Here is a 144179-nt window from a genome sequence, read left to right as displayed (position 1 = left end):
TTGCGACCCCATGAATCACAGAACGCCAGGCCTCCCTGTCCGTCACCAACTCCCGGAGTTCACTCAAACTCACCTCCATTGAGTTGGTGATGCCATCCAGCCATCTCATTCTCTATCGTCCCCTTCTCCTCCTGCCCCCAATCCCTCCTGGCATCAGAGTCTTTTCTAGTGAGTCAACTCTTCGCATGAGCTGGCCAAAGTACTGATGTTTCAGCGTTAGCAACAGTCCTTGCAATGAACTCCCAGGACTGATCTCCTTTAGAATGGACTAGTTGGATCTCCTTTAAGTCCAAGGGACTCTCAAGAGTCTTCTCCAACACCACAGTTCAAAAGCATCAATTCTTTGGTGATCAGCTTTCTTCACAGTCCAACTCTTTAGTTGGGAGAATGTAAACATTTTTATTCTTTATACATGATATTGAAATAGATATAAAAACACATTTTACCAAAATTCATATAGCAAGTAAGAAGATGCGTACATTTCTTAATTTTCATTCCTAAATTTTGTCTGCAAAACTGCTGATAAAGCAGGTTCCTTCACCCTCCTCTCTCAGCTTATTCTGAAACATCTAAATATGTCTGAATAACTCTCCTGATATCTGTTTAATTCAATTTCCAAAGAATCTGTGGAGTTATGCATCACAGGTATGAGACGTGTGATGTCAGCGGCTCTCATTGAATCAGCTAGTGACCTGTGTTTAGCTCCCTGTGCTTTTCCCTTTCCCCTACTATAGATTCTTGTTTCTCATCCTTTAAGTACTGGTTTTGAGACTTCTTGAAGGTGTTGGAAAGGTTTTGGTAAAGATGCAGATTCCTGGGTTTTACCTCAGAAATTTGAATTTGGTCATCCTGAACCAGGGCCTAAATATATGAATGAACACTTTCACTTTCACTAAAAGGTCACAGCTGGTACTCCTTATTCAGATGATCCATGCTGACTAAAAAATCATCAGCTACTTCTATTGTTTTTCATCTGATCCTCTATTATCTGAAATTAGCACAAACATTCTTTGGCTTAAGGTCACCAAATTTTGTCACTGAAGCTAGTTCCTGCTGTACAGGGTCAGACTTATTTAAAAGAAATATTGGTTTCTACAAATTAGCATTTATTAAATTAGTATTACTTTTGAGAACTCATAATATATGAATTTTTCAATTAACTTTTTAAAGAGCTTAAATTCTTTTATTCAATGATCAACTTAATGAATACAGACACTATGGATTTGACTTTTGAATTTGTATATAAATTTTTTATTCTACCACTTTGACAGTACAGGTTCAAATATTTTCAAAGAATGAAAGCATGATTTAATAACTGTAAAAGAATTTGGCAAGAAAAGTAAATATCCATTAATTTTCTTTAACTGTTTTAACAGATCAAAACAATATACAGTTTTAGATAGATAAAAGTGGCATTGTGCTACAGTTTCATGGACATACTGTGTGGATTACCTGTAAGAATCCTCTTTCCAATCAAAAATGGTGATAGAAATATGACTTTAGGTCAAACACTTGACTCAGTTCAGTTCAGTTCAGTCGCTCAGTCGTGTCCGACTCTCCGCGACCCCATGAATCACAGCACGCCAGGCCTCCCTGTCCATCACCAACTCCCGGAGTACACTCAAACTCATGTCCACAGAGTCGGTGATGGCATCCAGCCATCTCATTCTCCGTCGTCCCCTTCTCCTCCCGCCCCCAAACTTTCCCAGCATCAGAGTCTTTTCCAGTAAGTCAACTCTTCGCATGAGGTGGCCAAAGTATTGCAGTTTCAGCTTTAGCATCAGTCCCTCCAATGAACACCCAGGATTGATCTCCTTTAGAATGGACTGGTTGGATCTCCTTGCAGTATAAGGGACTCTCAAGAGTCTTCTCCAACACCACAGTTCAAAAGCATCGATTCTTCGGCGATCAGCTTTCTTCACAGTCCAACTCTCACATCCATACATGACCACGGGAAAAACCATTGCCTTGACTAGACGGACCTTGGTTGGCAAAGTAATGTCTCTGCTTTTTAATATACTATCAAGGTTGGTCATAACTTTCCTTCCAAGGAGCAAGCGTCTTTTAATTTCATGGCTGCAATCAGCATCTGCAGTGATTTTGGAGCCCAAAAAAACAAAGTCTGACACTGTTTCCACTGTTTTTCCATCTATTTCCCATGAAGTGATGGGACCAGATGCCATGATCTTCGTTTTCTGAATGTTGAGCTTCAAGCCAACCTTTTCACTCTCCTCTTTCACTTTCATCAAGAGGCTTTTGAGTTCCTCTTCACTTTCTGCCATAAGGGTAGTGTCATCTGCATATCTGAGGTTATTGATATTTCTCCCAGCAATCTTAATTCCAGCTTGTGCTTCTTCCAGCCCAGCATTCCTCATGATGTACTCTGCATATAAGTTAAATAAGCAAGGTGACAATATACAACCTTGACGTACACCTTTTCCTACTTGGAACCAGTCTGTTGTTCCATGTCCAGTTCTAACTGTTGCTTCCTGACCTGCATACAGGTTTCTCAAGAGGCAGGTCAGGTGGTCTGGGATTCCCATCTCTTTCAGAATGTTCCACAGTTTATTGTGATCCACACAGTGAAAGGCTTTGGCATAACACTTGACTAAAATATCTTTACTCATCAGACTTCTAAGAGTCAAACTGCAGGTGGTCCAGAATTTACTTTCGATGTCTCCAATTTTCTCCATTTTAAACTTCTTTCAAGCAAAACAACTTAAAGGACTATCAGGAAGCAATTTGTTGGAGATTATGTCTTTACTTTAATCAACATAGAGAATTAATTCAATGACTGTAATACATCATCTGGATTCAGTTACACTCTATGTTTTCTTTCTAGATGAAATACATAATTTTCCTGCAGCTCATTAAGTATGATATAATTTCTTCTCTTTTAAATTAAATTTGAATCTAAGTCAATTATTATTTTTCACATTAAATACTATTTTTTACTCCAAGTCAAGACATATAACCTTATATTCTATCTCAAAATCATGTCAGTACATGATACTAGTACAATTTTTCATACTTCTAAAAATCCTTATAAATTCTCTTTATGATTTGCAAAAACAAAATTTAATCTATATTTTTAAAATTCAATTATCTATGTCAAAACTAAGGCAGTGTGTATTTATTTAATTCAAGATGAGGAAATCAGTATAGGTTGGGCTTCAGTTCAGTTCAGTTCAGTCACTCAGTTGTGTCCGACTCTTTGCGACCCCATGAATCACAGCACGCCAGGCTTCCCTGTCCATCACCAACTCCCAGAGTTCACTCAGACTCATGTCCATCGAGTCGGTGATGCCATCCAGCCATCTCATTCTCTGTTGTCCCCTTCTCCTCCCGTCCCCAATCCTTCCCAGCATCAGAGTCTTTTCCAGTAAGTCAACTCTTCGCATGAGGTGGCCAAAGTATTGGAGTTTCAGTTTTAGCATCAGTCCTTCCAATGAACACCCAGGATCGATCTCCTTTAGAATGGACTGGAGTCCAAGGGACTCTCAAGAGTCTTCTCAAGCACCACAGTTCAGAAGCATCAACTCTTTGGCAATGAGCTTTCTTCACAGTCCAACTCTCACATCCATACATGATCACTGGAAAAACCACAGCCTTGACTAGACGGACCTTTGTTGGCAAAGTAATGTCTCTGCTTTTAAATATACTATCTAGGTTGGTCATAACTTTCCTTCCAAGGAGTAAGCGTCTTTTCATTTCATGGCTGCAATCAGCATCCGCAGTGATTTTGGAGCCCCCAAAATTAAAGTCTGACACTGTTTCCACTGTTTCCCCATCTATTTCCCATGCAGTGATGGGCTTACCCTTTTAATTTTTAATTGTATAATCTACATGATTGAAACAGTTTACTATAATGTTTAAAACTTACTATAATTTTTAATTTTGCCATTTTTTCTTTCAAAATGTTCTATGTAATTTTCCTTGTTTTATACCAAATTAGAATTATTTTTCGGAGAAGGCAATGGCAAGCCACTCCAGTACTCTTGCCTAGAAAATCCCATGGATGGAGGAGCCTGGTAGGCTGCAGTCCGTGGGGTCGCTAAGGGTTGGACACGACTGAGCCACTTCACTTTCACTTTTCCCTTTCACACATTGGAGAAGGAAATGGCAACCCACTCCAGTGTTCTTGCCTGGAGAATCTCAGGGACGGGGGAGCCTGCTGGCCTGTCATCTATGGGGTCACATAGAGTTGGACACTACTGAAGTGACTTAGCAGCAGCAGCAGAATTATTTTTGCAATTATATATTTAAATGTTTAGTGATGCCAGGCACAATTAAATGGCCTAAATCATATTAATTTAAAATAAATGTTTTTTTCTTGATTTTAATAGGACTATGAGCTCAGTGTTCTTGCCTGGAGAATCCCAGGGACGGGGGAGCCTGGTGGGCTGCCGTCTATGGGGTCACACAGAGTCGGACATGACTGAAGTGAGTTAGCAGCAGCAGCAGCAGCATGAGCTCATTAACGTCCCTGATGGCTCATACGGTAAAGCGTCTGCCTGCAATGCAGGAGACCCGGTTTCGATCCCTGAGTTGGAAAGATTCTCTGGAGAAGGAAATGGCAACCCACTCCAGCAATCTTGCCTGGAAAATCCCATGTATGGAGGAGTCGTGGTAGGCCACAGTCCATGGGGTCACAGAGTTAGACACCACTGAGCGACTGAGCTCATCATTAAAAAATAAAGATGTAGCAACAAAATTAAAATTTTCTGTAATCCAGAGAAAAATATCTTTTTGGTTTTCTTTTCTGACTTTATAACATATATGTAAAAAATATTGTATAGTTACCCATAGCATTTCACTCTGTATTTCATAGCCTGTTTTTCAGTTCAGTTCAGTTCAGTTGCTCAGTCGTATCAGACTCTTTGCAACCCCATGAATCACAGGACGCCAGGCCTCCCTAGCAAAGACTTATGGTTATCTTTCCATATTATTTTGTATCTTTATATATGATATGGATGTGTTTATATGTATATACAATATATCTAATATTTTAATTAAAACATAATATGCAATTATGTAAATATATCTTTCTATCAGCTCAGTTCAGTTCAGTCACTCAGTCACGTCCAACTCTTTGCGACCCCATGAATCACAGCACGCCAGGCCTCCCTGTCCATCACCAACTCCCGGAGTTCACTCAAACTCATGTCCATCGAGTTGGTGATGCCATCAGCCATCTCTGTCGTCCCTGTCTCCTCCCACCCCCAATCCCTCCCAGCATCAGGGTCTTTTCCAGTGAGTCAACTCGTTGCATGAGGTGGCCAAAGTATTGGAATTTCAGCTTTAGCATCAGTCCTTCCAATGAACACCCACGATTGATCTCCTTTAGAATGGACTGGTTGGATCTCCTTACAGTCCAAGGGACTCTCAAGAGTCTTCTCATATAATCAATAATGTTATGGACATTTAGATTTGCTGATGGTTTTTGCTATTATAAACAGTACTATGATAAATATTCTTATTTTTACACATTGGTCCAGTTAACTTATGTAGATATAATTCTGGAGGAAAAACGGGACCAAGGTATTATTTTAAACTGTGGCATATACTTTAGAATGTTCACAAATATTTGAAAAAAATGTAGGAGAGTGCTGCTTTATCTATACTATGGATATTATAGTCTATAAAGTTGTTTTATCTTTTTCAATCTAAAAACAATTTTTGAACTCTGGAGTTTGAATTGTATTTTGTTGACTATATGTGAGGATTAATTGAAACTGGGTACATAATGTGCAGAACCTGATGGAAAATTAAAGTGCAAGGACTTTGTTGAAAAAAATATTCAGAATTTCAAACCTTTGACAGAAAAATATTATATCAAGCATGAGGCCTTTATAAGCTTGTGACTCACTGTGACTCTGAAAGTTTCAGACTCAGGAATCCGGTTCTGGCCTGGGGTTTTTAAATGCATGTTAGCCCTTTCAATTAGATTTCTGCTTCTGACTGTTATTTGACAATGGTTTTTGCCAAGTTTTAAAAATTCTAGTGTATCTTTTTCAGTTCAGTTCAGTCACTCAGTGGTGTCCCACTCTTTGCAACCCCATGGACTGCAACATGCCAGGCTTCCCGGTTCATCGCCAACTCTTGGAGCTTAGTGAAACTCATGTCCGTGGAATCGGTGATGCCATCCAACCACTTCATCCTCTGTTGTCCCCATCTCCACCTGCTTTCAATAGTTCCCCAAATCAGGGTATTTTCTGAGTCAGTTCTTTGCATCAGATGGCCAAAGTGTTGGAGTTTCAGCATGAGTCCTTCCAATGAATATTCAGGACTGATTTCCTTTGGGAATGACTAGTTTGATCTCCATGCAGTCCAGGGACTCTCAAGAGTCTTCTCCAACACCATAGTTCAAAAGCATCAATTCTTCAGTGCTCAGCTTTCTTTGTGGTCCAACTCTCACATCCATACATGACTACTGGAAAAACCATAGCTTTGACTAGATGGACCATGGTTGGCAAAGTAATGTCTCTGCTTTTTAATATGCTGCCTAGGTTGGTCATAGCTTTTCTTTGAGGAGCAAGGGTCTTTTAATTTCATGGTTACAGTTACTATGTGTAGTGATTTTGGAGCCCAAAAAGATAAAGTCTGTCACTGTTTCCATTTTTCCCCCGTCTATTTGCCATGCAGTGATGGGACCGGATGCTATGATCTTAGCTTTTTGAATGTTCAGTTTTAAGCCAACATTTTCACTCTCCTCTTTCACTTTCATCAAGAGACTCTTTTGCTGTCTCGTATACAGGGTATAGAACAGTCTTTGGGACTCTATGGGAGAGGGTGAGGGTGGGATGATTTGGGAGAATGGCATTGAAACACGTATGTTGTCATATGTGAAACGAATCACTAGTTCAAGGTCAATGCATGTTATAGGATGCTCGGGGCTGGCATGCGGGGATGACCCAGAGGGAGGATAAAGGGAGGAGGGAGGTGGGAGGGCGGTTCAGGAGGGGGAACTTATGTAAACCCGGGGCAAATTCATGTCAATGTATGGCAAAACCAACCAATATAATATTGTAAAATAATTTGCCTCCAATAAAAAATAAATTAATAAAAAAAAAAAAAAGAGACTCTTTAGTTCTTCTTCACTTTCTGCCATAAGGGTGGTGTCATCTGCATATCTGAGGTTATTGATATTTCTCCTGGCAATCTTGATTCCAGTTTTAACTTCATTCAGCCCGTCATTTCACTTGATGTACTATGCATATAAATTAAATAAACAGGGTAATAATATATAGTCTTGACATACTTTGTTACCAATTTGGAACCAATCTGTTGTCCCATGTCTGGTTCTAACTGTTGTTTATTGACCTTCATACAGATTGCTCAGGAGGCAGGGCAAGCAGTCAGGTATTCCCATTTCTTGAAGAATTTTCCAGTTTGTTGTGATCCACATAGTCAAATTTGACACAGTCAATAAAGCAGAAGTAGATGTTTTTCTGGAACTCTCTTGCTTTTTCAATTATCCAAAAGATGATAGCAATTTGATATCTGGTTCCTCTGCCTTTTCTAAATCCAGCTTGAACATTTGGAGTTTCGTAGTTCAGGTACTGTTGAATCTGGCTTGGAGAATTTTGAGCATTGTGAGATGAGTGCAATTGTGCAGTAGTTTGAGCATTCTTTGGCCTTGCATTTCTCTGGGATTGGAATGAAAGCTGACCTTTTCCAGTCCTGTGGCCACTGCTGAGTTTTCCAAATTTGCTGGCATGCTGAGTGCAGCACTTTCACAGCATCATCTTTTAGGACTTGAAATAGCTCAACTGGAATTCTATCACCTCCACTAGCTTTGTTCATAGTGATGCTTCCTAAGGTCCACTTGAGTTCCCATTCCAGGATGTCTGACTCTAGGTGAGTGATCACACCATCGGGGTTATCTGGGTCATGAAGAACTTTTTTGTGTAGTTCTTCTGTGTATTCTTGCCAGCTATTCTTAATATCTCCTGCTTCTGTTAGATCCATATGCTTTCTGTACATTATTGAGCCCATCTTTGCATGAAATGTTCCCTTGGTATCTCTAATTTTCTTCAGTTCAGTTCAGTTCAGTCGCTCAGTCATGTCCAACTCTCCGCAACCCCATGAATCACAGCATGCCAGGCCTCCCTGTCCATCACCAACTCCCGGAGTTCACTCAAACTCATGTCCACAGAGTTGGTGATGCCATCCAGCTAATTTTCTTAAGAGGTCCCTAATCTTTCCCATTGTATTGTTTTCCTCTATTTCTTTGTATTGATCACTGAAGAAGGCTTTCTTATTTCTCCTTGCTATTCCTTGGAACTCTGCATTCATTGGGTATATCTTTCCTTTCCTCCTTTGCCTTTCTCTTCTCTTCTTTTCTCAACTATTTGCAAGGCCTCCTCAGACAACCATTTTGCCTTTTACAATTTTTTTTCTTGGGGATGGTCTTGATCCCTGCCTCCTGTACAATGTCATGACCCTCTGCCCATAGTTCTTCAGGCACTCTGTGCATTAGATCTAATCCCTTGAATCTATTTGTCACTTCCACTGTATAATCCTAAGGGATTTGATTTAAGTCATACCTGAATGGTCTAGTGGATTTCCCTTCTTTCTTCAATCTAAGTTTGAATTTGGCAGTAAGAAGTTCATTATCTGAGCCACAGTCAGCTCCTGGTCTTGTTTTTGCTGACTGTATAGAGCTTCTCCATAGTTAGCTGCAAAGAATATATGCAACCTGATTTCGATGTTGAGCATCTGGTGATGTCCATGTGTAAAGTCTTCTCTTGTGTTGTTGGAAGAGGGTGTTTGCTACACCAGTGTATCTTTTCAGTGATCTGTAAAAATTTTAAAGTCTCATGCCTAAATTATGGAAGCATTATCTAATTTTTTTATATGTATATGATTTTTTCTTTATACTTAAATTTCATGTAAATATTTAATCTTTTTATATGTCTTTTTTTTTTACTTCAGGTCAGAATTTAAGTGTATTTTCTTTTCACCAAACTATTCAGTAGACCTGATATCATTTATCTTGTAATCTATATTTTCCCCAATGATTAGACATGCTACATTTTTTTCACATGGCAATAAAAATATAGGAACAAATTTCTGGATTTTCTATTCAGTTCCATTGATCTAACTTGTTTTTCCCCAAAGCCACGCTGTTTTAATTACTATAGCTCTATGATCCCTTTTATTCATCTACTTTCAATAATTTTCATTTATTTTCTTGTTAATTTTCTAACCTGTATTTTTTGTTTCATCAAGTTAGTAATGGAACCCTTCAGATTTTGATTGCAAAAGCAGTGAATATGTTGATCTGATTGCATAAATCAATGCCTTCTTATTGTTTATTTTTAATTGGAGTATAATTACTTTACAATGTTGTGTTACTTTCTGCTGTACATCATTGTGAATCAGCTATATGTGTACACATATTCCCTTCCTCATGAAGTTCCCTCCCAACCCTCATCCCAACCTTAGGTCATCATGGAGCACTGAGCTGAGCTCCCTGTGCTTCCACTAGCTGTCTTCTTTACACATCAGTGTCTTCAGACAATAACATTTCACACATGAAAACAAGATGTAAACCGCCGTATTTGTGTTTATTCATGTATTTCATTAACATGTATTTTTTTCTTATGGGTCCCACATATTTTTAAGTCTATTCTTTTAGGTTTGATCTTTTCAAAGGAAAAAAAAAAATGCAGGCTGTTTTGCATGTTAATCGTGTTAGTGGTCATCATGTCCTTTTTTCTAGAGGTCTGTTTTTCACCTTTTTGCATGCTGTGACAAAAGAAAAGTCCACCATGGACTGTATCAGGTTCTTGTCTTCTGGGTGCCAGTTGAATTCATAAGAAAAGGATAGCTTCAAGTACTTTGTCAGAATGTCATTTACAATTTACAGATGAGTGACTTCTCTGCTAGAAGAGTTGGTTGAATTCTCAAGTTTTCTATTCAATGGGCCCCCATTTGATCATTCACTTAGAACTTCAGTTTAACAGATTGGCAGGGTGTAAGATTTTATTACCTATTCACCTACTCATTTGTTTAGCTGCCTAAAGAGAATCAAGAATTATACTCTCAGACCACCAAAGTCTAGGGAATTTTATTTTTTAAATTACTTCATCCAGTACAGTATCAACTACCTATTACAAAAGTGTTTAATATAGATTACTCTTTCATTTTATTGTGAACTTGCCACATTGGTAAAATTTTAAAGAGATTGAAAAGAAACAAACAAAAACCTCCCTGCTGGCTTTCTCTTTGTTGCATGCATGTATATTTTACCTGCACTTGTACCTTTTTATCTATAGGCCTTCATTTATGGACTCTGGTCTAAGCAATTTGGATGTACCTTTGTATTCAGACTTTACACATCCCTTTTCTATTGAAATTCCTTGCTATTAGTCAACTGCCAGATTTAGAGATGTATGACAAAGAGTGTCCCTTAGGGTACTTTCCTGTCTACTCTTAACTGTGTTGAGTCAGTAGTCTCTGGTTATTGACCTGAGGTAGGGAGTAAGGCATCAATTATAGCACACATCTTCAGCCCAAATCCTTGAAAGCTAGAGTACAGAGACTTTTATAGGATTTGAAATTAGTATTTTGATTATCATTTTGTCTTTTTTTTTTTTTAATTCGAGTCCATCTAAATTTTTGGCAGTGTAAAACAGACACTTTTATATTTATCTCATTTGATTAATTAATAGGGCATACTATTTTAATTAATTCCCTAATGTCAAACTATTATTCCACTGTGAAGATGAATCTAAATGTGTTGTGGTGTATTATTTTTTTAATGTACTAGTGGATTCTCTTTTATTTTTAGCTCTCATCATTTTTTCTATATTTCCTATATATAATTTCATCCAGTTTCCCATCTCTACTTTATGGATAAATCCCAGATCTTGGCTTCCCAGGTGGCTCAGTGGTAAAGACTCTGCCTGCCAATGAAGGAGATTCAAGAGACACCAGTTCAATCCCTGTGTTGGGAAGATCCCCTGAAGTAGGAAATGGCAACCCATTCCAGTATTCTTGCCTGGGAAATCATATGGACAGAGGAGCCTGGTGAGCTACAGTCCATGGGGTCACAAAGAACCCAACATGACTGAGCACACGTACACACACCCATCTACCCACATACACCCAGATCTCACTACCAACTTTTGCTTTTCCCATAGGCTCTGGTTCCACCATTCAGACAAGTGTCTACCCCTGCTTTGGATATTATGATGATGCTTTTAAGTCAAAACAACATGTTCAAAACTCTTTCCATATCTTTCCATATGAATTGCCTTTCCATATCTATCTGTATGCTCACTCATCTGTTCATTTATACCTTTATTCATTGTTGTATTTATTGAATACTTCCTTTGTATTAAGTCTTGTTGCTGGATGTATATTAGTGAAAATAGCTGACAAGTTCAGTCCTCTGAGGAGATTTTCACAGAATCAAGAGACATGCATACAGCATACAAGTTAGCAGGATGGGATGGCATGAGAAGTGCCAAGTCATGATGATATTGGGATAGAATGAAAGAACAAAGGGAGCACCTAATCCTGACTTGGGTGTCAGGAAAATCTTCTTAAAGGAAGTAACATCTAAGTGCTAAAGCTCAAGTAATATTTTATCCATGTAAAAGAGAGACGAGGGTGTCCCAGGTAAGGAAGACAGTGAGTATAAAAGTAAAAAAAAAAGAAAAATCATGGCACACAAGCAAGCCTAGAAATAGAAAGAAAGAAAGTGAAGTCACTCGGTCATGTCCGACTCTTTGCAACCCCATGGACTATAGTCTACCAGACTCCTCTGTCCATGGAATTTTCCAGGCAAGGGTACTGGATTGGATTGCCATTTCCTTCTCCAGAGGATCTTCATTATATCTGGATGCTTCTTAGTGGCTATGAAATAGTGAGTTTTCACACTGGAAAAGGAATCAGGAGCCAAATCCATAAGGGCTCTTTAAATCATGTTAAAGAATTTGTACTTTATTCAAAAGGACAGAGGAAACATTGGAGGATGAAAAGGAAGGATAATTTGATAAAATTTGAAGTTACAAATATCATTTTGACTGCACTGTGAAGGTTACATTCACAGTGAAAGGCCAAAGACAGAGGAAAGAACAATTAGAATGAAATGAGAGATGATGAAATCTTTGATTGAAGCAGTGACATTAGAAATGGAGAAAAGCTAAAGATATTAAAATATATTTTGAAGGTCATGGTGATTTCATTAATTGGAGCTTTAGAGGAAGAAAACTATTTCTAACTTGAGTAATGGGATGTATAAGGATATCTCTGTGTGTGTGTTTACTTCGGACCAACTGGGTGTCCTACAATTCAGTTAAATTTTGATGCTAACTACCCTGGAGGTAGCAGCAGACTCCACAGACCTAAAGGCTCAGTCCTCAAGTTTGCCCTCACTTCAGATGCCAGTTGCAAGTACTGAGTTACCATGTTATCTTCACTTCTGTCTCACTAAGCTAGAGAGTCGGGGTTTCCACAGTATGCATATCCACTATTTTCTAGTCTCAATAATTTCCCAGTATAACTCATGAAGATCAGGAACACACTGTACTCACTACTACTGCTTTATTATAAAGGATAAAACTCAGGATTAGCCAATGAAACAAATGCATAAGGCAAGGTACATGGGAAGGGACACATAGCTTCTGTGCCCTCTCCAGATGTACCACCCTCTTAACACCTTGGCATGTTCACCAGCCCAGTAACTCTCTGAACTCTGTTGTTGAGGGGTTTTATGGAGGTTTCATCAGAGTTAACTCATTAGAATAAAAGATGCTTCTATAACCCTTATCAGTCAGGAAATTTCAAGGATTTTAGGAGTTGGGTGTCAGGAATGGGGAACGAAGACCAAATATTTATTTTTGTTATACTATAGCCTTCTACTGAGAAGTAGAACAAGAGAACAGCAGGTTTAGAAAGGAAAAATTTGAGTTCAATCTTAAACATGTTGCACTTGAGTTTCCTTAAGTATAAGCATAAATAATCAGTAGAAATGAATGGTTCTGGAGTTTAAGAGAAAAATTTAAACTGGAAACTTTGCCTTAGTGAGTCTTAAGGTATGAACGGTTATTAAAAGCATGAAACTAAATGAAGAATGCCAACAGTGAGTACACTACATGAAAAGAGAGGTTCCAGATTCTTCAAGGGCTCAACCAAGAAACAGAAGCCTGCAAAGAAGATGGGGAAAGTGAGTCATCAAAAAAATAACAGGAAGAATCAGGACTAAGCTAATATATTTTGAGTGTGTATGTTCACTGAGCATTGAGTGCAGTAAGCACTTTGCATGGACTGGTTTATGTTAAACCACAGAGTGTAGAGTCAAGGAAGTCAAAGGAAGAATTTGTTCAATACAGACAAAACCAGCTATAGAGCTGACTATAACCAAGACATTAATTATGGTAGAGACTGACCTGTGTTTATTATATTTAGTGCAAGGAAGCCTCTGGAAAACAAGAAAAGCAATTTCTGAAAAGTATTAAAAACAATAACCATCTGACATTAGGTCTAGGAAGTAATGAAGGGCAGGAATATGTTTCTTATGACTACTGCTAGTTCAGTTCAGTTCAGTCGCTCAGTGGTGTCCAACTCTTTGAGACCCCATGAACTGCAGCAAGCCAGGCTTCACTGTCCATCACCAACTCCCGGAACTTGCTCAAACTCACATCCATCTGGTCGGTGATGCCATCCGACCATCTCATCCTCTGTTGTCCCCTTCTCCTCCTGCCTTCAATCTTTCCCAGCATCAGAGTCTTTTCTAATGACTACTGCTAAAAGTGAAAGTGAAGTCGCTTAGTCTTGCCTGACTCTTTGCGACCCCATGGACGGTAGCCTATCAGGCTTCTCCATCCACGGGATTTTCCAGGCAAGAATACTGGAGTGGGTTGCCATTTCCTTCTCCAGGGGATCTTCCCAACCCAAGGATCAAACCCAGACCTCCCACATTGCAGGCAGACACTTTACCCTCTGAGTCACCAGGGAAGCCCGCTGTTCTATGTATCCAGAATTGAAAACTTATCTTCATTTTGGATCTATTTCTTTCATGTATTTTCTGATATTAATTCTAATTCCACAACGACTGTTGCTTCTCTCAGGCTTCTCCTCTTCGCTGATGCTAAGAGGGCCACCGTTGTTCAATCTTGGTCTCATACTCCTGCACCTCAAATTCAGCTCCTGTTTAGGTAAAATCATACCATAGTCTAGTTCAAATGCTGCTTATCTGACCAATAATGTCATACTCAAGCAATCTACTTTTCTATAAACTCTTATAAGGCTTCAGAGGTACCCTTTTTGTGATTTTCACAGCTTTCAACCTTGAGTATGACCACCCACATACATGTCTTTTCTCTGTTTCTATGTGTTAACTTTATTAGAACAGAAGTCATATTTATTTTTAAACTGTACATAGTTCCTTAAACAGAACATTTAAGAACTTATTTTGTTTCTGTATAATTTTGAACTTTTGGACCTTGGGCAACTCCTATCTAAGTCTTCTGAATATTATTTCTTCCAAAAAGGGATGGTAATATTATCTGCTCCTCCTATTAATACTGTAGAATGGTTTTGAGAATTTTAAGAAATGAATGCTTTTAAAAATGCTTTAAAAATGGTAACATATACCCCATTAAAGTATAGACAGTTTATTATTTACACTGTTACTATCACTGAGGCATAATAGTGTTATTAGAATTATTATTATAGTGATACCAATATGATTGTTCTATGCTAAAAATAGCTGGTCTATTTAGTTATGCAGCAATTCATCCAATTAGTAGTTTAAAGGTTAATTTCTTCAATTCATAGCATATAACACCTGTGGTAGAGTATCTGCCAATTGATTTTCATGAATAATTCAAGAAACATATATTTTATTCAGAGACCATTTCTTTCCCTGGATGTTTCCGTTCCATTCCGTCGCTCAGTCGTGTCCGACTCTATGCGACCCTGTGGACTGTAGCCTACCAGGCTTCTCCATCCATGGGATTCTCCAGGCAAGAATACTGGAGTGGGTTACCGTTTCCTTCTCCAGGGGATCTTCCCGACCCAGGGATCGAACCCAGGTCTCCCTCATTGGAGGCAGACGCTTTAACCTCTGAGCCACCAGGGAAGCCCTGGATGCTTATATTAGGAAATAACTCTGGTGATTTTGATTAAGTGTCTTGAGCCTCATTCATCACTTTGCTATTCTTTTACTTTTTAAGTGCAAAATCAATGTGTGCTTATTGTAAAAATGCAAACCATTCTTAAGAGTACATATAAAAACTAAAACTACAATTCCCAGAAATAACTACTGTTAAAAAGTGCTTGGGGTCAGAAAAGGATCACCGGTCCTCTGCGAGAAGTCTGTCCGCAAAGCCTGGGATTCAGAGCGCGCAGGAACAGCTTCCCTTCCCTCCCTCCCCAAGGCTCACAGCCCAAGATACACAGTTGTCTGTTATTGATAGAAAGGAAACTCTCCTGTACTCATTATAGAGCTTGTGCTGCGACAAGAAGTGTTGTGGCAATAGAAATGAGACACCCTCAGACCCTGTGATCATTGACAGTTCCAGCTCTCCACCGGCTGAGTTAAATAGCATCCTTTCCAGGAATGAAGCCGTCATGTCTCTGGCCTGGCACTGCCAGGGGACCCTCGTTCAAGACCCACGAGGGACTCAGGCTGCAGGGGCTCCTCAGTCTCCTTCTAACGACACTAGCTGTGAATGTGACAAAACGTAATCGCTAATGGGTTGAGAAAAGGAACGAAAGAAATGGAAAAGTCTACAGAAGAGACTGGAATGGCCATGTCAACCAGTGTTAACTCAATGACGGATCAGAGAATTGCCAATAAAGCAATGAAGATCTATGAGTGAAGAGTTCCTTGTGTTTTTATCACGATAAAAAGTAGGAAGAAAAAAAATGTGCTTGGTATGTGTATTTCCAGAAAATTGTTCTATATGCACATATATTTATTTTTATTATCAATATTGTTCTCTATTTTTCTCTTTCCTCACCCCTGTGGTTCTGTGTATATATTTGTGTGACATGACTTAGTGACTAAACAACAAAAATGTACATACACACAAAGGTATATATATGTATGTGTTAGTCACTCAGTCATGCCTGACTCTTTGAGACCTCATGGACGGCAGCCTGCCAGGTTCCTCTGTTCTTGAGATTTTCCAGGCAAGGATACTGGAGTTTGCCATTTCCTTCTCCAGGGGATCTTCCTGGCCCAGGGATTGAACCCAGGTCTCCTGCACCGAAGGCAGATTCTTTACCAACTGAGCTATACACACACACACACATATATTAAGTGTAATGTAGATATTGTGGTTGGAGAAGACTCTTGAGAGTCCCTTGGACTGCAAGGAGATCCAACCAGTCCATCCCAAAGGAGATCAGTCCCGTGTGTTCATTGGAAGGACTGATGTTGAAGCTGAAACTCCAATACTTTGGCCACCTGATGTGAAGAACTGACTCATTTGAAAAGATCCTGATGCTGGGAAAGAGTGAAGGTGGAAGGAGAAGGGGATGACAGAGGATGAGATGGTTGGATGGCATCACTGACTCGATGGACATGAGTTTGTGTAAACTCCGGAGCTGGTGATGGACAGGGAGGCCTGGCATGCTGCAGTCCATGCAGTCACAAAGAATCAGACATGACTGAGCAACTTAACTGAACTGAACTAGTAAAGGGCCCCTAATGATGTCCACACTCTATTTATCAGAACCTATGATTATGTTACCTTATATGACAAAAGGGACTTTACACATGCAATTAAGAATCTTGAGATGTAGAGATTATCCTGAACTATTTATTTGAGCCCAATGCAATCTTATGAGTCTTTAAAAGTCAAAGAGAAAAGCAGAAGAGTGGGTTATGTGGAATCTAAAAATAATGCAAATTATTTTATTTATAGAACAGAAAAAGACATAGATATTGAAAACAAACTTATGGTTATCAAAGGAGAAAGGAAGGAGGGATAAATTAAAAGTATATATCTATGGAACTATATTTGATATATTGTAATAACCTATAATGGAAGAGAATACAGAATATATACATATATATATATAAAATATAAAACTGAGTCATTTTGCTGTACATCTGAAATTAACACAGTACCTGAAATTAACACAGTACTATAACTAATCTTAAATTAAAAAAAAACAAAGTGAGTTAGATGAATGTGACATGAGAGGGACTTGATTTGCATTGCTGGTTTCAGCAACAGAGGAACGGGGTCACAAACCAAATAATGCCCTGACTTCTAGAAACTGGAACCTGCCCACAGTTTATCACCATCAGGAGAATACAGATCTCAGTCATGCAACTGTGAGGCACTGAATTCTACCAACAAATTGAAAAATCAGGGAAAGGAATTCTTCCCTAGTTGTTGTTGTACTGTCACTATGTCCAGCTTTTTGTGACCCTATGGACTGTAGCATGCCAGGCTCCTGTCGACCAATTCCCAGAGTTTGCTCAAATTCATGTCCATTGAGTTGGTAATGCTCTCTAACAATCTCAATTTCTGCTCCCCCCTGCCCCTTTTTTCTTCAATCTTACCCAGCATCAAGGTCTTTTCCAATGAATTGGCTCTTCTCATTAGATAGCCAAAGTATTGGAGTTTCAGCTTCTGCATCACTCTTTCCAATGACTATTCAGGGTTGATTTCCTTTAGGATTAACTAGTTAGCCTCCAGTGTGAAAGGCAGCCTTACTGATACTTTGATGCTAGACTAAGAAGACTTTAAGTATGACTTCTATTGATCTGTCAGATAATAGATTTGTGTTGCTCTAAATTCGTGATAATTTGATAGGAAAGTGAGAGAAGACATAGTTATAAATGTATCTCTATAACCATCTACATACTATTACAACTTAAATTTTCCTAAAAAAAAATATCCATGGATACCTTTTCATGCACAGTTCAATTTATCTGCTCAAAGGTGTCCGACTCTTTTTGACCCCATGGATAGCAGCACGTCAGGCCTCCATGTCCATCGCCAACTCCTGAGTTTACTCAAACTCATGTCCGTTAAGTCGGTGATGCCATCCAGCTATCTCATCCTGTGTCATCCCCTATTCCTCCTGACTTCATTCTTTCCCAGCATCAGGGTCTTTTCAAATGAGTTGGTTCTTCGAATCAGGTAGCCAGTGTACTGGAGTTTCAGCTTCAGCCTCAGTCCTTCCAATGAATATTCAGGATGGATTTCCTTAAGAATGGACTGATTGAATCTCCTTGCAGTCAAAGACACTCTCAAGAGTCTTCTGTTACACCACAGCTCAAAAGCATCAATTTTTCAATGCTCAGCTTTCTTTATGGTCCAATTTTCACATCCATACATGACTACAGGAAAAACCATAGCTTTGACTAGATGGACATTTGTTGGAAAAGTAATGTCTCTGGTTTTTAATATGCTGCCTAGGTTGGTCATAACTTTTCTTCAAAGGAGCAAGAGACTTTTATTTTCATGGCTGCAGTCACCATCTGCAGTAATTTTGGAGCCCAAAAAAAGAAAGTCTGTCACTGTTTCCATTTTTCTCCCATCTATTTGCCGTGAAATGATGGGACCAGATGCCATGATGTTTTCTGAATGTTGAGTTTTAAACCAACTTTTTCACTCCTCTTTCACTTTCATCAAGAGGCTCTTTAGTTCTTCACTTTCTACCATAAGGGTAGTGTCATCACCGTTTCAAAGGTTATTGGTATTTCTCCCAGCAATATTAATTCCAGCTTGTGCTTCATGCAGCTCAACATTTCTGATGATGTACTCTGCATAAAAGTTAAATAAGCAGGGTGACAATATACAGCCATGACGTACTCCTTTTCCTATTTGGAACCAGTCTGTTGTTCCATGTCCAGTTCTAACTGACCTGCATACAGATTTCTTAAGAGGCAGGTCAGGTGGTCTGGTATTCCCATCTCTTTCAGAACTTTCCAGAGTTTGTTGTGGTCTACACAGTAAAAAGGCTTTAGCATAGTCAATGAAGCAGAACTAGATGTTTCTCTGGAACTCTCTTGCTTTTTCGGTGATCCAACAGATGTTGGCAATTTGATCTCTTGTGCCTCTGACTATTCTAAATCCAGCTTGAACATCTGCAAGCTCACAGTTCATGTACTATTGAAACCTGGCTTGGAGAGTTTTGAGCATTAATTTGCTAACATGTGAAATGAGTGCATTGTGCTATAGTTTGAGCATTCTTTGGCATTGTCTTTCTTTGGGATTAGACTGAAAACTGACATTTTCCAGTCCTCTGGCCACTGATGAGTTTTCCAAATTTGCTGGAATATTAAGTGCAACAGTTTCACAGTATCATCTTTTAGGACTTGAAATAGCTCAACTGGAATTCCATCACCTCCACTTAGTTCAGTTCAGTTCAGTCGCTCAGTCGTGTCCGACTCTCCGCGACGCCATGAATCACAGCACGCCAGGCCTCCCTGTCCATCACCAACTCCAGGAGTTCACTCAAACTCATGTCCATCGAGTCGGTGATGCCATCCAGCCATCTAATTCTCTGTTCTCCACTTCTCTTCCCGCCCCCAATCCCTCCAAGCATCAGAGTTTTTACAGTGAGTCAACTCTTTGCATGAGATGGCTAAAGTATTGGAGTTTCAGCTTTAGCATCAGTCCTTCCAATGAACACCCAGGGTTGATCTCCTTTAGAATGGACTGGTTGGATCTCCCTGCAGTCCAAGCGACTCTCAAGAGTCTTCTCCAGCACCACAGTTCAAAAGCATCAATTCTTCGGCGATCAGCTTTCTTCACAGTCCAAATCGCACATCCATACATGACCACGGGAGAAACCATAGCCTTGACTAGACAAACCTTTGTTGGCAAAGTAACGTCTCTGCTTTTTAATATACTATCTAGGTTGGTCATAACTTTCCTTCCAAGGAGTAAGCTTCTTTTAATTTCATGGCTGCAATCAGCATCCACAGTGATTTTGGAGCCCAAAAAAATAAAGTCTGACACTGTTTCCCCATCTATTTCCCATGAAGTGATGGGACCAGGTACCACGATCTTTGTTTTCTGAATGTTGAGCTAAAGCGAACCTTTTCACTCTCCTCTTTCACTTTCATCAAGAGGCTTTTGAGTTCCTCTTCACTTTCTGCCATAAGGGTGGTGTCATCTGCATATCTGAGGTTATTGATATTTCTCCCAGCAGTCTTGATTCCAGCTTGTGCTTCTTCTAGCCCAGCGTTCCTCATGATGTACTCTGCATAGAAGTTAAACAAGCAGGGTGACAATATACAACCTTGATGTCCTCCTCTTCCTATTTGTAATCAGTCTGTTGTTCCATGTCCAGTTTTAATTGTTGCATCCTGACCTGCATACAGATTTCTCAAGAGGCAGGTCAGATGGTCTGGGATTCCCATCTCTTTCAGAATGTTCCACAGTTTATTGTGTTCCACACAGTCAAAGACTGGCATAGTCAATGAAGCAGAAATAGATGTTTTTCTGGAACTCTCTTGCTTTCTCCATGATCCAGCGGATGTTGGCAATTTGTTCTCTGGTGCCTCTGCCTTTTCTAAAACCTGCTTGAACATCTGGAAGTTCATGGTTCACGTATTGCTGAAACCTGGCTTGGAGAATTTTGAGCATGACTTTACTAGCGTGTGAGATGAGTGCAATTGTGCGGTAGTTTGAGCATTCTTTGGCATTGCCTTTCTTTGGGATTGGAATGAAGACTGACCTTTTCCAGTCCTGTGGTCACTGCTGAGTTTTCCAAATATGCTGGCATATTGAGTGCGGCACTTTCACAGCATCATCTTTCAGGATTTGAAATAGCTCAACTGGAATTCCATCACCTCCACTAGCTTTGTTCATAGTAATGCTTTTTAAGGCCCACTTGACTTCACATTCTTGTTCAAGTCAAGGCCCACTTGAGTTCCCATTCCAGGATGTCTGGTTCTAGGTTGGTGATCATACCATTTTTGTGATTATCTGAGTCATGATGATCTTTCAGTCAAGTTCTTCTGTGTATTCATGCCACCTCTTCTTAATGTCTTCTGCACATGTTAGGTCCATACCCTTTCTGTCCTTTATTTTGCCCATCTTTGCATGAATTGTTCCCTTGGTATCTCTAATTTTCTTGAGGAGGTCTCTAGACTTCCCCATTCTATTGTTTTCCTCTATTTCTTTGCATTGATCACTGAGGAAGGCTTTCTTATCTCTCCTTGCTTTTCTTTGAATCTATGCATTCACTTGGGTATATCTTTCCTTTTCTCCTTTGCCTATTGCTTCTCTTTTTTTTCTCAGCTATTTGTAAGGCCTCCTCAGACAACCATTTTGCCTTTTCGTATTTTTTTTTCTTGGGGATGGTCTTGATCACTGCCTCCTGTACAATGTCACAAACCTCCATCCATAATTTTTCAGGCACTCTGTTCATCAGATCTAATGCCTTGAATCTATTTTTCACTTCCACTGTATAATCCTAAGGGATTTGATTTAGGTCATATCTGAATGGTCTAGTGGTTTTCCCTACTTTCTTCAATATAAGTTTGAATTTGGCAATAAAGAGATCATGATCTGAGCCACAGTCAGCTCCCAGTTTTGTTTTTGCTGACTGTTTAGAGCTTCTCCATTTTTGGCCACAAAGAACATAATCATTCTGATTTCAGTGTTGACCATCTGGTGATGTCCATGTGTAAAGTCTTTTCCTGTGTTGTTGAAAGAGTGTGTTTGCTATGATCAGTGTGTTCTCTTGGCAAAACTCTGTTAACCTTTGTCCTGCTTCATTCTATACTCCAAGGTCAAATTTGCCTGCTACTCCAGGTATTTCTTAACTTCCTACTTTTGCATTCCAGTCCCCTATAACGAAAAGGACATCTTTTTTGGGTGTTAGTTCTAGAAGATCTTTTAGGTCTTCATGGTACCATTCAACTTCAGATTCTTCACCATTACTGACTGGTCAGGGCATAGACTGTGATATTGAATGGTTTGCCTTGGAAACGAACAGAAATCATTCTGTCATTTTTGAGATTGCATCCAAGTACTGCATTTCAGACTCTTCTGTTAACTATGTTGGCTACTCCATTTCTTCTAAGTGATTCTTGCCCACAGTAGTAGATATAATGGTCATCTGAGTTAAATTCACCCATTCCAGTCCATTTCAGTTCGCTGATTCCTAAAATGTTGACCTTCACTCTTGCCATCTCCTGTTTGACCACTTCCCATTTGCCTTGATTCATGGACTTAACATTCCAGGTTCCTATGCAATATTGCTCTTTACAGCATCGGACCTTGCTTCCATCACCAGTCACATCCACAACTGGGTGCTGTTTTTGCTTTGGCCCCATCTCTTCATTCTTTTTGGAGTTATTTCTCTACTGATCTCCCATAGCATATTGGGCACCTACCAACCTGGGGAGTTCATCTTTCAGTGTCCTATCTTTTTGCCTTTTCATACTGTTCATGGGGTTCTCAAGGCAAGAAAACTGAAGTGGTTTGCCACTCCATTCTCCAGTGGACCATGTTTTGTCAGAACTCTCCACCATGACATGTCCTTCTTGAGTGGCCCTACATGGCATGGCTCATAGTTTCATTGAGTTAGACAATGCTATGGTCCATGTGATCAGATTGGTTAGTTTCCTGTGACTGTGGTTTATCAGTCTGTCTGCCCTCTGATGGAGAAGTATAAGAGGCTTATGGAAGCTTCCTGAAGGGAGAGACTGAGGGGAAATTGTTCTAATTGTTCTGGTTCTAATGGGTGGGGCCATGTTCATCAAATCTTTAATCCAGTTTTCTGTTGATGGGAGGTGCTCTGTTCCCTCCCTGCTTTTTACTTGGGGCCAAGGTGGCTCAGAGGTTAAAGCGTCTGCCGGCAATGCGGGAGACCTGGGTTCGATCCCTGGGTTGGGAAGATGCCCTGGAGAAGGAAATGGCAACCCACTCCAGTATTCTTGCCTGGAGAATCCCACGGATGGAGAAGCCTGGTGGGCTACAGTCCATGGGGTTGCAAAGAGTCAGACACTACTGAGTGACTTCGCTTTCACTTTCAAACTATGGTGGAGGTAATGAAGATAATGGCTACCTCCTTCAAAAGGTCCCATGCATGCACTGCTATGCTCATTGTCCCCAGTCCTGCAGCAGGCCACTGCCTACCTACACCGCTGCCAGAGACTCCTGGACACTTACAGGCAGGTCTGGGTCAGTCTCTTGTGGGGGTCACTCCTCCTTTCTCCTGGGTCCTGGTGTGCCCACCAAGAGTTTGTTTCCCAGTCCTGTGTAAGTTCTGGTGGCTCTACAGTGGGATTAATCGCGACCTCCTCCAAGAGGGCTTATGTCATACCCAGGTCTGCTGCACCCAGAGCCCCTGCTCCTGCGACAGTCCCCTGCTGACCCCACATCCAAGAACAAACGACAAGCCCCAGCAAGGCGGCAGGATGGGTGAAATCATGTTTAGAATCATACCCCATACCCGCCAGAGATGCTCAGAGGGCTCAAACAAACCTTGTTAGCACCAGGACCCAGAGACCCACAGAGACTGAGACAGCACAGTGCTTGAGCGTCTCCTGCGGAGGTGCAGGTCAGCAGTGGGCTTATGTGCACAGTATTACACATTAGGGTATAGCTGTGTAGAAGAAATTGCTAACAATAGAATAGGTCATACAAAGAATAGATATAACACTTTATCCGATGCAGCCGATTTGCCCTTCAAAAAGATTCTTTTAACTAATATTTTCACTGATAATAGAATGTCTATATTCCACATCTCAGCCCAAAGGTGATAGTATTAGTTCTTTTAATGCCATGACTTTTAACCTTTTCCAGGAATCAAACTTGATTTTATGACAATTGAGTGGGCTGGAGGAAGTACAAGCTGGAATCAGGATTGCCGGGAGAAATATCAATAGCCTCAGATATGTAGATGACACCACCCTTATGGCAGAAAGTGAAGAAGAACTAAAGAGCCTCTTGATGAAAGTGAAAGAGGAGAGTGAAAAAGTTGGCTTAAAGCTCAACATTCAGAAAACTAAGATCACGGCATCCAGTCCCATCACTTCATGGCAAATGGATGGGGAAACAGTGGAAACAGTGGCTGACTTAATTTTTCTGGGCTCCAAAATCGTTTCAGATGGTGATTGCAGCCATGAAATTAAAGGCCGCTTGCTCCTTGGAAGGAAAGTTGTGACCAACCTAGACAGCATATTAAAAAGCAGGCATTACTTTGCCAACAAAGGTCCGTCTAGTCAAGGTTATGGTTTTTCCAGTGGTCATGTATGGATATGAGAGTTGGACTATAAAGAAAGCTGAGCACTGAAGAATTGATGCTTTTGAACTGTGGTGTTGGAGAAGACTCTTGAGAGTCCCTTGGACTTCAAGGAGATCTAACCAGTCCGTCCTAAAGGAGATCAGTCTTGTGTGTTCATTGGAAGGACTGATGTTGAAGCTGAAACTAAATACTTTGTCCACCTGATGAGAAGAGGTGACTCATTTGAAAAGACCCTGATGCTGGGAAAGATTGAGGGCAGGAGGAGAAGGGGATGACAGAGGATGAGATGGTTGGATGGCATCACGGACTCAATGGACATGGGTTTGGCCGGACTCCAGGAGTTTGTGATAGACAGGGAGGCCTGGCATGCTGCAGTTCATGAGGTCACAGAGAGTCAGACACGACTGAGCTACTGAACCTAACTTAACTGATTCATTCTTTCATTCTCACATGTATTCTAATGTGATACATTAGAGGGCCACCTATGATTTTGTGAGAACACACTTGACGTAGTAGATTTTCTTTGGCTTCCCTGGTGGCTCAATAGTAAAGAATCTGCCTGCAATTCAAGAGACTTGCAGGAGATGTGGATTTGATTCCTGGGTTGGGAAAATCCCCCCTGGAGAAGGAAATGGCAACCCACTCTAGTATTTCTGTTGGGAAAATCGCATGGACAGAGAGGAACCTGGCAAGCTACAGTCCATGGGTTACAAAGAGTTGGAGAAAACTGAGCGACAAACCAACCAATCAATAATTCATCTTCCAAAAAGCACTTATTATATGTTGGATGTAATAGACACTGCTGTGAGTCAGACATCTCTGCACCTGCAGAGATGGAGCTTAATACAGTGGGAGGTAGACAAGATGTATTTTACAAGTCACAGACCTACTTTTTAATTGAGCTCTCTAACAGATAAATGTTTTATAAGAGAGTAAATGCATGTTGTTTCTTTTTCTCTTTTAACAAGAGAAATTGCCAGGTACTTCTTAGAATAAGCAGGTACAGAAAAATCACCTTGCAGCAGATATTGTTGAGAATAATTACTTGCAGACTCTCATGTATAAATAGAGAATGAGTGGGCTCATCTATCTTAGGAAATGGCAAGCCTTCCCCACCCCACCCCCACACCTTTCAGTGACTTTATAAACTGCTCCTGTTTTATGTAAGGAGAGGGTAGTGTTATGGAAGAAGACAAGTTGTGTCAATTTGGTTAAGGAACCTAAGGCATCCTAAAAAGGAAGAAACCTAAACACTAATGCCTTAGGAAATGCCTCTGTAAAAACCTAGATTTCAGTGGTGTCACATTGGCAGTTTGGCTGATTAGGATATGAAGCTAATACACTATCACAATACGTGAAACTTCCTCCCCTCAAAACACCAACAGGTTCTGGATCAACCTATAGTTTCACTCAGGAAGTGCTGCATCTCCAGGCTGGCTCAGCTTTCAACTAAAGGCATGTATCTGTCTCAACTGCCACCATTCCTGTGAAAGGAACAGGGTCTCCCTCAGAAGAGCTGGTTCATACGCAGGCATTGGTGCATTCACATCTAGCATTGCCAGATAATCAGAGGTGAACAATCTGCCTCCTCTATATGGGAAGTTACAACACTGGAACTCTCTCCCATCTCCATCAGTCAGGACTACCAGGACCCAGGAAAGTGCTTGAATCAGAGTATGAAAAGTGCTTTTGTCAAGGGATTTTACTTGTTTAGTTAGTGTCTTAATTTGCTCAAGGATGCTATAACCAAATACTATAGACAATATGGTATATAACCATATTATTTCTCATAGTTCTGGAGGCAGCTGGAAAAACAAGATTAGGGTGCCAGTGTGGTCAGGTGATGATTCTCTTCTGGGTTGTAAAATTATTTTATCCTCCTATGGCAGAAAGGGGCAAGGGATCTCTCTGAAGCCTCTTTTATAAGGGCACTAATCCCATTCATGAGGGCTCTGCTCTCATGACCTTATAACTTCCTAAAGGCCCCACCTTCTAATACCATCACGTGGGGAAGCTAAGGAGATACACACATATAACCCATGCTTAGCTAAGCAGATTATTCCAGTCCAAAATTTAAATCTTGAAGAAATTAGAGAAACAATATAGGCAGAATTGGGAAATTATTCACTGTGGTATCAACGACTTTGAGGGTTCAGTACATTCTGAAATTATCAGTGCCTTAACCTGTACTGTGGTATGAGGCTGTGCTCCCAAGGCCCAGCCCCTCTGGGTTCCTGTCCATTGCCATTGCTAAGTACTGATACCAGCCTTTACCTTCAGGCAGTGCTGTATAGCTTTTCATATAAAGTCTATCTGTGTTTTAGCTGACAGATTCAGTTTCTATTCTCTGCAAAAAGTAACTGTACTAATGGGAGTGCCATGTGTGCATGCTCAGTTGTATCTGACTCTTTGAAAGTCCATGGACTGTAGACCACCAGGACCCTCTGTCCATGGAATTTCTCAGGTAATAATACTGGAGTGGGCTGCCATTTCCTACTCCAGAGGATCTTCCTGTCCCAGGGGTTGAACTTGGGTCTCTTGCATCTCCTGCATTGACTGGAGAATTCTTTAACACTGAGCCACCAGGGAAGTCCAGTGGGAATGGAGAGGATATGAAAATGAACCAAAAAGACATCTCAAGTGAATGGCAATAAAGTGGCATGATTTAATCTAGGAGATTCTAATAAAACTTCCAAGACTGGAGGGGAAAATCAGACTTGAAATATAGCTGGTCTTCTCTATACACAGGTTCCACATTTAAAAAAATTAAAATTACTGACAGTTCCAAAAAACAAAACTTGAATATGCCACACACTGGCAACTATTTACAGAGCACTTAAATTGCATTTACAACTATTTACATAGCGTTTACATTGAATTAGGTATTATAAACAAACTAGGTGTGATTTAAAGTATAAGGGAGGATGTTCCTGGGTTATATGCAAATACTACACCATTTTATATAAGGTTCTTGAGCATTCTCAGATTTTGGTGTGTGTGGGTGGTGCTTCTGGAACTAATCAATCCTCTGCAGATACTGAAGAACAATAACTGTATTCAGGAGACAGGTAACAAGGACAGTTTGGAGACTAGAACAAATAGTACATATCGGGAAGTAGGGTTAAATAATAATGACGTGTGTGTGTGTGTGTGTGCGCGTGCACGCGTGCACACATGAGCACTCCATCGTGTCTGACTCTTTGTTGGCCATGGACTATAGCCTGCCAGGCTCCTCTGTCCATGGGATTTCCCAGGCAAGAACACTGGAGTGGGTTGCCATTTCCTACTCCAGGGGATCTTCCCAATCCCATGTCTTGAACCCATGTCTCCTGCTTGGTAGGTGGATTCTTTAAAACTAGCACCACCTGAAGAGCCCAGTAATGACTAAGTGACCTCCTAATTGTTCACTCTTTTATCACTCCCAAAAATTGTTTGTTGAATTCTTGTTATACGGCAACAATTTTGTTGGCTCTGGACACTTAAAGATAAAATGGCAAAATCTATGTAGTCAAGGAGACACTAGTCTTTTCCAGAGCAGTAATGAATTTCAAGGCACAAATTTCTTTCATTAAAAAATTTTTTTTTTCTATTCGATTTTTTTTTTCAGTTTTATTTATTTTTTTACTTTACAATATTGTATTGGTTTTGCCATACATTGACATGAATCCACCATGGGTGTACATGTGTTCCCCATCCAGAACCCTGCTCCCACTTCCCTCCCCATCCCATTCCTCTGGGTTATCCCAGTGCACCAGCCCCGAGCACCCTGTATCATGCATCGAACCTGGACTGGCGATTCGTTTCACATATGATAATTTACATATTTCAATGCCATTCTCCCATATCATCCCGCTCTTGCCCTCTCCCACAGACTATTCTATACATCTGTGTCTCTTTTGCTGTCTCACATATACAGTCATCATTACCATCTTTTTAAATTCCATATATATATGTTAGTGTACTGTATTGGTGTTTTTCTTTCTGGCTTACTTCACTGTATAATAGGCTCCAGTTTCATCCACCTCATTAGAACTGATTCAAATGTATTCTTTGTAATGGCTGAGTAATACTCCAGTATATGTACCAAAGCTTTCTTATCCATTCATCTGCTGATAGACATCTAGGTTGCTTCCATGCCCTGGGTATTATAAACAGTGATGTGATGAACACTGGGGTACACGTTATTCTTTCAATTCTGGTTTCCTCTGTGTGTATGCCCAGCAGTGGGATTGCTGGGTCATATGACAGTTCTATTTCCAGCTTTTTAAGGAATCTCCACACTGTTCTCCATAGTGGCTGTACTAGTTTGCATTCCCACCGACAGTGTAAGACGGTTCCCTTTTCTCCACACCCTCTCCAGCATGTATTGCTTGTAGACTTTTGGATAGCAGCCATTCTGACTGATGTGACTGTTTGACTGTGCTAGGTCTTCATTGCTGAGTGCGGTCTTTCTCTGGTTGTAGCAAGTGGGGACTAATCTCTAGTTGCAGTGTGCAGGCTTCTCACTGTGGTGGCTTCTCTTGTTGTAGAGCATGGGCTCTAGGGCACACGGTCTTCAGTAGTTGTGGCACGTGGGATTAGTTGTCCCACAGCATGTGGGATCTTCCCAGATACTGAACCTGCATCCTCTACATTGGCAGGCAGACTGTTAACCACTGAACCACCAGGGAAGTCTTCCTTTCAGTTTGTAATTTGACCATTTATATAACTCTCTCTCTCGGGTAAATTATTGTAATCCATTTATTACTTTTAAAAATTGACAGAAATAGAAAGTAATATTTCCTATATCAAATAATACTAGAAGAATGAAAGTAAAAGATCCTAAGGGCTACATTCTATATTTTATGAATACATACCTATTTGCTAGTTATGGTTAATAATAAATTTAAAAGTTTGTGTAAAATAATACAGTACAGAAAATAACGAAGTGAGATTCCACATATGACAGTAGAAAAGCTGGTGACATCAACTCTGCCCTGCTAGTTACCACTTGACCCAGCTTCCCTGAGGCATGTATCAACTTGGACTCTCAGAAAGTCCTTCTTCCTGAGATACCCAGGCTTGGATTAAAATTCAATTGCTACAATTCTAATAGCCCTCTTGAAATTGTAATTGAATAGAATAGGGAGTTTAAAGCATGATGTGGTATAAACTCACTAGCCAATCAGAAAAGGAAGAAGACAAAATTTACCTCTCATGACCAAAATGATACTGATGTCTCACCATTTTCCAAGTCCACCATTACTTCAAGAGAAAATAAAGGCATGCACTAAATTATAAAACAAAATTACATGATGCAGAGTTTGGAAATAACACTAGTGCATGGAAGATTCACAGGGGTTTACTTACATAGAGCACTGATAAGGAGACTGTGCAAACCTAGCCCTCCCTCATAGACGGATGTTACTAATGGATGGTTTCCCAATCTATCCACAAGCCACAGTGGCATACACTGTGGTCTTCTGCCAGCATAACTGTTGGAGCCCCAGTTTCCTGAGACTCTTTATATAGTGGTGTCTTTTGGTGAAGTGAAATTAATTAGTTATGGAAGAGCTTCTCATCTAGGGTGCCATCAATGTGTGTGCCAAAATATCAGTCTCCTTAACTCTAGGATTTACCCTGTAGAGTCTGGGATATTCAGAGCCACAGATCCATCATGTTCACTGCAAGCAGGCCATTTGCCTCAAAGCTTTATGAAAATATTTTTTATCTGTTTGGCAAAATGTGAACAAGGATGGGAAACACCACGCAGAACCAATACTCATTAGTCTCTCCAGGAACTCTGGGAGTCTGGTGGCACAATCTAGTCATTATCTACATAGACCTCAGTAGGCCTCTGCCAATTCCATTCCAATTAAATTCAAGCAGAATTTTTGGGTCTTGGCTGATTCATCTCAATCTTTATATGAAAAAGCAAAGAGCCAAGGATAGCCAAGGCAATTTTAGAGAAGAATCATATGGAAGCGGGACTTGCAAAATGTTTGGATAGGGTGCATGGGAGTTCATTATATTATCTGTATTTTCCTGTGTCTGTCCAAAATATTTCACAATTAAATTTAGAAGAAAATAAAAGAATGTAGTTATAGTCTCTGATTATTAAGACTCTTGTAAACAAGAAAGTAGAGAGCACAAAATATAACCTAAAAACCTGTTCAATTCAGCTGCTGCTGCTGCTGCTGCTAAATCGCTTCAGTCGTGTCCGACTCTGTGCGACCCCATAGATGGCAGCCCACCAGGCTCCCCCATCCCTGGGATTCTCCAGGCAAGAACACTGGAGTTGGTTGCCATTTCCTTCTCCAATGCACGAAAGTGAAAAGTGAAAGTGAAGTTGCTCAGTAGTGTCTGACTCTTCACGACTCCACAGACTGCAGCCTACCAGGCTCCTCCATCCATAGGATTTTCCAGGCAAGAGTACTGGAGTGGGGTGCCATTGCCTTCTCTGGTTCCATTCAGATAGCAGTACCTTAAAATATATAGCATTTAGTCATCAAAAGACACCATAAAAAATTAAAAGACAATCTGCAAACTAAGAGACACTATTTGTAACACATATACCTGACAAAAGAGGAGTATTTAAACTTTAAAAATATACAAAGATTATCTGCAAATTAATTTTAAAAAACAAGTCAACCAAAAAATGAGCCAAAATCGGGAACAGGCATTTAACAGAAACCCAAATAGCCACTAAACATATAAAGATGCACAACCATATTAGCAAGAAGAAAATACAAATTAAAAGATCAATCAGATGCTACCACCATCTGATTATAACAATCAGTGTGGGTTGATTACAATAGTAGTCAACAATAGTGTGGGTGTTACAAATAACGATGTGACAGTCCAGTTCATGTGAAATGGATTTATGTGTAGATGGACCTCAAAAACTGAATGTGCAGTGAAAAAAGAGGAAAAAATGTAGTGTAAACTTATTAGATCAAAATACAATACCAGGATAGCTCTATTTTTAGGGAATTACACACATAAATATTTTCAAAAAAAGCAAGTAAATGAATAATATAAAATTTAGACTAATCCTTATTTCTGGCTGGGATGGAAAAAGTTTTAAAGAGGCCTCTTAGAAAGCTTCAAAAATGCTGGCACTTTTCTGGATCTTCAGGTCTGTAGTGAGTACCTGGGTATTCTTATTATTATCCTTTAAAATGTGCACATATGGGATACATTCATATATATATATATATTTCACAATTAACATTTGTTTAGAAAATCCAGTGAGATTTATAGAAGAGCTCTTAAAAAATTGTTTGTATCAGCAACTTCTAGACTGTCAGTGAGGATTTCCTTGCTACTAGGTAACCAAACAAAAGAGAGAATTCTCGTGGCTTCTGAGGCTGATGTAAGGTGAAAACCTTCAGCTGTAACCCCTATTTCAAAAGTTAGTTTTCTTCACAGCTGCCTCATTGTTCTCAATTATTTCTAAAAGTATTCCAACACGTGATTTTACACAATCTGTTTACAAATAAAAAGTGTCATTTCTGTCTTTTAGCTTCCAAGTAAAGTTTCATATATATATATATATATATTTTTTTTTTTTTGGAGGGCAAGATGTTCTCTAATTTACAATGTTTGAAAACTGCCAGTGTAATCCAGTTAAAAGGAACTTTTGGATACCTCTGCTTCCCTTGTGGCTCAGCTGGTAAAGAACCTGCCTGCAATGTGCGAAACCTGGGATCAATCCCTGGGTTGGGAAGATCCCCTGGAGAAGGGAAAAGCTACCCAGGCCTGAGAATTCACAAAGAGACCACTGAGCGACTTTCACTTTTAAAGCTTTCCAGCAGAACCTTAGAACACCAGTTTCTAAGGAATGGGTTTTCTCTAGTTGGGGAAAAGGGGCTGGGGGGAGTCCAGCTTAACTTAACTCTGCCCCTTTGCTCCATTCGTAGGAAATGCACAGAAAAATCTCTCCCGGTATGCACCTACACCCCTTTCCGTCCCTTACAGACCCGAGAGACCTGTGCCGGGAAACCAGAGCCCCGCCCACTCAGCGAGCCCCACCCCACTCTGGCCCCGCCCCTAGGGGCTCCCAGTACGCGGTGCGCGCGCCCTTCGGGAGGCGGGGCTGCTCAGGCTCACTGCAGGGCGGCTGCGGGCTGCCTCTGCTTTCAGGTTCAACGTCTCCGCCGGCTGATTCTCTACTGGTGTCTGGATTCCCGGACCCTGGTGAGTAGCTGGAGATTTCTGGGCCCAGCTGGCTCAGTTGTGGCCAGCACTGAGGCCACCCTCAGCGCCTGCGCTCTTACCCGCCAGCCAATCTGCTCGCCTGCAGGTGGCCTTTGACCCTGCGCCCCAACGCCCTGCGGCGGCCGCGGTGGGCTGCGTCTCGCTGCGAGCCTCGAGAACTCGGCAACCCCACTCCGTCGCTCATATACCTAATTTTGCTAGGATTAGTTTTGTTGTCTTCTCTCCTACTTTATCCCGAGTCTGTCGGCCTCGTCTCCGCCACTTTTTTGCAGCGGAACCTCTTGTCGCCTCGGTATTTTTCTTTCCCCAGGAAGTTGGGAATTTTAGGAGTGATGGAAAAGCCTTTCAGCGCTTTATGCTTCTGTCCCCAGACTCGACCTTGTGCCTTAGGGGCAAGTGAGAAGGTCGAGGCCTACCTGGCTTGGGCTGCGGCAGGAAGGTGGCAGGCTCCGGTCTCCGGACGCCTAGGCGAGGGGAGAGGAGAGCCAGGGTGGGGAGGCCAACGCGGAGATGCGTTTTCCAGTCACCTGTTCCACGTTTGGCACTATCATTTTAGACTGTTACAGTTTGCTGAATCGAAGGATGCAACTCTGCTGGAATAGTATCTCTTCCTATTTTCCAGAGGAACCAATGAAAATTTAGGCAGTTAGGACTGTTGGTTTCTGTTTCAACGGTTAGAGACCCTGCAGATATGAGTTAAGGAAAAATGTGGAAGTACTTTACAAAAATAAAGCAAGGAAAGATAATGTTAATTCTATGACTTCAGAAAAAGGCAAGTAAGACTTGAATAAGTTGGTTATGTTAAAGTATTAAAACAGGAGCTTCCTGGGTGTCTCAGTGGTAAAGAATCCACCTGCAATGCAAGAAATCCCTGTTTGATCCCTGAGTTGGGAAGATCCCGTGGAGAAGGAAATGGCAACCCACTCCAGGATTCTTGCCTGGGAAATCCCATGGAGAGAGGAGTGGGCTCCATACAGTTCATGGAGTCTCAAAGAGTCAGACGTGTTTAGCAACTAAACAACAACCAAATTTAGACAATAGTTGAAAGAAAAATACAAAATAAAATCTAGGTATTGATAATATTAAGTCACACGATTGCACATCATTTCCATGTCAGTATGTTACTCTATTCATATTGAACTATATGTAAACCTTGAAAAAATAGTGTTGTGTAGGGAATCTTGTCGACTTCCAGGTTCTATGCATAAAACATTACCAGAGCTGTTGCTGTCAGTCACACAGTGAGTATTGAGTATGTAGGAAAATAAACTTTCTTCAGATTTAATTTGGACTAGGTTTATGAGTAGGTAGTGGTGTTGAAGAAGACTCTTGAGAGTCCGTTGGACTGCAAGGAGATCCAACCAGTCTATCCTAAAGGAGATCAGTCCTGAGTGTTCATTGGAAGGCCTGATGCTAAAGCTGAAACTCCAATACTTCGGCCACCTCATGCGAAGAGTTGACTTACTGGAAAAGACTGATGTGGGAGTGATTGGGGGCAGGAGGAGAAGGGGACGACAGAGAATGAGATGGCTGGATGGCATCACTGACTCGATGGACATGAGTTTGAGTGAACTCCGGGAGTTGGTGATGGACAGGGAGGCCTGGCATGCTGTGATTCATGGGGTTGCAAAGAGTCGGACACGACTGAGCGACTGAACTACTGAACTGAACTGAATAACAGATAATCGTCTTTAAGTGAAAACATAATCACGTCAGCAGTTTTCATCTGTCACAAAATTTGTGGTGTATTCTCTAAGCTTGCTTTGTCTAAAATGTTGTAGGAAGGTGTGATAACAGGAGGAGCTTGAGTTCTAGAACTGTGTTTCTCTGCTCTGCTCATTGCTTAATCTCAGGTTACTCAGCCATTTGTTAGCCCAAGTACTGGGAAAAAGTTGGCAACTGCTCTGTTGGTAATTTAGTTCAGTTCAGTCACTCATTCGTGTCTGAATCTTTGTGACCCCATGGGCTGCAGCACACCAGACTTCGCTGTACATCACCATCCCCTCGAGCTTGCTCAAGCTCATGTCCATCGAGTCGGTAATGCCATCCAACCATCTCATTCTCCGTCGTCCCCTTCTCCTCTCACCTTCAATCTTTCCCAGCATTAGGGTCTTTTCCAATGAGTCAGTTCTTCACATCAGGTGGCCAAAGTATTGGAACTTCAGCTTCAGCATCAGTCTTTCCAATTAATATTCAGGACTGATTTCCTTTAGAATTGACTGCTTTGATCTCCTTGCAGTCTAAGGGACTCTCAAGAGTCTTCTCCAATACTACAATCAAAAGCTAGAATAGTTATATTTCTCTTCAGTCGTTTCTTAGAAAATAATGTCAGGAAAACAGCTAGAAAAAGAAAGCCATCAGAGATCTGTATAACATAATAAAAGCTAAAAAATGAAATTTTGGGGGGCTTTCTGCATAGCAGGATTGGAACTAATCCTTTTTGAAATCATAGTATCACTGATTCAGTTCAGGATCTCTTATATCTCGCTAGACCTACAAGTTAAAGTCAATCATTTCAAAGATTGAAAGACCTCCAAATCACATAAAGCAAAAGTAGAAGCCATAGAGTTTCAAAAGAACAAATGTATTACGTCTGTGTATTATTTTATCATGTGCCCTTTGAAGATGCTAGATTTTCTCTTATCCAATACCCTGAGTATTGAGTAGGTTACTCCTTTGGAAATCTATACATCTGTAATTAACTTGCAACTTTTTTCCTCTGAGGTGACTTCTGGAAATTTTTTGTTTTGAAACCAATTAAGTAGTTCCACCACACTTTTTCTACTAAAGATCATTAGACCTGTTAGTCATCTCAAGTTTCATTGTTTTGCTAATTTGGACACAATTTTTGATAAAATGAATTTTAAAAATTATTGGATCTATCTATTTAGCTATGATTCTTCCTATATAATATGTTCACTATAGACTTGGCATGTCAACTTTATGTATAGTCTGTAGAACCTGTTTGTACACATACTGCCCCAATAGATACCAATGTCAAAAACAAAAGGGCCAGAAATTAAATTTTTTAAGTTGAACATTTAATGGTCATTGACTAAATGTAAGATATATTGGGTTCTACTATAGTGTAAAGGTAAGGACTCCATTTCTGGATCTTATGGAATAATCTAGTAGGATGTATAATGTATTAAATAGCATGGTGCAATAGATAAAGAAATGCCAATTTAAAAAGTAGGTAATAGTGTCATAATAGACTATATGGGAATGTGAGTATTTTTCAGTCTGGAATCATTGGGAGAAGTATCAAGAAGAAGCAACAGTTTAGCTTTGTCTTGATGGATTAGTGTAGTAGTCCAGAAATTAGCCATATGGAGAATAGGTATTTAGAGAGAGTGAACTGTGTGTTACCTGACTGCTTGCCAGACACCTATCTTTAATAACAGTCGTCGTCAAAATAAATACTTGTTTGTATTCATTCAGTATTACACTAAGCCGGAAATGATTCCAAGGGTTTTGTAATATTAACTTATTTCATCCTCATAAAAATCCTTTGCGTGAGGTAATAACTCATTGTAAAGGTGAGAAAGGAAGGGAAATTTTCAAGTCATTTATTTAGGTGAAATGGCCTAGAAAAAGGCCAACTAGAATTTGAACTGCAGAGTCCAAATTTTAAGCACAGGAGGCCTGTCTTTATTTAGGTAGATTAGACTTATTGGAGGTAATATGAAAGGAAAAGAGAAATAGATTTAGAGGTAAAGGAGGGAGCAGCAGCTTTTATAAATAGGTGTTTTGTATTCATCTATTGCTCTGAGAAGTGGGTCTAACAAATATGTAAATGTCTCAGAACTGTTTCATATTTCTTCACTTTTCTTTTTTTAAATCTAATTCGTATTATTTTATTAAAACATTACCCTTTTTATTTTGCTTATATTATCTTGCATGATTTACAGAACAACTTTGTCAGAACAGTTAATTTTGTTTTAGACAAGTTTTAAAAAAAACTCAGGGTCACACAGTTAGGTCGACATAGGTGATTTAAACATAGATCTTCAAATTCCTGAATCAATATTCTTTCCATTATGTATCCTGACTCTTCCTTGAATTTAGCCCCATTCAGCTGATAAGTGTTTCAAAAATCTTATAATTTCTAAATTGAGTAGTTATTGTTCCCATTCTCTATGATTTGTGAATATTCATTACCATTGATTATTTCCTTATAAAATACCCACTCCATATCAATTTTTCTTCCTTATGAAATATTATGTTCTAACTTTAGAAGACAGCATAAGAAAATATCACAAAGTAAATGATTACCCACAGGTAGTCATTATACTTGTTTAAGTGCACTTTGAAGTCTTCCTCTTTGTCTCCTTAATATAGTTGAGCTCCTATTACACGCGTATTTTTTTTTCCTACTTAATGACTTGTCAAAAATTCTCAGTTTCTTTAAGTAAAGGGAAGGATTTGTTTTTATTCTGTCAACTTTGAAATTTTAGGACAACAAATCATAGAGGCAGGTCAGAATGGTTATATCATCCCTTTATTCCTATGCACAAGACTGTCACATTCCGTACAAAGGAATATTACTCCCTGGAGTCCTGCAGTGCAGAGTTGAAGGACTGTATGGGTTGGTCCTTCCTGGAAATAAGCAGGTTTATATTAAGAGTTCATGTCCTCCAGTTTGCTGGTGATAGCTTTTTTTTCTTTCTTACCTGTTTTTAAATGATTTTAGACTTAAAAGTTTCAAAAAATAAACAACTTGAAAATCTCTGTATATTTTTCCTGTGGATTCACCAAATGATAATATTTTGCCATAAAACATTTGCTTTATTGTGACACAGACACACACACTCATATATTACATTGTATATAATTTTATATACACATTGTATGTAATATGTGTACATATGCATATATGTATACATATATATGTAGGTACATTTATGTGTAAGAGAGTATCTTAATATGTTGTCTGATGTTTCTTCATGATTAGATCCAGATTAGTGTTGACAGAAATACTGCAGCAATGATTGTATGTTTTTCTTAGTGTATGCATTCACTCTATAGACTCATGTTTATTTATTCAAATCAACTGATAAAGTTAATTTTGATTACTTGTGTAAGGCGGTGTCTGCTAGGTTCCGCACTGTTCAGTTGCTGTATATATCTCCCTTTGTAGTTAATTTGGTATCTTTTTTGTGGGAGGGATACTCTGCCAATATGTAGATATCCTGTTTCTCATAAATGCTATTTCTTTGAACCCCTCATTAATATCCATTAATGATTCTTGCTTGATACAGCTGTAGCCAAGTTCAGTTCAGTTCAGTTCAGTTGCTCAGTCGTGTCCGACTCTCCGTGACCCCATGAATCACAGCACAAGAATAATAAATTACAGACATAAAGTAAGACTTTATGAATCTATACTGATATTTTTAAAATGTGAAAATAAATGGAATAAAAAAGATATACTGGAATACCAATTAATACATTTAGATGGAATAATGGAATTAGACTAAATGTATTAATTGGTATTCCAGTATGTCTTTTTTATTCCATTTATTTTCACATTTTAAAAATATCAGTATAGATTCATAAAGTCTTACTTTATGTCTGTAATTTATTATTCTTATTCATAATTTTGATTTTGAAATCGTCCCAGATTTAGTCAGTAGTTGCCTCTTCAAGCTAACTTCTTTGTCCTATGAACATATCTCTACATTTTTTGAGTAATTCCTGATTTTCAGGCCATACTGGTTTTCATTTCAGGCTGATTTTCCTTTATAAGTTGTTCCAAGCTCATCTTGTACTTTCTTAGCCACATTCTTGAAATCAACCTGGTTCTATTAAGTAGAGAAGTATATGTAAAATTCAAAAACTTGGCATCAGATGGGCTTATTGCTGCAAGGATTTCTTTGGGTCTAGACTCTCGGTGGACAGAACTAGGAAATAATGTGCATGTATCTGTATGTGTACACACCCATTTACCCGCCCCCACACATGAATTTGTTTATCTTTTAAAAGCTATGCATCCATATTGATACTGCCAATTGCAGTCTGACAACACGTTTCATTTTAGCCTCCTACTTTCTATGTTTGTAACACTTTTTTCTTTTTGTTTTTTTGTCAGTGAACAACCTGAGCCCCATATTCTGACTTATATTGCTTATTTTAACAATGCACATTAAATATTTTAAGAATTGCTAACCTTCATCATAGCATAAAATAATCTACTTATTAACTGGAATTTAACCTTTAATATATTTTGTTTTGAGTATGTGAAATGTAACATAACTTAAAATGACAAACCTATATAAAAAGTTTTTTTTTTTTTTTTCAGTGCTGAATCAAGGCTATTTTATTTTTTTACATCAGTGTTTATATACCCTGCTACTGCTAAGTCACTTCAGTCGTGTCCGACTCTGTGACCCCATAGACGGAAGCCCACCAGGCTCCCCCGTCCCTGGGATTCTCCAGGCAAGAACACTGGAGTGGGTTGCCATTTCCTTCTCCAATGTGTGAAAGTGAAAAGTGAAAGTGAAGTCACTCAGTCGTGTCTGACCCTTAGCGACCCCATGGACTGCAGCCTACCAGGCTCCTCCATCCATGGGATTTTCTAGGAAATAGTACTGGAGTGGGATGCCATTGCCTTCTCCTTATAAAAAGTTATACTCAGTTACTTTCATTGTCCACACTTCTACCCTGTTTTAATCACCCCATATTTTTCAGTTTCTCTTTACCCTCTGTAGATAATCAACTTTATTAGATTCTTGTTTTTCTGTTTCTTTTGCTCACTTGGGAAAATCTATTTTTTCTTATTGTCATTTTGCTTTTTTCACTTAGCAGTATATCCACAGAATCTCTTTCATCTCAGAGCTCTTCCTCATTTTTTCTGAATACTCAGTATTTTACAAACAATGCTGCATATTAACTTATGTACTTACTATTGGTTGTATATTTTCAGGGTAAATTCTGTGAAGGAGGATTCTTGAATCAAAGGAAAATGGATGTATAATTTTGTTATATATTGCCAAATTCCAAAAAAAGGTTATACAGATTTTATTCACTATCAACACATAAGAGTGGTTATTTTCTCACTGTTCTTGCCAACAGGATGTAGTTTCATGCTTTTTATTTTTTGCCAACTTCATAGATAAGAAATGATACATTTGTGTGGTTTTGAGTTTGAGTGAACTCCGGGAGTTGGTGATGGACAGAGTGGCCTGGCGTTCTGCAGTTCATGGGGTTGCAGAGAGTTGGACTTGACTGAGAGACTGAACTGAACTGAATTTACATTTTTCTAATATTGCATGATACTGAAGATCTTTCAAATATTTTCATTCAGATTGTCAGTTGTCTTTTCACTTTATTTTGTAGTGTTTTTTGATATATATATTTAAAAATTTATGTAATCTTTTTTTTTTTAATTTGTTGCATCTGAATTTTGAGTCTTATGTATAGAAAAGTCTTTTATTACACTAAGGATATAAGCGAATTCAGGTGGCATTATATGAATATTTGAATGATTCTGAGCCCTACAACTTATATTATTCTTTGAGAGATTAAGGTGGGAAATAGGGGCATTATTTAAAACCTGTGCTTCAAAAGTAGCACCAGAGAAGCTGAAAATATGAGGAAAAAATGGCAACTGAGAAAATGAACAGAGCTTTCGGTAGTTTCATGGCTCTTTGGGGACCAAAATTGGAATCCAGGGCCCTTCTAAAGCTCATCCTAGAGGAGGAATCTTGGTAAATACTTGTGACTTTGATTTCAGAACTTGTAAGTATAATGGAGTAAAGATGAATCAGAAATACACCAAATATTTGCACGGACTTAAACCCAGGGAGGCCTGGCGTGCTGTGATTCATGGGGTTGCAAAGAGTCAGACACAACTGAGCGACTGAACTGAACTGAACTGAAACCCAGTTTTGAAGATTTCCATCTGTGATTGTTGTTGTTCAATCACTAAGTTGTGTCCGATTTTTTGCGACCCCATGAACTGTAGCACACTAGGCTTCCCAGTTTTTCACAATCTCCCTCAGTTTGCTCAAACTCATGTCTACTTGAGTCAGTGGTGCCATCCAACCATCTCATCCTTTGTCACCCGCTTCTCCTCTTGACCTCAGTCTTTGCCAACATCATAATCTTTTCCAATGAGTTAGCTGTTTGCATCACATGTCCAAAGTATTGGGGCTTCAGCTTCAGCACCAGCCCTTCCAATGTGATTATACTAAGATAATCTTCCTCTACCCTAAAAGTCTTCAAGAAATAAAAATATGCTTTCTTTGAGGGAAGATGGCATGTAGAGCCTCACATTATCTCTGAAACTTTTTATATTCTGTGTGTTCAGTTCAGTCGCTCAGTCGTGTCCGACTCTCCGCGACCCCATGAATCACAGCACGCCAGGCCTCCCTGTACATCACCAACTCCAGGAGTTCACTCAAACTCATGTCCATCGAGTCGGTGATGCCATCCAGCCATCTCATCCTCTGTCGTCCCCTTCTCCTCCTGCCCCCAATCCCTCCCAGCATCAGAGTCTTTTCCAGTGAGTCAACCCTTCGCATGAGTTGATCAAAGTATTGGGGTTTCAGCTTTAGCATCAGTCCTTCCAATGAACACCCAATGCTGATCTCCGTTAGGATGGACTGGTTGGACCTCCTTGCAGTCCAAGAGACCCTCAAGAGTCTTCTCCAACACCACAGTTCAAAAGCATCAATTTGTTGGCGCTCAGCTTTCTTCACAGTCCAACTCCCACATCCATACATGACCACTGGAAAAATCATAGCCTTGACTAGATGGACCTTTGTTGGCAAAGAATGTCTCTGCTTTTTAATATGCTATCTAGGTTGGTCATAACTTTCCTTCCAAGGAGTAAGCGTCTTTTAATTTCATGGCTGCAATCACCATCTGCAGTGATTTTTGGAGCCTGTTTAGCATTTAGTAAGAAACAATAATTTAGCCTATAAAAAAATAGTTACTGTCTGAATATTAAGAGGAAAAAGCCAAACAGGCAATAGAAACAGAATCAGGATATTCAAATTCAGGTTATTAGAGGTAGACTTTAAATAAATGGGATTACAAAATTCAAGGAATAGGAAATTTTAGCAGAAAGCTGATATCTTTGAGAAGAATCAAATGAAAAATTTAAGACTAAATTTATAACTGAAATTAGTTGCCACTGAAGAGAGTCAGGAAATTGAAGATAGTTCAGAAGAAAATATTCAGACTGAACCATGGAGAGACAAAAGGAGGAAAATTTTAAAAATGTTTAAGGGACACATAGAACATAAAATTTTGATGTGTGTAATGTATTCTATCTGGAGAAGGAAACGGTAACCCACTCCAGTATTCTTACCTGGAGAATCCCATGGACGGAGGAGCCTGGTAGGCTACAGTCCATGGGGTCGCATAGAGTCGGACACGACTGAGCGACGGAACGGAACGGAACGGAATGTATTCTATAATGCGAGATGAGAGACAAGATCAATGTTGAGTATATACTTGAGTTGGTGAAATGGGGTGGGGAAAAAAAGGTGATTATAATTGAGGCAGTCAGATAATAAGTTTGTTGAATGACTAGGCTTTTAATATATTCATAAATATTTCCTTTTTAAATCTGAAGTTTTGATTTTATATTTAGAAAATTTTAGTCTCTGGGTGGAATGTTTCTTTTCTATATCAGTATATGTAAAATCTGTCCAAAGGATGAAAAATATATTTACTTTCTTAAATAACATGTTTAAAATCTTTATTTGACAAAAATATGATTGTGATATTTCCAAATAAATACTGCTATTCAGTCTAATTATGTATAGATTCTTTCTGTAGCTATTAATATTTGATTATATAATTAACATCATAATACTCTTTAAAATTTTTCAGTGTAACAAACTTTATGGGTTTTCGTTTTCCTTTGAATATATTGGAAAATATTATTAATACCACTTACTAATAGTTGTTTTTCTCTACGTTACAGCTAAACATTTACCATTTTGGAGTTTAAAGAATGACATCATGGCAAAATTTCGAAGAAGGACTTGTTTCATTTTGTCACTTTTTATTCTATTTATTTTCTCTCTGATGATGGGTTTAAAAATGCTGAGACCAAATAAAGCAGCTTTTGGAGATCCTTTTGGACTTGACCTTCTTCCAGAAATTCGGCAACGAGCTCCTCATTTGACGAAAGTTTTTGATTCCCAAAAGAGTGACAAAATCAACAGTGAAACAAACATCAAGAACTTAAAAACTGAGGAAATCACTGTGAAAGCATCCGTAGCCTCTGAACTTAGTCCAGAAGAACTGCCACCTCTGAATTATTACTTACATGTATTTTATTACAGTTGGTATGGAAATCCACAATTTGATGGTAAATATATACATTGGAACCATCCAGTTCTCTCACACTGGGACCCTAGGATAACCAAGAAATATCCCAAAGGGAAGCACAACCCCCCTGATGACATTGGCTCCAGGTTTTATCCTGAGTTGGGAAGTTACAGCTCTCGGGATCCTTCTGTCATTGAAACTCACATGAAACAAATGTACTCAGCTTCAATTGGTAAGTATTTTAGATATGTATGTGAATGTATAAGTAAATTTTTATAGAACATTAATTACTACTAATAATTGACCTTCCCTGCTGGCTCAGCGGCAAACATTTCGCCTGCAATGCAGGAGACAGGGGTTCGATCCCTGGGTTGGAAAGATCCCTCAAGGAAGGAAATGGCAACCCACCCCAGTATTCTTGCTAGGAAAATCCCATGGACAGAGGAGGCTGGTGGGCTACAGTCCACGGGGTCAGAAATTATTAATTAATCTCACATTATAAGTTTATAATTTTAAACTTACAAACTCTATTTTAAACTGTTGTTATGTTAACACATGAACACTAACATTTCTGGGTGTATTATTTTTATTGATTTCTAATTTAATACTCTGTGAATTTTATTAAATTATGATTGACATAAGATACAATGAATTCTCTCACTTTATGTTTTTTTTTTTTTTTTGGTAATTAATTTATTTTTTATTGGAGGCAAATTATTTTACAATATTATATTGGTTGGTTTTGCCATACATTGACATGAATTCGCCCCAGGTTTACATAAGTTCCCCCTCCTGAACCCCCCTCCCACCTCCCTCCTCCCTTTATTCTCTCTCTGGGTCATCCCCACATGCCAGCCCCGAGCATCCTACAACATGCATTGACCCCGAACTAGTGATTCGTTTCCCATATGACAACATACGTGCTTCAGTGCCATTCTCCCAAATCATCCCACCCTCACCCTTTCCCATAGAGTCCCAAAGACTGTTCTATACATCTGTGTCTCCTTTGCTGTCTCGTATACAGGGTAATCATTTGCATCTTTCTAAATTCCATATATATGCGTTAGTTAGTATACTGTATTGGTGTTTTTCTTTTTGGCTTACTTCACTCTGTATAATAGGCTCCAGTTTCATCCACCTCATTAGAACTGATTCAAATGTATTCTTTTTAATGGCTGAATAATACTCCATTGTGTATATGTACCAAAGCTTTCTTATCCATTCGTCTGCAGATGGACATCTAGGTTGCTTCCATGTCCTGGCTATTATAAACAGTGCTGCAATGAACATTGGAGTACATGTGTCTCTTTCAATTCTGGTTTCCTCGGTGTGTATGCCCAGGAGTGCGATTGCTGGATCATATGGCAGTTCTATTTCCAGTTTTTTGAGGAATCTCCACACTGTTCTCCATAGTGGCTGTACTAGTTTGCATTCCCACCAACAGTGTAAGAGGGTTCCTTTCTCTCCACATCCTCTCCAGCATTTATTGCATGTAGACTTTTGGATAGCAGCCATTCTGACTGGTGTGAAATGGTATCTCATTGTGGTTTTGATTTGTATCTCTCTGATTATGAGGGATGTTGAGCATTTTTTCATGTGTTTGTTAGCCATCTTTATGTCTTCTTTGGAGAAATGTCTGTTTAGTTTTTTGGCTCATTTTTTGATTGGGTCATTTATTTTTCTGGAATTGAGCTGCAGGAGCTGCTTGTATATTTTGGAGATTAATCCTTTATCCGTTGCTTCATTTGCTATTATTTTCTCCCATTCTGAAGGCTGTCTTTTCACCTTACTTATAGTTTCCTTTGCTGTGCAGAAGCTTTTGATTTTAATTAGGTCCCATTTGTTTATTTTTGCTTTTATTTCCAATATTCTGGGAGGTGGGTCTTGGAGGATCCTGCTGTGATTTATGTCGGAGAGTGTTTTGCCTACGTTCTCCTCTAGGAGTTTTATAGTTTCTGGTCTTACATTTAGCTCTCTAATCCATTTTGAATTTATTTTGGTGTATGGTGTTAGGAAGTGTTCTAGTTTCATTCTTTTACAGGTGGCTGACCAGTTTTCCCAGCACCACTTGTTAAAGAGACTGTCTTTTCTCCATTTTATATTCTTGCCTCCTTTGTCAAAGATGAGGTATCCATAGGTGCGTGGATTTATCTCTGGGCTTTCTATTTTGTTCCATTGATCTATATTTCTGTCTTTATGCTAGTACCATACTGTCTTAATGATTGTGGCTTTGTAGTAGAGCCTGAAGTCCGGCAGGTTAATTCCCCCAGTTCCATTTTTCTTCCTCAAGATTGCTTTGGCTTTTCGAGGTTTTTTGTATTTCCATACAAATTGTGAGATTATTTGTTCTAGTTCTGTGAAAAATATCGTTGGTAGCTTGATAGGGATTGCATTGAATGTTTAAATTACTTTGGGTAGTATACTCATTTTTACAATATTTATTCTTCCAATCCATGAACATGGTATATTTCTCCATCTATTAGTGTCCTCTTTGATTGCTTTCAGTAGTGTTTTATAGTTTTCTATGTACAAGTCTTTTGTTTCCTTAGGTAGATATATTCCTAAGTATTTAATTCTTTTCGTTGCAACAGTGAATGGAATAGTTTCCTTAATTTCTCTTTCTATTTTCTCGTTATTAGTGTATAGGAATGCAAGGGATTTCTGTGTGTTGATTTTATATCCTGCAACGTTACTGTAATCATTGATTAGCTCTAGTAGTTTTCTGGTAGAGTCTCTAGGGTTTTCTGTGTAGAGGATCATGTCATCAGCGAACAGTGAAAGTTTTACTTCTTCTTTTCCAATTTGGTTTCCTTTTATGTCTTTTTCTGCTTTGATTGATGTGGCCAAAACTTCCAGAACTATGTTGAATAGTAGTGGTGAGAGTGGGCACCCTTGTCTTGTTCCTGACTTTAGGGGAAATGCTTTCAGTTTTTCACCATTGAGGATAATGTTTGCTGTGGGTTTGTCATATATAGCTTTTATTATGTTGAGGTATGTCCCTTCTATTCCCACTTTCTGGAGGGTTTTTATCATAAATGGATGTTGAATTTTGTCGAAGGCTTTCTCTGCATCTATTGAGATAATCATATGATTTTTATTTTTCAGTTTGTTAATGTGGTGTGTTACGTTGATTGATTTGCGGATATTGAAGAATCCTTGCATTCCTGGGATAAAGTCCACTTGGTCATGATGTATGATCTTCTTAATATGTTGTTGGATTCTGATTGCTAGAATTTTGTTAAGGATTTTTGCATCTATGTTCATCAGTGATATTAGCCTGTAGTTTTCTTTTTTTGTGGGGTCTTTACCAGGTTTTGGGATTAGGGTGATGGTGGCCTCATAGAATGAGTTTGGAAGTTTCCCTTCCTCAGCAATTTTCTGGAAGAGTTTGAGTAGAATAGGTGTTAGCTCTTCTCTAAATTTTTTGTAGAATTCAGCTGTGAAGCCGTCTGGACCTGGGCTTTTGTTTGCTGTAAGATTCTTGATTACAGCCTCTAGTTCCGTGCTTGTGATGGGTCTGTTCAGATTTTCTATTTCTTCCTGGTTCAGTTTTGGAAAGTTGTACTTTTCTAGGAATTTGTCCATTTCTTCCAGGTTATTCATTTTATTGCCATATAATTGCTGATAGTATTCTCTAATAATCCTTTGTATTTCTGTGTTGTCAGTTGTGATCTCTCTCTTTTCATTTCTAATGTTATTGATTTTGTTCTTCTCCCTTTGTTTCTTGATAAGTCTGGCTAGTGGTTTGTCAATTTTATTTACCCTGTCAAAGAACCAGCTTTTGGCTTTGTTGATTTTTGCTATGGTCTCTTTTGTTTCTTTTGCATTTATCTCTGCCCTAATTTTTACGATTTCTTTCCTTCTACTGACCCTGGGTTTCTTCATTTCTTCCTTTTCTAGTTGCTTTAGATGTAGAGTTAGGTTATTTAGTTGACTTTTTTCTTGTTTCTTGAGGTGTGCCTGTATTGCTATGAACTTCCCCCTTAGCACTGCTTTTACAGTGTCCCAGAGGTTTTGCGTTGTTGTGTTTTCATTTTCATTCATTTCTATGCATATTTTGATTTCTCTTTTGATTTTTCTATGATTTGTTCATTATTCAGCAGCGTGTTGTTCAGCCTCCATATGTTGGCATGTTTAATAGTTTTTCTTCCGTAATTGAGATCTAATCTTACTGCATTGTGGTCAGAAAAAATGCATGGAATGATTTCAACTTTTTTGAATTTACCAAGGCTAGATTTATGGCCCAGGATGTGATCTATCCTGGAAAAGGTTCCATGTGCACTTGAGAAAAAGGTGAAATTCATTATTTTGGGGTGAAATGTCCTATAGATATCTATTAGGTCTAACTGTTCTATTGAATCATTTAAAGTTTGTGTTTCCTTGTTAATTTTCTGTTTAGTTGATCTATCCATAGATGTAAGTGGGGTATTAAAATCTCCCACTATTATTGTGTTATTGTTAATTTCCCCTTTCATACTTGTTAGTAATTGTCTTACATATTGCGGTGCTCCTATGTTGGGTGCATAAATATTTATAATTGTTATATCTTCATCTTGGATTGATCCTTTGATCATTATGTAGTTTCCTTCTTTGTCTCTTTTTACAGCCTTTGTTTTAAAGTCTATTTTATCTGATATGAGTATTGCTACTCCTGCTTTCTTTTGTTCTCTATTTGCATGGAATATCTTTTTCCAGCCCTTTACTTTCAGTCTGTATGTGTCCCTCGTTTTGAGGTGGGTCTCTTGCAGACAACATATATGGGGGTCTTGTGTTTGTATCCATTCAGCCAGCCTTTGTCTTTTGGTTGGGTCATTCAACCCATTTACGTTTAAGGTAATTATTGATAAGTACGATCCCGTAGCCATTTTCTTTATTGCCTTGGGTTCGAGTTTATACACCGTTTCTGTGTTTCCTGTCTAGAAAAGATCCTTTAGCATTTGTTGGAGAGCTGGTTTGGTAATGCTGAATTCTCTCAGCTTTTGCTTGTCTGTAAAGCTTTTGATTTCTCCTTCGTATTTGAATGAGATCCTTGCTGGGTACAGTAGTCTGGGCTGTAGGTTATTTTCTTTCATCATTTTAATTATGTCTTGCCATTCCCTCCTGGCCTGAAGAGTTTCTGTTGAAAGATCGGCTGTTATCCTTATGGGAATCCCCTTATGTGTTATTTGCTGTTTTTCCCTTGCTGCTTTTAATATTTGTTCCTTGTGTTTGATCTTTGTTAATTTGATTAATATGTGTCTTGGAGTATTTCGCCTTGGGTTTATCCTGTTGGGGACTCTCTGGGTTTCTTGGACTTGGGTGATTATTTCTTTCCCTATTTTAGGGAAGTTTTCAACTATTATCTCCTCAAGTATTCTTTCATGGTCTTTCTTTTTGTCTTCTTCTTCTGGGACTCCTATGATTCGAATGTTGGAGCGTTTAACATTGTCCCAGAGGTCTCTAATATTGTTCTCATTTCTTTTAATTTGTTTTTCTTTTTTCCTCTCTGTTTCATTTATTTCTACAATTCTATCTTCTAGTTCGCTTATCCTGTCTTCTGCCTCTGTTATTCTAGTGTTTGTTCCTCCAGAGTGTTTCTGATCTCATCAATTGCATTATTTATTGTATATTGACTCTTTTTTATTTCCTCTAAGCCCTTCTTAAACCTTTCTTCCATCTTCTCAATCCTTTTCTCCAGGTTATTTATCTGTAACTCCATTTTGCTTTCAAGATTTTGAATCATTTTCACCACCAAAATTCGAAATTCTTTATCAGGTAGATTCCCTATATCTTCCTCTTTTGTTTGTGTTGGTGGGCATTTATCTTGTTCCTTTGCTTGCTGGGTATTTCTCTGCCTCTTCATCTTGCTTATAATACTTTGCTTGGGGTGGCCTTTCCCTCTTCTGGCCGTTTGTGGCGATCTCTTTATTATGTAGTTTCCTCTCTGTGTGTGGGGTTGGACAGGTGACTTGTCAAAGTTCCCTGGTTATGGAAGCTTGTGTCGGTGTTCTGGTGGGTGCAGCTGGATTTGTTCTCTCTGGAGTGCAATGAAGTGTCCAGTAATGAGTTATGAGATGTCAGTGGGTTTGGAGTGACTTTGGGCAGCCTGTATTTTGACGCTCAGGGCTAGTTTCCTGTGTTACTGGAGAATTTGCGTGGTATGTCTTACTCTGGAACTTGTTGACCCTTGGGTGGTGCTTGGTTTTAGTGTAGGTATGGAGACGTTTGATGAGCTCCTATCGATTAATGTTCCCTGGAGTCAAGAGTTCTCTGGTGTTCTCAGGATTCGGCCTTAAGCCTCTTGCCTCTGGTTTTTGGTCTTATTCTTGGAGTAGCCTCTAGACGTCTCTTTCTGTCATTTCCAAGGTGGTTCCCTCTGTTTTAGCTTCTGTTTGCTGGTCTCTTCCGTGTCTAATTTCCACCCTGATACTAGGGGGTGGGTGGACACTTTTTAAGGCTCAGTTGTTCAGTCCTGTTCTGGGAAGGGAGGAACGCTGCAGTCGAATATCTCTGGCGTCTGTGGGGAGTGCTCGCAGCGTCTCGGCCACACTGGGTTTGCCCCCGCTCACAGCACGTATGCTGTCCCAGTCTATACTGCTCAGGCTCTAGGTTGCTCTGCCGGGAACTGTCTGAGGCCAGCGCTGGGATGTATGCACTTCTCAGGTCTGAGCGGCTCAAGTTCAGGTTCTCAGGTAGTCCACAAAGGCCCAGAGTTGGTTGGGCCTGCGTTTTGTGCCTTCCCCGGTCTGAGCAGCTCAGGGGACCAGGTGTTTGGCAAGCGTGGTCTCTGCGACTTATCGCCTCCCCAGTCCCCGCCACTCAGTTTTCTGGGTGTACAACCGGCACACCTTCTCAGGGGGATATCGACCGGCCCGAGCCCAAGAAGTCCTGAATAGCAACAAGCCTGTGTGCAGTTTGTATCAGATGCCTTTCTGGGGCCGCGGTTGCACGCTCCTGCTCTGGCTGCGCTCCCTGCCTGTCTCAGCGGGGGATGGGGGATGGGCCAGCCGCAGCCGGCTCACTCTGCTCGGTCCTTTATTCTGTGAGCGGGGCTGGCCGAGTTGTAGGTTAGAGCTTTCCGCCTTTTCGTGGGGAAGCTATCCCACAGTCTGCTTTGCTCTCCCCAGTTCTCTCAAATTGTTCTCGCGGCATTCAAGCCCAGTCCTCTCTCTAAGCAGTTCAGCCGGCTCCTCCCTGCCCAGCCCCCGCTTGCGAATGGCGTATGCAGGCGTCTGCGCTGCTTCTCCACTGGGAGTTACCTTTTGGCAGGTAATCTGTGGGTTTTTAAAAAATCTTAAAAAAAAAAGAGGGTTATGTGCCCCTCTGAGCTTCCAAGGCTCGCCACAGATTCGCCAGTGAGAATGTTTCCTGGTGTTTGGAAAGTTTTCTCTTTTTAAAGCCTCCCTTCCCAGGACGGAGCTCCGTCCTTACTTCTCTTGTCTCGCTTTTTATCTTTTATGTTTTTTCCTACCTCCTTTCGAAGACAATGGGCTGCTTTTCTGGGTGCCTGACGTCCTCTGCCAGCATTCAGAAGTTGTTTTGTGGACTTTACTCCGTGTTCAAATGTTCTTTTGATGAATTTGTGGGGGAGAGAGTGGTCTCGCCGTCCTATTCCTCCGCCATCTTGTTCCTTCCCTCACTTTATGTTATACATCTGTTTAAATATTGCCCCAATTATGAAGTAAAATATTCTATATTCCCCAAATTTTTGTCTGCTATTTAGCTCTCCCTACATTCAAGGAAAGTATGTATCATATAGAGTAGTTGTTGTAAATGTTTTAAATAAAAATAGAATCATTAAATATTTGTGTGTGCGGGGGAGTCTTTTACTCAGCCTGCTATTTTGAAATTTAGTCATTATTGCTTAGTCGTATTCCATTGTATAATTATAGTGATTTGTTTCTGCATTCATCAGTACTGTATCAAATTTTGTAGCATATAATTTAGCCTTTTTTTTTTAAAAAAAAAAAAAACCTAGTTTGACAATCTCTTCTTTTTAACACATGTTTTATTTCATTTATTTTAATATTGATACAGTTGATTTTGCATTTCATTTTGCTATTTGTTTTCCATTTATCGCATCTGTTCTAGTCCTTTTCCCCAATTTTTTCTGCCTCTACTTGTATTGAAAATGTTTAGTCCATTTTATATTCTTTTCTGACTTACTAGATATATTCCTTCAATTTATGATTGGTGTGACGTTTACAATATGCACCTTTAACTGATGGAAAGTCACAAAGTATTCCTACTGTTTTCCCCTCTTCCCTTCAACTTTTTCTTCCCTCTAATTTCTGGCACTTCAGTTACATGTATTTACATAGAATCATGTCCCACAGATAAATAATTTAGAAAAATATGTAATTGAGTGTATGAAAATTCAACTCATTAATGTACCCTTTATAAAAACGCTCCCTCTTTTAATTCTGTCTTCTTAATGTCTCTACTACTAGGGCCAAAAGGAGAAATTGAGTGTTCCTAAATTTTTCTGACTCTTCAAAAGCTGCCAACTCACTGTTAACCTGATATGGGTAGAGAGACACGCAAGATTTTTTCATGAACAAAATAATACAGAGACCTGTGAATCTATTATATATCAACTTTGGGCAAGATTACTTGTTTTTCTTTTCTTTTTTTTTTAATTGGAGTATAGTTGCTTTATAGTGTTTCTGTTGTACAGCAAAGTGAATCAGCCATCAGTTCAGTTCAGTTCAGTCGCTCAGTCGTGTCCGACTCTCTGCGACCCCATGAACTACAGCACGCCAGGCTTCCCTGTCTATCACCACCTCCCGGAGTACACTCAAACTCATGTCCACAGAGTTGGTGATGCCATCCAGCCATCTCATTCTCCGTCGTCCCCTTCTCCTCCTGCCCCCAACGTTTCCCAGCATCAGAGTCTTTTCCAGTGAGTCAACTCGTCGCATGAGGTGGCCAAAGTATTACAGTTTCAGCTTTAGCATCAGTCCTTCCAATGAACATCCAGGATTGATCTCCTCTAGAATGGACTGGTTGGATCTCCTTGCAGTATAAGGGACTCTCAAGAGTCTTCTCCAACACCACAGTTCAAAAGAATCAGCCATACCTATACATATATTCCCCCATTTTTGGATTTTCTTCCCATGTAGGTCACCACAGAGAATTGAATAGAGTTCCCTGTGCTATATAGTAGGTCTCATCAGTTACTTGTTTTACACTAGTGTGTATAAATGTCAATCCCAATCTCCCAATCCATTTCACTCCCTCTTCACCTCTTGGTATCCATACATTTGTTTTCTACGTCTGTGTCTCTATTTCTACTTTGCAAATAGTTCATCTATACCATTCTTCTAGATTGTACATATATGCATTAATATACAATATTAGTTTTTCTGACTTACTTCGCTCTCTACAACAGTCTCTGGGTCCATCCATGTCTCCACAAATGGCACAATTTTGTTCCTTTTTATGGCTGAGTAGTATTCCATTGTGTTTATGTACCACTTCTTTATCCATTCCTCTGTTGATGAAACTTTAGGTTGCTTCCATGTTCTGGCTATGGTAAGTAGTGTTGCAGTGAACGCTGGGTGCGTGTATCTTTTTGAATTATCATTTTCTCCAGGTGTATACCCAAGAGTTGAATTACTGAGTCATCTAGTATTTCTAGTTTTAGTTTGTTTATGGAACCTCCATACTGTTCTTCATAATGACTGTGTCAGTTTACATTGATACAGTATAAGAGGATTCTCTTTTCTCTGTATCTTCAATACACTTGTTATCTCTTGTTTTTTTGATGGTAACTGTTGATACAGGTACAAAAGGATATCTCACTGTGGTTTTGACTTGTAAATATTTTCCAGGTGATTAGTAATTTTTTCATGTGCCCATTGGCCATTTTTAAGTCTTCTTTGGAAAAAGGCCTGGTTTTTGTTACTGCTGCTGCTGCTAAGTCGCTTCAGTCGTGTCCGACTCTGTGTGACCCCATAGATGGCAGCCCACCAGGCTCCGCCGTCCCTGGGATTCTCCAGGCAAGAATACTGGGGTGGGTTGCCATTTGCTCCTCCAATGCATGAAAGTGAAAAGTGAAAGTGAAGTCTCTCAGTCATGTCTGACTCTTCGCAACCCCATGGACTGCAGCCTACCAGGCTCCTCCATCCATGGGATTTTCCAGGCAGGAATACTTCTGTTACTGAGTTATATGAATTTTTGTAAATGATGGATATTAACCCCTTATTCATTATATGATATGCAAAACAATTTCTCCTATTCAGTATATATCTTTTAATTGTGTTATTGTTGCTTTTGCTCTATAGAAGCTTTTAAGATTGACATTAGTCCTACTTTAAGATTTTTTCTTTTGTTATTTGTGCTTTTGGTGTCATATGCAAAATATCAGTGCCAAGACCAGTGTCAAAGATCTTCCTTCCTGTGTTTACTTCGGGGAGTTTTATATCAGGTCTTTCTTATATTTTAAGTCTTTGATCTCTTTCAAGGTGCTTTTTGTGAGTAGTATAGGATAGACCCAACTTTCTTTTCTGTGTATGGCTATCCAGTTTGCCAGCAACAAAGGATGTTCTTGTTCCTCTTATCAAGTATTAGCTCCTCAAGGTGTAAAGCCAGATTGTTTTCTTTGTTTATTTTCCCATTTCTTAACATCTTCATTTTATGACTACAAATATCCTTTTCAGAATGGCTTTTGGAGCATCCCATAAGAAAGTGAAAGAGGAGAGTGAAAAAGTTGGCTTAAAACTCAACATTCAGGAAACTAAGATCATGGCATCTGGTCCCATCACTTCATGGAAAATAGATGGAGAAACAGTGGAAACAGTGAGACACTTTATTTTTTGGGGCTTCAGAATCACTGCAGATGGTGAGTGCAGCCATGAAATTAAAAGATGCTTGCTTCTTGGAAGAAAATTTATGACCAACCTAGACAGTATATTAAAAAGCAGAGATAGTACTTCACCATCAAAGGTCCGTCTAGTCAAGGCTATGGTTTTTCCAGTAATCATGTATGGATGTGAGAGTTGGGCCATAAAGAAAGCTTATCGCTGAAGAATTGATGCTTTTGAACTGTGCTGTTGGAGAGGAACCCTGGACTGCAAGGAGATCCAACCAGTCAGTCCTAAATGAAATCAGTCCTGAATATTCATTGGAAGGACTGATGCTGAAGCTGAAACTCCAATACTTTGGCCACCTGATGCGAAGAACTGACTCATCTGAAAAAACCCTGATGCTGGGAAAGATTGAAGGCAGGAGGAGAAGAGGACAACAGAGGATGAGATGGTTGGATGGCATTGCCAACACTATGGACATGAGTTTGAGGTGGCTCTGGGGGTTGGTGATGAACAGCGAGGCCTGGCGTGCTGCAGTCCATGGGATCACGAAGAGTCAGACATAACTGAGCGACTGAACAGAACTGATAGGTTTAGTAGAAAGTGATTTTATTTTCATTTATTTTAAGGTAATCTTTGGTTCCTATTTTGATTTCTTCTTTCACCCATTGGTTGTTCAGGAGTTTCTTGTTTATTTTTCATGTATCTGTAGATTTTCCAACTCTTTTGATAGTTAGAAGTATAGCTACCATGGTTTCCTTTTGGTTCCCACCTGAATGGAATGCCTTTTCTCCTTTCACTTTGAGTTTATGGGCATCTTTAAAGCTTTCTTGGTGGAACCATAGAGTTGGCTCTTATTTTTCATCCTTCCAGACCCTTAGTGCCTTTTGATTGCTGAATTCAATCCACTTTTGTTTAGAGTAGTTATTGATACTTAAGAATTTATTCAGTTAAGTTCAGTCACTCAGTTGTGCCTGACTCTTTGCGACCCCATGGATTGCAGCTTGTCAGGCTTCCCTGTCCATCACAAAATCCCAGAGCATGCTCAAACTCATGTCCATCAAGTCAGTGATGCCATCCTACCATCTCATCCTTTGTCGAGCCCTTCTCCTCCTGCTTTCAGTCTTTCCCAGCATCAGGGTGTTTTCCAGTGAGTCAGTTATTCGCATCAAGTTGCCAAAGTATTGGAGCTTCAGCTTTAGCATTAATCCTTCCAATGAATATTCAGGACTGATTTCCTTTAGGATTGATCACCTTGCAGTCCAAGAAAATCTCAAAGAGTCTTCTCTGACAGCACAGTTCAGAAGTATCAGTTCTTCAGCGCTCAGCTTTCTTTATGGCCCATCTCTCACATCCATACAAGACTAATGGAAAAATACAGCTTGGACTTGATGGACCTTTGTCAGCGAACTGATGTCTCTGCTTTTCAATATGCTGTCTAGGTTGGTCATAGCTTTTCTTCCAAGGAGCAAGAGTCTTTTAATTTCATAGCTGCTGTCACCATCTGCAGTGAATTTGGAGCCCATGAAAATAAAGTCTGTCACTGTTTCCATTGTTTCCTCCTCTATTTGCTATTAAGTAATGGGACCTGATGCCATGATCTTAGTTTTCTGAATGTTGAGTTTTAAGCCAGCTTTTTCACTCTCCTCTTTCATTTTCATCAAGAGGCTCTTTAGTTTCTTTTCACTTTCTGCCATATGGGTGGTGTCATCTCTGTATCTGAGATTATTGATATTTCTCCTGGCATACTTGATTTCAGCTTGTGCTTCATCCAGCCCAGCATTTTGCATGATGTATTCTGCATATAAGTTAAATAAGAAGGGTGGCAATATACAGCCCTGATGTACTCCTTTCCAGATTTGGAACCAGTCTGTTGTTCCATGTCCAATTTTAACTGTTGCTTCTTGACCTGCGTACAGATAGCTCAGGAGGCAGCTAAGGTGGTCTGGTATTCCCATCTCTTTAAAAAATTTCCACAGTTTGTTGTGATCCACACGGTCAGAGGCTTTGATATAGTCAATAAAGCAGAAGTAGATGTTTTTCTGGAACTCTCTTGCTTTTTCAGTGATCCAGTGGATGTTGGCAATTTGATCTCTGGTTCCTTTGTCTTTCCTAAATACAGCTTGAACATCTGGAAGTTCTCAGTTCACTACTGTTGAAGCCTAGCTTGGAGAATTTTGAGCATTACTTTGCTAGCATGTGAGATGAATACAATTGTGTGGTAGTTTGAACATTCTTTGGCATTGCCTTTCTTTGGGATTGGAATGAAAACTGACCTTTTCCAGTCCTGTGGCCACTGCTGAGTTTTCCAAATCTGCTGGCATATTGAGTGCAGCACTTTCACAGCATCATCTTTCAGGATTTGAAATAGCTCAACTCGAATTCCATCACCTCCATTAACTTTGTTCATTGTTTTTCCTATGGCCCATTTGACTTCACATTCCAGGATGTCTGGCTCTAGGTGAGTGATCACACCGGTCGTGGTTCTCTGGGTAATTAAGATGTTTTTTTGTATAGTTCTTGTGTGTGTTCTTGCCACCTCTTCTTAATGTCTTCTGCTTCTCTTAGGTCCATACCATTTCTGTCCTTTATCGAGCCCTTCTTTGCATGAAATGTTCCCTTGGTATCTCTAATTTTCTTAAAGAGATCTCCAGTCTTTCCCATTCTTTTGTCCTCTATTTCTTTGCATTGATCACTGAAGAAGGCTTTATCTTTCCTGCTATTCCTTGGAACTCTGCATTCAGATGGGTATATCTTTCCTTTTCTCCTTTGCCTTTAGCTTCTCTTATTAATGGCATTAAATTAAAAGCATTTATTAACGCTACCTTATTGTGTGTTGGTTTTGTATTTCCATTATTTTCTTTTCTGCCTGCATTTGTAAAGGTTATTTTCCATGATGGTATGCTCTTTCTCCTCCTTTTTTGTCTTTTATTGATCTGCTTTTGATTTTTGTTTTATTTTTACCAAAGAGTTAGTTTAAATATCTTACAGATAAAACAGTCCAGTTTAGGCTGATAGCAATTTCCTTTTAACTTGTAAAGTTTTTCCTTAGTGTGCAGAGGATGAGATTGTTAGATAGCATCACTGACTCAGTGGATACGAATTTGAGCAAACTCCAGGAGATGGTGGACGACAGAGGAACCTCACGTGGTGCATTCCATGGGGTCACAGAGAGACAGACACAGCTTAGTGTTTGAACAAAAATAAAGTGTCTACCATTTTGCTCCTCCCTTTATATTATTGATGTCACAGTTTACCTCTTTTTGTTGTATATTTATGAGTAACTTACAGTAGCTATACTTTTCCTCCTCTTTCATTTAGGCTTTGTACTCTTGTTGAGTGGTTAACACACCATCCTACTCCATAGTTATAGTTTTCTTAATCTAACTGTATATTTCTCTTCTTTCCCAGTGTATTGTATAATTTTGTGTGCTTTCATGTGACTGATTAGCTTGTTTTCATTTTTGCTTAAAATCCTTTTAGCAGTAAGTACAAGGCTGATGTAGTGGTGGTGAACTCCCTTAGATGTTGTTTGTCTGGAAGTCTTTACTTCTTTGTATCTGAAGGATAACTTTGCTAGATAAATCATTCTTGGTTGGGAACTTTTTATCTTTCACCTCTTCAAATATGTCATTCCACTGCCCCCCTGGCCTGAAGAGTTTCTGCAGAGAAATTAGTCATTCAGTCGTGTTTTACTCTTTGCGACCCCATGGACTGTAGGCCACCAGGCTTCTCTGTCCAAGGAATTCTCCAGGAACAGGTAGCCATTCCCTTCTCCGGAAGACTCTTTCTGAACCATGGATCAAACCCAAGTCTCCCGCATTTCAGGCAGATTCTTTACCATCTGAGCCACCAGGGAAGCACAACTTTGCTAGATAAACCGTTCTTTGCTGGGCATTTTTATCTTTGAACTCTTCAGACATGTCTTTCCACTGTCCCCTGGCCTGAAGGGTGTCTGCAGAGAAATCCTAATGGTAGTCCATTGTAGCTTCAATTCCTTTCTTTTTTTCCCCCTGACTGCCTTTAAAGTCTTAGAGGGTGTCCTTTTGATTTGAGATAGCAGGATGATCTATTAGCTTTGTAAACTTACATGTCCAAGTCTTTCCTCAGATTTTGGAAATTTTCAAATCCTCCCCCTTCTCTGTCTGGAATCCTGATTATCCTGATATTTGTCTTTTTGATGGATTTCCATTGATCACGTAGAGTTTCTTCGTTCTCTTTTAGTTTAAATTCCCTCTTTTCTTCTATCATTTTAAAATTCCTACCCTCTAAGTTACATTTTTTTTTCTTCCATATGGGCAGCCTTATTGCAGTGCATACTTCAGGTCATTCATTGAATTTTGTTTGGTTCTTTTTAACAATTTTAATAATTTCCTTCTCTTTAATAATTTGTTCATCTTTTTATTCTTGAATTCATTGAAATGTCTTTCTAAGTTTTCTTGTAATTTGTTGAGTTCCTTTAGAACAGCTAATTTGAATTCTTTATTAGATTGTATATTTTGCACTTTCTTTTTTTTTTTTTAAATCAAATAATCCAATTTTATTTATTTTTTTTTCAAGTTGAACAGACTAAATTTCTTTAAACAAACTTACTTATACTCCAGAGTCCTTTAAAAACTTAATAGCATTTATACATTGAAGGTATTTGATTTTCTTGTAACTAGCACTTCAAATGCAAAAAGCATTTGAAGCAACAAGCATTTGACCCAACAAGTAAAACTTTCTACAGTTCATAACTTTTATAAATAAAATAAATTAAATGTACAGTGAATAAGTTCTCTGAAATATTTCAATATTTCTGCAGGTTTAGTAACATCGTAAAATACATTTCAACTAAAATTCACAAATCTAAAAACCTGTTAGGCATTTTTAGGCGTTTTAAGTTGGAAATGAAGACCAATGTTACATCGTAATATGCCAATTACAAATAGTACTTCAAATAGCAAATACTACAGTTTGTCCCAAACTTTAAAAACTATTCATGAACTCAACACTGAACTATTGATGGCTATGAGAATTGTTTCCTAGCCTTTTTGAAAATTTCAACCCATTTACATTTAAGGTAATTATTGATAAGTACAATCCCGTAGCCATTTTCTTTATTGCTTTGGGTTCAAGTTTATACACTCTTTCTGTGTTTCCTGTCTATAGAAGATCCTTTAGCATTTGTTGGAGAGCTGGTTTGGTGATGCTGAATTCCCTCAGCTTATGCTTGTCTGTAAAGCTTTTGATTTCTCCTTCATATTTGAATGAGATCCTTGCTGGGTATAGTAATCTGGGCTGTAGGATATTTTCTTTCATCACTTTAAGTATGTCTTGCCACTCCCTTCTGGCCTGAAGAGTTTCTGTTGAAAGATCAGCTGTTATCCTTATGGGAATCCCCTTATGTGTTATTTGCTGCTTTTCCCTTGCTGCTTTTAATATTTGTTCTTTGTGTTTGATCTTTGTTAATTTGATTAATATGTGTCTTGGAGTATTTCGCCTTGGGTTTATCCTGTTGGGGACTCTCTGGGTTTCTTGGACTTGGGTGATTATTTCTTTCCCCATTTTAGGGAAGTTTTCAACTATTATCTCCTCAAGTATTCTCTCATGGTCTTTCTTTTTTTCTTCTTCTTCTGGGACTCCTATGATTCGAATGTTGGAGCGTTTAACATTGTCCCAGAGGTCTCTAATATTGTCCTCATTTCTTTTAATTCGTTTTTCTTTTTTCCTCTCTGTTTCATTTATTTCTACAATTCTATCTTCTAGTTCGCTTATCCTGTCTTCTGCCTCTGTTATTCTACTGTTTGTTCCCTCCAGAGTGTTTCTGATCTCATCTATTGCATTATTCATTGTATATTGACTCTCTTTTATTTCTTCTAAGTCCTTATTAAATCTTTCTTCCATCTTCTCAATCCTTTTCTCCAGGTTATTTATCTGTAACTCCATTTTGCTTTCAAGATTGTGAATCATTTTCACCATCAAAATTTGAAATTCTTTATCAGGTAAATTCCCTATATCTTCTTCTTTTGTTTGTGTTGGTGGGCAATTATCTTGTTCCTTTGCTTGCTGGGTATTTCTCTGCCTCTTCATCTTGCTTATATTGCTTTGCTTGGGGTGGCCTTTCCCTCTTCTTGCAGTTTGTGGAGTTCTCTTTATTACGTAGTTTCTTCGCTGTGTGTGGGGTTGGACGGGTGATTGTCCGGGTTCCCTGGTTAGGGAAGCATGTGTCGGTGTTCTGGTGGGTGGAGCTGGATTTCTTCTCTCTCCTTTAGAAGACAATGGGCTGCTTTTCTGGGAGCCTGATGTCCTCTGCCAGTATTCAGAAGTTGTTTTGTGGACTTTACTCCGCGTTCAAATGTTCTTTTGATGAATTTGTGGGGGAGAAAGTGGTCTTGCCATCTTATCCCTCCTCCATATTGTTCCTTCCTCCCCAGAACACTGGATTCTTATATTCCACTTGGTCGTGAGTATCTCTTCCCAGCTGCTCCAGCAAGGCGCAGCCACTGTACCTTACCTTGGATGAGGGGTATCTCCTCAAGGCCGCCCCTCCTGCTTTGAATGTGGATCAGCTCCTCTCGGCCCTCCGGTGCCCAAGCAGCCACCGCCTCCTGGACGTGGTACAGCTCCTCTCGGCCACCGCCCTAACCCTGGGCGCGGGGTAGCTCATCTCAGCCACGATTTTGCACGTGGTCGGTTGCGCCGGAGCCGGGCGTCTCCCGCGGCTGCGCCGCCGGAGCCGGGCGTCTCCCGCGGCTGCGCCTGCGCCGCCGGAGCCGGGCGTCTCCCGCGGCTGCGCCTGCGCCGCCGGAGCCGGGCGTCTCCCGCGGCTGCGCCTGCGCCGCCGGAGCCGGGCGTCTCCCGCGGCTGCGCCTGCGCCGCCGGAGCCGGGCGTCTCCCACGTCTGCGCCTGCGCCGCCGGAGCCGCGCGTCTCCCGCGTCTGCGCCTGCGCTGCCGGAGCCAGGCGTCTATTTTGCACTTTCTAGCTTGGTTGCTGGAAAATAGCAATACTGTTTTATTTTTGTGATGCTGTATGTCGTTGTTTTTTTTTTTTTTTTATTTTTCTTGTGGATATATGTTGATGCTGTCACATTTGAAGTAGTTGATACCTCCTTAACTCTGCTTGTGCCTTTAGCATATGCCATTGTATCTTTATAGTGTTGATATCTGAGGTTTCTTTCCCCTGTAAAGCTGTATCTGCTCCAGTATACTTCTTGTCCTTTGGGAAAAATTGTTAAGCATAAATGCCTACTTGGCTTTTAACATTTTCCCAGGCTGGCTTTTGGAAACCTCTTGTTATCCACAAAATGGCCACTATAGATCAAGGTTTTTGTGGTTTCACACTCATGCGTTGATTGTGGTGGTTTGTTTTCTTAGTGGACTTACTGTTTGCCAGAATGGATTTCTGGAGTCTTACTCAGAATAAAGCACAAGGAACCCATGGCAAAGTGGGAGAAGGTACGTGCTATAGCATTGAGGTGCATTGAGGAAGGAGGTGTGGGCTGTAGAATTGAGGTGCATTGAGGGGGAAGATGTGGGCTGTAGCGTTGAGGTGCATTGCCGGGGGGAGGTGTGGGCTATAGAGTTGAGGTGCGTTGGGGGGGAGGTGTGGACTGTATAATTGAGGTGCATTGAGGGGGGAGGTGTGGGCTATAGCTCTGAGGTGCATTGAGGGTGCTGATAGGCCTGGTGAACCACATCAGTGGGTGGTTTCCAGTAGGCTCACTTTCTGTTCAGTGGTGTGCCTTTCCTCCTCTTTGCCATCATCCCCCCTGAGTTGTGAAGCTCCCACCTTAGTACTCCAGGTGAAGAGAAATGGATTTCTCCAGCCATATCCTGCCCAGCTGCTTTCTTGATCCTGTGATGGAGGAGTCGCCTTCACCAGATAAATCAGCCTTGTTCAGTGTTTGCAGCACCAGTAAAGTTTTTCATACTTTCTACTCTCTGACCAAATTCAGATCCTTTGGTGAAAGCTGGACTTAGGCAAGGTTTCTTTCATGCCTAAGAGCCTGCCAGGGACAGCATTCACTCAGTTTTTGCCTGATAGCAGCCAGTGGAGGTCTAGGCAGATTTACTGGCCTAGTAAAGAATCCACCTGCAATGCAGGAGATTCGGGTTCAATCCCTGGGTTGGGAAGGTTCAGTCCCTGGGTTGGCAAGATGCCCTGGAGGAAATAGCAACCCGCTCCAGTATTCGTGCCTGGAAAATCCCATGAACAGAGGAGTCTAGTGGGCTTCAGTCCATGGAGTTGCAAAGAGTTGGACATGGCTGTGTGACTGAGCACACACTGGTTTGGCAGCCCTGTTTGTCTGTTTCTTACTTGCCACATTATTGGAAGAGATTCCTCATAGGTCCCTTGGAATAAGGTACTAGATCCCAAAATAACCACAAAAGTAATATAAGGATGTCTCATTCACTGACCATCTTATGCCACCATGTTGCTGATGCCGCTTCCTGTTACACTCATTATTAGATAAAGAATAACTGGACTTACTGTAAAAATTGTGAACAAAGAACACTATTTTGGTCCATGGACTTTTCCTGCTGACACTGGCATTTTCTGAATTGAAGAAGATAGTCAGTAAAGGCTATTTAAATTGCTATATGAATGTGTTTTGACTTGTTTAAAATTCATATTTTTCCTTTGATATAAATGGCCTTGTTTTTCCTTTTATTGAAAGTGCTGTGTGAAATAATTATACTTTTGTATCACCCAGTACAAGCTGGTTAATTATTTGTTTTACAATTAAAGTGTTATGTGTTTTAAATATTAGTGGTCTGACCTTTTTTTTTTTCCCGAGTAAAGAATGATGAAATTAGAATAAAGTATTAATGTAATATTTAAACTCTAATCATTATAATAATATATTAGATAGAAGTAGCCACTGATAGATATGTATCCTTTTCAAGTCTTTAAAGTACCATAGGAAAGTACTTTCCATTTTTTAATTTTCTATAAAATGCTCAAAAAAACATGGTGGGGTATTCAGAATAATGGCGCCCAAGATGTGCACATTCTAATCTCTGGAATCTTTGAATATATTGTCTTATAAGTCAAAAGGAATTAAGGTTGCAGATGTATAATTAGGGTAGCTAATCAGTTGACCTAACAGAAGCAGAAGATATTAAGAAGAGGTGGGAAGAATACACAGAAGAACTGTACAAAAAAGATCTTCATGACCAAGATAATCACGATGGCGTGATCACTCACCTGGAGCCAGACCTCTTGGAATGTGAAGTCAAGTGGGCCTTAGAGAGCATCACTATGAACAAAGCTAGTGGAGGTGATGGAATTCCAATTGAGCTATTTCAAATCCTGAAAGAAGATGCTGTGGAAGTGCTGCACTCAATATGCCAGCAAATTTGGAAAACTCAGCAGTGGCCACAGGACTGGAAAAGGAAAGTCTTCATGCCAATCCCAAAGAAAGGCAATACCAAAGAATGCTCAAACTACCACACAGTTGCACTCATCTCACATGCTAGTCAAGTCATGCTCAAAATTCTCCAAGTCAGGCTTCAGCAATATGTGTTTTATTGACTATGCTAAAGCCTTTGACTGTGTAGACCACAACAAACTCTGGAAAATTCTGAAAGAGATGGGAATACCAGACCACCTGACCTGCCTCTTGAGAAACCTATATGCAGGTCAGAAAGCAACTGGACATGGAACAACAGACTGGTTGGACAGGGAGGTCTGGCGTGCTGTGATTCATGGGGTCGCAAAGAGTCGGACACGACTGAGCGACTGAACTGAACTGAACTGAATCAGTTGACCTTGAAATAGGACTAATATAATCACTGGAGTCCCTAAAAGTAGAAGAAGGAAAAGAGAGATAAGTGATCTAAATAAGAGATAAGTGATCTAAGTTGGAGATAAGTGATCTAAAAAGGACTTGGTTTGTGGGACCTGCCTTTGAAAATGGGGTTAGAAAAGTCAGGAGCCAAACAATGTGGTGTCTTTTGTAAGTTAAGAACAGCAAGGAAACCTCTAAAAAGGAATGTAGTTCAGTGAACCCTTTTGATGTTAGCCTAGTAGTCCCATGTCAAATTCTGACATATAAAATTGTAAGGTTATAAATTTTCATTGGTTTAAGCCATTCAGTTCAGTTCAGTTCAGTCGCTCAGTCGTGTCCGACTCTCCGCGACCCCATGAATCACAGCACGCCAGGCCTCCCTGTCCATCACCAACTCCCGGAGTTCACTCAAACTCATGTCCACAGAGTCGGTGATGCCATCCAGCCATCTCATTCTCCGTCGTCCCCTTCTCCTCCCGCCCCCAACCTTTCCCAGCATCAGAGTCTTTTCCAGTGAGTCAACTCGTCGCATGAGGTGGCCAAAGTATTGCAGTTTCAGCTTTAGCATCAGTCCCTCCAATGAACATCCAGGATTGATCTCCTCTAGAATGGACTGGTTGGATCTCCTTGCAGTATAAGGGACTCTCAAGAGTCTTCTCCAACACCACAGTTCAAAAGCATCGATTCTTCGGCGGTCAGCCTTCTTCACAGTCCAACTCTCACATCCATACATGACCACGGGAAAAACCATTGCCTTGACTAGACGGACCTTGGTTGACAAAGTAATGTCTCTGCTTTTTAATATACTATCAAGGTTGGTCATAACTTTCCTTCCAAGGAGCAAGCGTCTTTTAAATGTGTGTTATTCATTATGGCAGTAATAGAAAACTAATACACTTCAGCAAACATAATTTATATCTTTAAAATTATCTTCCCTTTCCTTCAGTTTAGCACTGTTTATTTATTAAGTTTCTACCATGTCCCAGCCTTGTGCTAGATTCAGCATGAGTAAGTCACATCTCCTGGGTTTCCCTTTGTTTTCTTTATTGGTACTTGAAAAGCGCTAGATGGAAACAAAGCTGAAAATTATCAGTTTTTATAAGGCCACTGTTTATATTTCTGAAACTCCTGCCTTCAAAATTTATACATAAAAGTAGAAGAAACCGATCTTATAGTAGGACAGTTGAGTTCAGTCACACAGTCATATCCAACTCTTTGCGACCCCATGGAATGCAGCAGGCCTTGGCTTCACTCACTGTCCATCACCAACTTCCACAGCATGCTCAGACTCATTCCATCGAGTTAGTGATGCCATCCAACCATTTCATCTCCTGTTGTCCCCGTCTCCTCTTGCCTTCAATCTTTCCCAGCATCAGGGTCTTTTCCAATGAGTCAGTTCTTCGCATCAGGTGGCCAAAGTATTGGAGTTACAGCTTCAGCATCAGTCCTTCCAGTGAATATTCAGGACTGATCTCCTTTAGGATTGACTCGTTTTATCTCCTTGCAATCCAAGAGACTCTAAAGAGTCTTCTCCAATAAAACAGTTAAAAAGCATCAATTCTTCCATCCTCAGCTTCTCTATAGTCCAACTCTCACATCCATACATGACTACTGGAAAACCATAGCTTTGACTGTATGGACCTTTGTCAGCAAAGTAATGTCTCTGCTTTTTAATATTTTGTCTAGGTTGGTCATAGTTTTTCAAGCTTCTTTTAATTTCATGGCTGCAGTCACCATCTTCTGTGATTTTGGAGCCCAAGAAAAGAAAGTCTCTCACTGTTTCCGTTGTTCCCCATCTATTTGCCATTAAGTATTGGGACCAGATGCCATGATCTTCATTTTCTGAATGTTGAGTTTTTAGCCGTCTTTTTCACTCTCCTCTTTCACTTTCATCAAGAGGCTCTTTAGTTCTTTGCTTTCTGCCATAAGGGTGGTGTCATCTGCTTATATGAGGTTACTGATATTTCTCCTGGCAATCTTTCTTTTTTCTTTAATTCTCCCAGCAATCTGAATTCCAGGTTGTGCTTCATACAGCCCGGCATTTTGCATGATGTATCAATAACCTCATATATGCAGAAGACACCACCCTTATGTCAAAAAGTGAAGAAGAACTCAAAAGCCTCTTGATGAAAGTGAAAGAGGAGAGTGAAAAGGTTGGCTTGAAGCTCAACATTCAGAAAACTAAGATCATGGTATCCGGTCCCATCACTTCATGGGAAATAGATGGAGAAACAGTAGAAACAGTGTCAGACTTTATTTTTTTGGGCTCCAAAATCACTGTGGATGCTGATTGCAGCCATGAAATTAAAAGACGCTTACTCCTTGGAAGGAAAGTTATGACCAACCTAGATAGCATATTAAAAAGCAGAGACATTACTTTGCCAACAAAGGTCCGTCTAGTCAAGGCTGTGGATTTTCCAGTGGTCATGTATGGATGTGAGAGTTGGACTGTGAAGAAAGCTGATCACCGAAGAATTGATGCTTTTGAACTGTGGTGTTGGAGAAGACTCTTGAGAGTCCCTTGTACTGCAAGGAGATCCAACCAATCCATTCTAAAGGAGATCAATCCTGGATGTTCATTGGAAGGACTGATGCTAAAGCTGAAACTGCGATACTTTGGCCACCTCATGCGACAAGTTGACTCACTGGAAAAGACCGACGCTGGGAGGGATTGGGGGCAGGAGGAGATGGGGACGACAGAGGATGAGATAGCTGGATGGCATCACTGACTCGTTGGACATGAGTTTGAGTGACCTCCTGGAGTTGGTGATGGACAGGGACGCCTGGCGTGTTGTGATTCATGGGGTCGCAAAGAGTCAGACATGACTGAGCGACTGAACTGAACTGAACTGAACTGATTCTGCATATAAGTTAAAGAAGCAGGATGACAATATACAACTTTGATGTATTCCTTTACCGATTTGTAACCAGTCTTTTGTTCCATGTCCAGTTCTAATTGTTGTTTCATGCCCTGCATACAAATAGCTTAGGGGACAGGTGGGGTGGTCTGATAGTCCTGTTTAAGAATTTTCTACAGTTTGTTGTGATCCACACAGTCAAAGGCCTTGATGTGGTCAATAAAGCGGAAGTAAATATTTTCCTGGAACTACTTGCTTTTTCAGTGATCCAGTGGATGTTGGCAGTTTGATCTTTGGTTCCTCTGTCTTTTCTAAATACAGCTTGAACATCTGGAAGTTCACAGTTCACGAACTGTTAAAGCCTATTTGCAGAATTTTGAGCAATGCTTTGCTAGCCTGTGAGAGGAGTGCAATTGTGCAGTAGTTTGAACATTGTTTGGCATTGCCTTTCTTTGGAATTGGAATGAAAACTGACCTTTTCCAGTCCTGTGGCCACTTCTGAGTTTTCTAAATTTGCTGGCATATTGAGTGCAGCACTTTCACAGCATCATCTTTTAGGATTTGAAGTAGCTCAACTGAATTCCATTACCTCCACTAGCTTTGATTGTAGTGATGCTTCCTAAGGCGCACTTTACTTCACATTCCAGGATGTCTGGCTCTAGATGAGTTAATACACCATCATGGTTATCTGGGTCATGAAGATATTTTTTGTATAGTTACTCTGTATATTCTTGCCACCTGTTCTTATTATCCTCTACTTCTGTTAGGTCCCTACCATTTCTATCCTTTACTGTACCCATCTTTGTGTGAAATGTTCCCTTGGTATCTCTTATTTTCTTGAAGTGATCTAGTCTTTCCCATTCTATTGTTTTTGTCTGTTTCTTTGCACTGATCACTGAGGAACGCTTTCTTATCTCTCCTTGCTATTCTTTGAAACTCTGAATTCAAATGGGTATATCTTTTCTTTGCTCTTTTGACTTTTGCTTCTTTTCTTTTCGTAGCTATTTTTAAGGCCTCCTCAGACAACCATTTTGCCTTTTTACATTTCTTTTTGTTGGGGATGGTCTTGGTCACTGCCTCCTGTACAATGTCACAAACTTCTTTCCATAGTTCTTCAGGCACTCTGTCTATCAGCTCTAATCCATTGAGTATATTTGTCATTAGCACTGTATAGTCGAAAGGGATTTGATTTATGTCATACCTGAATGGTCTAGTGGTTTTCCCTACTTTCTTCAATTTAGTCTGAATTTGGCAATAAGGAGTTCATGATCTGAGCCACAGTCAGCTCGTGGTCTTGTTTTTTCTGACTATACAGAGCTTCCCCATCTTTGGCTTCAAAAAATATAATCAATCTGATTTCGGTATTGACCGTCTGGTAATGTTCATGTGTAGAGCTCTCTTTTGTTTTGTTGGAAGAGGGTATTTGCCATGACCAGCGCATTCTCTTGGCAAAATCTATTAGCCTTTTCCTTGCTTCATTTCGTATTCCAAGGCCAAATTTGCTTGTTACTCGAGGTGTCTCTTGACTTCCTACTTTTGCATTCCAGTCCCCAATAATGAAAAGGACATCTTTTTTGGGTATTAGTTCTAGAAAGTCTTATAGGTCTTCATAGAACTGTTCAGAAGGTCTTGTAGATCTTCACAGAACCGTTCAACTTCAACGTCTTCAGCATTAGTAGTTGGTGCATAGACTGAATTACTGTGATATTGAATGGTTTGCCCTGGAAATGAACAGATATCAATATATTGTTTTTGAGATTGCAACTAAGTAATGAATTTCGGACTCTTGTTGACTATGAGGGCTACTCCATCTCTTCTAAGGGATTCTTGCCCACATTAGTAGATATAATGGTTATCTGAATTCAATTCACCCATTCCAGTCCGTTTTAGTTCACTGATTCCTAAAATGTTGATATTCACTCTTGTTATCTCCTATTGACCACTTCCAGTTTACCTTGATTCATGGAACTAACATTCCAGGTTCCTATGTAATAATGTTCTTTACTGCATTGGACTTTCCTTCCATCACCAGTCACATCCACAACTGAGTTTTGTTTTTGCTTTAGCTCCACCTCTTCATTGTTTCTGGAGTTATTTCTCCACTCTTCTCAAGTAGCATATTGGGCATTTACTGACCTGGGGAGTTCATCTTTCAGTGTCTTATCTTTTGCCGTTTCATACTATTCATGGGGTTCTCAAGGCAAGAATACTGAAGTGGTTTGCCATTCCTTTCTCCAGTGGACCACGTTTTGTCAGAACTCTCCACCATGACCTGTTTGTCTTGTGTGGCCTACACGGAACGGCTCATAGTTTCATTGAATTAGATGAGGCTGTGGTCCATGTGATTAGTTTTTTGTGATTATGGTTTTCCTTCTGTCTGCCCTCTGAAGAATAAGGAGAAGAGGCTTATGGAAGCTTCCTGAAGAGACTGACTGTGGGGGAAACTGGGTCTTGTTCTGATGGGCGGGGACAAGTTCAGTAAATCTTGAATACAATTTTCTGTTGGCTGTGTTCCCTCCCTGTTGTTTGACCTGAGACCAGACTATGGTGGAGGTAATGAAGATGATGGCGACCTCCTTCCAAAGGTCTCGTGCATGCACTGCTGCACTCAAAGTGTTCGCAACCCTGAAGCGTGCCGCTGCTGACCCACACCTCCACTCTAGACTCCTGGACACTCATAGGCAAGTCTGGATTAGTCTCTGTGGGCTCACTGCTCCTTTCTCTTGGGTCCTGGTGTGCACAAAGTTTTGTTTGAGCCCTGCAAGCATCTCTGGCAGGTATGGGGTTTAATTCTAAATGCAATTTTGCCCCTCCTACCATCTTGCTGGGGTCTCTCCTTTAGTAAGACAAATTAGATTGTTGACGTTTAAATGAACACATTAGGATCTAAGATAATGTCATAAAATTTCCTATTAGAATAACTATGTTTGTATTAAGTTTAAAATTCATATTTAAATGTAGATTGATGATAGTTTCATATTGCTATAGATAGCTGAGTTTAATTCTGTTGATAGCTTTCTCTTGGGAGTGTGCCAGAATTTTCCTTGTTTGTCCAGTTGCCTTACCATTTTTTTTCTTGAAAGCATATTATCTTTTGTAGGTTCAGAGTTCTTGTTCGGTTGCTTACTCGTGTCTGACGCTGCAACACCATGGACTGAAGCACACCAGGCATCCATTTCCTTCACCATCTCCTGGCGCTTGCTGAAACTCATGTCCATTGAGTCAGTGATACCATCCTACCATCTCGTCCTCTGTCGTCCCCTTCTTCCAATCTTTTCCAGCAACAGTGTCTTTTCTAATGAGTCATTTCTTCCCATCAGGTGGCCAAAATGTTGGAGCTTCAGCGTCAATCCTTCCAGTGAATATTCAGGGTTGATTTCCTTTAGGATTGACTGGTTTAATTTTCTTTCAGTCCAAGGGATTCGTAAGAGTCTTCTCCAACACCACAGTTCAAAAGCATGAAATCTTCAGCATTCAGCCTTCTTTATGGTCCAGTTCTCACATCCATGTATGAGTACTAGGAAAACCATAGCTTTGACTATATGGACTTTTGTCACAAAGTAATGACGCTGCCTTTTGATACGCTGTCCAGTGGCTCAGATGGTAAAGAATCTGTCTGCCAGTGTAAGCAACCCATGTTTGATCCCTGGGTTGGGAAGATCCTTGGAGAAGGGAATGGCAACTCACTCCAGGATTCTTGCCTGGAGAATCCCATGGGCAGAGGAGCCTAGCAGGCTACAGCCCATGGAGTAGCACAGAATCAGACACAACTGAGCGACTAACACTTAGGTTTGTGATAGCTTTCCATCCAAGGAACAAACATTTTTTAATGTTGTGGCTGCAGTCACCATCTGTCATGATTTTGGAGCAAAAGAAAATAAAGTCTGTCACTATTTCCATTGTTTTCCCATCTGTTTACCATGAAGTGATGTGACTTGCTTGCCACGATCTTAGTTTTTTGAATGTGGAGTTTTAAGCCAGCTTTTTCACTCTCCTCTTTCACCATCATCAAGAGGCTCTTTAGTTCCTCTTCACTTTCTGCCATAAGGGTGGTGTCATCTGCATATCTGAGGTTATTGATATTTCTCCCTGCAATCTTTATTCCAACTTGTGCTTCTTCCAGCCCAGCGTTCCTCATGATGTACTCTGCATATAAGTTAAATAAGCAGAGTGACCGTATTCAGCCTTGATGTACTCCTTTCCCAATTTGGAACCAGTCTGTTGTTCCATGTCTGGTTCTAACTGTTGCTTCTTAACGTGCATACAGGTTTCTCAGAGGACAGGTAAGGTGGTCTGGTATTCCCATTTCTTTAAGAATTTTCCACAGTTTGTTGTGATCCATACAGTCAAAGGCTTTAGTATAGTCAATGAAGCAGAAGTAGATGTTTTTCTGGAACACACTTTTTCTATGATCCAGTGGATGTTGGCAATTTGATTTCTGGTTCCTCTGCCTTTTCTAAATCCAGCTTGAACATCTGGAAGTTCTCGTTTAATGTACTGTTGAAGCTTGGCATGAAGAATTTTAAGCATTACTTTGCTAGCGTGTCAAATGTGTGCAATTGTGTGATAGTTTGAAAATTCTTTGGCATTGCCCTTCTTTGGGATTGGAATGAAACCAATATTTTTCAGTCCTGTGGCCACTGCTGAGTTTCCATATTTGTTTGCATATTGAGTGTAGCCTTTTCACAGCACCATCTTTTAGGATTTGGAATAACTCAACTGGAATTCCATCACCCCCACTAGCATTGTTCGTTATGGTGTTTCTATGGCCCACTTGACTTCGTACTCCAGGATGTCTGGCTCTAGGTGAATGATCACACCCATCGTGGTTATCTGCATCAGATGTTTTTTGTATAGTTCTGTGTATTCTTGCCACCTCTTCTTAATATCTTCTGCTTCTGTTAGGTCTCTACTGTTTCTGTCTTTTATTGTGCCCATCTTTGCATGAAATATTTCTTTGCTATCTCTAATTTTCTTGAAAATATCTCTAGTTTTCCCATTCTATTATTTTCCTCTATTTCTCTGCCTTGATTACTGAGGAAAGGCTTTCTTACCTCTCCTTGCTATTCTTTGGAAGTCTGCATTCTGATCGTATATCTTTCCTTTTCTCCTTTGCCTTTAGCTTCTCTGCTCAGCTATTTGTAAGGACCCCTCAAACAGCCATTTTGCCTTTTTGCATTTCTTTTTCTTGGGGATAGTCTTGGTCACTGCCTCTTGTACAGTGTCATGAACCACCATCTGTAGTTCTTCAGACCCTGTATCAGCCCTAATTCCTTGAATCTGTTTATCACTTCCACAGTATAATCGAAAGGGATTTGATTTAGGTTATACCTAATGGCCTAGTTGTTTTCCCTACTTTCTTCAATTTAGTCTGAATTTGGCAATAAGGAATTCATGATCTGAGTCACGGTCAACTCCTAGTCTTGATTTTGCTGACTGTATAGAGCTTCACCATCTGTGACTGCAAAGTTGTAATCAATCTGATTTCGATACTTCCATCTGGTGATGTTCATGTGTGGAGTCTTCTCTTGTGTTGCTGGAAGAGGGTGTTTGCTATGACCCCTGTGTTCTCATGACGATAGTCTGTTAGCCTTTGCCCTGATTCATTTTGTACTCCAAGGCCAAACTTGCCACTTAACTCCAGGTATCTCTTGACTTCTTACTTTAGCATTTCAGTCCCCCATGATGAAAATAGCATCTTTTTTTGGTGTTCACTGTGGAAGGTCTGTAAGGGCTTCATAGAACCATTCAGCTTCAGCTTTTTCAGCATTAGTGGTTGGTGCATAGACTTGAATTACTCTGCTATTCAATGGTTTGCCTTGGAAACGAACAGAGATCATTGTGTCATTTTTGAGATTGCACCTAGTACTGCATTTTGGTCTCTTGTGTTGACTATTAGGGCTTTCCTCTCTGGAAAATGGGCATGGCTCTCTTTATAATAAAAATATAGTATGGGAATTTCTCACTTTATTTATTAAGAAAATTGTAGTATCTCCATTTATGTGTTCTTTCACTTTTATCAGATGTCCAACGACTATATTTATTTGTTTGGGTTTATTTCAGGATTCTTTCCTAATCTGTTAATTTATGTGTCTATTCATTTCTTCAATGCCATCCTGTTTTGATTGCTTTAGCTTCCTGAAAGCAAGTAATATTATTCCATTTTGTTCTCTTTGAAAATTTCTTTTGCTATTTAATTTCTTTGCCTATCCATGTCAACTATTCTATATCTTTAAAATATTCTGGTGGAATTTAAAGTGGGATTGCCTTGAATGTGTAGATCAATTTGGGGAAAGTTGACATTTTAAAAATAATACCACTATTGAACAATAACAAGTTGAATATTCTATTCCATAAGCATGGTGTATCTTTCCATTTATACATGGCTTTAATTTTTTAACCTACTTTAGGTTTTTATTATTAACCACATACAGGTAGGTCCTGTACGTATTTTTAAATATTTTGGGGAGGTTTGTGATTGTAAATAATACTATTTCTTACATTTTTATTTTTTGCCCATCAAAAGTATGTAGGAATAGTATATATCTATATCTTGTGATTTTAATAAACTCAGCTTATTGATTCTAGGAGCATTTTTTATGGATTTTTTTTCTTTATAGACAATCAAATGAAAATAAAAACGTATTTATGTCTTCTTTTCTAATCTGCATACTTTTGTTTCTTTTTCTTTTCACATTGGTTTGGACTTCTGATGTTATGTGGATATAACTGGTAAGAGAAGAGGATATGCTTGACTTGTTTTTGATCTTAGAGGAAAATAAGTCTTTCTTCTTTAAGTATTATATGAGCTATAGGATTTTTATAAATGTCATTTGTCAAGTCAAGGAAGTTCACTTGTATTACTAGTGGTGAGTGTTTTATCATGTTGAGTTTTATCAAATGCTTTTTTCTGTATCCATTGATCTTTAAATTTTTTTTTGTTTTCAACTTCTTTTTACTGTGGTAAAATACATATAACATAAAATTTACCACTGTAAGCATATTTAAATGTGAAATTCAGTGATATTAAATATTAATACATACATAATGTTGTAAATCATCACCCCCATCCATCTTCATACTGAAACTATACCTATTAAATAATAATTCCCTATTCTCCCCACCCCACATTTGGCAGCAGTCATTATACTTTCTCTATTATTTTGTATCTATTATTTTTGATACAAATAATTCTTATAGTACTTTAATAATTCATACAGTATTTATCTGTTTGTGACTGGTTTATTTCAGTGGATTCATCCTGTGGGTTCATTCATCCATATGTTGTAATATATTGTAGAATTTCATTCTTTTTAAAGAATGAATGACATTGAATTATATGTAGATACCACATGTTGCTTATATATTCATCTGTTTATGTATGGACACTTGAGTTGCTCCCACATTTTAGGTATGTGAATAATGCTCCTATGAACATAAGTATAAGGACATAAATATCTCTTTAATAACCTGCCTTTGGTTATTTTAGTTGTATACTCAGAAGTGGAATTATTAGACTAGGTACTAATTCTATTTTTAATTGTTTGAGGAGCCCGCCCTACTGTGTTCCACAGCAACTCTACTTTTTCACATACCTACCAACAAGGCACAAAGAGTCCAATCTTTCCACATCCTTGCCAACAATAGTTATCTGTTGTTGTTGTTGTTTTGTTATTTGGTAAGAGCTTGCCTTATGGGTGTGAGGTAGTATCCCATTGTACTTTTGATTTGTTATTCCCTCAAACACCCTCTTCCAACAACACAAGAGAAGACTCTACACATGGACATCGCCAGATGGTCAACACCGAAATCAGACTGATCATATTCTTTGCAGCCAAAGATGGAGAAGCTGTATACAGTGAGCAAAAACAAGACCAGGAAGCTGACTGTGGCTCAGATCATGAACTCCTTATTGCCAAATTCAGACTTAAATTGAAGAAAGTAGGGAAAACCACTAGACCATTCAGATATGACCTCAATCAAATCCCTTATGATTATACACTGGAAGTGAGAAATAGATTTAAGGGACTAGATCTGATAGATAGAGTGCCTGATGAACTCTGGACGGAGGTTCGTGACATTGTAAAGGAGACAGGGACCAAGACCATCCCCATGGAAAAGAAATGCAAAAAAGCAAAATGGCTGTCTGAGGAAGCCTTACAAATAGCTGTGAAAAGAAGAGAAGCAAAAAGCAAAGGAGAAAAGGAAAGATATAAGCATCTGAATGCAGAGTTTCAAAGAATAGCAAGGAGAGATAAGAAAGCCTTCTCAGAGATCAGTACAAAGAAATAGAGGAAAACAACAGAATAGGAAAAACAAGAGATCTCTTCAAGAAAATTAGAGATTCCAAGGGAACATTTCATGCAAAGATGGGCTCGATAAAGGAAAGAAATGGTATGGACCTAACAGAAGCAGAAGATATTAAGAAGAGGTGGCAAGAATACACAGAAAACTGTGCAAAAAAGATCTTCACGACCAAGATAGTCACGATAACGTGATCACTGACCTAGAGCCAGACATCTTGGAATGTGAAGTCAAGTGGGCCTTAGAAAGCATCACTACGAACAAAGCTAGAGGAGGTGATGGAATTCCAGTTGAGCTATTTCAAATCTTGAAAGATGATGCTGTGAAAGTGCTGCACTCAATATGCCAGCAAATTTGGAAAACCAGCAGTGGCCACAGGACTGGAAAAGGTTCTTCTTTCCAATCCCAAAGAAAGGAAATGCCAAAGAATGCTCAAACTACCGCACAGTTGCACACATCTCAAAAGCTAGTAAAGTCATGCTCAAAATTCTCCAAGCCAGGCTTCAGCAATATGTGAACCGTGAACTCCCAGATGTTCAAGCAGGTTTTAGAAAAGGCAGAGGCACCAGAGATCAAATTGCCAATGTCCGCTGGATCATGGAGAAAGCAAGAGAGTTCCAGAAAAACATTTATTTCTGCTTCATTAACTATGCCAAAGCCTTTGACTGTGTGGATCACAATAAACTGTGGAAAATTCTGAAAGAGATGGGAATACCAGATCGCCTGACCTGCCACTTGAGGAACCTGTATGCAGGTCAGGATGCAACAGTCAGAACTGTACATGGAACAACAGACTGGTTCCAAATAGGAAAAGGAGTGCATCAAGGCTGTATATTGTCACCCTACTTATTTAACTTTTATGCAGAGTACATCATGAGGAACGCTGGGCTGGAAGAAGCACAAGCTGGAATCAAGATTGCTGGGAGAAATATCAATCAACTCAGATATGCAGATGACACTACCCTTATGGCAGAAAGTGAAGAGGAACTCAAAAGCCTCTTGAAGAAAGTGAAAGAGGAGAGTGAAAAGGTTGGCTTGAAGCTCAGCATTCAGTAAACAAAGATCATGGAATCTGGTCCCATCACTTCATGGGAAATAGATGGGGTAACAGTGAAAACAGTGTCAGACTTTATTTTTTGGGGCTCCAAAATCACTGCAGATGCTGATTGCAGCCATGAAATTAAAAAACGCCTACTCCTTGGAAGGAAAGTTATGACCAACCTAGATAGTATATTAAAAAGCAGAGACAGTACTTTGCCAACAAAGGTCCGTCTAGTCAAGGCTATGTTTTTTCCTGTGGTCATATGTGGATGTGAGAGTTGGACTGTGAAGAAAGCTGATTGCCGAAGAATCGATGCTTTTGAACTGTGGTTTTGGAGAAGACTCTTGAGAGTCCCTTGTACTGCAAGGAGATCCAACCAGTCCATTCTAAAGAGATCAATCCTGGGTGTTCATTGGAAGGACTGATGCTAAAGCTGAAACTGCAATACTTTGGCCACCTCATGCGACGAGTTGACTCACTGGAAAAGACTCTGATGCTGGGAAAGGTTGGGGGCGGGAGGAGAAGGGGACGACGGAGAATGAGATGGCTGGATGTCATCACCGACTCTGTGGACATGAGTTTGAGTGAACTCCAGGAGTTGGTGATGGACAGGGAGGCCTAGCGTGCTGTGATTCATGGGGTCGCGGAGAGTCGGACACTACTGTGTGACTGAACTGAACTGAATGATTTAATATGTTACCTAGTGTTGTTGAATATCCTTTCATGTGCTCATTGGCCATTATATATTTTCTTTGGAAAATTTTTTATTTAAGTTCTTTGCTATTTTTTTCTTTTAGTCTGGTAGTTTATTTTTGTAACTATTGAGTTTTAAGAATTTTCTGTATACCCTGGATGTTTTAATCCCTTGTCAGATATGTGATTTACACATATTTTCTCCCATTCTGTGAGTTGCATTTTTACTCATTAATTGTATCTTTTGATGTACACATTTTAAAACATTTCATTAAGTCCTGTTTGTTTATATTTCTGATGCTTGTGTTTTTGTTGTCATATCCAAATTGTCATTACCAAATATGATTGTTTTCTACTAAGAGTTTTATTGTTTTAGGTCTTAAATTTAGATCTGTGGTCCATTTTGAGTTAATTTTTATGTATGGTGTTAGGGTTCACCTTAATTATTTTGCATGTGAAAGTCTAGTTTTCCCAACAGCTTTTGTTAAAAAGACTGTCCTTGCCCCACTGAATGGTGTTGGCATTTTTGTCAAAAACACTTGAATGTATATGCAAGGGTATATTTCTGGTCTTTGTTCTGTTCCATTAGTCTATATGTTTGTGTTTATCCCTGTACCACGTGAGGATGAATAATATTGCTTTGAAGCCAGGAAGTTGGAAGTTTGGAAGTCAGGAAATATAATCCTGTAATTTTGTTCTTTTTCAAGATTATTTTAGCTTTTAGGATCCCATGAAATTCCATATGAATTTTAAATGCATTTTCTGTTTATGCAAAAAAAAGTGATTAAGATTTTGGTAGGGATCATATTGAATCTCTGCATGCATCACTTTGAATAGCTGTGGCATTTTAGCAAAATTAATTCCTTTAGTCCATGAATATGGGATGTGCTCTCATTTTTCATATTTTTTTAAATTTTTATTTAATAAATGGTACAAAACACAATGCCAAAAACATTAACAGTTAAAAATTTCATGAAATGAAAAATACTATAGAATACACAGTTGTAAAAAGCTACATTAAGTTATTTTACAACTGCCTCAAGCTGCAAAAAGAAAAAAAACCCAATACCATACCTAAGTTATCCCTCTCTCAAAATAATGCCATTTATGTTATAAACCATCCCTTCTGGCAAAGTTTCATAGCTTTCATTGCACAGGTCTTTCACCTCCTTGGTTAAGTTACATCTGAAGTATTTTTTTCTTTTGCATGTTATCATGTTGGAATTGTTTTTGTAATTTCATTTTCAGATTGCTTGTTATTGTATAGAAATGAAACTAATTCCTGTGTGTTAACTTTTTATTCTGCAATTTTGATTAATTCAGTTCAGTCAGTTCAGTTCAGTCACTCAGTCATGTCCGACTCTTTGCAACCCCATGGACTGCAGCATGCCAGGTTTCCCTGTCCATCTCCAACTTCTGGAGTTTACTCAAACTCATCTCCATTGAGTCAGTGATGCCATCCAACCATCTCATTCTCTGCCGTCCCCTTCTCCTCACGCCTTCAATCTTTCCCAGCATCAGGGTCTTTTCAAATGAATCAGTTCTTTGCATCAGAGGGCAAAAGTTTTGGAGTTTCACCTTCAGCATCAGTCCTTCCAGTGAATTTTCAGGAGTAATTTCCTTTTTGATGGACTGGTTGGATCTTGTTGCAGTCCAAGGTATTCTCAAGAGTCTTCTGCAACACCAGTTCAAAAGCATCAATTTTTCGGCACTCAGCTTTCTTTATAGTCCAGCTCTCACATCCATACATGACTACTGGAAAAGCCATAGCTTTGACTAGACAGACCTTTGTTGGGGAAGTAATGTCTAGCTTTTTAATATGCCTTCTATGTTGATCATAACTTTCTTTCAAGGAGCAAGCATCTTTTAATTTCATGACTGCAGTCACCATCTGCAATGATTTTGGAGCCCCCAACAATAAAGTCTGATACTGTTTCCACTGTTTCCTCATCTATTTGCCATGAAGTGATGGGACTGGATGCCAGGATATTAGTTTTTGAATATTGAGTTATAAACCAACTTTTTCACTCTCCTCTGTCACTTTCATCAAGAGGCTCTTTAGTTCTTTGTTTTCTGCCATAAGTGTGGTGTCATCTGCCAAAAGTGTGGAGTGATATGCAGATGATTTCTCCTGGCAATCTTGATTCCAGGTTGTGCATCATCCAGCCCAGCATTTTTCATGACATACTCTGCATATATATTAAATAAGCAGGGTGGCGATATACAACCTTGACGTATTCCTTTCCTGATTTGAAACCAGTCTGTTGTTCCATGTCCAGTTCTAACTGTTGCTTCTTGACCTGCATACAGATTTCTCAAGAGGCAGGTCAGATGGTCTGGTATTCCCGTCTCTTGAAGAATTTCCCACTGTTTGTTGTGATCCACGCAGTCAAAGGCTTTGGCATAGTCAACAATGTAGATGTTTTTTTGTAACTCTTGCTTTTTCGATGATCCAATGGATGTTGGCAATTTGCTCTCTGGTTCCTCTGCTTTTTCTAAATATAGCTTGAACATCTGGAAGTTCATGGTCCACATACTATTGAAGCCTGGCTTGGAGAATTTTGAGCATTGCTTTGCTAGCATTTGAGATGAGTGCAATTGTGTGGTATTTTGAGCATTCTTTGCCATTGGCTTTCTTTGGGTTTGGAATGAAAACTGACCTTTTCCAGTCCTGTGGCCACTGCTGAGTTTTCCAAATTTGCAGATATACTGAGTGCAGCACTTTCAGAGCATCATCTTTTAGGGTTTGAAATAGCTCAACTGGGATTCCATCACTTCCACTAGCTTTGATCGTAGTGATGCTTCCTAAGGCCCACTTGACTTTGCATTCCAGGATGGAATGTGGCTCTAGGTGAGTGATCACAACATCATGGTTATCTGAGTCATGAAGATATTTTTTGTATATTTCTTCTTTGTACTCTTGCCGCATCCTCTTAATAGCTTCTGCTTCTGTTAGGTCCACACCCTTTCTGTTCTTTACTGTGCCCATCTTTGCATGAAATGTTCCCTTGGTATCTCTGATTTTCTTGAAATGATATAGTCTTTACCATTCTATTTTTTTCCTCTATTTCTTTGCATTGATCACTGAGGACAGCTTTCTTATCTTTCCTTGCTGTTCTTTGGAACTCTGCATTCAAATGGGTATATCTTTTCTTTGCTCCTTTGACTTTCATTTCTCTTCTTTTCATAGCTATTTGTAAGACCTCCTCAGATAACCATTTTTCTTTTTGCATTTCTTTTTCTTGGAGATGGTCTTGATCACTGCCTCCTGTACAATATCACAAACGTCCATCCATAGTACTTCAGGCACTGTCTGTCAGCTCTAATCTCGTGAATCTATTTGTCATTGTACTGTAAGGATTTGTAAGTCATAAGGGTTTCATTTAGGTCATACCTGAATGGTCTAGTGGTTTTCCCTACTCTATTTAATTTAGTCTGAATTTGGCAATAAGGAGTTCATGATCTGAGCCACAGTCAGCTTGTGGTCTTGTTTTTTTGACTGTACAGAGCTTCTCCATCTTTGACTGCAAAGAATAAATCAATATGATTTCAGTATTTACCATCTAGTGATATTCATGTGTAGGGTCTTCTCTTGTGTTGTTGGACGAGGGTGTTTGCTATTACCCTTGTGTTCTCTTGACAAAACTCTATTAGCCTTTGCCCTTCTTCATTCTTTACTCAAGGTCAAATTTGCCTGTTATTCCAGGTATTTTTTGACTTCCTACTTTTGCATTCCAGTCCCCTATAACTAAAAGGACATCTTTTTTGGGTATTAGTTCTAGAAGGTCTTGTAGGTCTTCATAGACCTGTTCAACTTGAGCTTCTTCATCATTACTGGTCGGGGAGTAGACTTAGATTACTGTAATATTGAATGGTTTGCCTTGGAAACGAACAGAGATCATTCTGTTGTTTTTGAGATTGTATCGAAGTACTGCATTTCAGACTCTTTTGACTGTGTTGGCTACTCCCTTTCTTCTAAGGGATTCTTGCTCACAGTAGTATATATAATGGTCATCTGGTTTAAATCCACCCATCCCAGTTCATTTTAGTTCGCTGATTCCTAAAATGTCAATGTTCACTCTTGCCATCTCCTTTTGACAAATTCCAGTTTACCTTGATTCATGGGCCTAACATTCCAGGTTCCTATGCAGTATTGCTCTTTACAGCATTGGACTTTACTTCCACCACCAGTTACATCCACAGCTGAGTTTTGTTTTTGCTTTGGCTCCGTCTCTTCATTCTTTCTGGAGCTATTTCTTCACTGATCTCCAGTAGCATATTGGACACCTACTGAATTGGGGAGTCCATCTTTCAGTGACTCACTTATTCTAATATTTGATTTTTGTGTGTGGAATCTTTAGAATTTTCTACATATAAAATCATATCATCTGTAAACAGAGATAATTTTGCTCTCTTTCCAATTTGAACGCCTTTTACTTCTTTTTGTTTCCTAATTGCTATCTAGAACTTCTAGTATTGTGTTAAATTGAAGTGGTGAAGGTAGACCTTCTTGCCTTCTTAATCTTTGAGGAAAAGCTTTTAGTCTTTCGGTATTGAGTATGCTGTTCATTGTAGCTATTTCATATAAAATTACTGTTATGGTAGTTTTGTTTTAGTTTTTCCATGCCTAGTATTTGAGCGTTATCATGAAAAAGTTTGAATTTTGACAGTTGCTTTTTTTACATCGTTTGAGATGACCATTTATTTTTCCCTTCATTCTATTAAGGCAGCATATTACATTGATCAATTTCCATGTGTTGCATCATCCTAGCACTCCAGGGATAAATCATACTTAGTCGTGTTGTGTAATCCTTTTAGTGTGTTGCTAAATTCAACTTGCTAACATTCTGTTGAAGAGTTGCGTCAGTGCTCATAAGGGATAGTAGTTCATAGTTTTCTTGTGTTTTGGTCTTGCTTTGCTATTAAGGTAATGCAGATATCATAAAGTGAGATAGAAAATGTTTTCTCCTCTTTGATTTTTGGAACAGTTTGACAATGATTGTTTTATTTCTTCTTTAAATATTTAGTAGAATTCACCCATATGAAGCCATCTTGTCTAGGTCTTTTTCTTCCTCTGTCAGGGGATGTATGTTTATTGATTCAATTTCCTGAATTGTGATGTCTATTCAAATTGTTTATTTCTTCATAATTCAGTCTGGGTAGGTTTTGAGCTTCTGGGAATATGCCCATTTTATCTAGGCTATCAAATTTTTGGTATAAAATTGTTCCTGGTACTTTATAATAATCATTTTGCTCCTGTAGAATCAGTAGTAATACTTTCACTGTCATCTTTGATTTTAGTAATTTCCACTGTTTCTCTTTTACTCTTAGTTCATCCAGCTATGGTTTGTTAATTTTATGACAGCTTCTGAAAACTAAAGTTTGGTTTCATTGATTTTTTCCATTGTTTTCTATTTTCTGTTTCATATGTATCTTATCTAAGGTTTTATCTTCTTCTTCCTGTTCTAGCTTTACAATTATTTTTTTCTTCTTTTTCTAGTTCCTTAAGTTTGTAAAGTTAAATTGAGATTTTCCTTGTTTTGTAGATGTAAGCATTTACAGCTGTTAGTTTACCCTTCAGTATCACTTTGGCCACATATCATAAGCTTTGGTATATCATATTTTTGCTTTATTCATCTCTTAAGTGTTTTCCAGTTTCCCCTATGATTATTTTTTCTTTAATCCTTTGGCAGTTTAATCTTTACTCTTAACATAGTTACTTATATGGATTTTCAAATGTTGAATCTCATTCTTTATTCCTAGAATAAACCCTATTTGGTGATGATTTGTTATCCTATTTGTATATTGCTAAATCCTATTTCCTCATCTTTTTAAAGGATTTTGCATCCTTTTTCGTATGAAATATTGGAGATATTGGTCTATGGTTTTACTTTTTTGATGTGTTTTGTCTTTTGTTATTAGATTAGTTTATGACCTCATGAAATTAGTCAGGAAGTCTTCTTTCTTTCATATTCTGGAAGAGATGCATAGAATTGATTTTTTTTCTTTCTTACTTGATAGAATTCACCTGTAAAATCCTCTTGGGCTGGTAGGTTCATTATTTTTTTTTAACTACAAAATGAATTTCATTAATAGACATAGGACTGTTCACATTATTTATTCTACAGTGACTTTAGATACTTTTATTTTTTAAAAAACTGGGCTATTTCATTGAAGTTTTTAGTTCTTGGACATAGAGTTGTATGTATTATTTATTTCTAATGCTTTTAAGACCTCTTACACATCAGACTTTATTTTTTGGGCTCCAGAATCACTGCAGATGCTGATTGCAGCCATGAAATTAAAAGACGCTTACTCCTTGGAAGGAAAGTTATGACTAACCTTGATAGTATATTAAAAAGCAGAGACATTACTTTGCCAACAAAGGTCCGTCTAGTCAAGGCAATGGTTTTTCCCGTGGTCATGTATAGATGTGGGAGTTGGACTGTGAAGAAGGCTGATCGCCGAAGAATTGATGCTTTTGAACTGTGGTGTTGGAGAAGACTCTTGAGAGTCCCTTGTACTGCAAGGAGATCCAACCAGTCCATTCTAAAGGAGATGAATCCTGGGTGTTCATTGGAAGGACTGATGCTAAAGCTGAAACTGCAATACTTTGGCCACCTCATGCGACGAGTTGACTCACTGGAAAAGACTCTGATGCTGGGAAAGGATGGGGGCGGGAGGAGAAGGGGACGACAGAGAATGAGATGGCTGGATGTCATCACCGACTCTGTGGACATGAGTTTGAGTGAACTCCGGGAGTTGGTGATGGACAGAGAGGCCTGGAGTGCTGTGATTCATGGGGTCGCGGAGAGTCAGACACAACTGAGCGACTGAACTGAACTGAACACATCTGCTTTTGATAATCTGTTTCTATTCTTCTTTTCTGGTCAGTGTTTGTAGAGTGTGGTTATTATTGTTGACTTATTCAGTGACCCAACTTTTGGTTTCATTGATTCCTTGGTAAAAGAATGTGTGTTCTGCTGCTGTTGAATGGACTATCTTATAAACGTCAGTTAGTTCACGTTCTTCACAGTATTGTTCAGATCTTCTTTCCTTGCCTATTTTCTGTTTGTTTTATCAATAACTGATAAAGCAGTTTTCAAGTCTTAAGAAAAAAATTGTGGATTCATCTATTCATCCTTTCAGATTTGTCAGATTTTGCTTCATATATTTTGAGGTCTTTTTAAAGTACATAATCATTTAGGACTGTTATATCTTTGAGGATAATTGAAACCTATACTATTATAAAATAATCCCTCTTTATGCTGGTAATATTCTTTGTTTTGAAGTCTACATTGTTTCATATAGTTATAACAACTGCTCCTCTCTTTGATTAACTTTTGTCTCCTGTATCTTTTATCATTCTTTAGCTTTTAACTTATCTTTGTCTTTATACTTAAAGTGGTTTTCCTGGACACAGCATATGGTTCAGTTCTGTTCAGTCACTCAGTCATGTCTGATTCTTTGCAATCCCATGGACTGCAGCATGCCAGACTTCCCTGTCCTTCACCAACTGCTGGAGCCTGCTCAAACTCATATCCATTGAGTTGGTGATGCCATCCAACCATCTCATCCTCTGTCATCCGCTTCTTCTCCTGCCTTCAGTTTTTCTCCATAACACGGTCTATTCTGATGAGTCAACTCTTCATATCAGGTGGCCAAAGCATTGGAGCTTCAGCTTAAGCATCAGTCCTTCCAATGAATATTCAAGATTGATTTCCTTTAGGATGGACTTTACCTTTCTCTCAAGAGTCTTCTCCAGTACCACAGTACAAAAGCATCAATTCTTCGGCATTCAGCCTTCTTTATGGTCCAACTCCCACATCCATGCATGAGTGCTGGGAAAACCATAGCTTTGACTATATGAACTTTTGTTGCAAAGTAACTCCAATACTTTGGCCACCTCATGCAACGAGTTGACTCACTGGAAAAGACTCTGATGCTGGGAAGGATTGGGGGCGGGAAGAGAAGGGGACGACAGAGAATGAGATGGCTGGATGGCAACACCGACTCTATGGACATGAGTTTGAGTGAACTCCGGGAGTTGGTGATGGACAGGGAAGCCTGGAGTGCTGTGATTCATGGGGTCGCAAAGAGTCGGACACGACTGAGCGACTGAACTGAACTTAATGGCTCTGCCTTTTAATCCGCTGTCTAGGTTAGTAATAGCTTTTCTTCCAAGGAGCAAGTGTCATTTATTTCATGGCTGCAGTCACCATCTGCAGTGATTTTGGAGCCCAAGAAAATAAAGTGTATTATTGTTTCCCCATTTATTTGCTATGAAGTGATGGGACCGGATGCCACAATCTTCGCTTTCTGAAAGTTGAATTTTAAGCCAACTTTTTTACTCTCCTCTTTCATCTTCATCACAATGCTTTTGGTTCTTCGGTTTCTGCCATAAGGGTGGTGTCATCTGCATATCTGAGTTATTGCTGTTTCTCCTGGCAATCTTGATTCCAGGTTGTACTTCATTCACCTGGTATTTCTTATGATGTACTCTGCATATAAATTAAATAAGCAGGGTGACAATATATAGCCTTAACATACTCCTTTCCCAATTTTGAACCAGTCTGTTTTTCTGTGTCTGGTTCTCACTCTTGCTTCTTGACCTGCATACAGATTTCTCAGGAAGCAAGGAAGGTGGTCTGGTATTCCCATTTCTTTAAGAATTTTCCACAGTTTGTTGTGATCCATACAAAGGCTTTATTGTAATCAATGAAGCAGAAGTAGATGTTTTTCTGAAATTCTCTTGCTTTTTCTCTGATCCAACAGATGTTGGTAATTTATTCTCTGTTTCCTCTGACTTTTCTAAATCTAGCTTGAATATCTAGAAGTTCTCTTGTTCACATACTGTTGAAGCCTCTCTTGGAGAATTTTGAGCATTACTTTGCTAGCATGTGAGATGGGTGCAATTGTACAGTAGTTTGAAATAACCCAGCTGTAATTCTATCACCTCCACTAACTTTGTTTGTGGTATTGCTTCCTAAGGCCCACTTGACTTCGCACTCCAGGGTGTGTGGCTCTAGGTGAGTGATCACACCATCATGGTTATCTGGGTCATGAAAATCTTTCTGTATGGTTCTTCTGTGTATTCTTGCCACCTCATCTTACTATTTTCTGCTTCTGTTAGGTTCATACCATTTCTGTCCTTTATTTTGCCCATCTTTGCATGAAATATTCCCTTGGTATCTCTAATTTTCTTGAAGATATCTCTAGTCTTTCACACTCTATTGTTTTCCTCTTTTTCTTTGCATTGATCACTGACAAAGGCTTTCTTTTTTTTTTTTTTTATATACTGCAATTTTATTTCAATCGCACAAACGAAGTTAGCGTGTAGGAAATTTAAATGGAACAGTATGGTAAAAATAGCAGAGAAACAAAAACTCTATAAAGAAAGTACACCTAAAGCATGAGAATTCAACATTCATTAGTGTTTCATCTTCAGTTTTGATTGACACTTGATGCTTGCAAATTCTGAAACAAACTTTGAGATCATGGTGACTATTCTGAAGAGATTTCAGCACCAACACTAAGGTTTGTACATTCAGTTGGTTTGCAATTGACTTGTTAGCCATTTACATAGTATGTAGTACAGATTTGTCACAGGTCAGATCACAGTGTTAAAGGAAAGAAGTACCTTCCTGTATTTAGAAAGGATCCCCTAAACTGCACTCAGCTTAAGACATCCAATGTACAAGAGCACGAAAACCATCATAATAACGTGGCTCCAAGGAACATAGTTTTGATAAGGAAAATAACCTAAGCTTCTGTTTCCCATTTTAATTACTGAAATCTCTAACAATGACAAAACTGTCACACAGGACAGTAAATGTATACAGTAATTCAATCAGACTTCTTGGAAAGAACACATTTAGCAGTCTGGGATAAAGCAGAATGACAGGAAATAAAACGTGATTCAACACTGGTTCTTTTTGTCATTTTACACAGACATGTTAATATTTAGACCAAGGCACAAAACGTTTAGTGCATAAACCAGTTTCTTCTTCAAGATCTAGTATTTTTAGCGTAGTCTTTTATCTTACTTTGGACCACTTGTACCCAGTACTCTATCCTACTGTTCAACTTAATCAACAAAGTCAAAAATGATTTCTGACCAGATTTATGGGGGACATAAACATTTATATCACCAAAGTGTTTGCAAAACCAAAAGTACGGTAATAAAGATGGAAATGCCTCCTATTTCTTTAAGAAAGTAGTACTTTATACGCTTGCTGCATCTTTAATGTCTTTACTGGTGGATAACAATGAATAGCTGATAGAAAAAGAACCGCATATTTGAATTATGATAGCTCATCCATCACAGATTAATCTAAAAATGAAGTTTCTACAGAAATAAGAACTGTTTTAATAAGGGGAAAAAATTTCCTCATTCAAACCTCTTTGAAGTGGTGATGGCTGCAAACCTGCATTTAGAAAATTATGCTATCAACAAGCTCTGTTTTATGAAGGTAGATTAAGAAATCCAGAAAGCAGACAACAGTGGATTATTTCTTCAAAATTTTAGTAAAACTACAGATAATCAAAGATTTTTCTTTGCATTGATCACTGACAAAGGCTTTCTTAACTCTCCTTGCAATTCTTCAAAACTCTGCATTTAGGTGGATATATCTTTCCTTTTCTCCTTTGCCTTTTGCTTCTCTTCTTTTCTCATAATATGGTTTATTTATGTGGTTGTACTGATTGAAATCGGTTGTCTTTTCAGTCTTTGTATTTCTTCCATTCTTTATTTCTCCTATTCTGTATTCCTTTGGGTTAATTAAACTTCTTATGATTACATTTAGTGCCTGCTATTTACTTTGTTGTTGTTACTCAGTCACTAAGGCATGTCTATTCTTTGCAACCACATGAACTAGAGCACACCAATCTTCCCTGTCCTTCACTGTCTCCCAGAGCTTGCTCAAACTCATGTCCATTGAGTTGACAGTGGCACCCAAGCATTTCATCTGTCGCTCCCTTTTCCTCTTTCCCTCAATCTTTCGCAGCAGTCTTTCCCAGTTCGACAGCTCTCTACATCAGGTAGCCAAAGTATTAGAGCTTCAGCATCAGTCCTTCCAATGAATATTCAGTGTAGATTTCATTTAGGATTGACTGCTTTGATTTCCTTGTGTCCAAGGGACTCTCAAGAGTCTTCTCCAGCACCATATTGAAAGCATCAATTCTTCAGTCCTTGGTCTTCTTTATGGTCCAATTCTCACATCTGTACGTTACTACTGAAAAAAAAATAGCTTTGACCATACGGACCTTTGTTGTCAAAGTGATGTCTCTGCTTTTTAATATTCTCTCTAGGTTTGTCATAGGTTTTCTTCCAAGGAGGAGGAATATTTTAATTTCGTGGCTGCTATCACCATCCACAGTGATTTTCTAGCCCAAGAAAATAAAATCTGTTACTGTTTCCCCATCTATTTGCCATGAAGTGATGGGATTGGATGCTGTGATCTTCATGTTTTGAATGTTGAGTTTTAAGCCAGCTTTTTCACTCTCTTTTTTCACCCTCATCAAGAGACCCTTTAGTTCCTCTTCATTTTCTGCCATTAGAGTGGTATCATCTGCATATCTGAGGTTATTGGTATTTCTCCTCTTTACAGTCATCCAACCCAGCATTTCACATGATATAAGTTGAATAAGCAAGGTGACAGTATTCAGCCTTGATGTAGGTCTCTTCCAGTTTTAAACCAGTCCATTGTTCCATGTCCAATTCTTACTGTCCTGAATACAGGTTTCTCAGGAGGCTGGTGAATTACTCTGGTATTCCTCTCTCTTTTATAAGAATTTTCCACAGTTTGTTGTGATCCACACAGTTAAAGTGTTTAATGTAGTCAATGAACCTGAAGTAGATTTTTTTTTTTAATTGCTTGCTTATTCTATGATCCAGCAAGTGTTGACCATTTGATCTTTGGTTCCTTTGCCTTTTCTAAATCCAGCTTTTATATCTGGAAGTTCTTGGTTCATGTACTGTTGAAGCCTAGCTTAAATTTTGAGCAGTACCTTGCTAGCATGTGAAATGAAGGGAATCGTTTGTAGTTTGAACACTCTTTGGCGTTAGAATTGGGATTAGGATGAAAAATGACCTTTTCCAGTCCTGTGACCACTGCTGAGTCTTCCATATTTGCTGGCATATTGAGTAAAGCACTTCAACAGCATTATCTTTTAGGATTTGAAATAGTTGAGCTTTAATTCCGTCACCTCCACTAGCTATGTTCCTAGTAGTGTATTCTAAGGTCCACATGATTCATATTCCAGGATCTCTGACTTTCTATGAGTGATTGCACCATCGTGGTTATCCCTAATATGAAAGGGACATCTTTTTTGGTGTTAATTCTAGACGGTCTTGTAGGTCTTCTTAAAATCATGTGACTTCAACTTCTTCAGCATCAATGGTTGTGGCGTAGACTTAGATTACTGTGATGTTGGATGGTTTGCCTTGGAAATGAACCGAGATCTTTTTGTTTTTGAGATTACACCCAAGTACTGCATTTCAGACTCCTTTGTTGACTCTGAGGACTATTCTGTTCCTTCTAAGGGTTTCTTGCCCACAATAGTAAATATAATGGTCATCTGAATTAAATTCACCCATTCACGTCCGTTTTAGTTCACTGATTCCAAGGATGTCAGTGTTCACTCTTTCCATCTCCTGCTTAACAACATCCAATTTACCTTGATTCACGTACCTAACAATCTGGGTTCCTATGCAATATTGTTATTAACAGCATCGGACTCTACTTTCACCCACAACTTAGCATCTTTTCCCGTTCAACCCAGCCTCTTCATTCTTCTGGAGCTATTTCCCTGTTCTTCTGAAGTAGCATATTGGACACCTACAGACTTGGGGGGCTTATCTTCTGTTGTCATATCTTTTTGCCTTTTCACACTGTTCACAGAATTCTCATGGCAAGAATACTGAAGTGGTTTGTCATTCCCTTCTCCAGTCTCAAATGGCAAGGTTAAAAATATGTGTATTAGAGCTTTGAAATTTACACCAGAGATATTGGATGCATTTGTTTTGTATTTTTTGCCCCCATCATTTTTTTTTTATAATTTCTTGTGACTCGCCTAATTACGTGACCCTTTCCTCAGCTCTGACGTTTGTGAATCTTTTGAAGGCATTTTTTATTACTACCTTTAGTGATTTTTTTTTTTTGGCTTTTTTTTTTTTTTTCTCAGCATTTCTATTTAGTTCTTTTAGTTTTCATCTCTCTGCTGGTATTTCCCACCTGACCTTACATGTTGACTGTCTTTCCTATTAGATCTTTTAACATTAAATAATAATAATAATTTTAAATTCCTTGTTTAATGATATCAGCATCTATTTCAGAGCTGAGCCGATCTTTCTCTATTGAATGCTTTAACTGTGCATTATTTGTTCTTGCTTTTTATAATGTCTTATTTTTTTGAAATTGTCATCCTGTGTAGTAGTAATAGTGTTTATGTATGGAAATCACATTTCCATTTTGCCTTTCTTTCTATTAAATCTTCAGTTTGAAAGAATGTTTGAGATGTTTGAAAGAAGTACTAAGTGTGTTCCCCATATATAAGAGAAACTATCTTCCCATTTACAAATGTGAAGACTTAAGTAGGCTAACTTACCTAAATATAAACATCTACCAGATGACAAAATTGGACTGGATTTTCTGGGTCTATCTGTTTCCCACCTGTATTCTTAAGTATTACCCTGTTTAGAATCACTTAGCTTAACAAAAATATTATAGTTGGGTTTCACTTATATTGAAGGTCTTGTGATAAGTGTTGTGGAGGGAGGACGTGATCATTATGAAGTGATCTGCATTTAATATACTAATGTTCCAAGAATGGACTTTATTTTTTTTTTTTATTTATTTTATTGGAGGCAAATTACCTTACATTAATATATTGGTTGGTTTTGCCATACATTGACATGAATCCGCCCCGGGTGTACATGTGTTCTCTTTCTTGAACCCCCCTCCCACCTCCCTCTTCCCCGTATCCTCCCTCCATGTCATCCCCGTGCACCAGCCCCAAGCATCCTATATCATGCGTCAAACCTGGACTGGTCACTTATGATAATATACATGCTACAATGCCGTTCTCCCCAATCATCCCACCTTCACCCTCTCCCACAGAGTCCCAAAGACTGTTCTATATGCCTATGTCTCTTTTGCAGTCTCGTATATAGGGTTCAGGTTATCTATCTAAATTCCATATATATGCGTTAGTATACTGTATTGATGTTTTTCTTTCTGGCTTAATTCACTCTGTATAATTGGCTCCAATTTCATACACCTCACTAAAACTGATTCAAATGCATTCTTTTTGATGGCTGAAAAATACTCCATTGTGTAAATGTACCAAAACTTTCTTATCCATTCATCTGCGGATGGACATCTAGGTTGCTTCCATGTCCTGGCTATTATAAACAGTGCTGCAATGAACATTGGAGTACATGTGTCTCTTTCAATTCTGGTTTCCTCGGTGTGTATGCCCAGGAGTGCGATTGCTGGATCATATGGCAGTTCTATTTCCAGTTTTTTGAGGAATCTCCACACTGTTCTCCATAGTGGCTGTACTAGTTTGCATTCCCACCAACAGTGTAAGAGGGTTCCCTTCTCTCCACACCCTCTCCAGCATTTATTGCATGTAGACTTTTGGATAGCAGCCATTCTGACTGGTGTGAAATGGTATCTCATTGTGGTTTTGATTTGCATTTCTCTGATTATGAGGGATGTTGAGCATTTTTTCATGTGTTTGTTAGCCATCTTTATGTCTTCTTTGGAGAAATGTCTGTTTAGTTCTTTGCCTCTATTTCTGATTGGGTCACTTAGTTTTCTGGAATTGAGCTGTAGGAGCTACTTGTATATTTTGGAGATTAATCCTTTATCCGTTGCTTCATTTGCTATTATTTTCTCCCATTCTGAAGGCTGTCTTTTTTCACCTTGCTTATAGTTTCCTTTGCTGTGCAGAAGCTTTTGATTTTAATTAGGTCCCATTTGTTTATTTTTGCTTTTATTTCCAATATTCTGGGAGGTGGGTCTTGGAGGATCCTGCTGTGATTTATGTCAGAGAGTGTTTTGCCTACGTTCTCCTCTAGGAGTTTTATAGTATCTGGTCTTACATTTAGCTCTCTAATCCATTTTGAGTTTATTTTGGTGTATGGTGTTAGGAAGTGTTCTAGTTTCATTCTTTTACAAGTGGCTGACCAGTTTTCCCAGCACCACTTGTTAAAGAGACTGTCTTTTGTCCATTTTATATTCTTCCCTCCTTTGTCGAAGATAAGGTGTCCATAGGTCCATTTATCTCTGGGCTTTCTATTTTGTTCCATTGATCTATATTTCTGTCTTTATGCCAGTACCATACTGTCTTGATGACTGTGGCTTTGTAGTAGAGCCTGAAGTCTGGCAGGTTAATTCCTCCAGTTCCATTTTTCTTCTTCAAGATTGCTTTGGCTATTCGAGGTTTTTTGTATTTGCATACAAATTGTGAGATTATTTGTTCTAGTTCTGTGAAAAATATCGTTGGTAGCTTGATAGGGATTGCATTGAATGTATAAATTACTTTGGGTAGTATACTCATTTTCACAATATTTATTCTTCCAATCCACGAACACGGTATATTTCTTCATCTATTAGTGTCCTCTTTGATTACTTTCACTAGTGTTTTATAGTTTTCTATGTACAAGTCTTTTGTTTCCTTAGGTAGATATATTCCTAAATATTTAATTCTTTTCATTGCAACAGTGAATGGAATCGTTTCCTTAATGTCTCTTTCTATTTTCTCATTATTAGTGTATAGGAATGCAAGGGATTTCTGTGTGTTGATTTTATATCCTGCAACTTTACTGTATTCATTGATTAGCTCTAGTAGTTTTCTGGTAGAGTCTTTAGGGTTTTCTGTGTAGAGGATCATGGCATCAGTGAACAGTGAAAGTTTTACTTCTTCTTTTCCAATTTGTATTCCTTTTTTTGTCTTTTTCTGCTCTGATTGCTGTAGCCAAAACTTCCAGAACTATGTTGAATAGTAGTGGTGAGAGTGGGCACCCTTGTCTTGTTCCTGACTTTAGGGGAAATGCTTTCCATTTTTCATCATTGAGGATAATGTTTGCTGTGGGTTTGTCATATATAGCTTTTATTATGTTGAGATATGTCCCTTCTATTCCCACTTTCTGGAGAGTTTTTATCATAAATGGATGTTGTATTTTGTCGAAGGCTTTCTCTGCATCTATTGAGATAATCATATGATTTTTATTTTTCACTTTGTTAATGTGGTGTATTACGTTGATTGATTTGCGGATATTGAAGAATCCTTGCATTCCTGGGATAAAGCCCACTTGGTCATGATGTATGATCTTCTTAATGTGTTGTTGGATTCTTATTGCTAGAATTTTGTTAAGGATTTTTGCATCTATGTTCATCAGTGATATTGGCCTGTAGTTTTCTTTTTTTGTGGGCTCTTTACCAGGTTTTGGGATTAGGGTTATAGTGGCCTCATAGAATGAGTTTGGAAGTTTTCCTTCCTCAGCAAATTTCTGGAAGAGTTTGAGTAGAATAGGTGTTAGCTCGTCACTAAATTTTTGGTAGAATTCAGCTGTGAAGCCATCTGGACCTGGGCTTTTGTTTGCTGGAAGCTTTCCGATTACTTCCTGTAGTTCCGTGCTTGTGATGGGTCTGTTCAGATTTTCTATTTCTTCCTGGTTCAGTTTTGGCAAGGTGTACTTTTCTAGGAATTTGTCCATTTCTTCCAGGTTATTCATTTTATTGCCATATAATTGCTGATAGTATTCTCTAATAATCCTTTGTATTTCTGTGTTGTCAGTTGTGATCTCTCCATTTTCATTTCTAATTTTATTGATTTGGTTCTTCTCCCTTTGTTTGTTGATGAGTCTGGCTAGTGGTTTGTCAATTTTATTTACCTTTTCAAAGAACCAACTTTTGGCTTTGTTGATTTTTGCTGTGGTCTCTTTTGTTTCTTTTACATTTATCTCTGCCCTAATTTTTACGATTTCTCTCCTTCTGCTAACCCTGGGGTTCTTCATTTCTTCCTTTTCTAGTTTATTTAGATGTAGAGTTAGGTTATTTAGTTGACTTTTTTCTTGTTTCTTGAGGTGTGCCTGTATTGCTATGAACTTCCCCCTTAGCACTGCTTTTACAGTGTCCCAGAGGTTTTGGGTTGTTGTGTTTTCATTTTCATTCATTTCTATGCATATTTTGATTTCTCTTTTGATTTCTTCTATGATTTGTTCATTATTCAGCAGCGTGTTGTTCAGCCTCCATATGATGGCATTTTTAATAGCTTTTCTCCTGTAATTGAGATCTAATCTTACTGCATTGTGGTCAGAAAAGATGCTTGGAATGATTTCAATTTTTTTGAATTTACCAAGGCTAGATTTATGGCCCAGGATGTGATCTATCCTGGAAAAGGCTCCGTGTGCGCTTGAGAAAAAGGTGAAATTCATTGTTTTGGGGTGAAATGTCCTATAGATATCTATTAGGTCTAACTGGTCTGTTGTATCATTTAAAGTTTGTGTTTCCTTGTTAATTTTCTGTTTAGTTGATCTATCCATAGATGTAAGTGGGGTATTAAAGTCTCCCTCTATTATTGTGTTATTGTTGATTTCCCCTTTCATACTTGTTAGTAATTGTCTTACATATTGAGGTGCTCCTATGTTGGGTGCATAAATATTTATAATTGTTATATCTTCTTCTTGGATTGATCCTTTGATCATTATGTAGTTTCCTTCTTTTTCTCTTTTCACAGCCTTTGTTTTAAAATCTATTTTATCTGATATGAGTATTGCTACTCCTGCTTTCTTTTGGTCTCTATTTGCGTGGAATATCTTTTCCAGCCCTTCACTTTCAGTCTGTATGTGTCCCTCGATGTGAGGTGGGTCTCTTGTAGACAACATATATGGGGGTCTTGTGTTTGTATCCATTCAGCCAGCCTTTGTCTTTTGCTTGGGGCATTCAACCCATTTACGTTTAAGGTGATTATTGATAAGTATGATGCCGTTGCCATTTTCTTTATTGTTTTGGGTTCGAGTTTATATACCCTTTCTGTGTTTCCAGTCTAGAGAAGTTCCTTTAGTATTTGTTGGAGAGCTGGTTTGGTGATGCTGAATTCTCTCAGCTTTTGCTTGTCTGTAAAGCTTTTGATTTCTCCTTCATATTTGAATGAGATCCTTGCTGGGTACAGTAATCTGGGCTGTAGGTTATTTTCTTTCATCATTTTAAGTATGTCTTGCCATTCCCTCCTGGCCTGTAGAGTTTCTGCTGAAAGATCAGCTGTTATCCTTATGGCGATCCCCTTGTGTGTTATTTGTTGTTTTTCCCTTGCTGCTTTTAATATTTTTTCTTTGTGTTTGATCTTTGTTAGTTTGATTAATATGTGCCTTGTGGTATTTCGCCTTGGGTTTATCCTGTTAGGGACTCTCTGTGTTTCTTGGACTTGGGTGATTATTTCCTTCCCCATTTTAGGGAAATTTTCAACTATTATCTTCTCAAGTATACTCTCATGGTCTTTCTTTTTGTCTTCTTCTTCTGGGACTCCTATGATTCGAATGTTGGGGCGTTTAATATTGTCCCATATGTCTCTAATATTGTCCTCATTTTTTAAAATTCGTTTCTCTTTTTCCGTCTGTTTCATTTATTTCTACAATTCTATCTTCTAGCTTGCTTATCCTGTCTTCTGCCCCCGTTATTCTACTGTTTGTGCCCTCGAGAGTGTTTCTGATCTCATCTATTGTATTATTCATTGTATATTGACTCTTTTTTATTTCCTCTAATTCCTTATTGAACATTTCTTCCATCTTCTCAATCCTTTTCTCCAGTTTATTTATCTGTAACTCCATTTTGCTTTCCAGTTTGAATCATTTTCACAATTAAAATTCGAAATTCTTTATCGGGTAGGTTCCCTATATCTTCCTCTTTTGTTTGTGTTGGTGGGCATTTATCCTGTTCCTTTACTTGTTGGGTATTTCTCTGCCTCTTCTTCTTGCTTATATTGCTGCGTTTGGGGTGGCCTTTCCGTCTTCTGACAGTTTGTGGAGTTCTCTTTATTATGTAGTTACCTCGTTGTGTGTGGAGTTGGATAGGTGACTTGTCAAGGTTCCCTGGTTAGGGAAGCTTGAGTCTATGTTCTGGTGGGTGTAGCTGGATTTCTTCTCTCTGGAGTGCAGTGAAGTGTCCAGTAATGAGTTTGAGATGTCCGTGGGTTTGGAGTGGCTTTGGGCAGCCTGCATATTGAAGCTCAGTGCTATTCTCCTGTGTTGCTGGATAGCTTGCGTAGTATGTCTTTCACTGAAACTTGTTGACCCTTGGGTGGTGCCTAGTTTCAGTGTATGTATGGAGGCATTTGATGAGTACCTATCAATTAATGTTCTCTGGAACAGGATATCTCTGGTGTTCTCAGGATTTGGCCTTAAGCCTCTGCCTCTGGTTTTCAGTCTTATTCTTGCGGGAGGCTCAAGGCTTCTCCCTCTGTTACTTCCAAGGCAGTTCCTTTTGTTGAAAAAGCTCTTCTGTTTTCTGGTCTCCTCAGTGTCTAATTCCCGTCCTGACACCAGGATGCGGTGGTGGACACTTTTTTTTTTTCCCCCGGCTCTCCTATTGAGTCCTGCTATGGGGAGGGAGGAACAGCTAACAAATATCCCTGGCATCTGTGGGGAGTGCTCGCGGTGTCTCGGCTACACTGGGAATGCTCCCGCTCGAGGCGTGTGTGCTTTCCCTTTTATGCTGCTTAGGCTTTAGTTTGCTCTGCTGAGAGTTGTTCTCGGCTGGCGCTGGATTGCATGCACTTCCCAGGTCTGAGCGGCTCAGGTTCAGGTCCTCGGGTCTCCACAAAGGCGCAGACTTGGCTGGGCCTGCGTTTTGTGCCTTCCCCGGTCCTAGCAGCTCAGGTGACCAGGCATTTGGCGAGCGTGGTCGCTGCGACTTATCGCCTTCCCAGTCCCTGCCGCTCATTTTTTTTGGGAGTACAACCGGCGCACTTTCTCAGGCGGATATTGACCAGCCCGAACCCAAGAAGTCCTGGCCAGCAAAGAAGCCTGCCTGCAGCTTGGCACGGGAAGCCTCTCTGGGGCTGCGGCTCCCCCCGCCCAGGCGCTGGCTGCCCTCCCTGCCCGCGTCGGCGGGGGCTGATGGATGGGCCACCCGCTGCAGGCTCACTCCGCTCAGTGCCCGGTTCTGTGGGCGGGGCTGGCTTGGGGCTTTTTCAAAGGCTTTTTCCAGCTCTCTCGCCCTTCAGCTGCAACCTCTGCTCTGGTATCTTAAGTTCAAGCCCTCAGTTTGCCCTGGGGTGTTCAAGCCCGGTTCTCCCTCTAAGCTCAGCCGCCAGTTCTCCAATCGCCGCTGCCGGTTCTCCCTCTAAGCGCCACCGCTGGTTCTCCCTCTAAGCTCCGCTGCTGGTTCTCCCTCTAAGCGCAGCCGCTGGTTCTCCCTCTAAGCACAGAGCCGTTCTCCCTCTAATCGCCGCCGCCGGTTCTCCCTCTAAGCGCCGCCGCCGGTTCTCCCTCTAAGCGCCGCCGCGGGTTCTCCCTCTAAGCGCCGCCGCGGGTTCTCCCTCTAAGCGCTGCCGCCGGTTCTCCCTCTTAGCGCTGCCGCCTGCGCCTCCCTGCCCAGCCCCCACCTGCTAGTGAGGGGTGCGGGCGTCTGTGCCGCTTCTCCGCTGGGAGTTTCCTCTGGGCACTTAGTCTGTGAGTTTTAATTATTTATGTCTTTTGTCTCCCAGTTATGCGGCCCTCTGAGTTTCCTCTCGCCACAGTGTTTCCAGGTGTTTGGAAACTTCTCTCTTTTTATTTTAAGCCTCCCTTCCTGGGACGGAGCTCTGTCCCTCCCTCTTTTGTCTCTCTTTTTATCTTTTTATCTATTTCCTACCTCCTTTCGTTGACTATGGGCTGCTTTTCTGAGTGCCTGATGTCCTCTGCCGGTATTCAGTTTTTTTGTGGGATTTACTCAGCGTTCAAACGTTCTTTTGTTGATTTTGTGGGGAGGAAAGTGGCTGCCCCGTCCTATTCCTCCGCCATCTTCCCGTGCTCCTAAGAATGGAGTTTAAAGAGTATCCTTTTTCACTTAGCAATTGGAATGATAGAAATATGCTGTAATAGATTTTATGTATAAATGATACTTGGTCGACATATTTTAGAGAAACCTTTCAGGCTACTCTGAAGAATTCATTAACATTTTAATGGACCAGTTCCCCTCAGAAGTAGGACCATCATTGGCTTGGTTCCCAGGCTATTACTTATTCAAAACTCATGAGTAACACACTGTAATATACACCAAATAAAACACCAAAATACACTGTACAAAGATAAATCGGATTATGGAGCACACTATGGGGATATAATTCAACATGTAGAAGTGATCATCGATACAGTAAAACAGCTGAAACACAATAAAAGGATAAGGAAGAACAGGGAACATTTTCCCTAAGCCTTAGAGTATATCTTCAGCAAGGATAAAGAGGAAGAAAAATCACTGGACAAGAACCAGTTGGTAAGTTATTTGGAGAACCAGTGTATTAGCAATGCTGTACAATAGAAATTTCTGTGATAATGAAAATATTCTATATCTGCGTTTGCTAATACAGTAGGAAATACTAGCTACTTTATGTTCTGTGTGGAGTTAGAGGACTTCCCATGCTTTGTCCACCTGGGATTTCATCTGCTGATATTGAGGGCTGGTTTACTTTTGCCAGTTATGCTTAGGGCAGACTGACTTCCTTGCTCAGTTACCTCTCTGACTTCACATTTTCACTTCATTCTAGACAGGTAGTTAGTTCTTTACCCTCTTCAGCTCTTTGACTTTTGGAAGTTTTTTGTTCCCATTTTTATTTAATAATTTGTTTTTGTTGGGAATTTTGGTCTGAGTATCCTAATCTACTATTAGAAACAGGAATCTTGTTTTGGTTTTAATTTCATGGAAGTATGCCATCTTCATAATTTTCTGAACTCTGTGGCGTAAACTTTCTTTTGTATGTTTCTCCTTTATATTGTTTTCTCATGTTCTTTCTCCATTTTATTTTTTTTTTTGCAGGGTTTTTCGATAGGTCCCATGTTGAGAAAATTTGTATTGTCGCTTTTCATTGGTGACACTTTACAGTCAATTTATATGAAGTTTACAATCACATTACATGAAATTGATATACTTCCTGTAAGCTGGGAACATTGGCAGCTTAAATGTTTGATCAGTTGTCTCCAGAGTTTCCTCTTTTTTTTTTTTTAATGACTGCTTTCATGGCTAACTAAAAGCTCTCCTGAAACCCCATGTATTATAATTTTTTTTCTGCCTGAATGTTCTTGTTGATGTTTTTATATTTTTCATAAAATAAAATTGTATAGGGGACAGATACCTTTTTTCTGTTAATTTAACCTCGAAGTTCTGTTTTGTTTCTGTAGGTGGGACTGCTCTGTTTGTATTGGTTTTCTTGTATTTGCTTTGTTTGTTTGATTGCTAAGTTGTATCCAAGTCGTTTTGTGACGCCATGAACTATAGCCTGCCAGGCTCCTTGTCCACAGGATTTTCCAGGCAAGAATACTGGAGTGGGTTACCATTTACTTCACCAAGGTATATTCCTGACCGAGGGATTGAACCCATGTCTCATGCATTGGCAGGCAGATTCTTTATCAGTGAGCCACTGGGGAAGCCCTTTTGTTTGTACATGACATAGGTAACGCAAGGTTTAAGTCTTCAATTTAGTTCTCTGCCAGTTTCTAACTTTGCCTTTTTTGTTTTCTATTTTCATGTCCACATGCTTGTCTTTTGATAACATTGTATTTTTCTTGTCTAAAGAGTCTGTTAAATGATTTAGAGGTGGCTCAGATTAAAGAATCTACCCACAATGTGGGAGACCTGGGTTCGATCCCTGGGTCAGGAACATCCCCTGGAAAAAGGGATGGCTACTCACTCAGTATTTTTGCTGGAAAATTCCATGGACAGAGGAGCCTGATGGGCTACACTCCATGTGGTGGCAAAGGGTCAGACATGACTGAGCTACTAACACTTTCACTTTCTTTCACTTTCACCATACTTTTGGTGGCCTCTTGCTTTATGTATGTAAAGAGGGTTTGAATTAGTTGATTTCAAAGATTTCTTCCCCTAGTTAGTAATTTCTTTGCACGCTTATTGTTTTTAAAACTTTCTTTTTGTAGTTCGTTAGTTCAAAAGCAAGTAGGTATTATAGGGATAAACTGTAATTTTAAAATCACTTGAGTCTTCTGTTAAGTGATACTGATCCACACAAAAATTTTCACTTATATGTTTATAGCTGCTTTATTGTTATAATTGCCAAAATTGTAAGAAACATAGATGTCTTCAACAGGTAAATGGATAAACTGCAGCATGTTGATACAGTGAAATGTTATTTAGCAATAAAAAGAATGAGCTGTCAAGTCATAAAAAGATACGAATGAAACTTCAATGCACATTTCATAGTATAAGAAGCCCATCTGAAAATGTTACTTTATGATTCTATCTGTATAACATTCTGAAAAAGGCAAAATATATAGAGACAGTAAAAAGATCAATTATTTTCTGGAGGATTGAAAAGGAGAAGAAAGGAATTATTAAGTGGAGTGCAATGGGTTTTGAAGGCAGTAAAACTATCCTTGTGTGATACTGTAATAAATAGTGGGTTCATGACACTACATTTGTCAAAAACCATAGAACTGTGCAATACAAAGAGGGAACCCTAATGTAAACTGTGGACTTTAGTTTATAATGATATATCTACATTGGTTCATCACAGTTGTAACAAATTTACCATACTAATGTAAGATGTTAATATTAATGAAAAAACTGTATGGCATGGGAGGATGGTGAGTAGGAGAGGAGAATACAGAAACTCTTATTTTCTGTACAGCTTTTCAATAAATCTAAAACTTATTTTTAAAACTAAAATCTATTAATTATAGATACTAATGCGTGAGAAAAAGGTTAAAGTATTGACTATACAAAGTAATGGAATAACTATAAGTGGTATCTAAGTAAAGTAACAAAATAACATTATTTGAGAATATGTTTCTTTTTATTAATACTGTCCTTATCTGCCTTATTATTATTTTTTTAATACCTGTAGTCTTTTCTGTTCCCTATGTTTATTTTTATTTTGTTTTTGGTTGTTTCTATTAGGTGTACTAGCCCTATCTTGGTACCCACCTGATTTGAATGATGAGAATGGAGAACCTACTGATAACTTGGTACCAACTATTTTGGATAAAGCTCATAAATATAACCTGAAGGTATTTAATTTATTTTATTGAGATGTAATCTTAGATTAGTTTAAGGTATTCAGCATAATGATTTGATATATGTATATATTGTGAAATAATTGTCACGATTAGTCTAGTTAACTTTTATCACCACACATAGTTCCTTTTTTTTTTTTTGCTGTGATGAGGATTTTTAAGTTGCATTCTTTTAGCAAGTTTTAAATATACCATGCTGTATTATTAACTATAGTTATGAAGCTGTACTTTACATCCCAGAAGCTTGCTTATTTTATATCTGGAAGTTTATGCCTTTTAACTATCTTCACACACTTTACCCACCCCCTGTCTCAAGCAGTCCCAGACCTGTTCTCTGTATCTATGAGTTGGTTGTTTTATGTTTTGTGTGTGTGTGTGTGTGATTGCTGTTTTATTTTTGATTCCATATATAAGCGAGATCATATGGTATTTGTCTTTCTCTGATTAACTAATTTCACATAGCATAACACCCTCAGGGTTAATCCATGTTGTCACTAGTGGCAACATTTCTTGTTTTTTTTTTTTTTTTACTGAATAATATAATATTTGTGTGTGCGTGTGTATATACACACCATTTTCGTTATTCATTCATTCATCATTATGGATACTTCCAGCATAAGCATTTCTATTTCCTGGGAATTGTAAATAGTGATTCAGGTATATTTTCAAGTTAGTGCTTTTGCTTCCGTTGGATAAGTACCCAGAAGGAGCATTGCAGGATAATATATTTCCATTTTAGATTATTTCAAGAAGGTCCATACTATTTTCATAGTGGCTGCATTAATTTATATTCCCACCAAAGTGAAGAAGTGTTCCCTTTTCTTCTCATGGTCACTAACGGTTCCTATTTCTTGTTTTTTGATAATAGCCATTCAAATAGTTATAAGGCACTATCTCAGTGTGGTTTTGATTGGCATTTCCCTGATGATTAGTAACGTTGAGCACCTTTTCAAATACCTGTTAGCTATCTGTATATGTTTCTAGTTCAGTTCAGTTCAGTCGCTCAGTCGTGTCTGACTCTTTGCAACCTCATGAACCGCAGCATGCCAGGCCTCTCTGTCCATCACCAACTCCTGGAGTCCACCCAAACCTATGTCCATTGAGTTGGTGATGCCATCCAACCATCTCATACTCTGTTGTCCCTTTCTCCTCCTGCCCTCAGTCTTTGCCAGCATCAGGGTCTTTTCAATTGAGTCAGCTCTCTTAATTAGGTGGCCAAAGTATTGGAGTTTCAGCTTCAACATCAGTCCCTCCAGTGAACACCCAGGACTGATCTCCTTTAGGATGGACTGGTTGGTGCTCCTTGCAGTCCAAGGGACTCTCAAGAGTCTTCTCCAACACTACAGTTTCTAGGGAGATTGTCTGTTCAGAACTGATGCACATTTTTCAAAGTGTTTGTTTTTCTGCTAATGTGTTAATGTGACTCGTTTATATATTTTGGATATTAACACTTTTTCACATACATGGTTTGCACGTATGTTCTCCCACTTAATATGTTACCTTTTCATTTGTTGGTGGTTTCCTTTGCTGTACAGAAGCTTTGTAGTTTGATGTAGTGCCACTTGTTTATTTTCACTTTTGTTGTTTTTGGTTTTGGTGTCAAATCCAAAAAAAATCACAGCCAACACCAATTTCAGGGAGCTTACTATCTTTGTTTTCTTCTAAGAGTTTTATGTTTTCAAAACTTATGCTTAAGACTTCAGTCCATTGTTAGATATTTTTTTTGTGTATAGTGTAAGGTGGTTCAGTTTCATTCTTTTGCGTGTGGCTGTTCAGTTTTTCCAGTGCTGTTTATTGAAGAGACTGTCTTTTCCCTATTGTATATTCTTAGCTCCTTTGTTGCAGATTAATTGGCCACAGGTGCCTGGGTTTATTTCTGGGCTCTGTATTCTATTCTGTTCATCTATGTGTTTTTATGACAATACCAAACTATTTGATTACTATAGTTCTGTAATATAGTTTGAAATGAAGTATGGTGCCTCCAACATCGTTCCTTTTTCTCAAGATTGCTTTGGCGTTAGGGTCTTTTGTGGTTGCATACAAATTTTAGAATTGTTTGTTCTATTTCTGTGAAAAATGCCTTTAGTATTACATTAAATATAAATTGCTTTTGATACTATGGATATTTTAATATTAACTCTTCCAATCCATGAGTGTGGGATATCTTAACATCTACTTGTTTTGATTTAATGTCTGTCATTAACATATAGTTTTCAGGTTACAGGTCATTCACTTCCTCAGTTAAGCTTATTTCTAGGTAGCTTATTCTTTCTGATGCAGTGATAAATGGAATTGTTCCATTAATTTATAATTTTTTCATTCATTCTTAGTGAAATGTAAGAGATTTTTGAATATTGATTTTTAAAAGTTGGGGTACCAGATATAGAGTTCAAATTGTTTGCTCCTCAAAAAGAAGCCTAAGAGTTGTGTGTTTTCCTCCTGTTTGTGGGTCTCCATACCAGGAGTGGAGTTTATAGTTAGATCGTGACTCAGCCTCTCCTACCCATTTCAACATCAGTCTTTTTTTTTTTTTCACCAGTATGTAGGAGTCACTCAACTAGTTTTTGGATTTCTTTCAGAGAAAATTGTTCCTTGTATAGTTGTACATTTGGTGTGTCCCTGGTAGGAGGTAAGTTATGGATCCACCTACATTGCCATCAAGAACTGGAACCTCTAAAGGTATTTTAAGGTATTTTATTATCAAATTATTGAAAATTTGATAATAAAATACTCATGGATTATTCTTTGGGATATGAGGAGAGTAATTGCAATTTTTGGAATAGTCATTTTAATTAAAACTGGATGTCTAAATAATGACTTAAACTCTTTTATAATAATATATTTTCTCATGAAAAATTTCTGAGTTCCAAACCTCATCTAGAGTATAATTTGCTAATGGTTCTATTCTATTAATATTTTTCTGTATATGTTCTATTTTCATTATGGCAGAAAAGAGAGAATTGCAGTGTTCTTTTATAAAGCTAATGAAATGGCAACCCACTCCAATATTCTGGCCTGGAGAATCCCATGGACAGAGGAGTCTGGCAGGCTACAGTCCATGGGGTCTCAAGAGTCGGAAACGACTGAGTGACTAAACCAGCTAGTGAGATTTATGTATCTAAGTATCTTGGATGTCAAAGATTTACTAAAAATAAATTTTGTTAACCATATGAATTTAAATATTTCTAAAATAGTTAGAAAACAAACTACTGTCTAAAAATCTGTCAAAATTGGATTTTAATTTAAACCTTGTATAGCACATACATTGGAGAAGGCAATGGCACCCCACTCCAGTACTCTTGCCTGGAAAATCCCATGGACACAGGAGCCTGGTAGGCTGCAGTCCATGGGGTCGCTAAGAGTCGGACACGACTGAGCGACTTCACTTTCACTTTTCACTTTCCTGCATTGGATAAGGAAAAGGCAACCCACTCCAGTGTTCTTGCCTGGAGAATCCCAGGGACAGGGGAGCCTGGTGGGCTGCCGTCTATGGGGTCGCACAGAGTCAGACACGACTGGAGCGACTTAGCAGCAGCAGCAGCATAACACATACATACATGTGTGTACACACACACACACACACACACACACTCATACACTCATGTACCTAAAAAATGCAGGGGAAAGTCTGAAGGCAGTTATAAGACCAAGTATATTCTACCCATATAGTAAGATGTGTTACAACTGTGGGAAAATTTAATTTATTTCAGAAATTAATGAATCATGGAAACAAATAGAAGTAATGATTAAAAGGATTTTGAATAGCACTACAAAGGAAAGTTTTATAATGAATAGCAAGCAAGATGATATGGGGAGGGAGGTGGAAGGGGAGTTCAAGATGGGGAACACATGTACACCCAGGGCAGATTTATGTCAATGTATGGCAAAACCAATAAAATATTGTAAAGTTTAAAAAAAAAAAAAAAAGAGATCTTCTAAATGCCAAAAAAAAAAAAAAAAAAGAAATTATTTTTAAAATCCAAGGATGCTTTTAAAAATTGGTTATGTAGTAGTTAGCAACATTAATCTTAATAAATTCACAAAAATACATAACCATACAGGCTGCATTCTCTGTCCATATTCAGTTCCCATTAAAAGTAATGCCAAAATAAATGTTTCTTTAATCATTTAGTTGCTAAGTTGTGTTGGACTCTTTTTGATCCCATGGATTGTAGCCTGATAGTCTCCTCTGTCTGTGGGATTTCCCAGGCAAGAATATACTGGAGTGGGTTGCCATTTCCTTCTCCAGGGGATCTTTCCGATGCAGGGTTCAAACGGGGATCTCTGCATTGCAGACAGATTCTTTACTGTCTGAGGCACCAGGGAAGCCCACAAACTTTTTTTTCAAGTTTTTAGTATAAAATTGTCTAAAATTTTAACATTATAACTAAAAATAATATGTCTTTTAAAGTAAAGATCAAAAGTGAAAATTTAGGATGATATAAAAATAAATAGCACTAAGATTATCAATACCAGTGGGACATGGATGATGAAATAAATGAAAATTACAAGGAGGGATTAATAAGGATGATATAAGCAATTAATAGGAAAAACAAGAGACCTCTTCAAGAAAATTAGAGATTCCAAAGGAACATTTCATGCAAAGATGGGCTCGATAAAGGACAGAAATGGTATGGACCTAACCGAAGCAGAAGATATTAAAAAGAGGTGGCAAGAATACACGGAAGAACTGTACAAAAAAAGATCTTCACGACCAAGATAGTCACGATAACGTGATCACTGACCTAGAGCCAGACATCTTGGAATGTGAAGTCAAGTGGGCCTTAGAAAGCATCACTATGAACAAAGCTAGTGGAGGTGATGGAATTCCAGTTGAGCTATTTCAAATCTTGAAAGATGATGCTGTGAAAGTGCTGCACTCAATATGCCAGCACATTTGGAAAACTCAGCAGTGGCCACAGGAGTGGAAAAGGTCAGTCTTCATTCCAATCCCAAAGAAAGGCAATGCCAAAGAATGCTCAAACTACCGCACAATTGCACTCATCTCACACGCTAGTAAAGTCATGCTCAAAATTCTCCAAGCCAGGCTTCAGCAGTATGTAAACCGTGAACTCCCAGATGTTCAAGCAGGTTTTAGAAAAGGCAGAGGCACCAGAGATCAAATTGCCAACATCCGCTGGATCATGGAGAAAGCAAGAGAGTTCCAGAAAAACATCTATTTCTGCTTCATTGACTATGCCAAAGCCTTTGACTGTGTGGATCACAATAAACTGTGGAACATTCTGAAAGAGATGGGAATCCCAGACCACCTGACCTGCCTCTTGAGAAACCTGTATGCAGGTCAGGAAGCAACAGTTAGAACTGTACATGGAACAACAGACTGGTTCCAAACAGGAAAAGGAGTACGTCTAGGCTGTATATTGTCACCCTGCTTATTTAACTTATATGCAGAGTACATCATGAGGAACGCTGGGCTGGAAGAAGCACAAGCTGGAATCAAGATTGCTGAGAGAAATATCAATAACCTCAGATATGCAGATGACACTACCCTTATGGCAGAAAGTGAAGAGGAACTCAAAAGCCTCTTGATGAAAGTGAAAGAGGAGAGTGAAAAGGTTGGCTTGAAGCTCAACATTCAGAAAACAAAGATCATGGCATCTGGTCCCATCACTTCATGGGAAATAGATGGGGAAACAGTGTCAGACTTTATTTTTTTGGGCTCCAAAATCACTGCAGATGCTGATTGCAGCCATGAAATTAAAAGATGCTTACTCCTTGGAAGGAAAGTTATGTCCAACGTAGATAGTATATTAAAAAGCAGAGACATTACTTTGCCAACCAAGGTCCGTCTAGTCAAGGCAATGGTTTTTCCCGTGGTCATGTATGGATGTGAGATTTGGACTGTGAAGAAAGCTGATCGCCGAAGAATCGATGCTTTTGAACTGTGGTGTTGGAGAAGACTCTTGAGAGTCCCTTATACTGCAAGGAGATCCAACCAGTCCATTCTAAAGGAGATCAGTCCTGGGTGTTCATTGGAAGGACTGATGCTAAAGCTGAAACTACAATACTTTCGCCACCTCATGCGATGAGTTGACTCACTGGAAAAGACTCTGATGCTGGGAAAGGTTGGGGGCGGGTGGAGAAGGGAATGACAAAGAATGAGATGGCTGGATGGCATCACCGACTCTGTGGACATGAGTTTGAGTGAGCTCCGGGAGTTGGTGATGGACAGGGAGGCCTGGCGTGCTGTGATTCATGGGGTCGCGGAGAGTCGGACATGACTGAGCGTCTGAACTGAACTGAACTAATGACTTTCGAAGAAAGCTTAATGCCGAAGAATTGATGCTTTTGAATTGTGGTGCTGGAGGAGACTCTTGAGAGTCCCTTGTACTGCAAGGAGATCCAACCAGTCCATTCTAAAGGAGATCAATCCTGGGTGTTCATTGGAAGAACTGATGCTAAAGCTGAAACTCCAATACTTTGGCCACCTCATGTGGCGAATTGACTCACTGGAAAAGACTCTGATGCTGGGAAGGGTTGGGGGCGGGAGGAGAAGGGGATGACAGAGAGTGAGATGGCTGGATGGCATCACCGACTCTATGGACATGAGTTTGAGTGAACTCAGGGAGTTGGTGATGGACAGGGAGGCCTGGCGTGCTGTGATTCATGGGGTCGCAGAGAGTCGGACACAACTGAGCGACTGAACTGACCTGAAGCAATTAATTAAATACAAGACCTTCAAAATCAGTAGCCTTGATAAATTATTTTTCCACTCTGGGGAATAATAAAATAAACCACTAGCAAGATTTAAAAAAGGAAAAATAGACAAAACATAATATCAAAAACTGAAGGGGAATACTAGACCTATAGAGATAGAAGCGCATTTAAGATTGTGTATTGCCATATTTAAGATATGGGCTCCCCTGGTGGCTCAGATGGTAAAGAATCTGCCTGCAATGCAGGAGACTCGGGTTAGATCCCTGGGTCGGGAAGGATCACCTGGAGAAGGAAACAGCAACCCATTCCAGTATTCTTGCCTGGACAATTCCATGGACAAAGGAGCCTGGAGGGCTACAGTCCCTGGGGTCTTAAAGAATTGGACACGACTGAGTGACCAACACTTCCATATTTAAAATATATGAAAAATGAATAGTACTCTTGGAAAATACAAAGTTGATTTTTGTGCAGAGAGAAGTTTAAAAAATCTAAATTAACTTGTATCCTAGAAAATTTTTATTGAATGTACGTCTTCCTCAAATACCAGATCTTACCTAGCAATTCCATTCAACCTTTCAGAACCAGTTGATGCTTGTGGTAGTGAAATACAGAAAAAGGTTTTCTCATTCTCTATTGCTTTATAACAAATTACCCCAAAACTCTGCAGTTTAAACTAACAAAGACTTTGTTTCTCGCAGTTTCTAAAGGTCAGAAATCCGGAAGTGGTTTAGCCTGGTGAGTCTGGTTCAGGATTTCTAAGAAGGTTGTGATCAAGCTGTTGGCTGGCACTATAGTCATCTGAAGCTAGAGGATCTACTTCCAAGTTTTCTTATGTGGTAGTTGACATACCTTAGTTTCTTTTAGCTTCTGGAATGAGACTCAGTGCTTTTTTTTATTTTTTAAATTAAAGTATAGTTGATTTACAGTGTTTCAGGTATATGAGACTTAGTTTGTGGACAGCCTCTCCACAAGACTGTCTGTGTTTCCTTATGGCTGCTGGCTTCTCCCATAATGATGGCTTGAGAGAGTTCAGGTAGAAGGTGCAGTGTTTTGTGATCTAACTGAGGAAGTATTGTCACGTATGCCCTATTTTATTGGTTTTTCTGCTGATAAACCTATCATCGTACAGTGTGCAAGGCAAATGCACAGGTTTTGAAATATCAGATGGGGATCGTCGGTGGCCGTGTTGGAGACTGGTTACCAAGGAAGACTTGCAAATTTATTCTATAATGATAACACAGTTCTGATTCAAAAAATAAACAAGGATAGCACAAGAAATTTAGAGTGACCTCATTAATAAAAATGTATGCAAAATTTCCAAAGAAAACTTAGAAGTGTTTATTAACAAGAATCTATGAGTAGATTCAGGAGTATGAAATCTTAATCCAAATCACCTGCATTCAGTCCTGGTTCAATCACTTACTAGCTGTGCCTCAGTTTCCTCATTTCTCAATAGAAAAAGTAACAAAATCTATTAATACCTTACATAGGGTAATACATGTGAAGCGCTTAGTTACTGGCACATGTTACTGCTACTGCTGCTGCTGCTAAGTTGCTTCAGTCGTGTCCGACTCTGTGTGACCCCATAGATGGCAGCCCACCAGGCTCCCCCGTCCCTGGGATTCTCCAGGCAAGAACACTGGAGTGGGTTGCCATTTCCTTCTCCAGTGCATGAAAGTGAAAAGTGAAAGTGAACTAAGCCGTGTCCGACTCTTCGTGACCCCATGGACTGCAGCCTACTAGGCTCCTCCGCCCATGGGATTTTCCAGGCAAGAGTACTGGAATGGGGTGCCGTTGATACTGGTTTAGTTTTTTTAAATTATCTACCCTGCTGTTTTGTGTCCTTGGGCATTAATTTACATGTCTAATAATTCTATTCCTCAATTGTTCTTTCTTCAAGTTTATTCTTTTTCAATTCAGTGTGTTTGCAAATCTTACTGAAAACATGAATTAGGGTATCTTTTAACTAGAGACTTATGTGCCCTGAGGTTGCTCTCACTCTTAAAAACTTCTTGCAGTTTATATAGCTAAATGGAACATAGGCTGATTTGTCCAATACAGGTAATTGAGTAAGTTCTTTTAAGAGATAACATGGATCCCAGTTGAAATATTAATGTCCAAATAAAAATGAAAAATTAGTCTTAATATTCCTTTTGCAGCTTAAAGACTCGGTAACTACTGGGGAATACAAATGGAACTCTAGAGAAAGAGAAATAGCTAAATAGGCAAGAATTTTTTATTCCTGTCAGTGAAGGCTCCTACTTTATAATCCTGAAGGTAAGGAAGCATCTCTTAAATTAGCTGACTGGCAAGAGCTGTCATATGCTTGTCCTCAGTTTCTTTCAGTGAGCTCTTATTGGTGCTTGAAATCTGTCAGTAGACAGACGTATAGGTTCTGGCATCAGGTCTGATTCTGGATAGTTAGTAGTGTAGTGTTAGTCGCTCAGTCATGTCCAACTCTTTATGATCCCATGAACTGTAGTCCTCCAGGTTCCTCTGTCCATGGGATTCTTCAGGCAAGAATACTGGAGTGGATTGCCATTCCCTTCTCCAGAGGATCTTCCCAACCCAGGGATTAAACCTGGATCTCCTACATTGCAGGCAGATTCTTTACCATTTGAGCTACAGGGAAGTCCATCGATTCTGGACAAACATGATTTGTTTTCCATAAAACAGATCCAAAGGCCACTTTTTTCATCTAGGCTCTACTGTTATCCTGGGAGATGGGAAGTAAGAAGCCTCCACAATTCAAGAGAGCTGGCAATTTTAGTACTTTCAGGACCTTCTTAAAGGTAAAGTGAAATGTTCTGATGCATGAAGATAGCTGGCTGGTTCTGTTTAAAGCCTCTGTGCAGAAGGAGAATGTGGCCAAGAGGTGTGATCACCAGAATATTTAATCTCTCTGTGCTTCAGATTGTATATATCATGATCAGAAAAATGTGGAACCAGTCATGGTAATAATTTGCAAAAATTTTAGAAACATTTCTTGGTCTTATGTCTGGTAATGAACTCTATCCAGTGCCAAAAAATAGGCAAGGAACCATGAGACTGGAGTTCTTGTCCCAGCTGAGTACTCTGGAATCTTCAATTACTTACTTCATCTTTTTGGCTTATCTGCTTCATTTGTAGAATGACAGGATGAAGTGATAAGATTTATTTATTATATTTTTGTGTGATTTCTGTTGTGTTGACGTTCAGCATCAACATTTTTTGTAATTTGATGAAAATTTTGTTTGTAGTAAAATTTTGTTTTAGTAAAGTGAAAAGCTTTGCTTCCAAATATGAGGAAAAGTTAATGTTTAATTAATGATAATAATTCGTTAGAATAACTGAAACTTCTAAGGCAATATGATACAAATAGAAGAATAATAGTATTGTGAATTCTGTGCTGATAAACTTGGGTCTAAATTCACATAACTGTTCACACCTGAAACCTTAAATGTAAAATAAATGGGTTCATTATTAACACTTTGCCTGCTAATCTTTAACGAAATAATCTGCCCTTTCCCCCAGTTTGATTAGTATAGATTTAGTTCACCCTTTTCCCCCCAAAATGGCCCTATAATTTATCAATGATTTTACTTTTAAAATATTCTAATGATTATATCTGCTTCATTCTTGATTATTGTGCTTCTCATTCTTTGCTTGAGCTTATTTTACTCTATTTTTTGAGATGAAAATGTTTTTATTTTCATTCTTTGTTTAGGAATAGAGAGTTTTTAAGGAATTAGCCTCACAGTTAAGCTTTTGTCGTAGCTCAGTAGTTTTGATTACATAATGCTTTAACTAATATTCATCTCTAAATACATTGTGATTGCAATTTTGATTTATTAACTTCAACTGAAAGTCATTCAGTGAGTGCCTTTTAAGTAATAAGCAAAAAAATAAAAATATTTGATAATAATAAAAATGTTATTCTACATTATATTTTGCAAATGTACACTAATTTCTTTTGGAAGAGTAATTGAGTAAAAGTGAAAGTTGCTCAGTACTAAAATGTAAATCATGATTTTTCAAAAAGATTTAGATATCTGCTCTTTTATATACTTGCCTGCATATTCACTAGGACAAGTACTATAGCAGTTTTAACTGTCATTGAGTAGTCTGGTTTTGTAGAGACTATAAATTTCACAGCTGGGTATTTACAACTATATCATTAATAACACAGCAGTGAAATAATCTTTTGATGAAGCACAGTAGATAGTTTTGATAGATTTTCAACAACTATTCCTGTTTTCCTTCTTTTCTATGGGAAGAGCAAGTATACCTCTTGTCCCATTGATGTTGGGCTTGGCATGATGGCTTGCTTTAACTGATGAGTTAAAAAAGTCATGTATACCGTATCTGAGCAGTAGTATTATGTCTTTCCATGGTTGTGTTCCTCTTCCATGAGAACAGCATGCCCCAGGTGCTCCTTCTGTCTGGGACCCAGAATGACAGACATATGGAGCAAAACTGAACTCGATCCATAGTCTGGAATAAAACCAGCATAGCCAGCGCAGACCTATGTGTAGTAAACAAATGTTTGTCTTTGAAAGACACTCAGATTATGGGTTGTTATTACTATAAAACATCATTACCTTAAACCTGACTGAATTAAATTATCCAACTAGCTAAACGGAGAAGGCAATGGCAAGCCACTCCAGTACTCTTGCCTAGAAAATCCCATGGACGGGGGAGCCTGGTGGGTTGCAGTCCATGGGGTCGCTACTAGTCTGACGTGGCTGAGCGACTTCACTTTCACACATTGGAGAAGGAAATGGCAACTCACTCCAGTGTTCTTGCCTGGAGAATCCCAGGGATGGGGGAGCCTGGTGGGCTTCCGTCTATGGGATCACACAGAGTCGGACACGACTGAAGTGACTTAGCAGCAGCAACTAGCTAAAAGAAAATCAGAATTATAGGGGAAAGAACTAACTCAGCCACTGGTGATGTTCTTGTATTTAAATAAATTTAGTATTATATTTTAAAAGAGCAAGTTTTTTTCTACTTTATATGTAAATCACATTTCTTACACTATTGATTTATCACCATCCATTATTTATTTGACCGATTGCTCTAAAGTCATCATGTCTGCTACTCAGACTTCTGCAGATTTTTGACCATATGAAACTTATGAGTATTATATCTATGGTTCTTTTCTAAATGATTTTTCAGCTTCATTTGGAAGACATTTTACTATTTTATGACCTTGTTTTTTTTTTTTTACCTATTCTTAAATTAATAAAGTGAATTTATGGTGAAAACTTGATGAATGTTACCTAAATGGAGTAAATGGGGTATGTAAATGGCAAACCTAGAATTTAATTTGATGGTTGTCTGTTTCATGGAGATCATTCAGGGTCTGCTATGTGGCAGGTGTTATTGGAGATGCTGGTAGTACTAAGAAAGGTATTTTCCTTGTACTTGAGACCTTGCAATCTCTTGGTGGTCAGAGACAAACAGAAGTAATTGGAGGAGGAGTACGATGGCAGCACATAAGAGTAGGAAGATCTGCCTCATTCTAACTGCAGTGGGGGATGGAGGGTGTGCAGGAGTGAAGGAGGGAGTAGAGGACTTTGAGAAGCAGAAAAGCATATCAGATTTTTGCTTTTTTCTTTTTTTTTAAACTTTACTGAGGTATAATTGACATAAAATAGTATAAGTTTAAAATTATAACACTGATTTATTTATATTGTAATATCACTATCATTGATACCTAATACCTCTATCATGACACACAATTATCATTTCTTCTCCTGATGAGAACAGTTAAGATCTAGTTTCTTAGCAAGTTTACTGTAATACAGTTTTGTTGTTTATAATCACGGTTAGATTAGATCTCCATAACTTAATTATCTACTAGTTGCAAGTATATATTCTTAGTGAAAGTGAAAAGTGAAAGTTGCTCAGTTGTGTCCAACTCTTTGCGACCCCATGGACTGTACAGTCCAGGTAATTCTCCAGGCCAGAATACTGGAGCAGGTAGCCTTTCCCTTCTCCAAGGGATCTTCCAAACCCAGGGATTGAACCCAGGTCTCCTGAATTGCAGGCAGATTCTTTATACCAGCTGAGCCACAAGGGAAGCCCAAGAATAATGGAGTGGGTAGCCTGTCCCTTCTCCAGCTTATCTTCCCAACCCAGGAATTGAACCAGGGTCTCCTGCATTGCAGGAGAATTCTTTACCAACTGAGCTATCAGGGAAGCCCAAATATATTCTTAAACACCATCTATTTCATCCCCCCACCTCCCAGCCTCTGATAACCACCATTCCTTTCTGTGTTTTCAAGTTCATTTTATTTTGGGTTTCACTATAAGAGATACATAAAATACTTGTCTTTCATTGTTGGGTCTGTCTCACATCATGATATTAATGTTCATCTACATTGTAAATAAATGGCAGCATTTCCTTTTTTCTCATGACCGAATATCTTTTCATGGTGCATGTGCACACGTTTTCTTTATTCATTTATTCATTGATAACTCTTTTAAATTTTCATTGGAGTATAGTTGATTTATACTGCTGTGTTAGTTTCAGATGTACACATGTCCATTCTTCTTTTAGGTTCTTTTCCCGTATAGTTCATTACAGAGTATTGAATGAGAGTTCCCTGTGTTAACAGTAGGTTCTTACTAACTTTCTGTTTTATATATAGTAGTTTGTGTATGTCAATCCTAGTCTCCCAGTTTATCCCTCACTCTCATATCCCATGTAACCATAAGTTAGCTTTCTACATCTGTGATTCTGTTTTGTAAATAAGTTCATCTGTACGTTTTTTAGATTCCACATATAAATGACATCATATATTTGCCTTTCTATTAATATGTCTGACTTACTACACTCAGTATGACAATATCTTGGTCCATCCATTTTGCTGCAAATGGCATTATTATTTTTTGTGTGGTTGAGTAATATACCATTGTATATATTAATATGCACATCTTTTATCCATTCCTTTGTTGATGGACATTTAGGTTGCTTACATATCCTGACTATTGTAAGCAGAGCTTCAGTGGACATTGGGGTGCACGTATCTTTTCAAATGATGATTTTCCTACGGTGTATGTCTAAGAGTGGGACTACTGGGTCATGTGGTAGCTATTTTTAACTTTTTCGGGAACCTCTATACTCTGCTCTGTAGTGGCCGTACCAATTTACTTTCCCCTGAACAGTGTTCAGTTCAGTTCAGTTCAGTCGCTCAGTCGTGTCCGACTCTCCGCGACCCCCTGAACAGTGTAGGAGGGTTTTTTTTCCCCTATACTCTCTCCAGATTTTATTTTGAATAGGTTTTTTTGATGATGGCCATTCTAAGCAATGTGATATGATACTTCATTGTAGTTTTGGCTTTATTTCTTTCACAGTTAGCAATGTTGAACATCTTTTCATGTGTGTTTTGGCCATCTGTATGCCTTCTTTTAGAAATATCTGTTTAAATCTTCTACCCATTATTTCGATTGGGTTTTTTTATATTGAGTTGCATGAGCTGTTTTTGTATTTCAGAGATTAATCCCTTTTTGACTTTGTTCTTTTGTCTCAAGATTGACTTTGGCTATTCAGGGTCTTTTGTGGTCCTGTACAAGTTGAGGATAATTTTTTCTTTTTTTGTGAAAAATGACATTGGATTCTGATGCAGTTTGTGTTGAATCTATAATTAGCTTTGGGCAGTATTGACATTTTAACAGTATTAACTCTTTCAGTTTATGAACTCAGTCTCCTTAAATGTTATGGTCATTTCCTGATTTAGTCTTGAAATGATTTTTGGAAAGTGTACACTTTTTCTAGGTTATCTAATTTTTTTGGCTTATAATTATTCCTGGTAGTCTCTTATCACATGTATTTCTGTACTGTCAGTTATAATTTCTTCACACTTTCATTTCTGATTTTTTTTTTCTTTTGTTTTCTTAGTTGTGTTTGAGTGATCTAGTTTCATTCTTGTGTATTCTGTCCAGCCCTTTGAAAAGCACCCAGATTTTACATAAAAGAAACCCCATTTGCTAATTTTAAAAGCATTGGTCTGAGAGGAAAAGGCCTGCTAGGATGTTCTGTGGGGAAAGAGGCAGGAGTTCTCTGTTCACCCTCTACTTACTAAAGCCAGCAGGGCAGGTGCCATCCTTGCGCGCCACACCTACCTCATTCCAGGTAGTGGGCAGCATCATGTGGTCTCCCTCTGTCATGCTCCAGAGCACAGTATTTCTAACGCTATTTTCTAATACCATTTATTGAAGACTGTTCTTTACCCATTGTATGTTTTTGGCTTCTTTGTTATAGATTACTTGACTGTATGTGTGTGGGTTCTTGACCTTTTAATTATAATATGTCCTGGTGTGGTTTTCTTTGGACTCATTTTATTTGGCATTCTTGGGCTTCTTTGACCTGGATGTATTTTCTTCCTTGGGTTAGGGGATTTTTCAGTCACTCCTTCTCCCAGTAAGTTTTCTGCCCCTTTCTCTCTTTCCGCTCTTTATAGGATAGCATCGAGTAAGCATTCACATGGTAAGTGTCCCAGAAGTCCCTTAATTTGTTTTCACTGTTTGTCATGCTTTGTGCTGCTCAGATTGGGTAAGAGCCTCTGGCCCTTTTTTTCTGCTTCTAGTCTGCTGTTGAACCTCTGTAGTATATTTATCAATACAGCTATTCTATTCTTCAGCTCTGTGATCTCTTATATTTTCTCTTTGTTGCATTTTCACTATGTTCAACCTTTCTTCTCCCCTTGAATTTGGTTAGCATTTTTATTACCATTACTTTCAGCTCTTATCAGGTTACTTGCTTATCTCTGACTCTTTAAAGTTTGTTTTATTTTTCTGAGGTTTTATCTTATGTTCTTTCATTTGGAGCATATTCCTCCAAATACATTTCTTCATTTTGCTTGACTCTCTGTATTAGCTTCTGTGCATTTAATGACACACTCACCTTTCTCTGTCTTGAAGCACTGACCTTGTATATAAGATGAATCTTATCATTTAACACTTCCCTAACTGTCTCAAACCTTTGTGGTTGTTTAAGCAGCCTATTTTGTTTTTATTAACTTCTAGTTGACTCACTGGAAAAGACTCTGATGCTGGGAGGGATTGGGGGCGGGAGGAGAAGGGGACAACAGAGAATGAGATGGCTGGATGGCATCACCGACTTGATGGACATGAGTTTGAATGAACTCCAGGAGTTGGTGATGGACAGGGAGGCCTGGCGTGCTGTGATTCATGGGGTCGCAAAGAGTTGGACACGACTGAGTGACTGAACTGAACTGAATAGTTGAAGGTATGGCAAGACCAGTGTCCTTTAGGTACTACCTGACAGCCTCCTGTTGATTGTGGCTGATTGAAAGTCAGACCCTCAGGCAGCAGGTGTTAAGAAGTATAAATATATTCAGTCTTATAGGACTACAATGTAAGCTCCCCTGGCCTCCAGATCCAGGTGATCAACAGGTGTTCCTTCATGGCACCTGCAAAATCTAGGTCACAGGGCATATAGAAGCTCCTCTCTTGGAAATAATGTGCTCTGGAGCATGACAAAGGGAGACCCCAGTGATGCCACCCACTACCTGGAGTGAGGCAGGTGTGGGGCACAAGGATGGCACCTGCTGGCTTTAGTAAGCAGAGGGTGAACAGAGACCTGCCATCTCTTTCCCCATAGAATATCCCAGCAGGCCTTTGCCTCTCAGACCAATGCTTTTAAAATTAGCAAATAGGTTTCTTTTACATAAAATCTGGGGACTTTTCAATAGGGCTGCTTTTGCACTGGTCCCTGGACTGAATGAGTCTGCACGCAAGCCCTTTAAGAGCTACATCCCTTTGGATATTCAAAGCCGTCCTGGGGACTCAACTTTCATGTGCTGGTCTTAGAAATTGGTATGCCAGATGTGGGATGCAAACTCTTTATTCCTCAGGGAGAAGCTCTGGGTTTTGAGTTCACTCTGGATTGTATGCCACTACTGGAGATGGGGTTTATGACGAGATCGTGTCTCAGCCTTTCCTACCTGCTTTGGTTTGATTTCCCTCTCATTTACCAGATGTGATGAGGTCACTCCAGCAGGTTCTTTCTGAAGGAAGCTGTAGATTTGGTTTGTCTGTTGAGGGAGGTAAGTCAGAATCTTCCTACATCACCCTCTTGAAGCAGAACCATTTTATTTTTCCTAATAGAACAGAGATATAGTTATTTCAATAAAATTATACAGTAAAACTACAAAGAAACAAAAATATTTGATCACTGAGTTTTGTAAACAAGAAGGTTAACAGTAATCATAAGTACAATGAATTGTAAAGATATGTTGACATGAAGGAAAATAACCAGAAGAAACACAAAAAATAATTTAAAAATACAACATCCCAATTGTCACAGCACATGGAAACTTTTCCATAAACAATTTCTACTTGGTCATTTTTCAGTCCTGTTTAAATTTACATTCTGAAATTGATGTTCCACTATAGTTTCCACCTGCATGTAGTATCTTTTTCATCCCTCCACTTGGAGTCTCTGTGCATCCTTAAAGCTTAACTGGGTCTCTTGATAACACACCACACAGTTTGGTCTTATTTCTTTATCCACCCAGTCACTATGTGCCTTTTTACTGGTGAATTCAATATATTTACATTCAGAGTAATTATTATATGTAGTCGTACTGATTGCATTCTGGTTTTGTATTGTGATTATTTATTTTTTTCTTATCTCTTTCTGCCTACATTTGTAAATTGGTTATTTTTCATGGTGATATGCTCTTTTATCCCCCTCTTGTGGATCTAAATTTTTGCTTTGTGGTTATCAAGGGAGGTTATATGAAACATCTCTTAGATATAACAGTCCATTTTAGGTTTATAGAAACTTATCTATAACCCTGTAAGTTATCCACTATTTTACTCCTCCCTTTTGTATATTGATGTTACAATTTACCTCTTTGATTGTATATTTATTAACAACTTATAGTAGTTATTTTTCCTATTTTCATTTAACCTTTAGACTATAGTTGAGTGTATGTGTGGCAGCTCAGTCATGTCCAACTCTTTGCAGCCCCATGGACTGTAGGCCGCCTGGCTCCTCTGTTCATGGGATTTCCCAGGCAAGAATACTGGAGTGGGTTGCCATTTCTTTCTCCAGAGGATCTTCCCAACCCAGGGATTGAACATGTATTTCTTGCATATCCAGCATTGGCAGGTGGGTTCTTAACCACTGGAGCCACCTGGGAAGCAGTTAACACATTATTGACTGGGGGATATTTACAGAAACTAATGCCTATGGCCTTTAATACATTTCCAGACAATAATGTGTTAACACACCATCCTACTACAGAGTTGCAATGTTTTAAGTCTAAATGTATATTTCTCATCTTTACCAGAGTACTGTGTAATTTTTTATGATTTTATTTCAGCCTGAAGAACTCCTTTCAGCATTTCTTGCAAGGCAGGTATAGTGGTGAGCTCCCTCAGATTTTGTTTGTTCTGGAAGGGCCTTTACTTGTCTTTTCTAGCTGAAGGATAACTTTGCCCGATAAAGTATTCTTGGCTGGCTATTTTTATCTTTCAATTCTTCAAATATGTCATTTCACTGCGCTGAGGCCTAGAGTTTCTACAGATAAGTCTTCTGATAGCCTAATGGCAGGCCATTGTAGGGTTCATTCTTTTTTGTCCCCCCTTGCTTACCTTTAAAATCTTGGAGAATGTCTTTTTGCGTTGAGATAATAGGATAATCTACTAGCTTTGTGGACTTGTATATTCAAGTCTTTCCTCAGATTTTGGAAGTTCTCGTCTGTTATTTCTTTAACTCCCTGACCCTGCCTTCTGTGTCTGGAATCCTGTTTATCCTGACATTTTTCAGGATATATGGATGAATATCTGTAGATCATGTAGGCTTTCTTTCATCTTTTTCTCTTTTTTCTCTTTCAGTTCTCTCTTCTCCTTTGTGTGATTTCAAAATTTCTCTCCAAGTCAGTCATTCCATCTTCATGTTCTCTGCCCTGCTAAATATTCTCTGTATTGCATGCTATCTAGTTCTAGAATTTTTGTTTGGTTTTGAAAACTTCATTCTTTTTAATAAAGAATTGTTTTATTTACATTGTATTCATGATTTTATTGAATTGCCTTGAGTTTTTTTATAACCTGTTGAGTTTTTCATAACATCTGTTTTCAATGCTATCAGATAGTTTGCAATATTCTGTGCCTCTGAGTTGGGCTGCTAGAAATAGATAATTTTTCTGTGATGCCATGTTTCCTTGATTTTTCATATTTGTTTTAGATTTGCACTTTTGTTTTTGCATGTGAATTAGTAGATACCTTCTTAACTCTTTTCTTGTTTCCTTCAGCAGATGGTATGTTATTGTAGTGTTGATATTAGAATGTTTACTTTGTTTTTGTTAATTTGTATCTGCTCTAGTCTTCTTTGTTTCCTCTTTTGAGTGAATTTTTAAACTTTTCTGCCCTCTCTTTTGCTTTTTAAAAGGTTGCTATTCCTCCAGCTTGTAGTTTCTGGGCACACCCTCACTCTGCAAGCTTTCTCTTGGCAGTGGCACTTGGGAAGCCATACACGGAGCCAGCATAGAGTGGCAGTAAAGTGTGAGTTTAGCACTGGGTTCATTGGGGGTGCCTGCAGATCCAGTAGGGTAATCCTGGTGGCTCCTAGGTGGACTTCTGCTAAGAACAATCCCTTTCCCTCCAATTGAAGTTCTTACTTGCATCCTTCCTGATATCCTCCCATCCCCTAGTTATACATCTCATATCTTAGTACTTCAGGTACTGGTGGAGAGAATGGGTTTTTCCAGCAACTTTCCAGTCCAGCTGGCTTAGCCAGGCACTTACTTACCAATTTGCTTTTCCCCTCTCAGTGTTTCCTTGGGCAGGACTTGACGCTGAGAAAGTTTGTCCACTGCCACCAAACTAGCATTCATCTGTTTACTTATTTACTTACCTTTGGTCTCCAGTTATGTGCTGAAGTCTCTCTTTGGGAGGATTAGACTTCAGCAGGTTCTCTGTCTCATGTGAGTGCCTGCCTGGGTCTTCTCTGACCCAGTTTTTGCCTGACAGGAACAAAAGTCTAGGCAGTTTGGCTGACTCCTCTGTTTCCCAGCTCAAATAGAAGTTTTTTTCTTATCATCTTCATGGTGGGTGAGACAACTCCTGGTTTCCTTGGCGTAAGACACAAGGTCCTAAAACACCACGCAGGCACTTTTGCTCATGTATGAATATCTCATATGTTGATTTAAAAGGGAATAAATAATAGGAACACTTTATGCCATCATGTTTCTAATCCCACTCTCCAGGATCATCAGGTTTTCACTTAAGATGTTCACTTTGGGTGCATGGTTAAAATTAGAAACATGAAATGAGGAAACATCTATATGACTCTTACTTCCCCTTCTAAAGATATTACAAACATCTGATTTTATATGTATATAGGATTCTGTCATTTTTAAAGTGGTAATATTGGTCTAATAGATTTTTTAATAGTGAAATGGTGATACATCACATTATTAATTAAACCTACAAAGAAATATCATTACCACTGAGTTAGAAATATGAAGGATAATATTAAGTGTTGTATATAAGTAATAGTTTTTTGAATTACTATAAATGTATCGATCTGCATTTTATAGAAAGAAAGCCATGTATAGTTTGCAACTTTACAAGCAAATTCCTTTTAATGTAGGATATTTGTTTAAGTGTGGTATCCTTTATATATAAAATGAAACGTAGAAAATGTTGCTTCTAAAGGGATGATTATCCAAGGTTACATTATATAAGAGTATGAAAATACAAATATCCTTGTCAATTTTCTTTCAATTGAAGTTAAAAAGAAAATACTAGAGCTACTGCAAAGTCTTCCCTAGCAGTACTTAGAGTATACTGCAGAAATGAATATATTTCGTTACTACTAAAACCTTTCTTTGTATAATATTACTGAAATTTTATTAAAAGTGGGAAATGAGTTACACTGAATGTTGTCTGACTTTAAAATTAATTCTATGAGAACTAGTAGCACTGATTAATGCAAAATATATTTCACTTTAATTAAGGTAGTTGAAAACAGACATTTTATATTGCAGTAGCATACATGCTTCATAGGAAGCACTCTAAAATTAAAATATTATCAATAAGTTTATTAGATTTCCATAAAGATTTTTAATGGTAAGTCAGTAAAATTAGTAATAAAAATGAAAATTCTCATAGTTGTTTTGCAAATCTTAAGTAGATAGTACACATGAACTTTTCTTTAAATGACAGTCTATTCTGCTAGTAATAAGTGACCTACGGAATGGTTTTGGTAGCCAAAATTAGTTTTTCTTGATTTTTATATAACCTTTTTGATAAGAAAAATTGAATTTTCTGTGCACAGTATTTTAAAAGTGTTTTTGGTTTCTGCTTTCTACTATCATGGTAGTGATGTACAAACCACATCAATAATGAGTATTCAGTAATGAGTATTCTGAAAATTATTGTTCAGTATAGTATGTTTCTGATTTTTAAGTAATTGTGTTATAAATTATTTGAATAGTACATATTAATGTAGATTATTTTGTAAAATGCTATTTTAATTGTATAGGAGAATCTGTCATTTAAAGACATTTGCTATTGACTGAATTTAAATTTAAACTTAATGTTCACACAAGAAAAAAAAAACTAGGTTTTTCTAGATCATACTTTGTTTTGCCTTTTTCTAAAGAAAGATATATCTGAATATAGAATATATTCCTATTTATTGTTTAAAAGGATTAAGCATATAGGATGAACCACTGCACAGTGATCAAACATTTGAGCTTTGAATTCAGATGCCTTATATTGCCTCCAGCTGGCTGGGTGTCAACTCATTGAACCTACCTTATCTTTGATTGCTTCATATGGAGATACTAATAGTAACTACCTTTTGGAGTTGTGAGAATTAACTGAAGTTAAAAAGTACAAAATATTTAGAGCATTATTTAAAAGAGAAAGCACTTAGTAAACATTATTACTATTTGTTAGAATTCTCTGGCAACTTCTGTGTTCAGTAAGTATTCATCTTACCTTGCCAAGAAAGACTTATACTCTGAGAACTGTAAAATATTAATAAAGGAAACTGAAGATAATTCAAAGAAATGAGAAGATATACCATACTTGAGTAATATTGTTAAAATTAGGGCTATACTACCCAAAGCAATCTACAGATTTATTGTGATCCTTATCAAATTATGCATGACAGTTTTCACAGAAGTAGGACAAATAATCCTAAAATTCATATGGAACCATAAAAGACCCAGAACTGCCAAAGCAATCCTGAAGAAAAAGAACAAAGTAAGAGGCATAACCCTCCCTTCAGGCAATACTATAAAGCCACAGGAATCAAGACAGCATGGTTTTGGCACAAAAATAAACATATGGATCAATGGAACAGAATAGAGCCCAGAAGTAAACCCACACACCTACTGTCAGTCTGTGACAAAGGAGGCAAGTATATACAGTGGGAAAAGACAATCTCTTCAGCAAGTGTTGCTGGTAAAGTTGGAAAGCTGCATGTTAATCAATGAAGTTAGAATACACCCTCACACCATACACAAAAATAAACTCAAAATGGTTGAAAGACTTAAGCCATGATACCATAAAACTCCTAGAAGAGAACATAGGCAAAACATTCTCTGATGTAAATTGTACCAGTATTTTCTTGGATCAGTCTCTTAAGGCAATAGAAATGAAAACAAACAATGAGACCTAATCAGGTTATAAGCTTTTGCATAGCAAAGGAAACCTAAAGAATGGAAGAATATGTTTGCAAATGAAGCAACCAACAGGGCCTAATTTCCAAAATACATAAACAGCTCATACAATTCAGTAACAGAAAAGCAACCCAATCCAAAAATGGGCAGAAGGCCTAAAGTAGACATTTCTCCAAAGAAGAAATACAGATGGCAATAGCCAAATGAAAAGATGCTCAACCTACTAATTATTAGAGAAATATAAATGAAAACTATAATGAGATGCCACCTCACACAAGTCAGAATGACCAACATTAAAAAGTCTACAAACAATAAATGCTAGAGAAGGTATGGAGAAAAGGGAACCCTTCTACACTTTTGGTGGGAATGTAACTTGGTGCAACCACTGTGGAAAACACTATGAATGTTCCTCAGAAAACTGAAAATTATATTATCTAGCATTTCTTTTCCTGGGTTTATATCCAGACAAAACTATAATTCAAAAAGATACCTGCACCCCTATGTTCATAGCAGCACTGTTCCCAGAATAGCCAAGACATGGAAACAACCGAAATGTCTTATCAGTAGATGAATGGATAAAGATGTGGTATGTATACACAATGGGATACTACTCAGCCATTAAAAAGGAATGAAATGATGCCATTTGCAGCAACATGGATGGACCTAGAGATTATCCTACAAAATGAAGTAAGAGACAAATACCACATGCTGTCACTTATATGTGGAATCTAAAACATGACACAAATAAACCTATGAAGCAGACTCACAGACATGGAAAACAGACTGTTGGGTGCTGTAGGGTGGGGAGGGATGGAATGGGAGGTTGGGGTTAGTATATGTAAGCTTTTATATAGAGAATGAATAAACAACAAGCTCTTACTGTATAGCACAAAGAACTATATTCAATATCCAATGATACACCATGGAAAAGAATATGAATATAAAAAAGTATATATATATATATATATGTATAATCGAGTCACTTTGCTGTACATCAGTAATTAACACATTGTTACTCAACTATATAAGTCAATTTCAATATGGTATTCATCTTAAGGTTGTCAGTTTATTAAAAACGTGGGATATGATTTCATTTTTATTTTTATATCATAATTTTTTCTCTATCAATATTTTTTGTTTTAGGTCACTTTTCACATTGAACCATATAAGAATCGAGATGATAAAAACATGTACCAGAATGTCAAGTACATTATAGACAAGTGAGTTTCTTCTCTCCTATAATTGCTTTTATAACTATATTTAAATTATATTTGAGAGATTTGAATGGCATAGTATGACGTTAGTATCAGTTTAATTTTGTAATGAATATTGTAATCATTTTGAGGAACATTTCTGAATTTCCTTATAATTCAGTTTCTCTATGAATAATTACAGGTTGCTGTTTTTACTCTTATGTGTATATTAGACTATGATGTTTGTCATCTAACATTTTAAATTGTTACAAAGTTGTTTGTAACATATTTGTAAAGATAATTTACAAAATTATTCTGTAAATTTTATGAATATAAAGTCTTTTTTAAAAAAAGTTTAGAATATGGAACGTGAATTGCTATTAGATATGGTAGATTCACATCTAATATTTTCATTTATGTTTCAGTATGTTTACAAGGAAAGAATTTTTTAATACAGTTTCATTTTGTTTAAGGGTTTACTGATAATAGTCTGTGACAGATGCCATACTCTTACAAAGAAACATGTCAGCAGCAGTTGGGACATGTATCACTTAGAACACACACACACACAAAAGCAGTATTTTCATGTAGAAAAATGGATTTTTTATTGTGTTAGTCATCATTTTTAAACCTAAATATAAGTAATTTCTTGTTTGTTACTGTCTTAATGTATCCAGTATCTCGTTTCCAATGTGTAAAATTAAAAATGCATTGTTAATGATTATACTTACATAGCTAATTGCACAAAGAGGGTGAACAATACACTTAAACTGTACTGATTACCTTCATTTTCAGTACATAAATAATTGGCTATGGTAAATAAGTCATGAATTTTCATTTTATTTTCATATATGTTTATATTCTAGATATGGAAATCATCCTGCCTTTTACAGGTACAAGACTAAGAACGGCAGTGCTCTTCCAATGTTTTATGTCTATGATTCCTATATCACAGCATCTCAAATATGGGCCAATCTGTTAACCAGCTCAGGGTCTCAAAGCATTCGCAACTCTCCTTATGATGCATTGTTTATTGCACTTCTAGTAGATAAAAAGCATAGATACGGAATTCTTCGAGGTGGTTTTGATGGAATTTACACATACTTTGCCACAAATGGCTTTACTTATGGCTCATCCTATGAAAACTGGGCTAAGATAAAATACTTTTGTGATCAGTTCAACCTAATGTTCATCCCAAGTGTGGGCCCAGGATACATAGATACCAGCATCCGACCATGGAACTCTCAGAACACTCGTAACCGAATCAACGGGAAATATTATGAGACTGCTCTGAGTGCTGCACTCCAAGCCCACCCCAGTATAATTTCTATCACCTCTTTTAATGAGTGGCATGAAGGAACTCAGATTGAAAGAGCTGTTCCCAAAAGAACCAGTAATATCGTGTACCTGGATTACCGGCCTCATAAACCAAGTCTTTATCTAGAGCTAACTCGCAAGTGGTCTGAAAAATACAGAAGGGAAAGAGCAATTTATGCGTTAGGTCACCAAGAACTTAGCACACAGCCTGTTTCTTAGTGGATTGATTTAAGTTCAATAATTATAGAAATTACCTAATTTCAATACATTCCTTTTGTTTTGAGTTATGGGAAGAAAATTGTCAAAAGTAATATGTACTGTTAACCATTATCTCTAATAAAATAATTTGTACGTTGTTAAGGACAGTCAAGAATACACAGAAGAACTATACAAAAAAGATCTTCATGACCAAGATGATCACTCACCTAGAGCCAGACATTTGGAATGTGAAGACAAGTGGGCCTTAGGAAGCATCACTAGGATCAAAGCTAGTGGAGTTGATGGAATTCAGTTGAGCTACTTCAAATCCTGAAAGATGATGCTGTGAAAGTGCTGCACTCAATATGCCAGCACATTTGGAAAACTCAGCAGTGGCCACAGGACTGGAAAAGTTCAGTTTTCATTCCAATCCCAAAGAAAGGCAATGCCAAAGAATGCTCAAACTACCACACAATTGGACTCATCTCACACACTAGTAAAGTCATGCTCAAAATTCTCCAAGCCAGGCTTCATCAATACATGAAACGTGAACTTCCAGATGTTCAAGCTGGTTTTAGAAAAGGCAGAGGAACCAGAGATCAAATTGCCAACATCCACTGGATCATGGAAAAAGTAAGAGAGTTCCAAAAACACATCTATTTCTGCTTTATTGACTATGCCAAAGCCTTTGACTGTGTGGATCACAATAAACTGTGGAACATTCTGAAAGAGATGCAAATACCAGACCACCTGACCTGCCTCTTGAGAAACCTATATGCAGGTCAGGAAGCAACAGTCAGAACTGGACATGGAACAACAGACTGGTTCCAAATAGGAAAAGGAGTACGTTAAGGTTGTATATTGTCACCCTGCTTATTTAACTTCTATGCGGAGTACATCATGAGAAACACTGGGCTGGAAGAAGCACAAGCTGGAATCAAGATTGCCAGGAGAAATATCAATAACCTCAGATATGCAGATGACACCACCCTTATGGCAGAAAGTGAAGAGGAACTCAAAAGCATCTTGATGAAAGCGAAAGAGGAGAGTGAAAAAGTTGGCTTAAAGCTTAGCATTCAGAAAACGAAGATCATAGCATCTGGTCCCATCACTTCATGAGAAGTAGATGTGGAAACAGTGGAAACAGTGTCAGAGTTTATTTTGGGAGGCTCCAAAATCACTGCAGATGGTGATTGCAGCCATGAAATTAAAAGACGCTTACTCCTTGGAAGGAAAGTTATGACTAACCTAGATAGCATATTAAAAAGCAGAGACATTACTTTGCCAACAAAGGTCCATCTAGTCAAGGCTATGGTTTTTCCAGTGGCCATGTGTGAGTGTGAGAGTTGGACTGTGAAGAAAGCTGATTGCCGAAGAATTGATGCTTTTGAACTGTGGTGTTGGAGAAGACTCTTGAGAGTCCCTTGGACTTCAAGGAGACCCAACCAGTCCATTCTAAAGGAGATCAGTCCTGGGTGTTGATTGGAAGGACTGATGCTAAAGCTGAAACTCCAATACTTTGGCCACCTCATGTGAAGAGTTGACTCATTGGGAAAGACTCTGATGCTGGGAGGGATTGGGGGCAGGAGGAGAAGGGGACGACAGAGAATGAGATGGCTGGATGGCATCACCGACTCTGTGGACATGAGTTTGAGTGAACTTTGGGAGTTGGTGATGGACAGGGAGGCCTGGCATGCTGTGATTCATGGGGTTGCAAACAATCCGACACGACTGAGCAACTGAACTGAACTGAAGGATAGTAATATCATTGCCACCTTTCACAGTGTTATACTGAGACAAAAGTTGTGCAAATAATATTCCTTATGGCATAAATTTTCTGAATCTGTGACTGGAATTGAAATCTTGCTTTGATAGCTTTTTTTATTTCACAATAGGCAATTGCTTGTGTTTCATAGAGTAGTTAGCACACAATTAATCCTACTAGTATTCTGCTCCCAAAGAAATAGAACTGTGTATATATTTGATATGTGTTGAAGAACAAAGATGTAAAAGATAATATACATGGTTCATTTTTAAATGATCTAATCAACTTTGTCCTATTAGCATTCAGACTCTGGAAAACGTTCCAATAATTCTTCAGAAGAAGATATGCCTTAAGCCTTACTGAGATGAAGGCCAGCTTTCTGTAACACAATATATATCATCATATGCAGATTTCTGGTTTCCTAGAGCTTGCTAGGTATTTTGCATGTCTAATGTTTCTACTTTGTAATGATGAATTCCAGACTTCAAAAGGAAAATCTTTTCATAAAGGCTTTTCATAAAAGTTAAGAATTGCTTCTCAGTTATTGAAAAAATATAGCTGATTTACAATTATTATAGAAATACAATGCCTAAAATACTATTTTTAGGATATCTTGTCAATCTTTAACTTGTTGTTTTATTATTCATGGTTTTAAATTTAATGTTAATTAGAGATAAATTGTTAAGAAGTTGATACTAACATTGAATTGCCACCTTTTAAGTTTTTAAGCTATTTTTATTAAAACTAATAGAGAAAATTTACTTAGCATCTCAGATTTTAAGAATATGGAAATAAAATTTCATTCCTATGTTTGACTTTTTATTAGATGTAACATTTAATAATGGAAATATTTTATTTAAAAGGCTTTAAATTGTTGTATATAATAATATCCCCATCTAAAAACATTATACTTTTATGTTACCTAACAGGTTAAAGACTTGTGGTCTGTTGTCATATTATGACAAATTGATCATCTGTAAAAAATGAATCTCTTTAAAAACTAGAGAATAAAAGACTTATTTTAGTTAATATTTGTAACTTGAACTACAGAAAAAAACTAATATATATGCTCTTACATGAGTATTTTTTAGATATTTATTAAATGTTAGCAATACAGAATACATATAGTCAGAATATAAGGATGTTCATTCAGAAACAAATAGCAGAATTTGTCATAAATGTCATTGTCTAATGAGTTATTTTTAAGTAGTGCTTTCAAAGCAAACTAGCATGTCTTTGAAAAGAGACATGATTAATGTTAAACTGATTTATAACTTGAGAATTTGCCATATCTCAGAATATTCAGACCATGGGAAATCAGTACAATAGTAATTAGTAAACTCATTCTAGAGGAAATTTCAAGAATAACTCACTATAATATTATAACTAACCATCTTCATAGGAACACTCATGCTGATATAACCTGTGGATTTTTTTTTGTTTTTATTACACTCAGTTTGCCACTATATGTTTTCTTAGGGATAAACTCTAAATACGTCATACCTAATAATTTTTATAACTTACTATATTTTATTAAAGTTTAGTTAGATATCTACCATACAGGAACTTTTGTCTTTGCTTACGTTATATGCTTGAACCCATAATAACAGACAATTTTATGAAACAGTTCTGAGGTTAAGAGAAAATATGTAAAACAAGGTCAGCAAATCCTCAGCACAGACACCACCACTTCTCTCCTGTTCTCATTACAGATGTAGATCAGGTAGGATCGTGGACTCACTGCTGAGCTTTGTTGTGGTTCTCAACACAGTTCCCTAACCAGCCACTAACAGATTTCAAATTAAGATAAAATAGATTCTGTCTTCATTCGTTCCGTTCCGTTCAGTTGCTCAGTCATGTCCAACTCTTTGCGATCCTGTGGACTGTAGCCTACCAGTCTTCTCCGTCCATGGGATTCTCCAGGCAAGAATACTGGAGTGGGTTGCCATTTCCTTCTCCAGGGGATCTTCCCAACCTAGGGATCGAACCCGGGTCTCCTGCACTGGAGGCAGACGCTTTAACCTCTGAGCCACCAGGGAAGCCCCAGATAGTTTACTAATTTATAATTCTTTGAATATGTTTATTTTCTTTTTTAAAAAAAGTTATTTGAAAGAATTATCTCTAATAATTTTGTTATTCTTAGGGAAGAATGCTTTCAAAATCTTCCTCAGGTATTCATTACCATTTAACTCACAAGTTTAGATTGTACAGTCACAAAAATTATTTGCTTTTATTTAATTCAATAAACTAAAGGAACTGTTAAAAGGGAGAAGTAGTATAATATGTATAATGCATGGATCAAAATGAATTATTATTATTTTAAGGTTTAATCAGGCTAATTTTTTTGACTGTATAAAAACCAAATCATTCTTTTACTGCTCCCTTAAGGACTGATATTGTAAAAAACTGCTGTTATTAATGTTGATCTCAGTTCTATATTAATTTTTTTAAGAGTACAATTTAAAAATGACTATTTTGTTATGTAAAATAGTTAACTTTCATCTGATAAGAGCAATGCACAGAATAAATTGTATCTTAGATATAAAAAATTATTTATTTATGAAATATTTAATTTCTGACTAACAGTTAAAAAGTAGTATTCAGTCAGCACTCTATATAGCATTTAAAAGAAGACATCTTTTAACTGTACATACTTTTAAAATCTGTGAATTTGTGTTATACACAGAAAAATAAGAAACCGTTTCCCAAATTTAAAATTTTCCTATTTTTTATTCTTTGGGCATAATCATATTGCTCTGACATCCTTTAGGAAATTGATCTTTCCTGAACCAGCTCAGTTGGTAAAAAGTCTGCCTGTAATGAAGGAGACACAGGTTTCATCCCTGGATTGGGAATATCCTCTGGAGAAGGAAATGGCAACCCATTTCAGTATTCTTGTTTGGAGAATTCCAGGGACAGAGGAGCCTGCGTGACTAACACTTTCAGTTTCACTTTAAAACATCAAAGTAACAAACCACTAGAGAACCTACCAAGTTCCTGTGCTCTGCTGTACTTGGTCGCTCAGTCGTGTTGGACTCTTTGTAACCCTATGGACTGCAGCCCACCAGGCTCCTTCTGTCCATAGGGATTCTCCAGGCAAGAATACTGAAGTGGGTTGCCATGCCCTCCTCCAGGGGAACTTCCCAACCCAGGTCTCCCACATTGCAGGTGGATTCTTTACTGGCTGACTGAGCCATAACCAAACCTTTTTTGAAACTGACCAGAGTTATGAAATTTAAACACAGTGACTGCTCATAAACTCTACAGTGCTTACATGTGGAAGCAGTCCTTAAAAGTTTTTATCTAAATTTTGAATTAAGGGTGCACACTTACGTCCACTAGTGTAGAAGCAATATTTTTTTTACTACCAGCAAAATTTCAGTTATTTTTACAAATATTTACAATTTCAAAATGAAAAACTGAACCAAAAAGAATTTTTTGGCTCAGCTATTTCTTTTTTAAAAAAATGTACTTTAAATTGTATACTGATTGTTATATATCCACATAAAGGCTAAAAGTTACTATATGCTTAATATGATTACTATCCTGGAAAATTCAAGTACTACTTTGGCTTACTTACAGAGACTTATTCATCCTTAGTCAAATCAAAGAACTTAGTGGTAGTGCTGTTATATTCCAACTATCAATGAAGGGAAGAACAGTTTTCATTGTGACTAGATTTTGCTGTTGTTATAATTACTATTTATGAATCAAAAGACAGAATAATTTAAGACCTAATAAGCAAGTAGTCGCAAATCTAAAATTTATTAAGCTCAAAACTTGTAGCACTTTTTATATTGTATGTTCTAAACTTCACCTAAGGTAGATTATATATTGAATTTCTATAACCATAAATGTAATCATAAAGTTAAAATGCCTTTTAGAGTCTCTCCCATTGAAATAATTATTTCACTATACAAAATAATGAAGTGCCATGGTAGCAATAATTCTATATACAATTCATTTATAGTTTATGATTGTATCATCATGCTTTTGTGTTTTTGACTTTTTAAAAGAATAGGTTAAAAATCTGAACAACAATCATAAACAACACAAAGTGGCAGTCTTCAGCTACTTAACAGCATTTAAAATAAATATATTAAGGAATTATGTCCTTGGATAAAAGTATTTTTGAGTCAGTTTTACAAAAGCCATTTTGAAAACACTATATATCACCATGTTAATTTGATTATAGTATCTAAAGTGACCTTTATCCTGATCTTGAAAATATCAAATCCAAAAGAGAAAATACTTCAAAGGAAATTCAGTTGTAATACATGTGATACATTTGAGAAATTTATGTTTGAACAGAGTCACCTAAGAGTAGCTGCCATACTTTTTCAGTTTATACACACTAAATTTATATTTATTGACCACGATTCTATATGATGTTTTTTAATCACCCATATTATCCATATGATAGACTATTAAGCTATTAGTATTATGATAGAGCAGTCCAATCTGACATCATGTAAAAAGTCAACTGCAAATCTGATTGCTAAATTCTTCCTTTAAAATTTGCTGTGGTGTTATATTTATTTAAAGTGCATTCTTGAAAATTATGTTCTTGGTTTTTTAGATATCGTGTAAGAACAATATGTAGTGACAGTCATCATATGAACAGTAGTTGAACTCAAATTTTATTTTTCTTCATATAAGTATTATGTGTTTGTAGCTTAAGGCTTAATTTGCAAATAAAATATTCCATTAACACAGTATTTTGTCATTTCATTTTTTTACTTGAGTCATCCTTGACTAAAATTTATTTAATGTTTCTTCTAAGAATATGTGCACACTGACTGCAGAAAGGATTTGACATTTTTTCTAAGAAGTAATTACAAAATTAATATATAATCAATGATGAAATTTTAAAAGGAATATATATATGATACTAGTATATATGGTTGACTACACATTTGGTAGTGAGAGAGCTTCTAAGCAGTGAATGCAAGATGTTATATGGCACTTGTTGCCAGAAAAGTAGCACCCCCTCCCGTCTGAAGACAGACTTTGCCTTGTCGATACCTTTTAAAACACATTTCTCAAACAGGCATTATACCTAGGACCAAAACTGCAGAAACCTACTGGAAACTACCAGGTAATGTAAGTAAATGCATGAGATTTATACCCCATAGAGTACTGGTACAATTGTAACCTAATAGGAGTAAATGCTAACAGCTCCTGTCTGTGTTGCCCCCTCTGTAGCTCTGGGTCTCTAAAATGAGGATGTATGTCTGCATATGTGGGGATTTTTCTAATTATACCTGTTGGCAAATATTGCAAAATATTTTAAAAATATTTTCTGGTTGAACCAGTTCATTGGTCACTAATTTGTGACTTCTGATGTAAAGAAGTTAAAATTGTATCATGCAAAACATCAACATTTTATAACACTCAAGGGAATTGCATAAGACTAGTTATTGTGATGATTATTACACAATAGATTCCAAGTATATAATAGCAAAACACAAGGCAGTGAAACTGAATGCTTGTGGCTCTGATTACGTGATAGCTTTCCCTAGGTCTTATCAAAAATTAAAGCATCAAAAAGTGAGTTAGGTACATATCTCTCAGCCAGTCATCTCTATTATTCCTCCTAATTTGACTTCTGAATACCTGATTTGAATTAGTATTCACTGAGAGAGACTTGGAATGCTTTTATTCTATTGCTGTTTAGATATGGATCCATTGTTGATGCCTGGCAAGTAGGTCGGGGAAAAAAAAAAAAAAACTATAGGTAATTGTGTTTAATTCTAGTCTCCACTTCTCAGGTGACTCAACAGTGAAGAATCTCCCTGCTAAGGCAGGAGACACAGGTTGGATCCTTGGTTCGGGAAGATCCCCCTGGAGGAGGGCATGGCAACCCACTCCAGTATTCTTGCTTGGAGAATCCCTTGGACAGAGGAGCCTGGCGGGCCACAGTCCACGGGGTTGCAAAGAGTCGGACCTGACCGAGCGACTACAGCACAACCAGCACCACCACCACCGCTTGTGAAGCCTATTTTCTGTCCTTCTACTGCCTGTCTGCCTCTGCCTACCTGCCTGCCATTCAGCCTTCCTATCTTAGTCTCAACTCATCTGCCTTTCTTATCTGCTTTGTTTCCAAAAGGATATTAGGGATTTGCTGGAATATTTAACATGTAGCAATATATTCCCAAAAAGAGAGCAAGAATAAAAATATTGAACCCAACATTAAATGAAAACTAAATAATGTAAATACACTGCTCTACTGTTGGTCACAAATTTAAGCTTTCAAGTGGCCAGTATGTAAAAGGATATGTAATCATCTACACATTGTGCAATGTCTATAGCATAAGACAGAAGTTAATTTCTCAAGAGAAAAGTACAGGTACTTCGCTATTAGAGGAATTTCTCTTGAGGATTCTCATAAAGAGGATACTATTACTATATGATGTATTTATCAGCACCTTCCCTAAAATGCATGAAGATCAAGTTTCATAAGACTTTTTTACAAATATCTTTATAGTATGTGATTACAGTATCATGCCATGCACCATTTACTGATAGCAGTTATGTCTCCATCCATCTATATCCATCCCAAGGAGTGGATGGGCCTCAAGCAGTGCTTCACGTAATTCATTTTTGAGTATCCATTAATTAAATATTTCTTGACTTTCTATCAGAGAGTGTAGTGGTGCTAGCTTTCTTTCATAAGTTTTTAACTTATAAGTTAAAACTTAAACATAAGTTTTTAACTTATAAAGCATTATGTTTTAAGTGATGCAGTTTACATTTTCTGATTCCTTATGTCTGATCAGCTATATCCATGACAGAACTTTTCTCATAATCAAAATGAGAGGAACTGAGTCAAATTTACATTAGTTCCAGAAGGGAAAGTGAAGTTACATAGCTCAGAATTTTATATAGAAAAAGATTTCCATTTGCTGAATCAGTAGTATATTAACCATGGCTCATCATTCTTTAACAAAAAATAAACCAAAATGTTTACTAAAAACTGATCTGCCCAGTTTCCATATCTTTATAATGAAAGGATTGGTTTAGATGATGGCTAAGATTGCTAATCAGCACTAAAATTATTCTTATGTTAATGTTATCAACAACATCAAGAAAAAAAAAGTCTTCATTTCTATTATGATCAAGAAATAAAATCTGCAATGGGGGGGAAGAATTCTATAAAATTATACCAACCTTAAAATTAATTTTGTCTTCCACTCTATATTTTATTACTCTAATCTTTTCCTTTCAATTACCATTGTGAATATTAAATATGTTAATACAAATAAAGTGCCTTAAACAGTCCTGAAACATGGTAATGTTCAACAAATGTTGGCTATTACTGTCATTTTTATACTCAAAATAGGAACAACCCGAATGTCTTTCAGTGGGTCAAAGGAAAAGTGAACTCTGGCATATTCATACCATACTGCTTGGCAATAATAAATAACAATGCACTGATATATACAAACACATGGATGAATCTCAAATGCATTATGTTAAGTAGAAGAAGTCAGCCTCCAAGGACTATGTATTTTATGATTCTATTTATATGATATTCTGGAAAAGACAAATGTACCAACAGATTAAATTAGTGGTCACCAAGGTTTAGGAGTGGGAACTACTCTGTATCCTAACTGGATAGTGATTAACTGAGTCTCTACATCTGCCAGGAGTTGGTGATGGACAGGGAGGCCTGGCGTGCTGTGATTCATGCGGTCGCAAAGAGTTGGACATGACTGAGCGACTGAACTGAACTGAACTACATCTGCCAAAATTCATGCTGTACATCTCCACCAACGTACACAAAAACAGATAAACTATCTGATATATTAAAATTTAAAAAAACCCCAAATGTGGTATTACTACTGACACAATGGCTAAAATTAAAATGACTGACAATGCTAAAGTTCTCATAATTTTCTGATAGTAGTAAAAAATATTTCACCTACTTTAAAAACCATTTGGCAATTTATTATTAAGTTAATCACATCTTTACCATATTAACCAACAATTCCACTTCCACTAGTAGTGGAATTTCTCAACTTACCTTCTGATTCTCTCAGTTTACCACACTGTCATTCATTCCACACCACCAGAAACCCAGGGTCATTCTTTGCCTTCTCACACACTCTTGTGCCTTCAGTCCCATCAAACATTAAGTACTACTTTTTTTTCTGTGGATATCTCATAAGTATTTATGCTATTCTCCAGGTGCACTGTTTCTTATCATACCCGGGACATCAGCATTTTTCACCTGGCCTATTATATCTTCTCAGTTCAGTTCAATTTAGTTCAGTCGCTCAGTCGTGTCCGACTCTTTGCGACCCCATGAATCAGCACGCCAGGCCTCCCTGTCCATCACCAACTCCCGGAGTTCACTCAAACTCATGTCCATCGAGTTGGTGATGCCATCCAGCCATCTCATTCTCTGTCGTCCCCGTCTCCTCCCACCCCCAATCCTTCCTAGCATCAGACTTTTCCAGTGAGTCAACTCGACGCATGAGGTGGCCTAAGTATTGGAGTTTCAGCTTTAGCATCAGTCCTTCCCATGAACACCCAGGATTGATCTCCTTAAGAATGGACTGGTTGGATCTCCTTGCAGTCCAAGGGACTCTCAAGAGTCTTCTCCAGCACCACAGTTCAAAAGCATCAATTCTTCGGCGATCAGCTTTCTTCACAGTCCACCTCTCACATCCATACATGACCACGGGAAAAACCATAGCTTTGACTAGATGGACCTTTGTTGGCAAAGTAATGTCTCTGCTTTTTAATATGCTATCTAGGTTGGTCATAACTTTCCTTCCAAGGAGTAAGCGTCTTTTAATTTCCTAGCTGCAATCAGCATCTGCAGTGATTTTGGAGCCCAAAAAAATAAAGTCTGACACTTGTTTCCACTGTTTCCCCATCTATTTCCCATATCTTCTCAACTAGTGTATAAAGCTGCAGTATCGTCTAATTCAAATCAACCTCCAGAGTCAGAGTCTAGGCCATTCTCTTGCTTCAAATTATTTAGTGATTCCCAATTTCCTGTCTACACAATAAAGCACAAACTTTTTCACAAGGTATACAAGATGTCCCATTACTGTTCCATGCCTATATTAACGGTCTTTGTCTTCTGGTTCTTTTTCTTCCCTCTGAATTTCTGCTACAATATTATCCTTCAGATGGATAGCCAAACAAAACTTGTTGTGTTATAATCACATGAAGAATGGCGGCCTTTTTTAAAGTGATATCTTTTCTATTATTCCTCATTTAGTTTACTCCTACTGGAAGTTCAGTTCAGTTCAGTCGCTCAGTAATGTCCAACTCTTCGCAACCCCATGGACTGCAGCACACCAGGCTTCCCTATCCTTCACCAGCTCCCAGAGCTTGTTGAAACTCATGTCCATTGAGTCAGTGATGGCATCAAACCATCTCATCCTCTGTTGTCCCCTCCTCCTCCTGCCTTTAACCTTTCCCAGTTTCAGTGTCTTTTCCAAGGAGTCAGTTCTTTGCATCTGGTGGCCAAAGTGTTGGAGTTTCAGTTTCAGCATCAATCCTTCCAATGAATATTCAGGACTGATTTCCTTTAGGATGGACTGGTAGGATCTCCTTGCAGTCCAAGGGACTCTCAAGAGTCTTCACAACACTACAGCTCAAAAGCATCAATTCTTCAGCACTCAGCTTTCTTTACAGTCCAACTCTCACATCCATACATGACTACTGGAAAAACCATAGCTTTGACTAGATGGACCTTTCTTGGCAAAGTAATGTCTCTGCTTTTTAATATACTATCTAGGTTGGTCATAGTTTTTCTTCCAAGGAGCAAGTGTCTTCATTTCATTGCTGAAGTCACCATCTGCAGTGATTTTGGAGCCCAAAATAGTAAAGTCTGTCACTGTTTCCATTGTTTCCCCATCTATTCGCATAAATTGATGGGACTAGATGCCATGATCCTAGTTTTCTGAATGTTGAGTTTTAGCCAACTGTTTCACTCTCCTCTTTCATTTTCATAAACAGGCTCTTCAATTCTTCTTCTCTTTCTGCTATAAGGGTGGTGTCATCTGCATATCAGAGGTTATTGATATTTCTCCCGGCAATCTTGACTCCAGCTTGTGCTTCATCTAGCCTGACATTTTGCATGATGTAATCTGCATATAAGTTAAATGAGCAGTGTGATAATAAACAGCCTTGACATACTCTTTTCCCAGTTTTGAACTAGTCTGTTGTTCCATGTCCAGTTCTAACTGTCGCTTCTAACCTGCATACAGATTTCTCAGGAGGCAGGTCAGGTGGTCTGGTATTCCCATCTCTTGAATTTTCCACAGTTTGTTCTGATCCATGCAGTCAAAGGCTTGGCATAGTCAATAAAGCAGAAGTAGATGTTTTTCTGAAACTCTTGCTTTCTTGAATATCCCATGGATTTTGGCAATTTGATCTCTGGTTCCTCTGGCTTTTCCAAATCCAGCTTGAATATCTAGAAGTTAACAGTTCAAGTACTGTTGAAGCCTGGCTTGGAGAATTTTGAGTATTACTTTGCTAGCATGTGAAATGAGTGCAATTGTGTGGTAGACTGAACATTCTCTGGGATTGCTTTTATTTGGGATTGGAATGAAAACTGACCTTTTCCAGTCCTGTGGCCACTGCTGAGTTTTCCAAATTTGCTGCCATATTGAGTGCAGCACTTTCACAGCATCATCGTTTAGGATTTGAAATAGCTCAACTGGAATTCCATCACCTACACTAGCTTTGTTCGTAGTGATTCTTCCTAAGGCCCATTTGACATGGTATTCCAGGATATCTGACTCTAGGTGGGTGATCACACCATTGTGGTTATCTGAGTCATGAAGATCTTCTTTGTATAATTCTTCTGTGTATTATTGCCACCTCTTCTTAATATCTTTTGCTTCTGTTAGGTCCATACCATTTCTGTCCTTAATTTGCCCATCTTTGCATGAAGTGTTCCCTTAGTATCCCTAATTTTCTTGAAAAGATCTCGTCTTTCAAATTATTCTATTGTTTTCCTCTATTTCTTTGCATTGATCATTGACGAAGGCTTTCTTATCTCTCCTTGCTTTTCTTTGGAACTCTGCATTCAGATGGGTTTATCTATCCTTTTCTCCTTTGCCTTTGCGTTAGTTTCTCTTCTTTTCTCAATTATTTGTAAGGCCTCCTCAGACAACCATTTTGCCTTTTTGCATTTCTTTTTCTTGTGGATTATCTTGATCACTGCCTCCTGTACAAGGTCACAAACCTCTGTCCATAGTTCTTCAGGCACTCTATCAGATCTGATCCCTTGAATCTATTTGTCACTTCCACTGTTTAATCGTAAGGGATTTAATTTATGTCATACCTGAATGGTCTAGTGGTTTTCCCTACTTTCTTCAACTTAAGTCAGAGTTTGGCAGTAAGGAGTTCATGGTTTGAGCCACAAGTCAGCTCCTGGTCTTGTTTTTGCTGACTGTATAGAGCTTCTCCATCATTGGCTGCAAAGAATATAATCATTCTGATTTTGGTATTGGCCATCTGCCCATGTGTAGAATCTTCTCTTGTGTTGTTGGAAGAGGATGTGTGCTATGACCAGTGCGTTCTCTTATCAAAATTGTTAGCCTTTGCCCTGCTTCATTTTGTACTCCAAGGCCAAATTTGCCTGTTCCTCCAGGTATCTCTTGAATGGAGATATGGACTCTCTTCTACTGGAAAGAGGATGAGAATGGAACAGAAAAGCAAAGGAAGAAAGGAAATAAATATTTCTAACAAATATCTGATGTGTATCAACGACTGTGTTAAGTGCTGTCCATGTTATTCCAGCAACACTGAAAGATATGACACTAAAAGATGAATTCCCCAGGACGGTAGGTGCCCAATATGCAACTGGAGAAGGATGAAGAAATAACTCCAGAAGGAAAGAAGAGCCTGATGTAAAGTGGAAACAATGCCCAGTTGTGGATGTGTTTAGTGGTGAAAGTAAACTCCGAGGATGTAAAGAGCAATATTGCATAGGAACCTGGAATGTTAGGTCCATGAATCAAGGCAAATTGGAAGTGGTCAAAAAGGCAATGGCAAGAGTGAACATCGACATTTTAGGAATCAGTGAACTGAAGTGGACCAGAATGGATGAATTTAATTCAGATGACCATTATATCTACTACTGTGGGCAAGAATCACTTAGAAGAAATGGAGTAGCCCTCATAGTCAATAAAGGAGTCCAAAATGCAGTACTTGGCTGCAATCTCAAAAATGACAGACTGATCTCTGTTCATTTTCAAGGGAAACCATTCAATATCACAGTAATCCCAGTGGATGCCCCAACCACTAATGCTTAAGAAGCTAAAGTTGACCGGTTCAACGAAGACCTATAAGACCTTCTAGAACTAACAATCGGAAAAGAAGTCCTTTCCATTATAGGGGCCTAGAATGCAAAAGTAGGAAATCAAGAAATAACTGGTGTAACAGGCAAGTTTGGCCTTAAAGTACAAAATGAGGCAGGACAAAGGCCAACATTGTTTTGCCAAGAGAAACTTGGCCATACCAAACACCCTCTTCTAACAGCACAAGAGACTACACATGGAAATCACAAGATGGCCAATACAGAAATCAGATTGAATATATTCTTTGCAGCTGAAGATGGAGAAGCTCTATACAGTCATGACAAACAAGACCAGGAGCTGACTGTGGCTCAGATCATAAACCCCTTATTGCCAAATTCAGACTTAAATTGAAGAAAGTAGGGGGAAAAAACCCACTAGAACATTGAGGTATGACCTAATCAAATCCCTTACAATTATACAGTAGAAGTGACAAATAGATTCAGGGGTTAGACCTGATAGAATGCCTGAAAACTGTGGACGGAGGTTCATGACATTGTACAAGAGGCAGTGATCAAAACCATCCCTAAGAAAAAGAAATGCAAAAAGACAAAATGGTTGTCTGAGGGGGCCTTACAAATAGCTGAGAAAAGAGAAGTGAAAGGCAAAGGAGAAAAGGACAGATATACCCATCTGAATACAGAGTTCCAAAGCATAGAAAGGAGACATAAAAAAGCCTTCCTCAGTGAACAATGCAAAGAAATAGAAACAATAGAATGGAAAAGACTAGAGATCCCTTCAAGAACATTAGAGATTCCAAGGGAGCATCACATGCAAAGATGGGCAAAATAAAGGACAGAAAGAGTATGGACCTAACAAAAGCAGAAGATATTAAGAAGAGGTGACAAGAGTACACAGGAAAACTATACAAAAAAGATCTTCATGACCCAGATAATCACAATGGAGTGATCACTCACCTAGAGCCAGATATCCTGGTATGCGAAGTCAAGTAGGCCTTTGGAAGCATCATTACAAACAAAGCTAATGGAGGTGATCGAATTCCAGATAAGCTATTTCAAATCCTACATGATGATGCTGTGAAAGTGCTGCACTCAATATGCCAACAAGTTTGGAAAACTCAGCAGTAGCTACAGAACTGGAAAAGGTCAGTTTTGATTCCAATCCAAATGAAGGGCAATGCCAAAGAATGTTCAGACTACTACACAGTTGCATTCTTTTCACATGCTAGCAAAATAATACTCAAACTTTTCCAAGTCAGGCTTCAACAGTACATGAACTACGAACTTCCAGACATTCAAGCTGGATTTAGAAAAGGCAGAGGAATCAGAGATCAAATTGCCAGCATCTGTTGGATCATTGCAAAAGCAAGAGAATTCCAGAAAAAAACATTTGCTTCACTGACAATGCTAAAGCCTTTGACTGTGTGGATCAGAACAAACTGTGGAAAATTATTCAAGAGATGGGAATACCAGACCACCTAACCTGCCTTTTGAGAAATCTGTGTGCAGGTCAGGTAGCAACAGTTAAAACTGGACATGGAACAACAGTCTGGGTCCAAATCAGGAAAGGAGTTCATCAAGGCTGTATATTATCACCCTGCTTATTTAACTTATATGCAGATTACATCATGAGAAACGCTGGGCTGGATGAAGCACAGGCTGGAATCAAGATTGCCAGGAGAAATATCAATAACCTCAGATATACAGATAACACCACCCTTATGGCAGAAAGGGAAGAGGAACTAAAGAGCCTTGTGATGAAGGTGAAAGAGGAGAATGAAAAAGCTGGCTTAAAACAACATTAAAAAGCTAAGATCATGGCAGCTAGTCCTATCACTTCATGGCAGATAGATGGCGGGAAAATGGCAACGGTGACAACTCTATTTTACTGGGCTCCAAAATCATTGTGGACAATGACTGCAGCCATGAAATTAAGATGCTTGCTCCTTGGAAGAAAAGCTATAACAAATTTGGAGAACATATTAAAAAGCAGAGAGATTCAGTTCATTTCAGTCACTCAGTTGTTTCTGACTCTTTGCAACCCCACGAATCACAGCACGCCACGCCTCCCTGTCCATCAGCAATTCACGGAGTTCACTCAAACTCATGTCCATCGAGTCAGTGATGCCATCCAGCCATCTCATTCTCTTTCATCCCCTTCTCCTAACACCCCCAATCCTTCCCGGCATCAGTCTTTTCCACTGAGTCAACTCGTCGCATGAGATGGCCAAAGTATTGGAGTTTCAGCTTTAGCATCAGTCCCTCCAATGAACACCCAGGATTGATCTCCTTTAGAATGGACTGGTTGGATCTCCTTACAGTCCAAGGGACTCTCAAGAGTCTTCTCCAACACCACAGTTCAAAAGCATCAATTATTCGGCGATCAGCTTTCTCCACAGTCCACCTCTCACATCCATACATGACCACAGGAAAAACCATAGCCTTGACTAGACGGACCTTTGTTGGCAAAGTAATGTCTCTGCTTTTTAATATACTATCAAGGTTGGTCAAACTTTCCTTCCAAGGAGTAAGCGTCTTTTAATTTCCTGGCTGCAATCAGCATCTGCAGTGATTTTGGAGCCCAAAAAAAAATAAAGTCTGACACTGTTTCCACTGTTAGCCCATCTATTTCCCATGAAGTGATGGGACCAGATGCCATGATCTTTGTTTTCTGAATTTTGAGCTTCAAGCCAACCTTTTCACTCTCCTCTTTCACTTTCATCAAGAGGCTTTTGAGTTCCTCTTCACTTTCTGCCATAAGGGTGGTATCATCTGCATATCTGAGGTTATTGATATTTCTCTCAGCAATCTTGATTCCAGCTTGTGCTTCTTCCAGCCCAGCGTTCCTTATGATGTACTCTGCATATAAGTTGAATAAGCAGGGTGACAATATACAACCTTGACGTCCTCCTCTTCCTATTTGTAACCAGTCTGTTGTTCCATGTCCAGTTCTGACTGTTGCTTCCTGACCTGCATACAGGTTTCTCAAGAGGCAGGTCAGGTGGTCTGGGATTCCCATCTCTTTCAGAATTTTCCAGTTTATTGTGATCCACACAAAGGCTTTGGCATAGTCAATGAAGCAGAAATAGATGTTTATCTGGAACTCTCTTGCTTTCTCCATGATCCAGCGGATGTTGGCAATTTGATCTCTGGTGCCTCTGCCTTTTCTAAAATCTGCTTGAACATCTGGGAGTTCACGGTTCCCAAACTGCTGAAGCCTGGCTTGGAGAATTTTGAGCATGACTTTACTAGTGTGTGAGATGAGTGCAATTGTGCGGTAGTTTGAGCATTCTTTGGCATTGCCTTTCTTTGGGATTGGAATGAAGACTGACCTTTTCCAGTCCTGTGGCCACTGTTGAGTCTTCCAAATGTGCTGGCATATTGAGTGCAGCACTTTCACAGCATCATCTTTCAAGATTTGAAATTGCTCACCTGGAATTTCATCACCTCCACTAGCTTTGTTCATAGTGATGCTTTCTAAGGCCCACTTGACTTCACATTCCATGATGTCTGGCTCCAGTAGCATACTGGGCACCTACCAACCTGTGGAATTCCTCATTCAGTATCCTATCATTTTGCCTTTTGATACCGTTCATGGGGTTCTCAAGGCAAGTATACTGAAGTGGTTTGCCATTCCCTTCTCCAGTAGACCCCATTCGGCTGTGGTCCATGTGATCAGGTCGACTAGTATTCTGTGATTATGATTTCAGTGTGTCTGCCCTCTGATTCCCCCTCTCAATTCCTACCATCTTAATTGGGTTTCTCTTACCTTGGTCGTGGGATATCTCTTCACAGCTGCTCCAGCAATGCACAGCCACTGCACCTTACCTTGAACATCGGGTAGGTCCTCTCGCCTGCTGGCCCTGGCCTCGGGCATGGGGTAGCACCTCTCTGCCACGCTTCTGTGCGTGGTCAGTTGCGCCCTCCGGCATCTCTCGCATTTGCAAGGCCAGAGCCGGCATCTCTCGGGTCTGTGCAGCTGAAAGATTCAGTTCAGTTCAGTTCAGTCGCTCAGTTGTGTCCGACTCTTTGCGACCCCATGAATCAGCACGCCAGGCCTCCCTGTCCATCACCAACTCCCAGAGTTCACTCAAACTCATGTCCATCGAGTCGGTGATGCCATCCAGCCATCTCATTCTCTGTCGTACCCGTCTCCTCCTGCCCCCAACCCCTTCCAGCATCAGAGTCTTTTCCAGTGAGTCAGCTCGTCACATGAGGTGGCCAAAGTATTGGAATTTCAGCTTCAGCATCAGTCCTTCCAATGAACACCCAGGACTGATCTTTAGAATGGACTGGTTAGATCTCCTTGCAGTCCAAGGGACTCTCAAGAGTCTTCTCCAGCACTACAGTTCAAAAGCATCAATTCTTTGGCGATCAGCTTTCTTCACAGTCCAACTCTCACATCCATACATGACCACGGAAAAAACCATAGTCTTGACTAGACGGACCTTTGTTGGCAAAGTAATGTCTCTGCTTTTTAATATGCTATCTAGGTTGGTCATAACTTTCCTTCCAAGGAGTAAGCGTCTTTTAATTTCATGGCTGCAATCAGCATCTGCAGTGATCTTGGAGCCCAAAAAAATAAAGTCTGACACTGTTTCCACTGTTTCCCCATCTATTTCCCATGAAGTGATGGGACCAGATACCATGATTACTTTGCCAATAAAGGTGTGTATAGTCAAAGCTATGCTTTTTCCTGTAATCATGTATGGATGTGAGAGTTCGACCAT

The 144179-nt window shown here is 38.6% G+C and overlaps 1 protein-coding gene across 2 annotated transcripts; it reads left to right on the top strand.

The window, feature by feature from the left end:
- Nucleotides 1-32225: 32225 nt before the first annotated feature.
- MANEA (mannosidase endo-alpha) lies at nucleotides 32226-131765 on the top strand. Of its 2 annotated transcripts, XM_088840707.1 has the most exons (6): nucleotides 32226-32367; nucleotides 42323-42904; nucleotides 100247-100356; nucleotides 109743-109832; nucleotides 123834-123910; nucleotides 124750-131765. In XM_088840707.1, exons 2-6 carry the CDS (start codon nucleotides 42361-42363, stop codon nucleotides 125417-125419), a joined length of 1491 nt encoding a protein of 496 aa, XP_088696833.1. In that variant the 5' UTR covers nucleotides 32226-32367; nucleotides 42323-42360; the 3' UTR covers nucleotides 125420-131765. The 2 variants fall into 2 exon arrangements, with proteins under 2 accessions (XP_088696833.1, XP_055288912.2); XM_055432937.2 differs by lacking the exon at nucleotides 109743-109832.
- The last annotated feature ends 12414 nt before the right edge of the window (nucleotides 131766-144179 follow it).

The sequence above is a fragment of the Moschus berezovskii genome, chromosome 10, assembly GCF_049115385.1.
Source record: "Moschus berezovskii isolate FMDL1 chromosome 10, NW_MosBer_1.0, whole genome shotgun sequence".
Classification (NCBI taxonomy): Eukaryota; Metazoa; Chordata; class Mammalia; order Artiodactyla; family Moschidae; genus Moschus; species Moschus berezovskii.
The sequence above is the reverse complement of the archived record's forward strand: the minus strand, read 5'-3'. Positions and strand labels throughout refer to the sequence as shown.

Excerpts from the sequence above, each read along its gene's own strand:
- MANEA (XM_088840707.1), top strand. The coding sequence starts at position 42,361 with ATGGCAAAATTTCGAAGAAGGACTTGTTTCATTTTGTCACTTTTTATT. Across the intron at positions 109,833-123,833 it reads CTTTCAGGACCTTCTTAAAG|GTCACTTTTCACATTGAACC; the intron begins GTAAAGTGAAAT and ends TTTTTGTTTTAG. Across the intron at positions 123,911-124,749 it reads GTCAAGTACATTATAGACAA|ATATGGAAATCATCCTGCCT; the intron begins GTGAGTTTCTTC and ends TTTATATTCTAG.